The sequence below is a fragment of the Arachis ipaensis genome, chromosome B5, assembly GCF_059453495.1.
Source record: "Arachis ipaensis isolate K30076 ecotype BB chromosome B5, ASM5945349v1, whole genome shotgun sequence".
Taxonomy (NCBI): domain Eukaryota; kingdom Viridiplantae; phylum Streptophyta; class Magnoliopsida; order Fabales; family Fabaceae; genus Arachis; species Arachis ipaensis.
Genome location: NC_142440.1, coordinates 120,822,785 through 120,942,069, shown reverse-complemented (window position 1 = coordinate 120,942,069; position 119,285 = coordinate 120,822,785). Strand labels below are relative to the sequence as shown.

Sequence of the window (119,285 nt, the reverse complement as noted above, 5' to 3'; positions counted from 1 at the left end):
AAAAAATAATTCGATATATGAAGGGAGGATGAGAGCAAGGACAAGGAATTGAATGGAAATAATGAGAAATTGATACCTTAAGAAAACTCAGAAGACTCGCTCTATATTAGTTTCTGGTTGTCCTCTGAATGTCACCTATTTATGTAATTTTGTTATTGAATAACATATTTATAAAATCTCCTATTCATTATCAATTCATTACTTGATTGTGATTAGATTATAGAATGAGATTTGATATGAATTTAAGTTGATTGCTGCTATAATAATCAGATTTTTTTTTAAAAAGTTTCTATATTATTTCATCTGTTTTCTTATTTATTATCTATTATCTGATTATCTGATTTCGCAAAGCGCATAGAACGCTCCTGGTTAATCTTTTAGGTTGTCTCTATTGTTCCAGTACTCTCTAAAAAATTGGAGGTATATTATTCCTGTATTTTTAATGTGTAAAATAATGAGATCCTAAATGGATATAACCTTTTTTTTTCTCCCGAAGATTTATCAAACAAAAGATCAGGCATTTTAGTTTTAATCAATGAAATATGTTGAGAAAGAAAAAGAGATTAGTGATAAAAATGGGTGATTAGACAGATTAGTGTTTCATATTTTCCTGTGTTTTACTATTATTTTAGTTCTGGTCAATGAGTCTTCGTTGGAAAAATAATGAATTTTTTTCTTGGGTCAAGAACAGATATTGTTTATGGTAAATAGCAAGTGTTCTTTGGAGTGGAACGTGATGAAATCTGCTTAAAGCCTTTTTCTTTTTTCTTTGAAACTGAAGCCTTTTCTTATTTATATTGTTAGGGAATAGGCCTAGCATAAATCAGAATACCAAAGCCCAATAGGACATGACTGAGAAAAACCCAATGAAGACAAAACAAAAATAGTCCGACCAAAAATAAAATATGAAATTCGGGTGAATAGTCAAATTAGTTCCTAAAAGATAGGATCTTCTTTAAATTCATCCCTAAAAGATTTTTTTCAATCAAATTAGTTCTTCAAAATTTGTGAATTAATCATATTTGTCCTCCAATCATTCCATTAACAATTTTCTTCAAAGATTGATGTTATATAATGTTAATTGACAATATATATAATACTTGATATATCTAATTGGATATTGACCAAATATATTTATAAAAATTTGCTATCAGTTAACATTTCACATCATCAATCGTTGACGAAAATTAAGAGTGAAATAACTAAAGGCATAGTTATTAGAACCGGACCGGACCGGTCGGTTCGACTGAAAAACCGGTGAATCGGTGATTTGATCGGTTTGGTTGATGTTGTGAACCGGACATGTAGTTGACTCGGTCAACGGTGGTCAAACCCATTGAAAATTGAACCCCTTCGTTTCTGAACCGCTGTTGACCCGTGCGAGTCCACGAATGCACCCACAAGCCGCGAACCACTGTAGGAGATCCGCTATCCAAAAAAATTAGTAAAAAGCTTGATGCAGGGTTTGCCAACACGTTCCTGAAGGTATAATTATCAGAATCGTATCGGACTGGCCAATTCGACCGGTGAATTGGTGATCTGATCGGTTCGATTAATGCTGTGAACCGAACACACAGTTGACTCCGGATCGGCCGGTTCGACCGGTGATCTAATCGGTTCGATTGATACTGTGAACCGGATACGTAGTTGACTCGGTCAACGGTGGTCAAATCCGTCGAAAATCGACCGGTTCAGACGGTTTCGAACAAGAGACCTACTGCATGCAAGGTCCCCTCTTATACCACTCTGCCAACACGTTCCTCATTAACTTATACAACAAAAAATAATTATATACTAATTTTCAATGAATTTTATTTTTTATTTTTTTTAAACATGATTTCACATTGTTACCAAATTTAATATATTGATTGTGTTATATTTTTTTTCTCTCTCTTGTTCTCTTAAATTAAAAAAATATTTTATACTAATAATTAATTTATTATATTTTTACATCATAAATTATACTAGAAATTGATATTTGATTGTTATTAATATATTTGCTAAAATATATATTTTAAGTTTTAATTTTTTATTTTATTTTTATAATTTTATTTAATTATGACCGGATCAACCGGGTGAATTAGCGACTCACCGGTTGACTCAGTGATCCCGTCGTATGACTGGGTTAATTACCGATTCGATTCTGATAACTATGACTAAAAGACAGATATAATTAATTCGTAATCTTTACCAATTTGATTGAAAAAATATTTTAGAGACAAATTTAAAAAATACTTTATTTTTCAGAGATTAAATTGATTATTAAGCCTGTAAAATACTAAGGGTTCAGAGCCAAAATAAAAAAACAACCCATAACATCTTTGGAAATTGGAAGAATTACTTTTGTGAGCTATTTTAAGGTTCCGAACAATGAGGTTGAGGCATATGATGATGATATAATGACAAAGCTGTTTGCCTCTCAACACAGCCACACCGAATTTGAGTCCTAGCGGAGCAGCAGTGACTAGGTTAGCGACTAGCGAATGTGAGTGGATGAGTGTTATAGTTATAATAAAATAATTTATGAAATTATAAACAAATACAAACCACAAAAATAATTTTCTTAAAAAAATCAAATATAAATAATTAAATTATATTTTTAATATTTAAATATATGAATATAAATGATTATTTATAAATAAATATTTTATAATTAATTTTAATTTAATTAATTATTAATAAAATATATTTTGTATTAAAAATTTCATAATATTTATATTAAATATTTATTATTGCATAATTATGTTACTTACCTCTATTTATGACTTTTACTTAGAGATTAAGTCCTATAATTGTATGACGAAATTTTAGGATTACCTCTGACATTCTCAAGACCTTATTTATTATACGCGTGGCACCTTTACCATGCTGAGAACCTCCGATTCTCATTTCATACTGTGTTGTTGTTCTTCAGATGCAGGTCGAGAGGGTCCTCACTAGGTGTCTGGATCTTTGAAGCGAAGTAATTTCTGGGTGCATTTTGGGTTTCTGTTTGTATATATGTATATATGTATTTAGCTTGCTCTCCAAAGAACTTGTTTATTTTGTTCCTCATAGAAGTTCCAGGAGAGTTAGGGCCCCTTTTTCTGTATTTTGAGTACCTTGGGATATATATATATATATATATATATATTCTTCCAGTCAGCCTTAACTTCGCAGGCTGAGTCAGGAGCTAGTTATGATGTACTTTTGGCTTTTCTTTATTCTTCTGCTTAATTCTACCCTTAACTTCTAGGTTGCTTAGCACACAAGTAATCCTACTTCTCGAGCGTTACACTTTTCATTTTGCGATTTTGTTTTACCCGTTTTTCAAGGCTTTTAATATATTATCTCTTTCCACTATTATATGTATATTTTAACTGATTAGAGGTCTGTAACAGCACACTACCTCTGTTCTACGACTTAAGCGTAAAACTCTATGTAGTAGGGTGTTATAGATATAGCCAGAATGGACGGGGAAAGGGGTTGGGGAGAGGGCATCAAAGGGTAATAGAGTTTCTTTTATAAATACAAAATGATGTCGTTTTGGTAAGAATCAGTCTAGCTTAGCTTTTCAATGATGAAAAATGATTTAGAGACTACTATGAGTTCTAGAGTGCAAGTTCGAAGACAAATTTAGTTAACTATTAACTTTAGGGACCACTTTGAGAATGCAACTCCAAGAAGCACTTTGAGACTTAACTTCATTTATGAATGCATTTTGTTTTCTCTCCTTTTTCATGTTCTGTCATATTCTCTATTTCCAACAACATGAGTCTCTTTTCTAATGGTGTCGATGTGGCTTTTGGCAACAATTACTCTTCTCTACGGTGTCATCATTTTATTTGTCGTGCGACTCGTATAGATGTTGTTGTGTATCCTTTCAATGGGATGGATCTGGCAACGTTTCATAGGTAAGAAGATCCTACGAATGGGCCTATAAAATCGCAACAATGGCAGACAAGAAAAGCAAATTTGATGGCGACGAGCCAAACTTGAGATAGAAGTTGTAGTCATTAGCGGCAACTTGGTAGAATCATTTTTTATTCATAATTTTTTGAATTTCTTTTATGAATTGGCCGGCCAGAATCTGGTTTATCTAGTCCAATGCTTGGTTTCAATTTTAGCGGTTTTCTCACTCGGAGTTATTTTTCGGACTGAATACACATGTTTGCAATATTTTTTATTTGCTTTTCAGAACTATGGAACTATTTGATGCAGTTAAACAAAAACTAAATGATGAAACAAAAAATATATAATAACATCTTTTTAAAGTTATTTTTCTTTTGTACTTCTATATCTCTCTTCCTTTTAAAGAAAATTTTCCTTTCTCTCTTGAATTCTACTTTTAAATAACGCTTTTCAACTATCCTCCATTTATTTACTAAAAGGTTGTATATTTTATTTCTAAAGTTGCTACCATTTTTCTAATCTTCGGCCTTAATCCTAGTTCAAACTGGATGGCTTTCCACTGACTATTAGGGTGGTGTTTAAGTAATACAAAAAATTTAAAAAGCTTCTAAAATTTATGGACATACTTTTCAATGGTCATATTTTCATGCTTGAGTTACATAATAAAGTCAGTCATTTTTTCTATTTTCACACTGTCGAAAAATATTTGTTAAAAAAAGTGCGTGGTTTGGAACACATCCCAAGTGATCTCAGTCTCTTAGATTTTGGTAAACTTTTAGCATCTCTTGACCATTGTTCAGTGTTTCTTTTTAAAATAGGGTCATCCTATGGTGCTGAAAACAAATTTTTTCTGCCGGTGCTAAAATTGAGTGGCATGGTGTAGGAGGGGACGCGTGGTACTGCTGCCTCTAAAGTACCGACAATTTCTGTGCCAAGGTTGATAGTGATGTGTGCTAAAAAGTGGGGTTAGTGGATAATAATCTCTTGTTAATGATATTAGTTATGTTATTGGGCCTATTTTTGAAGACCCAGTATATATTTGATCTCATTGTTTTTTGTTATGGTATTGGGACAAAAATGATGTAAACGCTGCCGTTTTTCACTCACAGCACCTGCATTCTCTGATGTTACTCAATTGTGCAAGCCCTAGGTTCTCATCGATCTCCTCTCCATCTCTCACACACACAGTTTAGGGAGGAGGGCTGCATGTCAAGACTCAATCTCATCGAGCTCGATCTGAAGCCATCGCCTGGTGCCGCCGCCGTCGCCGTTCCTCCCAACAGCCACGGCGTCATGCTCGCTCACTTCGCCTTCATCACGTAGCAGTCGTCGTAGCATTCGAAGCATTCGTCGTGCAACGTACGAAGCCTCTATTGCGTAGCAGGCATCGCAACCTTCGAAGCCACCTTCCGTGGAAGTCAGTCACCATCGCAAGTTCCTGGAGGCAGGTTGGAGATTCGAGCAGCCCCTTCCGTCGTGAACTCATTCGTGGAAATTGCAGCCACCGCCACCACTGCTTGCTGTCGCGCTTTGTGTTCCCCCCGGCGCCAGGCCTGTTCGATCCTTCCACCCCAGCCGCTGGCTCTGTCGCAGCGAGGTCTGCATTCTTCCCTGTCTTCCACTAACTGTAGGTATAAATGTAATTTGTTGTAATAATAATTGTTGAAGCATGACTAATTGTTAGTGTTAAACGTTGCTATTGGTTGTTTGAAGCTTGAATCCGAGCACTGGCTGTGATAGCTGCAGATAGTTGGACTGCATAGTTGTTTGGTGGATCCCAGGAATCAATATTTCTCTCCCCGGTATTGCTGAGGTAGACAAGGATGTGGTAGTCTTTACTAATGTGTTGAATATAGATAAATTCAGTATATTTAAACAAATATTGGTCAATAGCATTGATTAATTCTTTGGTGCTGGTTGTAGATTAATTGTTTGCTGCTAATTGCTTAAAGCATGATTAAATGATTAATTTCTTGGTTCTGACTGCATGAAGCATTGTTGAATTATTAATTATTGAATCTGATTGCTTGAAGCATGATTAGATGTTATAGTAGTGGCTTAATATATATATATAATTTAGATAGGTTCTTATTTTGCATTTAGCAGAGGATGAGTTTGTTCTTTCAGAAAAAAGCATGCCTGGTGACCAAAGATGAGGTATCCATAAAAGTGAAAAAACATGCCTTTCATACAACAAGTTGGTTTTTGCATCTGAAACTATATATATAAATGTATTAATACATATCTTTAAGTGATGAATTTTTTAGTGCTGATTGCTTGAAGCATCGTTAAACGATTAACTGTTGAAGCTGATTGCTTGAAGCATTGGCCTAGTTCTTATAGTTTACTGTTGGAACCTTGATAGTTGATTAGTTGTTGGGAGTTAAAAGTTGTTGTTGAGGCATTGATTAGTTGTTGGATTGTATTGTAATTGGAGTTTGCTTTAGAGTCATGCTCAGCATTCTTAGTTTGGCATTTGCACTCATGGTTGGCCTTGTCCATGTCTTTTTAGAGCATCCGAATTTAATTACTTGATGGTTTTTTAGTCTTCATTTCTAAGAGGTTCATATTTTATACTCTTTTAACCAATTAAAAAAAATAAAACTCCGTTTCTCCAAATTAATAAAGTGAAAAAATGTTCAATTTCCCAAAGATTTTACCCTCTCTTTCAGTAAGTGGGACATTCTGCCCATGCTCTCCCTAAATACAATTTTGTGGAAAATTTATCCCCATAAATTATCATTTATCCTTTTTGACCGAGAAATAAAATTAAAATTTGGTGGATAATAGTAATAATATAACAACTTGTTAGTTAATGGCAGATGAAACAAAGAGGGGTAAAAAGAAGCTAGAAGCTAGAAGCAACGACACGTGCTGGGAGCTGGTGGTTTTCTGTGTAGCCAAAGATCTGGGGGGGCAGTCCAAGGTTGACGGTTCCGGCGAGAACGTGAGAAGCTGCAAGGGAGGTCGCACCCTGGGAAGCACATTAGGCCGTAATCGGTAAGTATATAGGACAGAAAACGATAGTTTGGTATCCATTTTTAAATTATTTTAATTTTCTGGGGTAACATGGTGATATTTACTCTATTTTGGGGTGGTGAAAATCCACTAAAAGGCTAAAGGGTGAAGTTTGTTTCGAATTCGATACATGTATAAATGAAGTTGTTAGCAGAGGTGAATCGGAGCTTATGAAACAGTATATTCTGCTGGATTTGTTGAGATGTGTTGTTCATATTTGTGCAAGATAGTTTAAAAATAAATCATGAAAGTATAAAATTGTTAAACGTAGTTGGTAACCAAAAATATATTCTGTTGTTCATGTTTATTTTTTTACGGAAATTTAAATTCTGCAAAGCAGTTTTTATGGGAGTTGGTAACTGAAGATATATTCTATTTGTTTTTTTTGCTTAAATTTATTTTAAATTTCTTTAATTTCTAGTCATTGGAAACTTCACTATTCCTATCTCTCACAACGGAGAGGTCAAGCTTCCATCATTCTCTAGCATGTTCACCTAGCTTGTTTAATTTAATCTAATCATGTATAAACATTAATGTAATCCCGTAATTTAAGTTAGTGTTGCTACACATGTGAATGCATAGGGCGTGCATATGTGTATTCATGCTTCTATGCTATCCTCTTAAGTAGTGGTGATAGTTTGTCACATACATATATGTACCTATGATTGTACTCATATATAGTACATGCTTATGAATTTTACAAGGGTTTTTGTTATTATAGTATTCTCATCTTAGTTTTCACGCATGTTGATCTATTTGGATGGAAGAGCATTGTGATTTTCATGGTTGTGTTGATGTGTACAAGTTATAAGAGGAAGATGCGTTGAACTTGAAATTTAGTTGAATTGAATAATGAAAATACCAGTATGTGTAAATTTGTATCCATCGACACAAACTTAGAAAAATAAAAAAAATGAGATTCATAGAAATAAAGTAAGCCTCAATTAATTAAGGAAGAACTTGATTTAAGTTTATGAGGAACTTGCTTCCAATATCTTCTATTTTATGAGCTGCCTTAAGTTTAAGTCATTTGAACTCTATTTGTTTGTTTCGTTCTGTTTGTTTACTTTTTATCTAGTTAATATATTCTACAGAGTATATTTTTGGTTCTGTTATTGCAACAGTAAAAAACTAGAGAACTGTGTTACTTGGTGCAGTTAGTGTGTTTTATTTGATGTTGTAAAGAACGATGTGTAGTTGATGTTAACGGGTTTTGAGTATGTTGACTTTGGCCTTTCATTTGAGCAAATAAAGTTGATTTGTGCCAGTGGTGTAGTTGTGCAGATGGAGGCTAAAGTAGATGATGGAGTTAACCGAGGTGCTGGAATTCAAGAGGATCGTAGTGGCGGAACACAGTACGAAACAAACGAGACACCGATTGGAGACGGTAGAACTGATAGTTGTGATGAATGGGTGGAGGGAGAAGCCACTGAATATCGAGACGTGCTAATGCTGACCGAAGCCGATATGATTAGGAAGGTGTTCTGCACAGACGAAGCCGCGTATGAGTTTTACAAGAGATACGGCAAATGCCATGGTTAGGTATTCGCAAGGGTGACTCGGGAAAGGATGATAATGGCAGGGTGATTAGGAGGAGGTTTTTTTTGCAACAAAGCAGGGCTGAGGCAGTGCAAACATTACGAGAGGCTTGACAGGAAGAAGGACCACAGATCGGAGACGCGCACAAACTGTGACGCAAAGCTTTCAATCTTATGGGATGATGTCAGCGAAATTTGGAGGGTTAGAAAAGTTATACTAGATCACAACCATGATTTAACTCCTATGAGGATGGTTCATATGATCAACAGCTTTAGAGACATGGATTGTTCAGCTAAGGCACAGATTAATGGCATGCAGGGACATGGTGTCCCCACGTCGAAGATCCTAGGTTATATGGCAGGGCAAACTGGGGGGTATTCTCTGCTGGGTTTCACGAAAAAGGATGCCTATAACTACATCGAGAAGACTAAGCGGGAGAAGATTGTTGATGGAGACGCTAACACCACAATAATTTATTTAGAGGGAAAAGCAGTGTCGGATCCGATGTGCATGGCTAGGTACAATTTGACGGACAAAAATATGTTAGCGAACTTGTTTTGGGCTAATGGTGGGAGTCGGGTTGATTACCAACACTTTGGTGATGTGCTTTCCTTCGATTCGACTTACAAGAAAAACAAATACAGGAGACCTTTGGTTATCTTTTCTGGCTCGAACAATCATAAGCAAACAAGCATATTTGGATTTGGTTTGGTGTTGGATGAAAGCATTGGGTCATACACGTGGTTGCTTGAAAATTTCTTGGAGGTAATGTGCAACAAAAAGCCATCGGTGATTGTGACAGACGGGTGTGACTCAATGAGGGCAGCAATCAGGGCAGTGTTTCCGGAGGCCACACATAGGCTGTGTGCTTGGAATTTGGAGAAGAACGTGACTTCGAATGTGAAGGATGAAGGCTTAAGACAACTTTTCACTAGGTGGCTGTACTCAAATATGGAGATAGAAGAGTTTGAGGCAGAGTGGGACGCAGCTGTGGTTGAATACCGACTTCATGATAGTTACTGGGCTAAGGAAACCTATGATAAGCGGAAAATGTGGGAAAATGCATACCTAAAAGACAAATTCTGTGCCGGGTTCCGCACTACTTCTCAATGTGAAGGGATTAATGCAAATATCAAAAAGTTTCTTAATTCAAGGCACAGTCTTCTTGAGTTGGTGCAGAATGTTGAGTTGATGGTACGAGAATATCGGAATAACGAGTTAGAGGCCCACTTCAAGTCCATTAACGGCAACTCAGTGATAACGACTTGCTTGGACCCACTCGAGCAGTTTGCTGCCGATGTTTACACACGAGAGTTATTCTTGGACGTGAGGAGGGAAATTGTAGGTGTCGGTGCGGTTAACTTTGTCGCAAAGGTTCGCCGATCCACGACTATGGTGTACACAGTTGAAGACTATGGCATTCCAGGTAGGCCACTAACGTTACTCTATGATAGGGTTGGGAATAGGGTTCAATGTCCTTGCCAATTTTGGTTGCGAAACGGTTACCCATGTCGACACATGTTTTTCGTATTAAAGCATGAGCATGCGAGGGAAATTCCATCAAGGTTGGTGTTGACTAGGTGGCGTAAGGATGCTAAATCATTGAAGAACTACGGTGAAGGAAGAGCTGATGAGTGCAGTGAACGGGGGTTTCTGTTACGTCAGGGTGCACTGCACTCAGCATCGTAGTGGTTTTCGTTCGTTGCTGCATGTAGCCCAGGTTTGTTTAACACAGCGATGAGTGGCATACGAGCTTTATGCGTACAAATCGAGGCTGCATGCGATCAGAAGGGTCCGTCGGCAAAGGGAAGAGATACTCCCAGTGTGAAGGATCCCGTGGTGGTTAAGACCAAAGGGGCTCCCCGGATTAAGAAAATGAGTGGTAGGAAGAGGCATTGTAGCATGTGTCGGAAAGCAGGACACACGAAGCGACACTGCACCGGAAAGCGGGGATTGAATGTGGAGGCAGACCCACAGGAGGATGGAAAGACAGCAGACTTGGGGTCGGAAGGTTCCTCACCAACAGAAAATGCAAAGGTTTCTTTATCACAGTTACTAGGAATCCTAAGTTGTATATGTTAGTGGTAATAGGGATTAGGGTGTTCCTTTTACGTATTTTCGTGGATGTTATAACAACCATATTAGGTGCCGTTTGCGTATCACGTAGTGTAACGGTTAGGAAGGGGCATCCTTGAAGTATTTGTGTCAAAATTTATTTTATAATTGCATATGTTTGCTGAAGTCAATGCTACCATGGTTTCAGGTTTATTTGGATTCACCAATGACATGTTTCTTTATGTTAGGGTCGATGTGACGCGTCGAAAGTGCTCCCACCTAAAGTAGGAGAAGTCGTTGCTGAGTCGGATATGGAAGAATCCGGGTTTCGGCCAAACGAGGGGGGTCAGAGTGGGCATATCCGTACCGAAATGGGATTCTGTCCTCCCACTGTGCTATAACGACGACAACTGTGTGAATATTGCAGAGGTACGATTGGCCATTTTGGAATAGTTAAATTTGTTTCATTAGGTGTGTGCAAGTAATTGACATGTACATGTCATCGATGCAGCTGATGCATGACATAATCAGGGTTACCGAGAGGCTAGCAAGTAATTCGGGACAAGTTTGAGACTAACCAAGCAATGAATGGATGGTTAGGTTTTGGGCAACATGTAATGTTATGTTACATTTTTTTTAATTTGCTTGTATTAGACAACTAAGCTACGCTAGTTGGATTTAATCGTCCGTGGTTATATTTAGTATACATTGGATGAATGATGATAACTTGTATCCTTCATGTGGAGTGACTATCTTGTAGCGGTACCTAAAAGGCCTCAAACCCGTCGGTGACAAGCCTTTATTTTCCCCTTCAAAATAATGCAGTGATTGACCTATTTCAATTATGTAACACGGTACTTGATGCTGAAAATGTTCTCCGTCTCTTGAATTATTTGTAGCTTATTTATTTACATTGGCCAAATTTTCATGTGGTGCTAAATTTGTGTTTGTTCTTCTATGTTCAGTGTCTTCAATTTAAATTTAATTTCCTTGTTCTAATCATTCTAATAACACCACTACAAGAAAACAGCTCTATTGCCACACTTTTAAAGCGTGGCGAAAAGCTGAAAAAAACGTGGCGATAGCTTTTCGCCACGCTTTTTGAGCTACCGCCACGCTTTTGAAAGGGTGGCCTATCAAAGGGTGGCGGTTGCTCTATTGCCACGCTTTTAGTGACCTACCGCCACGTTTTATTTTTTGCCACACTTTTGCAGATTGCCCCGCTTAAAAAGCGTGGCCATATGCGAGAGATACAGCCACGCTTTTAAAGCGTGGCCATAGAGAGATACGGCCACGCTTTTAAAGCGTGGTCATAGCGGGAGATACGGCCACGCTTTTAAAGCGTGGCGATAGCGGGAGATATGGCCACGCTTTTAAAGCGTGGCGATAGAGAGATACAGCCACGCTTTAAAAGCGTGGCGATAGCCTTGTCAAATTTTAAAAAGAAAATATTTTTTTATTTTCAATCCTTTTTTATACCAAACCTATAAATATAGTATGCAATTTTTATTACAAGATAAATTAAACAGTAATTAGTGACAATTTTTGGTATAATTATTTTATACATTAATCCTTATACAAAACTTTCCAGGTTTTTTCAGTAACAAAAAACCCTTCAACCTCCTATCCAGCCGAAATTCATTAACTAAGCAAAACGCATGTATAATTACAAAAGCAATGAAAAATTAATAGCAGTTCTGGGGTCTCAAGATCACGTCAAGGTCCCTCATTTTCTGTATTTATATTTTTCTTATAACCTTGTGCCCAACAAGTACATAACCGAGCTCAATATCCCCCTCTCAGAATGATTCCCAGCAATGTTTGGTGGAGCTGAAAAAAATAACACCAACATCAACAAAATGATTTCATTTCCTTTTCACAGAACATAATAATGAAAATGCTGACAATCACCGACCAAAGACATAACAATGAAGAAACAAGGAATAACCCCATTGGCAAGCAAGCTCAGTGCTTTTTTTCCTTTTGCAAAAAAGAAACAAAAAAAAGGCAAAAGGAACCATTGAATTACCATGCAAAAGGGAGAAAGAAATCTAACCAATTGGCAATGCAGGATGCAATGCAAGTAGGTAGAGATCAAATTTCAGGAAACAATTTAAGCAGAAATTAGGTATACTCGTCATGTTAATACGAGAAGGTTCCAAAACTCGACGGACAGAATCAGAATTACCTCTTGAATGGTTTTTTTTAGATCAAAAGCATCTTTCACTCGAACATCCAGGATGGCCCATGTATCATGGAAGTCTAACAAGAAACAAACGAAAGATGTATTAAGAAATGTCTTCACTTGTTAGCACACCACATCAGAGCCACAAACAGCTTGTTATCCATCTAAATATAAGATACTATATTGATGCAGTGAGGTGGGGTGGGGCATAAAAGAATAAATTCCATTGTTTTCCCCCTGATTACATACTTTATCAAGATACTACTCAAATTCATTGCCATGAGAAAATTGGCTACTATGACAGGCTCAGTTCAAGAAAATAAGGAGAGTTTGAGAGAATGGACAATTGAACCCAGTTAATATTTTCTCATCCACCAGCATTGCCCTCTGCTTAAAACTAGTTGGAACATTCACTGGTTGAGCCTGTAATGCAAGATATATATATATAATATATTAAAAAAAACTCAAAAGCTGCATGCAAGATATATATCCAATGCCTAATAATACTTCAAAGCAAACAAAACATCATCCGATGTACTTCGAATTTCAGATCCAAAAACAGCAGAGTCCCATTGTTTCAACCATAAGAGTACCTGTCTCAGACAATAAACTTAAGAAACTGCATTGTGAATTCTTGATTCCTCTACTTGTCCCTGCATACATGCCCTTTATTTTCGTTTCCCATTCAAGAACAGATTCAGATTTAGAAGGACGCAAAACATGAAAATTAAATCTAAGTAATCAAACAATGATGCATTTAGTTCAAGTAATTGGAATTTAGAAGCATGGAGAAGTGGGTGCTTACTGGGATATGGTAAAGAACAAAAAAAGAAAGGATGTGAAGATAGGGGCAACCACTTACCATACCACTTGGCAAGTTCATCATTGGCAGGAGTGATAGCAGTAGCAGCTTTCTTTGAAGGAGGAGGTGGTGCTGCCTTCTTCTTACCACAGAGAGCCAGTGGAGAGTATAAGTACTCAAAACTCGAAAGAATTCCTATCTTAACACTGAGAAAGATAAGAGAGGAAAAAACAAACCTTGCCCTTCAGTATCACGACATTGAAATTGCTGCCGGTCCTCCTCAAAGGAAGTGGTAAAGCTGATCATGTTACACCAAATCAAAACCGTCCAAATCCATAATTTGATAAAGAACAAATAAATCTCTAAAACAGATCAAAATTTGCACAATTAAAATCAGAACCAAATAAGGATAACAAATCATCATAATAGTTTTTCCAATCAGGTCTATAAACTAATCATAGGCTTGCAAACAATTTTTTTTCCTATTAAAAAGATTTTAACAAAAAAAAACTAAGCAGAAAACAAACTAGATTAACCATATGCATCATATAACTAAAATTTTATCATGAAAGTAGTAGACTATGACCTGTGCAAGACCAGGCTGCCGGGAACATTGAATCATCAAGCGGCCAATGACATCATGAGCTACAACAGTTTCAACAAATAAATAAATCACTGATTAAACTTGATATTATGCTGAAGGGGCCGAGCAATTTACCTATTGCTTTGCCTGAAGTCATAACCATAACCAAGCAATGTGGTTCTTGTAGCTACACCCAACAAGCATGCAATCATATCATGGAAATGATACACCTCAGTCGAATGTATACATTTCGTAAACTGCAACAACATTTCACATAACAGCAGAAAATCAAATCAAATCACTTAATTAAAATTCCCAAAAATAACAAAAAATAAAACAGGCTATGTTGAACTGTTGATTATTGGTTTAATCAATTAACAATTCAATAAATTACCAAGGATGGATCTAGAATATCAATTGCATAGAGGCCGAGATCAACTTCAGGGACCACAATATCAGATTTCCGGTCAAGTGTTTCAGTGTAACATGAAAAGTTGAACACAATATGACTAGGAATCAGAACTAATCAAGTTTATCAGAACATAACATGTATCATTTTGAGTATAAATTTGAAAATTTTACTCCAAAAACAAGCTGATAGAACCCCGAAGCTCCATTTCCATTTTCAATTAACCCTAGCCTTTAAGAAATGTTTTGATTTGGGGGAAATAGGTGAAACTCACGGAAACTGAAGGATTGAAAGGAAGGGCAGAAGAGAACTTTAGACGAGTAAGGATTCGATTGCAGACAGAGCTCCATGATTTGCTGACGCAAGAAGCGGAAGTGAACCAACGAGCCGGGAGCCTCGCCAAAATGTTCTGGAGAAGGTCCTTGTTCACCGAATCAAAACTTCTACCGTTTCCATTGGCTGAGAAGGCACTAGAGCAGAAAAGGAAGGAGGGCAGAGACTGATGGTGCGGAGGAAGGAAATGCGACCTCCGTTGGCTGACCGACGCGGTGAGTAATGAGCGCCAAGGGAGTGCGAACGCCAGCAAAGACGGGTTAGGGGAGACGACGGAGGGAGCGCCGGCAGATGAGAGAGTGCAAGCGATGCCGATGACGAGGTGGCGCTGACGCTGACGGTAAGGATGCTGGTAACAGCGACGAGGAGACAAGGCGGAGAGGGAGCAGAGGCTAACGACGCAGCGAGGGTGGTGCTGGTGACGGCGTGATTCTAAGCTCTTCCAGGGTAGCTCGATTAGGGTTGGTGCTGGTGGAAGAGTGACTAGGGGATGTGCGCTGGATTAGGGTAGCTAGATTAGGGTTGGGGACCGAGTTGAAAGAGCGTCAATTGGATTGGGGACCGGGTTGGGTCCGGGTCTTAGGGTTTTTTTAAAAAAGCTTTTGGCCACGCTTTTTTAGCGTGCCAAAAGTGGTACCAGGATATGGCCACGTTTTGTAAGCGTGGCCGTAATGAAACCCTGTCGCCACGCTTTTAAAACGTCCCTGTTTCTCTCTATGGCCACGCTTTTAAAGCGTGGCAGAAAAAAAAACGTGGTACCAGGATATGGCCATGTTTTGTAAGCATGGCCGTAATGAAATCCTGTCGCCACGCTTTTAAAACGTCCCTGTTTCTCTCTATGGCCACGCTTTTGAAGCGTGGCAGAAAAAAACGTGGCTGTTTCTCTAATCAATTGCCACCCTTTCAAAAGCGTGGCCGTTGACCCTTTTCGCCACGTTTTTGAAGTGTGGCAAGAAAAAACGTGGCCAAATCTATATTCAATCGCCACCCTCACAAAAGCGTGGCCATTGACCACTTTTGGCCACGCTTTTGAAGCGTGGCAAGAAAAAAGCGTGGCCATAGGCCTTTTTTCTTGTAGTGCACGAAAGTTGTTGCAGCAGATAGAGAGAAAGAGAATGATAGCGTTGTTTGTTGTGCTGTGCGATCTTCATATAAAGGTTGAGATTTGTTAACTAGTTCGAAAATTCTTTTTAAATTTTTACTATATAAAATAGGATAACAAAAGAATTTACTTTGAAAGCAGGACTTAAAAATTCTATTGACCACCATGTAATTTGTTTTCCTATACACCACACAAGTGATAACAGAATCTGAGGGGACTAACTCGATCAAGAAAATAAGCCACGCAATGGCCCCAAAAAAAATTGGACGTGGAGAAGAAAGTATCTAACTAATATACAACAATTTGCAAGTATCTCATTGCTTCTTGTAGTAATTAGATAGTATACCAGAAAAGGCTCACGTGTAAATTCCTAAGGAAAAGAATCTCTATAAGCATTAATGTGCCACTGAAATAATAAGCTATTTAACATGGATTATTGCCATTCTAGTGCGTTCCAATGATATAATGCATGAAAACAAGTGGAACATGTAGTTAATATAAGCATGACATTAGTGAGTTTCAAGAAGCTGCTTGACATAAGTAATCCAACCAATATGCCAGAATAAGAGAAGATAATCAGGTATATTTGTAAATGAGTCTCCCTTATTTGTTGCATTCATGATCACCTGTTTGAAGACTAAATACATGAATCTCTCCAAACAAAGTCTGGGGAATCAAATTCCAGGGGTACAAGTAACTCCTTCAGCCGCCATCCAAATCTGGGTAACACATACCATTGTTGACCCCTAACAAGTGTTCCTAAGTAGTACTGATGTAAGGTAAACTATCACATGCAAAAAATTTCTAAAGGAGTTGAATAAGGCGAAATGCGTCTGCTAGAGTAAGGCAACCCAAAAAGCAATCAAAAGAAGGTCAGTGGCAGCTACAACTATATTCTAAAAAAATTACCACCACCACCACACGAGGTGATGGTGGCATCTACTGAAGCCCTCAGATTGAGGGGCTCAAGGGACCCGTAGGGGAGTTGGCCTTCTTCCCTTGTCTCTTTCCCTTCTTGTAAGATGCCCTGTTTGACCTATCCCAATACCTCCTTGCCTTTTCTGCCACTTCCTCAGCAATAGGATTGTGACTGCCCATGACAAGGTCTATGGCCAATGCCATCCGGGTGCTGTCGTTAACCTCCTAAAGCAATAATTCCCTCATGAAATTAGGCAACGAAGGACAACAACAGGATCAGTCAACATGAACAAACTACCCATGAGATAACCCTTACCTCCAACTCATAAGATGCCCACAGATGCGTGAGGGTCATCCATTGAGATACCCAAACTCCACAGTCCATCCTATTTTAGATATTAAATTTTGTCACCAAACTAGAGTTACAGTTGTTTTAAATCATGTTTCAACATCAAAAACTGGTATGCTATGTTAATCACTATACTAAACATGTATGTACACGATGGATTCTGGAATCTAAACTAAATGGATCAGTGCATTTAGGAAATTACTACTACAAATTAAATTAGTTACTACTTAAATGGATCAGGTCATACATGAAATGTTAAAACAAAATCTAAAAATTGAGCATTATTCTTGGTTATAAAACAAAATTACATATATAATACGAGAATTGGGGAGGAATTAACGTACAAACTTTCATTTCTAAAAAATAATTTTCATCATGTATATCTATACAATATATAATTATTGTTGCATTTTATATAAATGCTAGAATTTTTAATTAAAATATAAAATATTTATGAAAAATTTGACTAATTTTATATTTATTAATATTAATTATTCAACAAACAAAACTTAATAGTGCCTATTAATCCACTAATTAATATAAATTCTTTAGCAAACTGGAGGGGTAAACAAAATGTACCAGGCTGCTACCAAGTCGACAATAATTTTAGGGTTGTTTATAGATTTTAAATCCTGTTTCACCTTCAAATAGATACGGTAGAAAAACAAAATTATAACTAAAATCAGATCACCAAAATTCCTTCTATTCGTGTCTCAACATGATTTGCAACTTACGAGTCCTCAGCTTGCTGGGAGACCAATGGCTCAAAGACCTTAAAGTTGGACACCTTCTTAGGGGTGATATTTTGCTTTTCGTAGCAACTCTTGTCAGCAAGCATTTGGTCAATAAACCTAGCCTACATGTGGTAATCTGCAACTGTTAATGTACGATGAATGAGGTCGAAAATGTTGCAGCAAGCACATAAGTTGCGGATATGACTCACCACGGCCAGCATTTGGTTGATCCTTCCTTCTCGTTCCGAGGTACGCTTAAGCAAGTCAAGGTACACCAGCTTCTCCTCCCACATGTCGACTATCATCAAGTACCAATGACAGCCACTATGAAGGGAAACGTATATCTAGTATTCAAAAGTTAATGAAACAACGAGATGTACAGTCAAGGAACAACCTTGCAATCTAATTCAGCAACACAGAAAAAAAATGATTAGTCGATAGGGGGTACCTTTAGGAGGTTGTCCGCCAGCCCCATATATTTGGCTTTTATGTAATCCAGCGTAGATTTGCAATGAAAAGCTGGGTGCAATGCAATTTGCTGTCACCAGTAGGAATGAGGCATTGAGTACATGTTTTCCATTAGGGATTAATGTTTCAGGAAATGAATGTGAACTTACTGAAAAGGTCCTCGGAAGCCACCATCGATGATGGTCCTTCCCCGCTGTTAACATCGCAACTACAAGGTTGATTACATCATCCACCACCTCTTCTCCAGGTCTCAGTGTCCACAATGCCTCTCTGTTGTCGACACAGTGGTCGTTTTGGACAAGCAGCTCGCTACAAATGAGGGAAACATGTTAAGCATATAGTAGAATAGTTTCAATTAAAAAGAATGAAAAGAGTTGAGCAATAAATTTTGCAACTGTTGAGAGAGGTGGCTGGCTGCACCTTTGTTCTAAGTCTTGAGCAAACACATATGCAGCCACAGCAAGCTCATGGCCAAAGAATTGCATCCCCGGAGGGGGCCAGAAACAGATATCCATGCACTGCATGGCCATTAAAAAAATCATTCATTCCTGGTTCATGCCAACTTAGTCATCGTAATATCAGTCTACGCAGTTAGGCATAGAATATCGCACACATGGAATATATCAAGTTTTTTTTCGAGGGCTATCACACCCTACTCGGCACAACATAATCACATTCAAGCTACAACAAAGATAGTTGTTTATCATGAAAAGAACCACTTCGCTGTAAATCGTTGTCGGTTAAAGAAGGAAAAGGTTTCCATGAGGAGGAGCTGTCAATGCTGGAAAGTGGTGCCGGTTATAAAAAAAATTTACATGGCATAATATTCCTATAACAAGTTACTAGGGATGCTTGATACATATTACTGTGGGCATATCTTGTGACGTCATCTGCCAACCGGTGTGTGTGTAGAACCTGAAGGGAGATCCGAGTCCTCGCTGCCGTATGTTCCTCAACTCTCCGAAGTCAGAATCTTCTTCCTCACGGAACTCAAGCTTTCTCTGGAACATTGGCTTCAAAAATGAGTCAGGTACAAAACCAGGTCCACATACTAGGAAACCAAGGGCTTCATAAAGGAATAGACGAAATCAGAACTGAGAACATAAAATACCTACCTTGGGTGCACCAGGTTCACCCTCCTTCTTTACGTGTTTGGAAACACCTTTCTGACCAGCTTGACCAACCCCTAGCTTCTGGGCTCCGTACTGCACAGCAACCTTTGAGTTCTTCGTAGTTTTTGGCTCGGCACCAAAGCGGTTTCTCGAGTCTTTGTACTCGAACGAAAGCCACACTAGGTGCAAGACCAGCTCCACCGAGTTGTTCAGAGGGACCTGGTCCGGAAATAACCATGTTACCTTTGCCGATGCTGTCTCCCTGTGTGATACGATCGGTGAAAAACCCGATGACTCGATTGTGTTCAGCAAGAAGGTCTGTGATGGTCTGAATCTGCTTCGCCTGGCTGCGCAGAATGGTCAGCATGGTCTCGTCGCGACAGACTAGATCCTGTACATCGAACGACGACATCAGAACCACGAATCCATGAAGACATGTTATCACACCAACAAAATGAGACAAACCATGCAATACAGTATATTCTTAGCACATTCAGCTACTAAGTTCGGACTTACCGTTCTCACTGTCATGAACTCCGCCTTGATCTGGTTGTCCACACCACTGAGGGGCTCTTCTGTGGGCATCAAATGCTGCTGCGAATCATGCGATGGAGGGTGCAAACCTTGTTTGTCAGTGCTCTCCATGATTTGTTTCCTCGATGGCAAATATTTGCACCGTTGGCACTGTTAGGCGGGAGTAGATAAAATTAACGTTCCACATCACGCGTGCCGGGGAAGCTTCTTATTCATAGAGCAACCCCATCGTAACTAGCACACACGTGTGGGCACGTGACTCACTTAGTTACCATAAACAATAATTTAATAATAATCTCAGCATTCGTAAGCCAGAAATTTCGTAGATAGAAAAATGCAAGTGGGCCCAACAGTTGTGTCACCCATGATGGCCTAGTCTGATATCCTGCAAGTGTAAAAGTAAAACGATTAACAAACACATAAACAATATAAACATATCCTTTAACTTGATTAAGTTAATGAATGGAGTTTGAGTGCATCATTACACTGTACACGCTGGCCCGGTATAGCTTTGGCAAATCATTGCACGGCCCGTTTACATATCCTAGCCCAGAAGACAAAAAAAAAAGCCGAACCCAGAATCTGCAGGAAACAACCATCAAGCGCATTTTATAAAGTCACGTTTGTAATTATATTATTCATATTCAATGACGGAAGGGCTGAAGGCATCTTGTTTTTGGGAATGCCAAAAGATTAAGCAAACAACGGCAGTCTCAATCGGGTTCACAAAAAATCAAACCGAAAAACCCAAAAATCAAACTGCCTCATTGAAACTCGTTCTATTATAAGCTACAACCAAAAATTTTAGTTAAGCAACACAAGAAACATGGCACCGTAATCAATAAGCGTTCTAATCAAAACTGAGTTGAAAGGTGATAGGACTAGTCACTGGAAACGTATGTTGCACTCAATGTCTCGATAACTTTGGTCTACCTCTTAGGGGTTAGATAACTGATGGACCAAGCTGTTATCATGGAAAAAAGAACCCCTTCTCATCCAAATACACGAAGGATCCAATCTTTACCCTGGTGTCTACTATCCCATTCTTTACCTACCAGGGAACTGATAGTACAAGCTATTCAAAAAACTTGAAATAGAGAGCAACAGCGCTACTGAAGTGAAACAACAAGGGAAAAGTCATTGAGGCAAAACGTCTTAGCATATATTTAGCTCAGCTTTGAATTCCAATGATGAAATGACAAATATTTAAAATTTCAAAGGAAATTAACAGAGGGTCATCCCCAAATTTACATCGGCTTAACTTAATCATAATCAGAATTTAAACATGAGTTACACGACACACCCAACCTCAAAATGGAACAGCACACAACCTCAATTAGGTCAACTAAAACATACTTAAGAACATAAAACAAAGCAGCCAAATCTAATCCAAAGTAAACTAACCTAAGCTAAGTCCAACGATTACTCATCAAATATCTCGTGAAACTTTTGCAGCTCAGATCGCATCTTTACGTTCTCTTCCTGGAGCTCCCGAATTCGGTGATACGGAGGGATAGACATCTGACCTTCGAGTTCCTCAACGCGCCGCTGCAAAGCTCCCACCTTTCTGAAGTTATAATCAGAAATTTTCTTTCCGGTCATTGTCAAAACCTTGTCCAGCATTTGAAACGCAGCATCTTGCCTTGCTTCCGCCTCATCCTCCAAGAAACAGCCGTTCACTACCCAGTTGAGACCATGTTTCACAGACTGAAGCACAACCCAGTAACCATGTAAATGCTCACCGTTTTGAGAGTACGACTCATGCCTGGTGAAGACCGAGTAATCAAGACGTAAGTGACAACAAATCCGAATAAGATATACTTCCATGTCTTCCGTGATAATGAAATCAGTCCCAATGTATCTGCTTCACCTGCCTTACCTGAAATGCCACAAAAGGTACAGCAGTACATCACTCAGAAACATTGAGAACGGACATACAAATTACCAAAATAAATGAACATCCACACCCTAATCAAAGTGTTACCCAGGGCTCGAATCTACCTTTGAGTGATGCTTCGTGATTTGAATGAACCCCGCCTGCTTCCAACCGTTTGCGATGAGAAGCACGTACCTGCATTGTATGCAGCTGAGTCGCCAAAGAGCTACCACTCACAATCGCCGAGCTTCCTAGCAGACCCAACCGTGGCGGTGACGGTGGAGGAGGGGGTGATGGGGGTTCCGGTGGGGGTGGGGATGGGGGTGGTGGTGCCAACAACACACCCCCAGCACGGAGTCAGCTCTCTGCCTCATCAACATTGGCAAACCCCTTGAACTCACAATCCCTGAAACCATTTTCCTGCCGCTTACAATCTACCCACATTGTGTATATCCCAGAAATTCGTCCTTGTCGTACAACATAAAGACGGTGCCTTCCTGACTCCATCCTCTTGTGAATGTATTTCGACCTTGGCTCCAGACCAGGTTTCAATAGAAAAGAAGGACCTTTATACAGAGACTCTCCTAGCATCACCTGAAACAAGTTCCACCAAATTTATTATTAAAATAAGTTATTCATTATTTAAATATATATTATTAAATTTCTTATCTTTCTATATCTAACAAGGCATATGAAGAGGTTAGCCCACATGATCATGGATCAGACCTGTTAGGCTTTGTACACCAAAATTTTTTTGGATAGTAATAATTTTGCTTCAGTGGATGTAGCTCACTTTAATAAATAAAATCTAACCAACCCCCTAAGTAGAGACTTTTTGATATAAAGTTGGAAAAAAAAGAGTGTAGGACGCAATTATAAACTAAATTGACCATCTAATTTCTGTACTCCAAATTGGTTAAATTTTTTTTAACACAAGATTTAAGTATGTATTTCTACAAAAATACGTTACAGATTTAATTTTCATACAATTTGTTACAACACATGTTTAAAAAAATGAAACATTATTGTTCATAAAATTTTGTAATTTTTCGTGGAGTACAGGGATGGATTCAGAAATTTTAATAAGAAGGGGCCGAATTTTAGTTAATTTCTTTCCTTTCATAAAATTGATTAACATATAGTTATTACAGTTATTTTTTCAAAAGATTTATCAAAATATATATGTATGTATAATTATAGTTTTTTTCACAATTTTAATTTTACTATAACATTTACGTAAAAGAAATATAACAATATTAATAGTACATTATAGAACTATAAAATACCAATAATTGATAGCGTGGTCAGTTACAAATGATCACATATCTTATTAATTAAAATTATTTCTTTTAAAAATTATAAAAAATTTTGAAAATAATTTATAAAATATTAATTATTTAAAAGACACAGTACCCTCATAAAATACAAGGTATAAGATATCTTTATAGAAAAATTTTTCTTTTAGCAACATAATTTTAGAAGAAAAATGAGTATTTTTTACAACAAAATAATATCTAAAATATAAAATATGGCTATTAAAATATACCTACATAAGTAATTATTAATTTAATAATATAAATGTTAAATATATTGACATAAAAATGATTTTTTAAAGGAAATATAAAAATTATTGCGTAAAAACTAATTTGAAATGTAATAAAGACTTTAGGTTTGATATTAAATTAGTTAAGTAAAAAATATTGGTGAATTAAAAACTGAAGACAAAAATCCATCCTATATTAAAAAATAATATATATAAAGTTATTAAATTACATAAATTTTTTTGTTAAACACGTGTCTCAAATATAAGTATAGTTTTTTAAAATTTTTGGGCCGAGGCCACTACTTAGCCCCATCTAAGTCCGTCCTTGGTGGAGTACATATTTTTCTTCAAATTTTTTTTTTGTTAACAACTAATAACACGTTTTACAAACCCCAGGAAACTACATACTCGTAAGCAAATTAACAACGTTAAAAAATAACAAGTCTCATTTCTTTGGAATATAGTTCTAAAAATTCGCCTACAATCTCTGAGGCATGTTTTGAAAACTATGTATAATGACCGTTCGTGTTGTTGGTGTGGTCTCAAATTATTAAAACGCATTTATCTCTAGGGTAAAATTCGGGGGCATTTCAGTCGGCGTTTGAATAATTCGGGGGCATTTTGAAAGTCACTTCCCCCGAATTATAATTTTACCAAAATTTTCGTTAACAGATTTTTCATATTTTACTACTAATTTTTCGATATCTATAAATATTATTTTAATATTAAATAAAAAATTTTACTCAGATTATTTTTCAATATCAATATATATTAATTGTTATACATATTAACAGTAAAAATATTTTTTTACTTAATGTTAAAATAATGTATATTGCTATCGAAAAATTAATATATATTGTAATAATAATTCTTAAAAAAATTATATTAAAATTACAATTTAATAATTAAAAAATTATTGACGGGTAGGTATCTTACAAAAAATTAATTTAATTATTAATTTTTTTGAAAATATTTCAGTAAAAATATAATTTAATCAATAAAAGAATAATTTATTAAAGGGTATTTTGGTTAGCAAAATTTAATGATAAAAAATAAAATTTTTTGTTGCTAGATATTTTTTCAAAAAAATAATTCATTTTTTCTTAAAAAATGAATAAACTTAGTACTAGTTAACACAAAAAAATTAAAAAATGAATTAAAGAGGAGGTTTTTTTAAATTTAGAAGGGAGGAAAATGTATATTTATAAAATAAAGGGGAGGTGAATGTTATTTTAGCATCTCGTAGGGGATGGGAGTGAAATTTTCTCTATATTTTTTCATATATTACGATCATATTGTTATAAAAAAATAATTTTTTTACAATAAAGTTGGCAACTAAAATCAACCATTATTATATTTTTGTGTTAACATGTCTGTAGTTTAATTTATTCGCAACGTGTATTTATATTTCAGTATGTATTTTATACTAGTCACTACAAAAATACAAAATAAAATTAATAAGTAGTTTAAAAATAGATTTTAATATACATTTTTTCATAATATTTAAAGAATATCAAACTACATATTAAATAATATGGTACAATAATAAAATATATTTTGTTATATTTACGCTGGAATACATATTTTTTATTTTTTTTTGTAATAAAATAATTATTATTTTTAAATTTCAATAATTTCTTAATTAGTTTACATCTGTTACATTCTTAATTACTTTATGTATTTGTTGGAAAATAACACTATTGCAGGTAATGTAATGTAATTATCCATAATAAAGAATAAGTGAGTATATAACTTGTTACGATGGGTAATCGGAGATTACTGGGCTGGAGTCTTTGTTTCTGACCCAGTCGTCTGAACGAGGAAGCTTTTTGACTAGGTTCGCGTCAGGATGCCTCCGACCGACTTGTGTGCGCGCGAGAGAATGGGGGTGGTACCTACAAAGACACTCCAATGCCTAACTCCGCAAGAGTCTAACCAAGTTTAGAGAATATTGCAATTTAGAGATACCTAAGGGGTGTCAGTGTATTTATAGTGGTGAACCAATAACCACCGTTGAAGTAGCTCCACATTTTAAGGAGGATAACCGTCCCTTTATCTTACGGAAGTTGAGATATGGCTCCTGGTAGTGGGTTGAGAGATTTTAGGGGCAGTTACTTATTTGAATAAGTGTTATCTGCCAGGTAACTTTCGTTCCCGACTTCCTAAGGGTGGACTCTGTGTCGAATCCGATTTCATGGGAGGAGGTCGATTACGTGGGGAGGCCAACCTATGGATTGAGACTTTTTTTTCCTATTTGGACCTGGGTTTCATCAAAATACTCTTCATCAACATCGACATCTTTATTTTTATCAACTCTCGAGGACTGAGCCACTGCTTTGCCTTTTTCCATCTTCGCAGGCGATGGAATTTCTTTAGGATAAGTCTCTCCATCAGAAGGTCAGACAATTCGAGAATGCACATAAGGCGTTGCCCCCTTGCTTACCTCTTTTCCTGCCTCTAGTTGAAGTTTCTTATTCTGATTGAAACTTCTCCTTCCACCTCTTCCTCTTGGATAACCCCTGACCCGTCCTCGATAATAGGCATATTGATTTCGAGAAGGTGCTTGATGCCCCAATTGAGGATTACATCGATACAGATGATCACGCCTCTGGAATTCCTGACAATTCCTAATCCATTGAACACCTATAGCTTGGGATCAGCTTAAAGGTGTAACCACATCATGCTGGGGGGTCTTTGGGCTAGAATTCTCTACATGTCAAATTGGCTGCCTCTGACGTGCTTGCTCTTCCCTATGAGTCAATTCTTTCTTCATCCTTTCCTTCTCAAAAATTGCTGCTGCTTCAGCATCAAAGACAACATTGCACTGTGGACACAAAGATACGTCCCGGTCTTTGATCTTTTGCTAAACTAAGAAGTCCAACAAACCATCCCCTGTTCTAGGATATACAGATCTCACCTGTGACTCAAAATCGTCAAGAGCCACATCAAAATCATAGGACATGCCAACCATGTTTACTCCTAGGCAGGGTTCGACATAACTAGCATCGACTTCGAAAGGATCCATGTCAACCTTCATCTCTTTCTTGCTATCGTCGAATTTCAACCGTCCTTTCATTATTGCTTCTTGAATCAAGTCCCTAAAACGGACACAACTGTTAGTCAAATGACTTGTTGCTTGATAAAATTTACAGTAAGGCTTTCCTTTTAAATCTTTCACGAAAAGCAATGTTCTACCCTCAGGCAGAATCAATTGTTTATCTTTAAGCAACACATCGAACATCTGATCAGATTTCAAAATATCAAAACTATATTTCTTTCCACTTTTTAGTTTTGAATCATTCAACTTTTCACTACTAGACAGTTTCTTCAATAAAGAACAAACATATTGGATAAACCAAAACCTATGTAACTCGATGAAATACTAGCCTCAGAAATGAAAATAAGAAGTAAGTTTTTGAGTTTCTTGTGCTTTAGGATGTGAAGGAATTGTGTTGCTGCTAAATGCTTGCAACCATGAACATATATATAGATAAAATGATATGCTATAAATATAATGCCACTTGAATGATTGATGAGGATTCAATCAAGGGCTTTAACCAATCAAGACTTATTTTTCAACAATTTTAGTTAGATAGCTGGAAGAAATTGCTACAGAGAATGATATAATTGGGATTGGATTTCATCAATGACACTACTTTTTTAGTATTCGATTATAAGAGTTTTTTCGGAGCATGTAACACTGTCATTAAAAGTAAATTTTCGGCTAAAAAATCTCTACTGAAAAAAATAAACCAATAATAAATTAATATTTATTATTTATTAGTTAAACTTGATTTAGGAAGATTAATTATTCTCATAAAGTCAATTTTGATCTTATTAATAGTTTTTTTCTATTTAATTTTTTATCTTTTTACTATTAGACTAGCCTCGTTATTTTTTAGGGTTGTGCTATTGTGCTGAATGAAAACTTTTTCCTCCCCTGCTGAAACAAAGTGGCTACGTTAGACGTAGACGCGTGTTGTGTCGCTGCAAAAATTTCTACTGCATCCGCAGAAGTTGCAAAAACTATCAGAGGAGTTGTCGCCTTATCGGTAAGTGTTGGTTACAATTAGTAATTGGTAATCCCATGGTAATCTACTGGGCTTTTTTTTGCTGTCTCAGTGAAATTTTTGGTATATGAGTTTGGACTTGTTTTTTTGGTTTGGTCTGAACATTGTGTGATCCATACGATATGTTAATAAAATTTTGGACTATATATGGAGCAGGAAAAAAAATGATATAGACCTAAATAATAATAATAGGGTAAACTATATTTTTTGTTCTTAAAGTTTGACAAAAATTTAAAAAATATCCCTAAGTTTTATTTTGTTTCAATTTTATCCTAGAAGTTTTTGATTTGCATCAAATATACCCCTAACGGCTAATTTTTCAAAAAAATTAAGACTAATTCAATAATAATAACCCTTAATACAAGAAAATCAAGCATAATTTTCATGTATTATTGTTAGATTGGTTTTAAATTTTTTGAAAATTTAGTCGTTGAGGGTATATTTGATACAAATCGAAAACTTTTGGGACAAAATTGAAACAAAATAAAATTTAGGGGTATTTTTAAAACTTTTGTCAAACTTTAGGGACAAAAAGTATACTTTACCCATAATAATAATAATAATAATAATAATAATAATAATAATAATAATAATAATAATAATAATAATAATAATAATAATAATAATAATAATAATATATACCCATTTTGGTCCTCAAAAAATTTCAGACTGGACACTTTAGTCCCCAACTAAAATTAATTACTCGATTGGTCCCTAACAATTAACTCCGTCAGTCACTTAGGTCCTTTACTCCGTTAATTCTAACGGAGGACAAAATAGTCCCTGACAACTCTAACAGGGGACAAAATGGTCCCTGATCTCCTCTGTTCGGAAATGACATTTTTCTCTCCCAATTTCCATCATATCTCGCATAACACTTACAGTCTAACAATGTAACTTCGAACTACACAATGCACACTCTATAAATTTAATATTCACAGGAAAAAAATCCTCAACTTGTTCTCAACCAATTCATACGTAGGAAACTAATGCCTATGTCTTTTAACTAGTTGTCGTCTTTGATGGATCCCATGAATCTAGACAGTAAGTCTGATTTGTTAAGACTCGTCGTCGTTGTTGCCATCTCCCTCCTCCTCTGCCCTAACATCTCCATGACCACATTGTCCACCACTTCAATCGCTTCCTTCAGCTTCTTCTCCGAACCAATGTTCAGTAATTGCATATCATGTTGAAGGAGAATCTTCTCATGATGTCCTAATGTCCAACAATCTATATTGCTTGCCAGAGAGTGGAGAAAGGCATGTCCTTAGAGTAGTTGTGGAACTTGGTCTTGAGGATATCGTGGACGTTGTCGGGGTTGGAGGTGATGTTATCAAAGACGTGAAAGTGGATGCTTTTGGTGGGTGAAGTGCAGAGGAGGTGGATGTACCAGTCACAAAGATTTAGGAAGTGTGTGGTCCATGACATGTTGAGGTAGGTGCGACACGTGTGACAATTACACCATGGCTTAATGTTGGAGCTAAAGAGGAGGAAGAAAAAGATGGAAAAGAAGACTGTGAAGGTGAAGAAGGAGAGTATGAATGTTAGGGTTATGCGAGATATGATAAAAATTGGGGAAGAACAGTGTCGTTTTCGAATAAAGGGGTCAGGGATCATTTTGTCCCTTGTTAGAGTTGTCAGGGATCATTTTGTCCAATGTTAAAGTTTTTAGGGACCATTTTGTCTTCCGTTAGAGTTGACAGAACTAAGGACCTAAGTGACTGACGAAATTAATTGTTAGAGACCAATCGAGTAATTAATTTTAGTTGGGGACTAAAATGTCTGATTTAAAATTCTTTGAGTACCAAAATGGGTATATACTCTAATAATAATAATAATAATAATAATAATAATAATAATAGAGTTAAACTAAGCCTCACTTGTAAACAAGAATTCAGATTCTTAGATTCGTCCCAGAATTAACATGTTCGGCTCCTAATATGAATGATAATGTTAAAGAGAATTTATGATGGATTGACACGAACATGAAATACGACGTGACACAAAACATTTCGATACATAAATTTTAAAATTTTATAAGATATAAGGACACACATATATATAAAATATAAAATATTTTTTACATAAAATATAATGATATTTTAATATTTTATTGATAGTAAAACATAAATTTATTTTTTAATTGATTTTAGTGTCTTATTTTAATTATAGAGAGTATTTAAAATATTTTTATTTTAGTAAATAATAATATATACTATTCTTAAATTTATTTCGAGAATATACGTTGAGAATAAAGTTAGATACACTAACACGTGATGATATTTAGGTGTGTCAGAAGCGTATCCGAAAAAAATTCATTTTTTATTAAGTTAGACACATACTATCACGTATATTTTAATTTTTTAAATTTAAACTTCTCATTTCTTAAAATAGTACATTTGTTTAACTTGATTAATTAAAATTACTTATAATATTTATTTTGCAACTTTAATTTCCAATACTTTTAAAATTAAATAAAATATGAAATTTAAAATTATTTTTTCTCAAACATTTAATAATTTCAAATTCTAAAATTTAAAATTAAAAAAATTTAAAATTTAAATTTATCTATTTTCAAATCTTTAATGATTTCAAATTCTAAAATTATTCTGCTATGTTTGTTTATTTAAATTTTATAATTTTCTACTAATAATACTCAATAAATAACCTTTAAATTTTAGGAGTATATTTTTTTAATTAAAATTACTTATTTTAAAATTTATTCTACGACGTTAATTATCAATACTTTTAAATTTAAAAAATTATAAATTATAAATTTTTTATTTTTAAATAGAAAACTAACTTTAACTAACAATAGAGTCATATTAAAGTAACATTTATAATTCAAAACAATATTAAATCAACTAATACTAAATAAATTATGAGTAATATAATTTAATAAAGTATATTTTCATATATTATTCGTATACTAATTATTTATGTTTTTGATATAAAATACATTTTGTCAATTTCTTATGCTAATTTGAATTCACTAAATAAATATTAATTTTTATTATAAACTTGATTAATTCAAATAATTATTTAAATTTATATTTTTTAATCATTTTTTATTTAAAAATAATTTTGAATAATATAATCTAAATGACTTCTTAGTTTATTATAATCTATTTTAATATAAAAACTTGACAAACATAAACAATGCTAATCTCAGCTCATTTTTAATCAAAATTAATTTTTGGCAACTTCTCATTTATAAACTTCAATATAAACACACATTTAGTAGTAATAAATTCTTTTTTACATTTTTAGTTTTTTTTGTCATAATAATTTCAATAATTAAATTAACAATTACTATTTTTCTTAATAAAAAAAATAACTGCCTACTATGTTAAACTGACCAAAAAAATTTAGCCCAATAAAACACTTTAAAAGATATGTTAAAAAAAAGTTTCTTTATAACCCATCATATATTTTAATCACTTCATCTTTTTTCAATAATACAACCAAAAAAGCCAAACCTTAGTGTAAGCCCAATTTATTGTTGCTGGACCATAAAAAAAAATCCAAGATCATAATCATCTTCATTAAACGCATGAGTTGAGATTATGTAATTAATTATCTCATATAGTACTCTCTGACACACTGCAGAATTTTCTAGGACTTTACCAACAACATTAATACGTGTTGTTCTTTTTCTTATGACACATAATTTCAGTATCAACTGAAAAAATTTCTTTTCAGCACCATAGTATTGGCCTTTAAAATAAAGGTAGCAAAGATTATTTTTTGTGCATTTATACACTCCAATACTCCATGGCATTAAATATCTTCTTCAATTTTTCAATCCAACATTAAGCAAAAACTAGATCATATTTATCATGAAGAGGTGTATTTTTTTAAACTAAAAAATTTTATGGTAGTTAGAATTGGTTATAGGTGTTACATAACATCGTGACAATACAACAAGGGTTACAACTGAAGAGATTATGACATGTTTGGTTTTGCAACATGAAATGCAGAGGAAAAAGGAAGCAGAGCAAATAGAGAAAACATAATAGAACTATTGAAGATTTATTAGCAATAGAATGAATACAACACTCCTTCCAATTAATTATTTCTAGTGCTCTATATATACTACTAGTACTCTAGCTAATCATTTATAGATTTAGAGACTCAACAATCAATTATGTAGGGAAATAGAAGCTTCACTATTCTTGTCTTGCTTTTCTGAATTTTGACCAAGGCTAACTTCACTTATCTCTACACCTTCCCTCAAACTTGCGGTTGGTTTAGAAATAACTCGTAGTTTGTCTTTAAACTTCAAAAAGTTTGAAAAGAATGAAGGATGAAAAGACGGAGCGAAACAAAAAAGATGAAAAATTAATAGCAAAAATAGAATGGATAGAAAAAAGATTTTTTTATTAAATCTCTAAAAAACTTGTTTTTAGTAACCTAGGTCATCGGAAGGGATTTCTTACTAGACCTTCAAAGAACTTGTTCTTTACTTCTTAGATCAAAGGGTAAAAAATGAAAGAACTAACACATAGAATTACCTTAGTTTAGATCCTTCAATTTTCTTCATGCAACAAGCACAGAAAATTACTCACCTCACTTGATCACACAATGAAAAACGTGCATTAAGCAATTAGAAATTATTATTCATAAAAAATTAATTAGAATGAGTCACAAAGAGTGTTTAAATATGTCCTAACAGATTTGTCTAAAAGTAGGCCAAATCTTTCTGATATCTAATTTGAAAATAAATCATCTAAAAGATAAGATAACTTAATTTAAATCAGATTTGGTCTTATTAGATTAGATTAGATTGATTTAAATTTAAATTCCTAAAAATACTACTAAGCAAATAAGAACTAAATCAAATCTTTTAACGAACCCTTACAACAAAACAAACTAAACATATACCTAATAAATTCGAATTTAAATATTAATTTTATGACTCTCCCTAAACTTGAAAAGTATTAGTGGGTTTCTTGCTGTCCTGATTTAGCCTAATGGGCCTTGTCTTTTAGAATGTTAGAGGTGATTTTTTACTATTAACTCGATTTTTAATTGCAATACTTGTCTGTATCCCCTGACTTGGTACACCATTTTTTCTTTTTATAATTGCATTGAAGTCCTTTGTTTGGATTCTTTTCTGGAAAGTGATTTGCTTATTTTCCAATCTTATTCCTTTATTCGCATGTATCCTTGCTTGACCTTATTTGTAAATATCTGCTTGAATCTTTTAGACTATCTCTCTTTGTTGTTGTTTATACTTTTTTTCATGAATCCTATACTCTTTGATATGATCTTGAACTTATTTTGGGACAACAAAACGATCATCGAATCATCTTATAATTTCTACTTCACATCACACTTTTCTCTTATATTCAAATCATACGAGGTTCTTGGTATTGGAAACTATATATGCCAAAACTTTTTGCTTTTTTCTAATGTGTTCAAAAGTAAAATTAGTTTAAATTTCTTCTATCTTGTATCAATTTTCAAGGACGAAAATTTTTGTGAGGTGGGTAGAATGTAACGACTCGCATTTTTGAAAAAATCTAAATATAAATAAGTTATAATTTATTTTATTAATTGGACCTTCTTATTTTTAGAAACTAATTTACTAAGAATAATAATTAAATTAATTTTATGACTATTAAAATTTAAATTAATTATGATTTATTCTATTAATTTAAACTATTTCTTAGACACTATTTTATTAGGCAAAATTAAATTAATTTTTATAATTATTATCATTTAAATTTGGATAAATTAAGATTATTATATAATTTTTTCTATAATAAGATATTTTACATAATAGATTTTATGATAACTAAAGTTAAATTAATTAAAATTTTCATATAATTTTTATTATAACGAGATATTTTGAGAAAAGATAAAATAATTATTATTAATATTTTTTTGCCCGCTCTGATTAAAATAAACTTTAGTTAATATTATTATTAAGTAAAAAATCTGTCGGTATGAGTAAATATTGGCACTATTCAGTAAACTTAACTTTGCTAATGCTTCATAGTATATCTTTTATTATTATGTTACTAATGTTATGTGTATTAGTAATTCATATATATTTATCCCTATATATATATTATTACTTATATTTTAATATACCTAGTTTTTAGAATTATCTGTTTAAGATATTTATAATTTGAATTCCTGACTTAGCAACTTAGTTTCATGACACCAAACCCTTCCATTTAATAACTATGACACATGATAATCAAATTACTAGTTATCATCATCATTCCATCTTCATTCAGCCACACCATTTGGAGAAAGAAAAGAAAGAAAACCAAGAGAAAGAGAACGTGAACTTCATGGAAACATAAACTTTTCGACATTTATTTTTTGTGATCTGTAACTACAATAAAAAAATTTATTCCGATTAAAGTATTTGTATCTTTCTTTTTTACATGTTGACATCATTTTTGTTCGAGAGAAGTTGACGGTTTTGGAGTTTCTCCTAATTTTGCACAGTTCGCCTGGTTGCTGTACTAGGAAGCATAGTCGATTTCTGACGTTTTCTTCTTCAATTGTTCAGTTAGAAAGCTTCTTTGGAGTTTTCGTTATTTTGATTTCGTACGGAGGTAGGGTTATGATAATTTTTGTCAATTAAATTTGTATTGTTTAAGTAATTTGATGTTGTGATTGATTATTGGTTGAACTTGGTTGAATTTATGTTGAAATTTTGTAATATATTGATGAATTTGTGGAATTTATGGTTCGGCCATGATAAGGCCAGAAGAAACCGAATTGTTTGATGAAATTAGGAGATGGGATATTTTTGAGGAACATTAGAAACTGGTGAGATTTGATGGTTGAGAGATTAAATTAAAAGTTGTATAAAATCGGTAACCGAAAAGTTTAAAAACGGATTTAAACTCAACTATATATTTTGAAAGTTTCCAGAGAAGATTTTGGTTTTGAAGGAGTATTTGTCATCAACACACATATTATTTTTGAATATGAAAATATAATTTGATAAAAGATCGGGGTTAAAAATAGTAATTATATAAGTTTTTGGGGTATTTTGAGTAAAAAAGTAAAAGTTTCGGAGTAAACCGGATATTTTATAAGAGTTTAAGGTTATTTCTAAAAATATGGAATTAAATTAGTAAGTTTTCTAAATATGAAGTTAAAATTAGTAATTTTATAAAATATTGGGTTAAAAAATAAAATATTTAAAAGCTTGATGTTAGAATATATTTTCTAAAAGTTTTAAAGAATAGGACGTTGATAAACAGATTTTGATAAAATAATAATAATAATGCTAATAATCTTTTATTATTAATACTAGCTTTCTTGTAGCAATATAATATATTAGTATTTTATTTAAAAAATATTATTTTATTTATAATATAATAATATGATAAGCAAAAAATTGGCCTAAAAATTTTAGAAAGACAAATCTAAATTAAAAATCTTTGATTCTCTTTCCATAAGACACATAGGAAAAGACGAGAAAATAATGCAAAGATAATTTATATTGTGGAATGATAAGAAAGAAAAGAAGAAGAAAGAAAAGAAAAAAAAATCTCTACCATAGTAGAGTAGAGAGTAAAGACTAAAAGAATTTAAAGAATTTCTGCCATAGGAGAGCAGAAAATGGAAGAGAAAAGAATGTATTAATTAAAGGGATCTCTGCCACAGGAGAGCAGAAAACAAAGATTAAAAGAATCTAACTAACCTCTAACACAGGAGAGTAGAGAACAGAAAAGAAAAGAATGTATTAACTAAATGGATCTTTGCCACAGGAGAGAAAAGGGCAAAGATAAAAAGACTTTAAAAGACTGTCTGCCACAGGAGAGCAGATGCAACCTTCTTTGGGTCTTAGTGCCAAATGTATAGTGGAGACGCCCACACATTGTGAACTGTTTTCCAGATGTAAGCATATTATAACACATTTAAAAATTACATTGTATGCGGCTTAGTCATAAGACTTATATGGATACTGTATGCATCTGGAAAGCTATATCTAGAACTTGTGCCCGAAGATAACCTACACATGAGTTCATGGCCTGCGTAAGACTAGAAATGCATTATGTTTATTTGTGCATATCTTTGTGTTGTGTAATTATGTGATTTTGTATGTGCTGTATGATTGATTGACTTCTGTGTTCTTTTATTATTTATATTTGTATGTGTCATGTTATTAGTTGCGGCTGGCTAATAATAATAAAATGAACTTAACTATTACCCCGACCTTACTAAGGACTTCCTAGTTCTTACTCTTATTTCCACCTTTTTAGCTACAGGTACGAAGGTTTATTATGAAGCTGCCGAAATATAAAAGAATTTGTTTGCAAGTTGAGTGGTTGTTAGAATTTATTTTCCTTTTACTTTGTTACTTGATGTTTTATTCAGAGAGGTAGATTTTGTAATTGGTCTTGCATGTAATACTATAATGTATTATTAATATTAAGTATGTGAATATGTGTTTGAAAAATTTTTTAACTTTTTAGAAAGAGTATCGACATATTAACATGTAAAGACTTAATATTAAGTAGATAATGAAGAAATTAGATTAGTAATACTTTATTTTTGATATGATCATGTCGTGCTGGAAGTTGAGTCGTTACATGTAAAGTTTTATATCCATGAGTATAAATGAAAATTTTTAAAATCTACTTAATATACTAAAACTGAGTTTTCCCCCAACTAATAGAAGTGTGGTGTCAATTCCTCATGAATCTATTTTTCCGCCAAAATGAATACACTATTTTCTCTTCTAAGTTTATTTTATAAAATTATATTTATTATAATTATACTATAATTAACATTTAATTAATAATACATAATTATACTAATTTAGAAAAATATCTTTATTATAATTATATAAAATCAATATTTAATACATTATTAAACTACTTATCAATTATCAATCGAACATATTTTTAATCATTTTAATTATATTGATAATAATAATATAATATAATAATGATATGATAATGGCACCGGTTAATTATTAATAACCAATTTATATTTCGCTAAATAAATTTATTTTAGATAAATATCTTTATTATAATTGTATTACAGTATTACAATTAATATTTAATGAATAATGTATAATTATACTAATTTAAGAAAATATCTTTATTATCTATCTATTTTATTCTATTCTATTATTTAGAAATCAAATTTTTCCACTTAATGATAGAACTAATGTGGCACTCTCTCTCATGTTTAGGGTACAATTTTTGTAATTTATTTAATTTTTGTTTCTTTTATCTTTATTTATCTCCTTCTCTCTCTCCCTCCCTTCCCATTTCTCTCATGTTTAAGGTACAATTTTTGTAATTTATTTAATTTTTTCTTTTATCTTTATTTATATATTTCACTTTTTTTTTATATATTTCTTTTAATTTTTGTTTATTTTTATTATTAGGCGCATACTTTTTTTTTTCTTTTAGCTTCTGGTTAACCAAAAAGATATGTCATCTTTATGTTGTTTTTAAATAATCTTACTATAATTTTGTTTTGTGACATTCTATTTTGTCATGTGTACTTCAATATATATATATATAGTCTTTTTTTTGAGATTCACAATTAATATATACATTGTTCGTATATGTGATTTATATGTTAATATTTTATTGATTCTCTTTATTATTATTTTTTTGTGTGTCTCTTTGTTACTCTTTATTTTAGTTATATTCATTGATTTCTTTGTATTGATACTCTTTTTATTTGAAATATCGTGACAATTTAGAGTGTATGTTGTGACTTATGTGATATTTGTTAATCTAGTGTATCTTTTTAGATGGTTTATGTTATAATGTGTTTAAGGAGTTGACTTAAAATTATAATATGATATATAAATTTATAATATGATTTATAGTATGCTAAAATATTAGGACATTATCACATAAATTTTTTTTATTTGTCCATTAGATTCAACTATATAGAATCTTGAAATTATGCAATTATGTAATTAGTTATTTTTTACTTTTTTCATATAATTATTGTATTGATCATATACATTAGTGAGACTGTTTTCATTATTAATATTTATAAATATGTTACTATTTATATAATTGATTGAATCATCTTATTCGTTTAAATTTAATTCTATTGAATTAATTATTCAAGGTGCCATTGCTATTTCTATTTTTAAAGAATTTTTTCTAATATTATTTCTGATAGGATTTTTCAATTTATTTCTTTTAACTCATTATAATATTTAAATATCATACAATTTATTATAATTTCTATCAATCAATTAATTGTAATTCAAATTGAATGATTATTTTGTAACGAAATTATTATTTTCTAATCTATTTATGGACAATACATATAATAATTTTAATCGTAAATTAAGCTATTTTACATTAAATGACTTATATAATGGTCAACCCATTTATTATGATAAATGATAAATTAAATAAGTCATTATTATTTTTGATTTAGAATTAAATGAGAATAAAAGCAGGGGTACTATTTTATTTGGTCTTTAGGATTTATTGGGTGTCACACTCAAATATAAATAGTGACTTCCAGATTTTGGTCTCCCACATATCAAAGCCACCTCCGTAACTCTTTTTCCATTAAAGGAATTGCGATTCAACTCTATCAGGGATTCAGAAGGTTTTCAAAGAACAAGGGAATAGTTTGAATTTGCATGAATTATAAATGTTCGAACTTACGATGTTGTTTCAGTTGGTTGTCCTTATGAGAATGACTCTAATCTATACGTGTCTAAGGACTAGAATAGATTAAATATTATTTAAGTAATTTATTTCTAATATTGGTATTTGATTAAATTAGTTTTAGAGAAATTTAAATTGTTGACTCAATTTATATATTACGATTATTCTTTTTTAATATATTATTTTTACATTTTCTAATATAAAATTTCTTCTTTTTTTTCTTATTTTTAAGTTTATTTTCTTTCTTGGATATATGTATTACCTTTTTTTTCTCATTTTACATTTTAGATTAGTAATGTAATTATTAAAAAAAATATATTTAAAAATATTAAAACAACACTATTTAAAAAAACTGTTAATAAGTGTAAGGTCCCATATCGGTTGGGGAGGGGAACGAAGCATGCCTTATAAGGGTGTGGATACCTCTTCCTAGCATGACGCATTTTGACGAGTGAGTGTGGGGGGTTTCGGCTATCATCCTTGTCGTCAAAGGCAAAACCGTGAGGCCTTGTGTGCCAAAGCGGACAATATCGTGCTAGTAAGTGGTCTGGGCTGTTACAGATGGTATCAGAGCCAGAACCCGGATCGATGTGCCAATGAGGGCGCTGGGCTCCCTTAGAGGGTGGATTGTAAAGTCCCACATCGAATGGGGCCGAAATTGAGGAATATATATAGATATGAAAAATAAAAAATTATTGCACAATTATAAAATAAGAAATAATCATATATATAAAACGAAATAATTATAACAAAAAATAATTAATATATATAATTTAAATATTTTTAATAATCGGTAACATAAAATTTAACAAAATATATTTCATATATTTTTTTATTTATGTATATGTATATAATTATTTATGTATATGTATATATATTAAAAAAAACTACCGTAATATATATATATATATAATTTCTAGAAATTACACGTGAATTCTTTTTTTTCTCAAATAAATTTATTCTAATTATATTACAATTGCCTCATGAATGAATAATGCATGATTATATTAATTTAAAAAAATATTTTTATTATAATTATATCAAATCAATATTCAATGCGTTATTAAACTACTTATCAATCATCAATATTTTTAATCATTCTAATTATATCAATTGATATAGTTCTAATTCTCATTCAAGTATAATAATTTTATTAGAAGATAGTTGATGCACACATTAATAATGACCCATTTAATTTGATATCAATTAGTGGATAATAATAATAATAATAAAAGTCTACACGGTACATGCATTATATTTTAAAAAAGTAAAATATATTTTTAAAAAAATTAGGGTATCAATAATTAGTTGTGATTAATATCAATATCAATAATTAATTCTTATAATTATTTTTGTACTACTAAAGGCTACATATAGTATTTTTTTGTAGAATAAAAAAGGTTGTGATTCATAACATTTTCATAAAGTTATATCGTATGGACACAAAATTAATTAGATAACAAATTGAATTTTAATTAATATGTTTTATTTTTTGTTCATATTTTTCATTAATTATTTTACTTTTTATATTTACAATAAATATTGAATATAAAAAAAATAACATTGAATGTTATCTATTTTATTTATTTAAAGTTATAATTAAATTTAATATAATTATAGCAAGTATCTAGAATTAATAATAACATGATACTATAATTTGAAGTTATATAATATAATAAAAAAAATAACAATTTATGTATGCTTTCTATATAGCAATAATATTATATATATTTATATATCTCCTCTTTTAGCTTTTTCCTAAAAATATTGGCATATAATTAATATGGATAACATATATATTGAGTAAGTATCTCTATTGAATTAATCATAAAGATTAATAAAATATAATGGCATAAATTTTACCTAATTGTAGCAAGTATTTCCATTGAAAATATTTGCTAATTATTACCGTGTATAATTAGTGTGTGCATACATACATACATACATACATACATACATACATACATACATACATACATACATACATACATAGTAGTGAATTGTTATAATTATTTATCATCTAGAAAATTCGTACCTCAGACATAGATATTCTTCTGTTTATTATTTTTTATATCTAAGGGCTACTAACTACATTCTATCAAAGTGTTACCTATGGTAGATTATGTAATGAAAAAGTTTGAAAATTAAAGGCAAGAATTATAAGGTTATAGAAAGTCTCATTTAAATTTGACAAGAAGAAGACGACTTACATAGAAATGGTTCTCATGGATGATAAGGTAAGTTGATTATTTTCATGATTTTTTCAAGTGATGCTAGGTCAATTTTATAAATATCTTTTGTTTATATTTGAAGTTTATTTGATAAGTAAACCCTTGCACGAATAAAAAACAGTGTGATTTTATAGATTTATAAGTGCTTATAGTCTTTATATTTAATTTGTTTTATAGTGTGATAATAGCCAATATATTTGTTGGTAGATTTAACTATTACTATATTATTTACGATCACATTCAGTATATATTGTGATTTATTGAAGAAAGTTGATTATTAAAACCAATTAATAACAATTTTAGAGTTAATTCAATTAACACTAGATTAAAAAAAACAAACAATGTATAACATGTTACTTTTTTATTAATCAAATTATTATAATTTAAATTAATTTTAAAAAATAATTTAAAATTATAATTTCAATCTTCTCACGTGCATAACAGGTAATTACACTTATTAAAGAAAAAAATACCTTGGAAACCTTTAGTTAAGTTAATGCCAAAAATGGTAATCCATCCTTGTTAATAATTAGATAAAAGAAAAAAAAAACTTGGTAATAAAAGTATCCGTTAATTGCATTAACTGCACTCGAACATAAAAAAATGATTATGAGAATCTTTAATTGTTATTCTAAATAAATTATAAATGTATACATGTAAAGTTGAATGACAATTTATTTTGGTCCTTAGACTTGACAGGGGGAGTTTAATATGAGTTATGGTAATTGTGACCCATCCAAGAATGAAGAAACTTGAATAGTAATTTCCAGACTATTAAAGAGCTTTAATGTTATAACTAGATTTTACGAAAACTTTAATTACCTTTAACGTTAAGATGTGTAATTACTGATGCATTTTAATTTTTTTTAACCTCAGAAGTTATTTATGTTTTTTGTTTTAGACCTATATGGTTTTTTTACACTTTTTTAGTTTATGTAAATGTTTTAAACTTTATAATGTTTGTGTTATATACATATTAATTTTAGTCATTAATTTTAGTCTGGTAATATTAAGTAGCCAAAAAATAATATACAATAGAGATAACACAAAAAAAATTATTCTTATGATAAATGTGTGATATATATCTTTTTATCACTTATCTCTTTATTATTCACCATTTTTTATATACTTGAAGTCATTAATGTTATTCTTAAAATATATTTCAGTTTCTCCTAAATCAAATTTCTATCATTTTTCGATCACATTCATTTTCATTAAAATGCAATTTCTCTCTAAAAAGTGAACTTCCAAAAAATCTGTCACATTAAATCAAGTAAAAGATCAAATTTTTCCCCAATTCTATTCCAACTATAAACTCGCAACAAAGAAGAACGAAAAGAAGCAGAGAGAAAAAAACAACGTAGCTTCATCATTGGAGCATTATATAGCATTGTCTTCTATACTCGTAGAGGTATGTTATCTATTTGCATGTTTCGATTAATTGGCATAAAAGTGCTTCATTATCAGTTGTTGCATGTGTTTGGATTAGATGAAAAAGATGAAATTTTTAATTTTTATTTCGTATTGAGGGGTTTGCGGGGAGGAAAAAGCTGTCGCGTCTTCCAATCGCAAAAATGGCGTTTTGTAGGTGGAGATGATAGGTTAGTTGCAAAAAAAAGATGGATTTTATCGTTATTATAATCAGCAAAAATTTTTACTCCTTTAAATATGTTGCAAATCAAACCTGTATACTGTTCTTGATTCTTTTTTTATCGGCTATTATGGTACCACACAATGCTCACGTGTATGTATAATTTGAAAATTTATTTTATTTTATATTATTTTATTTTAGTTTAACCTTTTTTGATTTGTTATTTTGCTTGTTATGTATGTTTTGTTTTAAGAGATTAATAATGTTAAGTGTGTCAAATTGTAAAGTAGTTATTGAATTCAAATTATTTAAAAATTATGAGAAAAAAGAAATAAAAGAAATGAATAAAATTTTATGAAAAAAAGACATATTCAGATAATATTTCATAAAAAAATAGGCATAAGAGAAACCACACTTTCTTTTTTATTGTTGTTCTAATACCTTCAACTAATAAATCTCTTTATGTATGCGTCTAGAGAGAATGAATGCAGTGAGTGACATTAGTAAACTATTAACTGAATCACTAGTTACTTGAAGAGGAGATTTTGTTTATTTTAAAATTTTAATTTAAGTGTAAAATAGAGAACAGAACAATGATAATGCATAGAGTAGTACTATCTCTACCACATTGCACAAGCTGTATTCATTTCAGCCTTTTTAGTTTTCACGATGAATCAAAACACTATACTATACACTTATACAAGATTGTAAATTTATGTCCCCAAAAGTCATAAAATCCAAATCTAACAAACCCTTCCGCTTTAAGTACAAAAAACTCCTTCTAGTTGCCTATGCCATTTACTTGTAGATAAATTTTCAGACTCTCAATGATGATTGTAAAGGGGCAACTATACCCCATACCTTGTCTTTTTATGTAATTATCTGGGCCTAGGCCCTGTATGTTTACCGAAAAAACATTCCATTAACTGAATCCATTGCCAATAAAATTGGGAGTTTATACGTGAAATCCCAACAAAAGCTTTCTAAGTAATAATGCTATGCTATCTAAATAAAAATATTTTATTGGACAAAAGAAATTAAAGAAGACACAATCATGACCATGAAAATGTGAAATTGACTGATAATCCTTCCTTTAAATGCATAGGCACAGAGGCCTTGATCCTTTTGACATTATTCTTTTGTTCAAGTATTATTTGCAAGCAAAGCTTTTAGTCTAGGTAATTATCGAATTTAAAATTTTTTTGAGATTAATAGTAAGCCCTCAATAGTTGGACATGTAAATGATAGTGTGGAGGACTATTGTGATATTGTAATGCCAAAGTTAAAAACTTTTTAATCATGAATGTTATGTTAGTTATATTAAGTAAAGATGTTATTGTAGTTATACTAGTAATAAATATTTTGGGATCTTATGTTTAAGTTAAATGGTTAATTTAAGTATATATCTATGTTGCTCCTGAATAGGTGGTCAACAAGTATTAAGAGTAATACTCCGAAAAGAGGATCGCCAAAAAAATCAGGTGGACCAAAAAAGGTACGTTAAATGGTTGGTGGTGAATTAACAAGAAACTCGGGGTGTTATGCTTTAATAGTAAATGTTAATACCGAATTTATTTTCGGTTGTCACTATGTGCTGATTATGATTGTTTGTGTAGAAAACACTGGTATCTAGGTGTTTGCCATGTTACATGGCTTCAGTTATAAAGTATTTAAGTTCAGAAGTGAGCGGAGAGAAAAGGAGGGAGGTGGAGAACATGGACTTTGGCTAGCTGCTATATGTGCTTGAATGGGCTGTCAACCAAGATATGATGGTGGCATTAGCATCATCATACAGTCGGGATGAAAAGTCATTGATCATTGGCACAAGAAAAATTCCCGTAACAGTTCAATCCATTGCGTGGTATTTTGGACTACCAACCATGGTAAGTAATCCTCCAAATAAAATAGGGAGAAAAGCAAAAAAAAAAAAATTCACAACAATCTTATTGAACATATATTTTATATAAAATTAGCCAATAAAGATTTATGCATTGACTCATTTTCTGTTTGGCAGGGGAGAGTCTCAAAAATTCAGAAACACCAGTAGAATACTGACTTTTTAACAGCTTCACAGAAAAGACACAGGCCAATTTGAAAAAGGATGTTATCATATGCTCCATGCAGTCCGATGACGATAGAATCATATTCCGAAAACAATTTATCATGTTGATATCGAAGTATTTGTTCTTTCCCTCGTTGAAAGCCATCGTTTTAGACATACATATACGGGTTGCCATGGATGTATCAAACCTAAGGCAGATCTATTGGGCCAGGTACATTTACGATCAGCTAATTGCGGGAGTTGAGAGATTTCAAGATGTAGGGCAAAAGACAATGGATGGTTGTATGTTCGCGTTGATGGTGAGTTATATATCCCTAACCTTTGATTTGTTATTTGTTAATTTATAATATACTTTGATTATAGTAACTGCTATCACTTTCAGATTATATATCTCCATGCTAACAAGAATGGAAATTTAGAAAGATATAATGGAAGAGAACCATAGATTAGAGACTGGTCGCTTGCTGATCTGAAGACGATGGATTAAGAGGAAAGCACATCGCATTCGATGAGACATATAATAGATATATAATCTTTTAATAGTGATAAGTGTGAAAGATATATTAATTGGATCACTTCTTTTATGCTCTAACGAAAATAAAGCTTATAATTTGTCCACTACAGGGTCTTATAAATTTAGTTGGAAAGATGTTTGGGCTATCGAAAAAGCAAAACCGCGTATCAAATAGAGGATGCATTAGGAAAAAACAAAGTGTAAGAGAAAGACTCATAAAGAAACTCCCACGGGAGATGAGACTGAGACCAACACACGGCTGGACATGCATCAGCTACTAAATTTGATAAAGGTTGTAACACTCAAATTTTTAGCACCTCATGATCGCACTAGAAGTCCGGGCATTACCTAACTCTAATACTTTAGTTTCATACTATTTTTATTTAATATTGAGCCTTCGCAAATCTGATTGAGTTTTAATTAAGAAATCAAAATGCCTTTTTGACTTTAAACCACATAATCACATAATTATATCCACATAATATTAAATATATAGACTTATTCAATATTTCTCAAATACAGGTCTTGTCCCTCTAAAAATCTCAAAATGACAAATAACGAGGAGTAGAATCTCAAACTAAACCAATATATATATATATATATATATATATATATATATATATATATATATATATATATATATAAACCCTAAACCCTAATCGGTTGCGACTTCGCGCCAAAACTTCCTGAACCTGTCACTGAAAAAGAAATCCTGTAAAGAGTGAGAACATCGTCCTCGCAGGTTTTTAGTAGGGACAGAAATACTATCAAAGCAAAGAAATACTTACAAATAGAATTAGTTTCATTTTAAGAGCAGTTTATCCTTGAAATAACCCTTTGAAAAGTTTTATGGAAAGTATTACTTTGAAAAGTCGTAAGGAAACTTCTTTAGTTTACAAATCAGTACAATAAATAGTTTAAAGAATTGAAAAGGACCACTGGCGTGTCTAAATGGCTTTCTACCAATAACTTACCCCATTCAAATTCGAAACTAGGTATAACCACAATATACACACTCAAGCTTTTATCTAACTCTCCACTCAACCTATCTCTTTCCATTACCATAGTCTATCAGCATATAACTCAACAATTTAGTATTAAAACTCAGTTTTCAACAAACACCCCATCATCAACATCAAGAACAACCCTCAATGTCACCACCGTTAGTATGAGGGATTTCTCAGTTGTACAAACACAAGCAATGCAGACAAGTAATACACAAGTAGATTTAAGTAAGGCAAATGGCATACAATCACATATTATGGCATAAACAATTAGGCAAACCAATACAAATAAGAAAGCCCAAACAAATCAAACATATGCAAATGATGTATGCCTGCCTTATGGCCGATGATATCATCTGTCGGTTATACACCCAAACCCAACAAATCCGGTAGCTAACCCGGAATTGTCCTCTCTGCTGTTTACTCGCCATATTGCATAGCCTCGCAGAGTGAGTACCTTGTTACCTCGCAGAGTTAATACTCTGTATATCTCGCAGGGAGAGTGTCCTGTAAACCTCGTAGATAGAGGGAACCTCGCAGGGTTGAGTGCCATGTACACCTCGCAGAGTTGAGTGCTCTGTACACCTCACAGAGTTGAGTGCTCTGTACACCTTGCAGGCTGGATAGCCTGTATTTCTTGTAGGGTTAGTACCCAGTCATATCATCGTATAACCATTCACGATTTCACCATCACTTTTATTATCTCGCAAGCAGAATAACCTGTATCTCTCGAAGGGTGAGTGCCCTATACACCTCGCAGGCATAAAACCTGTGTCTCTTTTTATAACCACAATAACTAAGGGGGAATCCTCAACCGCAACTTATCTATCAAACTCAAATCATCGTTAGGCATCACCATTTTCTCATCTCAATCCATTCTCAATCTCATACTCAATATTATTTAAACTCGCTCATAATCATCAAACCTCCATCGAAACCAAATGTCAATACTCACATCTTAATTAAGCATAACCTTCAAACTTACTCTCTTATCCCCAAATCTTTGAATTTATACTTAAATTACTATTTTAAAGTCTTTATCTAGTTAATCAAATCTCTTTTCGTTATTATTAAAAACCAAAGGAGTTAAAATCACAATTCGACCAAATCATGAAAATCTGACTTTTTTTAAAATTCGTGAAAGTATTCAAGATTTATCTATTTTGATAATGGATGCGTGAGCATCTTATACCTTTTTTCTAGTTGATTTTATATTATTTTTAGTTATATTTTATTAAGTTTTAGTGCAAAATTCACCTTTGGATGCTACTTTGAGTTTTTCTTGTGTTTTTATAGTTTTAGGTAAAATTCGGAATAGTTTAAAGAAGCTTGGAGTAAGAAACAAAAATGCTGTCAGCTCCTCCCTGGGCGCTAAATGCCCAACCTGGCGTTCAACTCTAGCAAGGGGGTAAGAAGTCAGAAGCGCAACTCCTCTCTTTGCTGTCCGTTTTATAAGAACCAGAATTTTTCACGTAAAACTATTTTAATAAAAATAATAATTTAATTACCCAAAATAGGTTCAAAAAATATAAAAATGTTCTTTTAAAAGATAAAGGTGAAATTTGAATTCGATGAATTTTTCTAAGTGGAAAAAAGTATCTTTTGCGGAAACTTTTTGTAAAAATGCGTACCGGTGCTTAAGCCGGTAGTACCGGCTCTAGTTTGTCTGGTACTGCATATTTTAGTAAAATAAGATTTTGAAAATTTAATTTATTGTTTTGAAAGGACAAAAAAATAATTTAGAATTGAAAACTGGGCGCTAATTTTAAAGGTTTTGGTCCAAAGTTGGGCCAAACGGACCAAAAACACTAACGGGTTGGACCAGACCCAAGTTGAGCCCAAATCCAACCTATATAAGATTTTTAATGACAATTTGCATCCTCATTTCAGCACCAAAGAGAGAGAGAAATGCGGATTGACAGAGAGGGGAGGGTGACACTATTTATCTCTATCTTGCTTAAGCCATAACTTGAGCTACGGAGCTCTAATTGACGAGCCATTTGCAGCCACGCGAAACTCTTGTCGAACCCGTCATTTCTAACTAAGATTTGTAGGTAATAACTATAAATTCGCACTTTAGTTTCCTGTCCTAGCATTTTCGCATTTTTGGTTGTGGTTTTTGAGTAGATTTTGTGATTTTGTTTGTTTAGGTGTAATCTAACATTGGAATATTATTGGGTTTTGCCCCTAATATCGTTGGGTAAGATAAGTCTCTTCAAACTCTTATGGTTTGATATTTTGGTTAGCCATAGTGTTGATTCTTGGTATGTTATATGTGTATAGCTTGATAGTTGGTGAGTTTTGAAAGTAGTGTTGTGCTTGAGGCTTGTTGATCTTGTTGGAATCAATCTTTTGGTGTTTTGCACATATTGGGGATTGGTCAAGGTTTAGTTTCGGTTTTCTCTATGTAATATGTAATATTTTTGGATACTTAGACTAGTGGACTATAGGATAGGTTTGAATTGTTGATTGTGGATTATGACTATTGATGCTTGTGATGATTTTAATGAATAGTGATATTGATATTGATTATTGAGAGTGAAGTTGAATAATGATAATATTGAATAGTGATATTGGGTGTGGATGCTTGTTGATGTTGATGAATGTTGAGGATTTTGAATTAAGATTGAGTTGTGATTTATTGAAAATGTGAAGGTGTGTAAGTAGGAATTTTTGAGTGGAAGTGGTAAAAATGTGTATGGATAGGTTGTGGAATGAGTTGAAAGATATAGAAACATCATTTACGTCTATTGGAACTATTTTGGTTGTAGGATAATTGGCTTTATTGTGAATTTTGGAAGTTGAGAACCTAGTTAACTTTTGGTAAAAATCAGTTTTTAGTGAACTTTGGCGGATCATAAATTGAGCCTCTATTTTTGAAATTGATTGAAAATTGCTTTAAATTAAAGATGATTCAAATAGCTTTAAATTGATATAAAGTTTGAGGAAAATAGATTTTTGTAGAGGAAGTTATGAACGTTTAAAATTTGGTGTTTAAAACTGAAATTCTGCAAAACTGAAAATTTTCTAAATCCGGTGAATGTTGCGTACGGGACACAGTGCACGTGACACGGCCATTCCATTCGAGTTGGACATTTCGGGTACGCGAGCTATCAGAGTTTTGACCCTTGCATACGTGAACATGTCACACGCGACGCTATCAACCCAATCAGTTTGGGACACTCGCGTATGCGAGCAGGTAGTTGCGTACGCGATCATCCATTTTTGACTGCATGCGTACGCGAGACAGACTTGCATACGCGAGATCCCTGTTTTGCTGAAAAATTGTTTTCCTTCATTTTCAAAGGTTCTCTAGCTTTCCAAACATTCCTTAAATGCTGTTTAAGAGTACTATCTAATAAGTAGGGTCTACTATTATTAAAGATGAGTTAGTGACTTATTTTAGTGAATTTATGTACAAATTTAGAAGACGGACAGTTAGGTTTCTGGAGTACTGATGATGGATTAGTCGAGAGAGATGGCGGGGTACTATAATGATGTTTAAGGTAATGAGTTATGGAATTACGGATTTATGGTGGTTGAGACGAGTTTGGGACTTGGAGTTGAAATATGACTTTACTGAGTACTGAAAATGATTTGTGAAAGCCACTGATATATTATTTTATGCTGAGATTGTTGAGTTACTATGCGCCTTGAGCAAGGGCTGTGGCAGTCTCCCGCTTATTGAGGTCACAGAGCCGTCGTAAGGACGGTTGGTTTTTCCCGCTTACGTTGAGAAGTGAGGGCTGGGGTGGTATCCCGCTCGCACATCCTTCTCTGCTGCATGAGTGTGCAGAGCTTATATCTCTAGCGTAATAGACTCCCTGGTGCATGAGTGTGCGGGGCCTATATTCCCGGCATGGAAGATTTCTCTGTTGCATGAGTGTGCAGAGCTTATATCTCTGGGCATGACAGGAAGGCTACATCCGGGAGGATGTGTCGGTTTGGCATTTATAGACCGACAAGTGATATCACGAGCCAATAGGACAGGCATTCATCATATGCATCTTCTACTTGTTTGTTTGCTTTGCTTAATTTCTGTTATGCCTAAATGAAACACATGTTTACTTGCTAATTGTTCTAATTACTGTATATGTACTTTACTTGTGCCTTACTTGTCTGCATTACTTGTGTTTTCTACTGGAATTGGGAGGCTCGTAGGCGGTGGCGATGGAATCACATGTGTAAAACCCGGTCTAACCGTAATTAATTAGATAATAAACTAAATAGGAGTGAATATAGTTAGAAGACTTGGCAATCGAAATTTGATAATTTAAATGTGATATTTGGATTCAGTAAATTTTTCGAGTCGGAAACATAGTTTTCTGCGTAAAAATGCGCACTGAAATTTTGACCGGCAGTACCAGCTAATATCTGTCTGGTACTGCAGCTGAAAAAATTGATTATGAGTAAATAAGGTTAAGAAATGAGGAATTTTAATTAGGGAAGGTAGAAATATTTAAAATGCGATTTGGAGCGCTAATCTTAGAGGTTTTGGCCCAAAATTGGGCCAACAGACAAAAATAAGTGAACCGGGCCTAAGTGGGCCCAAGACCCAACATATATAAACATTAGTTATGAGCATTTCAGCTCATTTTACCCTAAAAGAAAGGGTTGGGGCGCTGAATTGAGAAGAGAGAAGAGAAGAGAGAAAACCTAACTCTCTTTGATCTTGAAATCACCATACCTTTCTCTCTGGAGCTCCGATTGACGAGCCGTTTGCGGTCACGCGTTGCTCTTCTCATCCTCTACAATTCTATCTAAGCTTTGTGGTGATTATTCCATTTATCTCTGTCCATTTTTCGAAATTCCCCTCTGTTACACATTTTTGGATAGTTAGTGTTGAAATCTTGTGATTTTTGTTGTTTAGGGATATTCTAACATGGATTCTAAGTGGGTTCTATCCCTATTTCATATGGACTGAGGTAAGAAGTACTCAAACCCTTGTGATTTATCAATTTCATGAACCCTAGGTTAATGTATATATGTGAAATTGGTTATGTTAGTGTATTTGGTGATGTTGGTGCACAATTGGGAGATTGGTGTTGCTTGAGGAGCTTTGGTGAGGCTTGGAGCTAAAGTTAGTGGAGACTTCCAAAGAAGAGGCTCAATTGGTTTGGCTACAAGAGGTACGATTTAAGTTTCATTTAAGTACCGTGTGGTGTGATGAGAATTCCTAGGCTAGATGCCCCTAGGATTAAGTTTGGATTGTGTGTATGGTTGGTGCTAATGTGCATAATTGATATGTAGTGCGAAGTAATGATTGGGTTGAGAATTGTGTGAAATTGTGTGTTTGGTATGTTGAGAATATGATGAATTGGATAATAAATATTGGTTTGTGTATTATGCAATTAAATTGTGAACTTGGGCCGGAGGCCGTGAATTTTGGGCCGGAGGCCAGAAAGAGGTAAGGAAGGTAAGTTAATGTATGCATTGTGTGATGACACAAGTGATTGGATTAATTTTAGATAATGAATATATGTATAATTGGGTTGGTTATTAAATAATAAGGTTTGAGGAGTTGAATTGTGGAATTCGGTAATTTTGGGTGAAATTGTATAGATGAGGTATGTTTGATTTTGGTTGAGATATATTATGTGGTCATATATGTGATTATGATTATTAATGCCTTGATGGTATGATGCATGAGAGATATGCATGTTGTGATATATGCTTAATGAATAATTAAGGTTGATTTATGGGTGAAACCATGTGATGGTGAGTATGATATTGATTATGCATAATGATGGTTGATTGGAAATGGTGTTGTTCGAAGTTGGGACGAGGAAGGATGTATGACATGTTAATGTGTTTGTAATTTAGCCATTTGTTTGAGATGGGTAAAATGATTGTATGGCGGTTTTGTGAATTGTGGTAAAGTGTTAATGTGTGACTTGAGGAGGCTTGATGTTGATTTTGGTATACTTTGATTGATTTCAAAAAGGATGAAATTGGCATGTTTTGGTTGATTTTGAAAAGGGTTAAAAATGGCTTGTATTGAGAATGGCACTTTTTGGTTTTGTATGAAAACCTAGATTTTGGGCATACTTTGATAGGACATAACTTGGACTCCGGATTCCCGTTTTGTACCAAATTTGTTTAGAAATGAAATTGGATCCAGGATGTTCATGCCGTTCGAAGAACGGGCAAAAAATGTTTTGAAATGAAGAAGTTATGTCCGTTGGAAGATTGGGGGTTTAACTAGTGTATTCTGCAGCTTTTAATTTAGAAAAATTTTTAGCAAAATACCCACCTACGCGCAGGCGTGCTTGATGCGTGTGCGTCGTTTTTCAAGAAGGCACCATCCACGCATGCGCGTGGTGCGCGCTTGCGCGTTGATGTGCTGCACCAAACGGCTAGCCAATTTCCCGAGAGTTGTGCCAGATTTGTGCCAGTTTCATGCGTGGGGCACAAACGCACCCACACGTACGCGCGGCTGACGCGTACGCATCCTTTTGACTGTTGTTCCACCCACGCGGGCGCGTGGGCGACGCTTACGCGTCAATGAACGTTTTGGCCATCCACGCGTGCACGTGGAGGACGCGTACGGGTGGCCCTATTTTTATCCCAAAGTTGATTTTTGAGTTTTAAAAGCCAAAATTCATACTTCTAAGCCTCCGATCTCACCCCTTGTGTATTAAATCATTATGATATGCCTAGCAATGAGAATGGAGCCAGGGGATGTGATAACTTGTGAATGGAGCAAGGGAAAAATTTGTGATCAAGGGTGATTGCATGAGATACGGAGGATGGCGGTGGAAGTGCGTTATGTGCCATGAGCCGAAGGGCTGTATTTGTTGATAAATTAACTAGTTCTGGATTGAACTATGAGCCGGATGGCTAAGTTATTGCTAGGTCACGGCAGAGCCATGTTGATAAATTGGCTAGTTCTGGATTGAACTGTGAGCCGGATGGCTGAGTTGTTGCCGGGTTACGGCAGGGCCATTATTGATTATAGCCGAGTATAAAGGCATGCATGCTATTGAATGAATTGTGAATTTAAGCCGGATGGCTGGGATGAATATTGTATGTGAGTATGCTTGTGTTTTCTCTCTAGTTGTAAGGGTGACAGGGCACCGATACCCTCTAATGGTGACAGGACACATATTCCCTCTAATGATATTAATGCGCAACAGAGAGACTGTGCCCGGGTTAGCTACCGGACACGTCGGGTTGGCTTGGTAACCGACAGATGATATTATCAGCCATAGGACAGGCATGTATCATTTGCATATGTTTGACTTGTTTGGGTGTGCCTATTTGTTTTGAATTGCTATATCATATCTGCTATATTACTTGATTATGTGCTACTTGTTCTACCTGTACCTTAATTGTGTATTACTTGTCTGTATTGCTTGTGGTTGTACAACTAAGAGGTCCCTCATGCTGGTGTCGGTGGACTCTGAGGGCTGTTCTTGATACGATGAATTGATGATGTGATTGAATAATGATGATGATTATTGAATGAGATAATTTGAGCTCCCTGGGTAGATGCAGTGAAGTGAATTCACTTGCTCCAGGTGAGGATATGATGTATTAATATAGAATTGCTGAGACAGAACGACTGGTGATGGTTTTGTTTATGATTCTGAGTCTGGTCCGTGGGAGAGTCAGAAAGTTGGGAAACATGTGAAATATGCACTAGATTTAGTATCCCCTTATGACAGTTGCCTATTCATGGATTAGTGAGAACCTAGGCTGGATACTTAGTGAAAAGGAGTTTAGGATGCTTAGTGAGTTTTTATTGCAGTACATTGTATTTTTTTTTGGCACTTTTACCGTACTGGAAACCCATGGGCCCGGGGTTCTCATTCCATATATATCTCTTGTTTTTCAGATACAGGTCCAGGTGCTCAGAAGTGAGCTATGGTTCGTCTGAGAGACGACGAAGATCTTTATTTTCTCTACTTTATGTTTTGCTTAGAATCTCTCCACCTTTATTTGAAGGGCTTACATTATATACTGAACTCTTTTGAACTTGCCTATAGAGGCTCTTATGTTTCTTTTGGGAGAGATTAGGAGTTTCTGTTGTCAACTACTTTCATACTGTACCCTAGTCGGCCTAGACTTCACGGGTCATGACTAGTGGCTATTTACTTATGTCATATATATATCTATCTGTTATCTATCTCTTAATCTCCTTTATGCCTCTAACCTTATATCGCTTTCGGCATTACAATTTATCTTTTGTTGTCGAAACGTGAGTGGTACATCTTCACGGTTTTATTTTTACTCTTTTCAGGCTTCTCGATTAATATTCCTTTCAATTATACTTCTATTTATGTATTAAAAATCCACCTGAGAGTCGTACCACCGTAATATCATTGACTTATGACTCGAGCATAAGGATTTGAATATTAGGGTGTTACAACATGGAGGTTAGGTTGGTGAAGGCTGTGAGATACAACGGTGTGATTTGATATTAGTTAGAAATCCCCTAAGTTTAGATAACACTGTTTATGGTGTTTGGTTTAAGTTAATTATTTGTTTTAAGCTTGAATATTTGTTTTCGATGTGAAGTTATAGGATTGCCTTTGGCGTCCCAAAACCTTACATCTTATATATTGGACACTGTTAGCATACTGAGAATCTCCGGTTCTCATACCATATGTTGTTATTTTTCAGATGCAGGTCGCAACTCACCACGGTGAGTTTGTGGATATGGTGACAGAGCGGAGGATGATTTCCCGTATGTCTTATTTCCCTTTATTTTTGTTGAAGTATTCTCTCACCTTTTGTATTTTAGATTTGATGGCCTTAGAGGCTTGAATTGAGAGATAAGTTGTATAAGCAGTTTTAAACTTCCAAAACTCTTTTGTATTTCAGTTTGACTAGCCGGCCTAAACTCCGCAGGCTATGACTAATTCTCTTTTTGGTATATATATATATATATATATATATATTATGTCTTGTTCTGTCCATGCCTACGCCATTTAGTTAACGTGTGAACGCTTCATGTTTCGTAATTCTGCTTTACGTGACTTTGAGCTTTATTCCTTCATCGGGCTTCCAGTTATATAAATTTTTGGACATATATTATATATTATAAGCAAGGACTTGGTCTAGTCTCTGGTCCGTGTTGACCCTCTGAGTGTAAAAGTGAGGGTCATCTCTGGATGGTGGCAGATGAAGTATCTCCCTCACCCTCTCTGGACTGAACTCCATGATCATCCCTCAGACCATAGTGTGCCAGTTCTTTGGGTCTAGGTTCATTCCTTGTGCATGCTTGTAAATCAGCCAAGCATTGGCGTAGAACTCTCTGACCATCAGCATGTCCACGCCAGTCATGGTTTTGGTCAGAACTTTCCAAACCCTCTTCACAATTTGTTCGCAGATCTCCAGGTACTCCTCTGGTTGAAGATCAAAGCAGACCTCGGGGATCACCTTCTTTTTGCTCATTATCTCATTAAAGTGATCCTCATGGGTCTTAGAGAAGAATCGGGTGAAGTCATAAGGACCGGATGCAGGGGCCTTCTCTTTTCTCTTCCTTGAAGAGGAATTTTCGATTTTTTGGGCCATATGGATGATAAAAATGAAGAAAAGTGGAGCGTCCCAACTCCAAACTTAAAGTTTTTGCTTGTCCTCGAGCAAAGGAAAATAGAAAGAGTGGGAAAACAAGTACAAGAGGTGAGGGATAATGAAAATAAGATGAAAAAGAAGAAAATGCATGGAGGAAGGGAAGGTTAGTGGGTTACAGTTATGATGGATTAAGGAAGGGGAGGGATGAAAAGGAAAATGAAGGAGAGAGAATAGAAGTATGTAGAGAAGAGTAATAGTAAGAAGTAAGAAAGTGAAAGGTGGTGTGATGAAAGTGAGTGGAGTATTTATAGGAGGTAAGGGGGATGGTTCGGTTATAGGGGGAAAGAGTGGAGGGGGAATTGAATTTGAATTTGGGTAAATGTGATAAGGGTAGGTAAATATAGGGAAGGTGAATATGGAGAGATTGATGGGATTTAATTGAGTGATGGAAATGTTGATAGGTGTATGGGAAAGTGGGGGATGTATGTGGATGGAATGATAGGGAGGGGGTGAGAGGGAGTGGGGTTTGAATAGTCAAAGGGGAGGGGTTTGGGGAAGGGACTATTGGTAACGGTGAAGCCCCTTCTCCAAATTCGAAACTAGTGTTGCTGTAGCGCCAGAATTGGCACTTTTTTTTAGAAGGACGAGTCATGGCGCTAAACTCCCAGCTGGCATTGAGCACCCTTGTGGCCGCTAAACGCCCACCTGGCATTTAGTGTCAGCTTCTGCTTGTCCATCTTGGGCGTTAAACGCCCTCCTGGCATTTAACACTAGCACCCTTGCTGCCTTGCCTGGCATTAAACGCCCGCCTGGCATTTAGTGCCAGGACACTTCGAGTTGAACGCTCTCTTGGGTGTTCTGTTCTTCTTCCTGAGTCTTCTTGTTCTTGTTCTAAGCACTTTTATGATCACAATTAAAATTAAACAAAGGAAAACTATAAGTAAAAATAAAAATGCATGAAAATCAAACTGAAAGAAAAACTAAAAAAACTTATGGTTGGGTTGCCTCCCAACAAGCGCTTCTTTACCGTCACTAGCTTGACGGTTGATTCTTGAATTTTCTTCTTCTTCTTCCAGTTGGTTAAGAAAAATGACTTCCAGGGAGAAGAAGAGAAGATTAGTGCTCCCGGATTTCAATTCCTCCTAACAAGCTGTCTTTTGTTGTTATTGACTTGATTCATAGTGCTTGTTGGGGGGTAAGAGTTGGATTGCTTTTTGTTGACCTTATTTCTTTCTTTTTGTTGGGGTAGGAGTTGGATTGCTTTTCCAACTCTTCTTCTTTTTCGGGACTTGAGTGTTGTGCAGTGTTTGGAAGGATCCCTTTATCAAGAACTTCTTGGATTAATGGTTCAATTTAAATCAACCCCTATGTAGCTCTCTGATTCACTAGAGGATGGACTCCTTTAAATGATTCCCTCATATTCTTTTGTAGGAATTTGCATTGATTCTTGGTGCATGAAATTACAATCACACTTTTGCAACTCCGCACAACTAACCAGCAAGTGCACTTGGTCGTCCAAGTAATACCTTATGTGAGTAAGGGTCGATCCCACGGAGATTGTCAGCTTGAAGCAAGCTATGGTTATCTTGTAACTCTTAGTCAGGATATCAATAATTCTCAGATTTAATTGTAAAAAGTAAAAGAACATGAAATAAATACTTGTTTTGCAGTAATAGAGAACAGGTTGAGGTTTTGGAGATGCTCTATCTTCTGAATCTCTACTTTCCTACTGTCTTCTTCTTCATGCACGCAAGGCTCCTTCCATGGCAAGCTGTATGTTGGTGGATCACCGTTGTCAATGGCTACCATCCGTCCTCTCAGTGAAAATGGTCCAAATGCGCTGTCACCGCACGGCTAATCATCTGTCGGTTCTCACTCATGTTGGAATAGGATCCATTGATCCTTTTGCGTCTGTCACTACGCCCAGCACTCGTGAGTTTGAAGCTTGTCACAGTCATCCCTTCCCAGATCCTACTCAGAATACCACAGACAAGGTTTAGACTTTCCAGATCTCAGGAATGGCCGCTAATAATTCTAGCCTATACCACGAAGGTTCTAATCTTAGATTAGAAACCCAAGAGATATGCACTCAAGCTATTGCAGATAGAACAGAGATGGTTGTCAGGCACGCGTTCATAGGTGAGAATAATGATGAGTGTCACGGATCATCACATTCATCAAGTTGAAGTGCGAATGAATATCTTAGAACAGAAACAAGCGTGATAGAATGGAAAACAGTAGTAATTGCATTAATTCATCGAAACACAGCAGAGCTCCTCACCACCAACCATGGGGTTTAGAGACTCATGTCGTTAGAAATACAATATGAAACATGTAGAGTGTCATGAGGTACAAGATGAATCACTAAAAGTAGTTTTTATAATAAACTAGTGACCTAGGGTTACAGAAAATGAGTAAGCTAGAATAGTTAGTGTAAAAATCCACTTCCGGGGCCTACGGTGTGTGCTTGGGATGAGGATTGAAGCTTTCACGTGTAGAGACCTTTCTTGGAGTTAAATGCCAGCTTTTGTGCCAGTTTGGGCGTTTAACTCCAGCTTTCATGCCAGTTCTGGCGTTTTGACGTCAGAATTTCTATGCTGACTTGGAATGCCAGTTTGGGCCATCAAATCTCGAGCAAAGTATGGACTATTATATATATTTGGAAGGCCCAGGATGTCTACTTTCCAACGCAATTTATAACGCGCCAATTGGGCTTTTGTAGCTCCAGAAAATCCACTTCGAGTGCAGGGAGGTCAGAATCCAACAGCATCTGCAGTCCTTTTTCAGCCTCTGAATCAGATTTTTGCTCAGGTCCCTCAATTTCAGCCAGAAAATACTTGAAATCACAGAAAAACACACAAACTCATAGTAAAGTCCAGAAATGTGATTTTTGAATAAAAACTAATAAAAACATAATAAAAACTAACTAAATTATACTAAAAATATACTAAAAATAATGCCAAAAAGCGTATAAATTATCCGCTCATCACAACACCAAACTTAAATTGTTGCTTGTCCCCAAGCAACTGAAAATAAAGTAGGATAAAAAGAATAGAATATACAATGAATTCCAAAAACATCTATGAATATCAGTCTTAATTAGATGAGTGGGGCTATTAGCTTTTTGCTTCTGAACAGTTTTGGCATCTCACTTTATCCTTTGAAGTTTAGAATGATTGGCATCTATAGGAACTCAGAATTCAGATAGTGTTATTGATTCTCCTAGTTCAGTGTGTTGATTCTTGAACACAGCTACTTTATGAGTCTTGGCCGTGACCCTAAGCATTTTGTTTTCCAGTATTACCATCGGATACATAAATGCCACAGACACATAACTGGGTGAACCTTTTCAGATTGTGACTCAGCTTTGCTAAAGTCCCCAATTAGAGGTGTCCAGAGCTCTTAAGCACACTCGTTTTGCTTTGGACCACGACTTTAACCGCTCAGTCTCAAGTTTTCACTTGACATCTGTTCATACCCTGGGTCGAGTTACCCGACCTGGGATGATTGGCGACAAAGCGACCGACCTTTTCAGGTCAGGCTAGTCGACCTCTTCTCAAAGAGGTCGGCCAAATCGACAGGAGAGCCCAATAAAGGGCCCAAATAGAGGAACACGACCTAAATCCACAGGCCGTCCAAGCCTATAGAGATAAGGGCGGTTCCCCTGAAGATAAGCTGACCTCAACTCAAAGATAACGATAAGATAAGATAACTAACTTATCTTATCTAGAAAGGTCAGCCCACTCTACTATAAATACACTGGAGCACCCAGGTATAACTCATACTCTGATTCTACATAAAACATGTTTAATACCCATGCTAACTTAAGCATCGGAGTCTCTTGCAGGTACCCCCACCCTCCGGTGGCCAAGGATCAGCAGTACAGCAAGTCCAATAAGTCGGACACAACAACTCCGGCCGCCATCAGCCAGCCGGACACGTCATCTCCGACCAGAACCGAAGATCTCATCCGAGATCGACCTCCAGTTTCAGGTAACCCTCGGAACATTGGCGCCGTTGCTGGGGACCTGGAAGTCATCCCAAAACCATGGCGGACGGCCATGACAACGACCACGACTCGGATCTGGAGAACAGAACACTGCACAAGAACGCGGACGCTATGCCAAAAGATACCCCAGAATCCAACGGGGACAAAAACTCACCCAACCTAGAAGCAATAGAAGCACTCCAAGATCGCTTAAAGCAACTTGAGAAAGAAACCCAGCAACAACGGGAGATCGGAAAGGATCTGCAAAGAGAGGTACGGCGACGTCGAGAACTGGAAGAAAAACTACAGCAACTAGAAGCCGACCTCAAAACAAAAGCTCCTCAGATCACTCCTGAGGAAAATTCACGCAAAGAACAAGATCCATTCACCAGGGAAATCATGAAGACCAAAATCCTAAAAAATTTCAAACTCCCGGATATGGTTTTGTATGATGGCACCACAGATCCCAACCATCATCTTAGCAATTTCAGAAGCAGAATGTACCTTACCGATGCCTCAGATGCCGTTCGCTGCAAAGCTTTTCCAACAACTCTCACGAAAACGGCGATCAGATGGTTCGACAATTTACCTCCGAAGTCCATCTCAAACTTCGACAACCTGGCCAAAAAGTTCCTGGCCAGATTCTCCATCCAGAAAGATAAGGCCAAGCACGCACCCAGCTTACTAGGGATCAAGCAAGGAGATCGGGAGAGCCTCCGCAACTACATGGAAAGATTCAACAAAACATGCATGGACATACAAAGTTTACCAACAGAGGCCGCCATCATGGGGCTCATAAATGGCTTACGAGAGGGACCTTTCAGCCAATCTATATAAAAAAAGTATCCTACCTCCTTAGACGAAGTATAGGAGCGAGCAGAAAAATATATCAACATGGAAGAGAACGCTCGGCTGGGAGAAACCTCAAAATCTGGGGCCTCCTACCGAGACAAAGACAAGGACTCCAAAAGGAAAGAAGATCGACAGGGCGAGAAAATCAAAAAATACCACAACTACACTCCTCTCAAAGCATCCCTGGTCGACGTGTACAAAGAAGTCTGCCATACAGAAAAAATCCCCCCAGCGCGACCACTCAAGGGCAAAAGGGGAGGAGGAAACCGGAAGGAATATTGTGAATACCATCGAATTTGAGGGCACTCTACCAATGAGTGCTTCGACTTGAAAAATATCATAGAAAAATTGGTAAGAGAAGGAAAATTAGATCGATTTCTGGCCACCCGGGATGATGACCAAAGAAAAAGACGGAGAGACGAAGATGATGGACGAGCTGAACGGTCACCTCGGACACCAGAAAGACACGTCCACATGATACACGGCGGATTCGCAGGAGGTGGGATCTCCAAATCGTCCCGAAAGAGATATCTCAAAGAAGTATATCATGTCGAGGGAAAGGAGGAAGCACCCGACATCCCGACGATAACATTCACTAAAGAGGACACATCCGGCATCATCTCGGGACACGACGATCCCATGGTCATCACTATTATATTGGCAAATGCCAATCTATACCGCACACTAGTAGACCAAGGGAGTTCTGCCGACATCTTATTCAAAACAGCCTTCGACAAACTCGGCTTAGACGAAAAGGAGCTTAGAGCATACCCAAACAATCTGTTTGGACTAGGAGACACTCCGATACAACCGCTGGGATATGTATCGCTACACACTACTTTTGGAAAAGGGAACCAATCCAGGACCCTCAAAATAGACTACATTGTGGTCAACGTAAGCTCAGCCTACAATGCTCTCATAGGTCGGACAACACTCAATCAACTCGGCGCAATAGTCTCAACTCCGCATCTATGCATGAAATTCCCAACTACAGAGGGGATAGCCACGATAAAAGCAGATCAAAAGATGGCACGTCGCTGTTATAACGAGAGCTTAAACCTCAAAGGCAGAGGAGAAGAGTTTCATACAATTGAGCTTGGTGGAGCTCAGCGTCGAGAAGAACTCCATCCGCACCCAGAAGGTGAGATAGAGAAGGTTCAGATTGGAGACACCTCAGACAAAACGACTAATATCGGCACGGTCCTAAGAGGAAACTCAAAAGAATTACTGACACAATTCTTACAAGATAATGTCGACCTCTTCGCATGGAAAGCCGCAGACATGCCAGGCATAGACCCTAGGCTAATGTGCCACAAGTTGGCGGTCTATCCAGGATCTCGGCCGGTGCAACAGAAGCGAAGAAAACTCGGGCCAGAACGATCCCAAGCTGTGGAAGAACAAGTACAAACGTTGCTGGAGGCAGGATTCATAAGAGAAGTCAATTACCCACTATGGCTAGCCAACGTCGTCTTGGTGAAAAAATCAAACGGGAAGTGGTGCATGTGCACCGATTACACCGATCTCAACAAAGCCTGCCCAAAAGATCCATACCCACTCCCAAGTATTGACGCTCTGGTAGATGCTTCCTCCAGATATAGATACCTCTCATTTATGGACGCTTATTCGGGATACAACCAAATCCCCATGTATCCACCAGATCAAGAAAAGACCTCGTTCTTAACACCAAAGGCGAACTACTGCTACATCGTGATGCCTTTCGGTCTCAAGAACGCGGGAGCTACTTATCAAAGGCTAATGAATAAAGTCTTCTCAGATCACATCGGAAAAATCATGGAAGTCTATGTGGACGACATGTTGATAAAAACACAAAGCGAAGATACATTATTGTCCGACCTGGCTCAAGTGTTTGACACTATAAGGAAACATAACATGAGACTCAACCCCGCAAAATGCACCTTCGCAGTTGAAGCAGGCAAATTCTTGGGTTTTATGCTCACACAAAGGGGAATTGAAGCAAATCCAGACAAATGTCAAGCTATACTCAACATGAAGAGCCCAACCTGTGTCAAAGAAGTACAACAACTCAACGGGAGATTGGCCGCCCTATCCCGATTCTTAGCAGGAGATGCGATAAGATCTCTCCCCTTCTATGCTACTTTAAGAAAGGGAAAACAGTTCGAATGGACGACAGAATGTGAGCAAGCTTTCCGAGACTTCAAAGAGTTCTTAGGACGGCCACCTATCCTATCTCGACCATGGGAAGGAGAACCACTCATATTATATCTCGCAGTAGGAAGTCGGGTGATAGCCTCAGCACTAGTCAGAGAAGACGAAAATGGGCAACAACCCGTCTACTTCATTAGCAAAGCACTACAGGGATCCGAGCTGAACTACCAGAAAATAGAAAATTTTGCCTATACTCTCATCCTAACATCTCGACGGCTCCGCCCGTACTTCCAGGCTCACACCATTAAGGTTAGAACTAACCAGCCCATAAAAGGAATATTGCAGAAAACAGATTTGGCAGGCAGAATTCTACAATGGGCAGTCGAGTTGTCAGAATTCAACCTCCAATATGAAACTCGGACGGCCATCAAATCACAGTATCTGGCCGACTTCATCGCCGAATTCACAGATACCCTGAAAACTCCCACAGAATGGAATCTCTACGTGGACGGTTCCTCAAATAAAACTGGAAGCGGCGCAGGCGTGATAATAGAAAGCAACCAAGGAACCCAAGTCGAGCTCTCCCTCAAGTTTGGGTTCCCGGCCTCCAATAACCAAGTGGAATACGAAGCATTATTAGCTGGTTTGAAGCTGGCTAAAGAGGTCGGAGCTCAAAAACTTAACATTTACAGCGATTCACAAGTGGTCACATCATAAATAACAGGGAGCTACCAAGCCAAAGACCCTACCATGAAAAAATATTTGGATAAAACCAAGGAACTACTCGGACAAGTTGGGGAATATAAGATCTGTCACATACCCCGCGAACAAAATGCCCGAGCTGATGCACTCTCAAAACTAGCCAGCACCAAACCAGGGGGCAACAATAGAAGCCTCATCCAGGAAATGTTGCAAAACCCGTCAATCTCGGAAAAGGAAAAAGTCCTGGCCATAACAAGTCAGGACCAAGGATGGATGACCCCCATAATCAGCTACCTCAAAGAAGGAACATTCCCCGCAGAAGAAAAGGAGGCAAAGAGGTTAAAAAGGGAGGCACAGTACTACACCATCATAAACAACATCCTATGCAAAAGAGGAATCTCAACACCTTTACTAAAATGCGTGCCAACCTCCAACACCAGGGAAGTGCTAGAAGAAATACACGGCGGCATTTGTGGCAATCATCTCGGAGCACGAGCTCTCGCCAAAAAAGTACTCCGGGCGGGATTTTATTGGCCAACTCTACAGAAAGAAGCCACAGAATTTGTAAAGACATGTTCACCATGTCAAAAACATGCCAACTTCCACATCGCCCCGCCAGAAGAGCTCATCAGCGTGACTTCGCCTTGACCGTTTGCAAAATGGAGACTCGATCTTCTCGGCCCCTTCCCACAGGGATCAGGACAAGTTAAATTTCTTATAGTAGGAGTAGATTACTTTACAAAGTGGATCGAGGCAGAGCCCCTAGCCAATGCCACCGCTCAAAGAAGTCGGAAATTCTTATATCAAAACATTGTCACAAGGTTCGGGGTTCCATATTCAATAACCACAGACAATGGCACCCAATTCACTGATGCAGGCTTCAGAAAACTAGTAGCCGACTTGAATATAAAGCACCAGTACACCTCCGTCGAACATCCACAAGCCAATGGGCAGGCCGAAGCTGCTAACAAAGTCATATTGGCCGGATTAAAACGGAGATTACAAGATGCAAAGGGAGCCTGGGCAGAAGAGCTCCCACAGGTCCTGTGGGCATATCGAACAATGCCACATTCCACCACGAAGGAATCCCCCTTCCGATTAGCATACGGAACAGAGGCGATGATTCCAATAGAGATTGAGGAAGGGTCGCCCAGAGTAGTTCACTACAATGAGGAAGCAAACTTCCAACTTCAGAAAGAAGAGCTCGACTTGTTACCAGAAATCCAAGAAAGAGCTCAGATCAGGGAAGAAGCTCTAAAACGTCGAATGGCTTCCAGATATAATCAAAAGGTAGTACCGAGAAGTTTCACAGAAAATGATCTCATCCTAATCCGAAATGATATCGGAACAACTCGACCAGGAGAAGGAAAACTGGCAGCAAATTAGAAAGGACCCTACCGAGTTATAGAAGTACTTGGAAAGGGCTACTACAGACTGTCTGAACTTGATGGGCGAGAGCTTCCCAGGTCATGGCACACCTGCAACCTAAGAAGGTACTACAGTTAGAAGAGATAAAAGATCTCATCATTGGATGCACTCTTTTTCCTGAAACGGTTTTTTAATGAGGCATCAAGTTGAGACTCATACAATCCCATATGTATATATTTGCACTTTTTCTCTAAATAAAATGCATTTTATGATATTCTACAAAGATTTCAAGACGCATTAATCTGAAGCATTCATCGTCCGATTATAAAGCAACAGATCGGCAGAAAGTGAAAAACAATTTCACTACACAATCACGATAAAGACAAATCATCCGATAAAGGTGAAAACGCGATTCACCCAAAGGACAGTCTAGATATGCCAACCACTTTCTACAAATCAGCAAAGATGAACACAGAATAATGTAAGAAGTTATCGAAAGTGATCTAAAAAAGAACCTGACGAGGTCTTACGGATCGCTAAAATAATAACTTATAGACTGGTCGAACACTAAGAAGTCGAACCAAGTCAAACCAAGTTATAAGTAAACCCTGGAAAGAGGTCTGGCCAACCCTATTAAAGAGGATTACTTTAACTTAGAAGGGCCCGACACAACAAAGTCGGCCCAAAACAAAAAGTTATAAAAGTAATCCCTGAAAGAGACCTGACAAAGGTCCAAGAGAGAGGATTACAAAAAATAACTTAAAGGAGACCGATACAACCAAGTCGGACTCCTACTACTGAAAGTAATCCCTGAAAGAGACCTAACAAAGGTCCAAGAAAGAGGATTACGAAAATAACCTGGAAAGAGGTCGACCTAACAAAGTCGATCTCCTACAAACAAGTTATAAAAGTAATCCCTGAAAGAGACCTGACAAAGGTCCAAGAAAGAGGATTACAAAAAATAACTTAAAGGAGACCGATACAACGAAATCGGACTCCTACTACTGAAAGTAATCCCTTAAAGAGACCTGACAAAGGTCCAAGAAAGAGGATTACAAAAAATAACTTAAAGGAGACCGATACAACCAAGTCGGACTCCTACTACTGAAAGTAATCCCTAAAAGAGACCTAACAAAGGTCCAAGAGAGAGGATTACGAAAATAACCTGGAAAGAGGTCGACCTAACAAAGTCGATCTCCTACAAACAAGTTATAAAAGTAATCCCTGAAAGAGACCTGACAAAGGTCCAAGAAAGAGGATTACAAAAAATAACTTAAAAGAGACCGATACAACCAAGTCGGACCCCTACAACTACAGAGATTCAAGCTACAAAACAAAAACCCAAGGAGGTCGGGCTGCAAGATGTCAGCATTGGCAGAAGGAAGCCTAGCCAAAAAACCTGTTCTTTACAGAGTCATAAGGCCTCGAAAGGCCACCAACACTTACTATCCAAAAGACGGCAAGCTAATTGTTTGTTTTTCAAAATAAAAAAGTTGCTAGAAAAGCAACCAAGAAATGTCAGCAATCAAATAAAAAGTTTCCAAACACCCACAAGCCGGGCCAACTACTTTAAATAAAAAGATCATCAAGCATCAGAAGCCTTCTCAGCAGCATCAGGAGCCTTCTTGACAGCATCAGAACAAGGAGAGGGGGGCGAGTCTGAATCGGCACCGCATCTACAGTACCATCCTCTCGGTTCAGGATCTGGCAATCCAACTCGGGCCCAACTGGAGGAGCGGAAGAAGTCGGCACCTTGGTAGAAAACACAGGGGGAGGAACCACCTCATCGTCATCACCCTCATCATCAGGGACAATCTTTCCATCCCTGACAACATTATCCAAGCTAAAGAGGGTAAGATCGGCCTCGGGAGCAATGATTCGAACTTGTTCTCTCAAGTTCTCATAAGCAGCAGTCACGCTGCCAACGAGATGACCTTGGAGCTCAGCATAGTCTTCCCAGGCATTGTCAAGCTCCTCTCTCAGGCGCCTCCCCCTCTCTATAGGATGTAACATAGCTATCCTTATGCATCAAGGCTGCGTCTTCAGCCAACCTCAAAGAAGCAGCCAACGCTTCAGAACTCGCCTTCTCGTTCTCCAAGTCTTTTTCCAGCTTAGCCACCTTCACCTCAAGCTCCTCCTTCAGTCCCTTCATCCGGTCGAATTCTTGTTTCGCCTCTTCTATAAACGCCTTGGTAGCATGGAGAGGGAGATTCTGAGCAGTCCGATATATGGCAGCCGACATGTACACCATCTTAACATGATTTCGAGCCATAAATTCCAAGTGATGAAGGATGGACACATCGTCCATGGAAAGAGCACCGTAGGGACCGATTTGTTGATCCACGAATTCAATAGCATTAAAATCAGGAGCATCGAGGTCAAAAGGCTCAGCAGTCTTTTGTTTTTTATTGGGAGGAGCAACAGAAGGGGCAGCAGAGGTGACGTGAGGATCTGCCAAACGAACTCGGGGAGTAGGGATCACCTTCTTCACCCCGGCAGAACTCTACACCGATGGCTTCTCGCGCACTTGGGAAGATCCCTCCCCAGCCGCCTGGGCAGCAGCATTTCTGGCAGCAGTCACCCTATGCGCCCTCTTATAAGCTTTCATGGATTCATTATTCTTCATTGCCTCTGCAAACAAAACAGAAAACTCAGCTACAAGTCGGACAAGTCGGAAAAGACAGCTACAAGCAACATAAACAAAATCATAAAAGAAATACAAGATACCCAGTTCATATTGAAGAAGAGAAGGATTGGTTAGGAATTTCTTTGTGTCAAGATGGGGAGGTTGACCCCAGCGTTCTTCCAAGATAGTTACAAAGGCCCGCTCAGCCGCATCCAATATCTCCCACGAATACCGGGAGACCCTCACATCTTTTTGCCATTCCAAGGGAAAGGCAGGTTCGTCATTTTCATCCAGAAAAAAGGGCCGAGCTCCTTCAACAGCTCGGACCTTGAAAAAGTAGTTCTTAAAGTCACGGAACGACTCGTCAAACATGGAAAAAATGTTCTTTCCTTGGGTAGAACGAAAGGAGACCCAAGCTGACTTCTTTTTTACCACGCCGGGCTTAGTCAAAACAAACAAATAGAAAAAGAGAGATTGGGAAGCAGGAATACCAAAACCGTCGCACAGTAACTGGAAAATTTTTATAAAACCCTAGGAGTTGGGGTGAAGTTGAGAAGGGGCAACATTACAAGACCATAACAAGTCGGTTTCAAATTGAGTAAAAGGAAGAGTAATACCCAGTTGACCAAAGAAAAAATTGTAAGCATAAAAGAAGGGGCGATTGTCAACAACTCGAGTCGAGAAGAAGACCCTCTCATCAGAAAAAGAAGGAACAAGCTCATAGTTCTTCTCATCACCAGAATTACTACAGCCACTATGAAACTGCCTAAGCTGAGCACAAAACTCAGAATCAACCAGTGAGACACACATGAGAACCATGGAGTCCACCCAATCAGCCATACCCACCAGGACCTGGGAAGGCATATCTACGACGTTATTTCGAGAAGACATGAGGTCAACTAAAATCCTACAAAAAGAAAAGAAGAATGGATTACTCAAAAACATCTCGACGGGCGGACAGACAACAAAGGAAAAACCCCAAGACTCGAGACAAAGGTCTTGGGGCATCCCTTGGAGGCAGTAAACAAGCAAGGTTTTTCAAGTTATTTCTACGGCCTACATCCCGGCACTCATCAAAATAAAATCCAGAAAGAAAAAGAAAGCGAAAATGCAAAAGGTCCACCCTGATACAGTTTATCAGAAGAAAGCACTATTTCTACAGTTTATCAGAAATGGCCAAAGCGGAAAAGCGCAAACTTTTTCAAAATCATCAAAGACACAGCCTCTTTTCCAGAATCAAACAAATTATCATCAAAAGCACAAACGAGAAATAACATGTAGAAGCCCTAAAGCACATTAAAGCAATAGGAAAGGCGAAAAAGATTCATACAAAAGGATGAAAAAACTTCAGAGCACGCATTACGACAGTAACAGGCACAGTAAAAGCAGAAAGACCCAAACTTCCCTCAAGGCAAAATCGTAACTTAATCACCAAAAGGCCAAAGCAGCGAAAGAGAAAGAAAGTATGAATGGAACTCACCTGGAGAAGAGAAAAGCTTCAAAGAAGGAGATGAAAAAATGAAAGTTGTCCCGAGAATCGCCAAGCGACGTCGCAACGCAGGAAAGGAAGAAACGTAGGCGAAAAACAGAGAACAAGAAAAATGGAGGAAAATGATGAAGAAGGTACGGAAAAGCAAAGAAGAGAAACCGTTTCTGATTTTTCAAAAATCAAAATAAAGAGCCAAAAGAAAAAACGGGGCAATTAATGCTAATTAATTAGGGTATTAAACCCTCGCACGTTCCCCAGGACAAAGCGCTAATACAAAAGCGCGCGCTTTTAGAGAAAAACGTTCTGCATTCAAAAAATTCTACAAAAGGAAGAAATCGACAAAATGCTTGAGTTCGGCTTCATCAGAGAAGGACCGAAGTCAAAGACTCGACCTCAACAAAAGACCAAGCTCAAGCAGGGGCACTGTTCATACCCTGGGTCGAGTTACCCGACCTGGGATGATTGGCGACAAAGTGACCGACCTCTTCAGGTCAGGCTAGTCGACCTCTTCTAAAAGAGGTCGGCCAAATCGACAGGAGAGCCCAATAAAGGGCCCAAATAGAGGAACACGACCCAAATCCATAGGCCGTCCAAGCCTATAGAGATAAGGGCGGTTCCCTTGAAGATAAGCTGACCTCAACTCAAAGATAACGATAAGATAAGATAACTAACTTATCTTATCTAGAAAGGTCAGCCCACTCTACTATAAATACACTGGAGCACCCAGGTATAACTCATACTCTGATTCTACATAAAACCTGTTTAATACCCATGCTAACTTAAGCATTGGAGTCTCTTGCAGGTATCCCCCACCCTCCGGTGGCCAAGGATCAGCAGTACAGCAAGTCCAATAAGTCGGACACAACAACTCCGGCCGCCATCAGCCAGCCGGACACGTCATCTCCGACCAGAACCGAAGATCTCATCCGAGATCGACCTCCAGTTTCAGGTAACCCTCGGAACAACATCTTCACGCTACAAGCACATGGTTAGGGACAGCTTGGTTTAGCCGCTTAGACTAGGATTTTATTCCTGTGAGCCCTCCTATCCACTGATGCTCAAAGCCTTGGATCCTTTTTTATTTCACCCTTGCCTTTTGGTTTAAAGGGCTATTGGCTTTTTCTGCTTGCTTTTTCTTTTTCTTTTTTTCGCTTTTTTTTTCGCATATATATTTTTTTTTCTGCAAGCCTTTTTTATTCATTGCTTTTTCTTGCTTCAAGAACCATTTTTATGATTTTTCAGATTATCAAATAACATTTCTCCTTTTCCCTCATTCTTTCAAGAGCCAACAATTTTAACATTCATCAATCAACAAATTCAAAAATATGCACTGTTCAAGCATTCATTCAGAAAAGCAAAAAGTATTGCCACCACATTAAAATAATTAAACTGTTTTAAAATTTGAAATTCATGTACTTCTTAATCTTTTGTGATTTAAAATATTTTTCCTTTAAGAGAGGTGATGGATTTATAGGATAGCTTTAAGACATAAACCTTAAATTTTATTAATCATGAAAAATAAAAATAAGACTCAAAAATAAATATAAGAGCAGACCAATGATAATAGAAGACAGAAAATTAAAAACAGAAAATTAAATGATTTTTAAAATAGATTCCTAATAATAAAGGTTATCACAGAGTTAGGACTCAACAACCTTAATTTTGAGAAGTGGATGCTCCTTCCTTCTGTGGGGTGTTTGGTCCTTCAAGGGAGAGCTTCTGGCGCTTCAGCTCCTGTAGCTCACGCCCCTGCTTCTCCTGTTCCTTAAGCAGCTTGTAGAGCATGCAGTTTTGATTCTGCTGTTCTTCCTTAAGTTTCTCCACAGTTTCTTACGGCTTGGTGACAGATGCTTCTAGGCGGGTCCAGTAGTCAATTTCAGGGATTTCTGGGAGGAACTCTTGTGCCCTCCTTTTGATGGAGTTGTCTTGCACTTGTTGTCCTTCCATTGACTTCTTGGTGATTGGGTGTTCGATTGGGATGAATTTATCTACTCCCATCCTCACCCCAGCATCTTTACATAGCAGAGAAATTAAGCTTGGGTATGCCAGTTTGGCTTCAGTGGAGTTCTTGTTTGCAATTGTGTAAATCTCACAAGAAATCAGGTGATGAATCTCCACTTCGTTTCCCAGCATAATACACTGAATCATCACCGCTCTTTTGACAGTGACCTCAGAGCGGTTGCTAGTGGGCAGTATGGAATGCCCAATGAAGTCCAACCAGCCTCTTGCGACTGGTTTGAGATCTCCTCTCTTGAGTTGGTTTGGGACACCTTTTGAATTGGTTATCCACTTAGTTCCAGGGAGGCATATGTCCTCTAGAACTTGGTCTAACCCCTTATCTTCTCTCACCATTCTCCTATTAAAGGATTCTGGATCATCTTGTAGTTGAGGCAATTTGAAGACCTCTCTTATTTTGTCCAGATGGAAGTAAATAATCATCCCTCTGACCATGGTTCGGTAGGTATGAAAGGCGGTTCCAGTTATTCTCTGCTTATCTGTCAGCCACAGATTTGAATAGAATTCCTGAACCATGTTTCTTCCAACCCTTGTTTCAGGATTAGCTAGAATTTCCCATCATCTGTTTTGAATTTGCTCTTGGATCTCCGAATATTTGTCTTCTTTCAGATCGAATTTAACTTCTGGGATCATTGATCTTAGACCCATTATTTTATGGTAATGGTCTGCATGTTCTTTGGTAAAGAACCTCTCTTGATTCCAAAGACTCTTTCTTGCCTCTTGAATTGGTTTGTTTTCTCTTAGGAGCCATGATCTTGATGAGTCTTAGCTCAGTGATCACGGAAAAATACACCAAACTTAGATGTTTGCTTGCCCTCAAGAAAAAGAAAGGAAAGGGGAGAGAGAGGAGGAGAGGCAAATTCGAATGGTGGAGAAGAGGGGATGGCCGAATGTGTATTTATAAGTGGAGGGGAGGGATTTCGAAAATTTTGTAAAAGATATGACATAAAGACATGATTGGTGGAAGAAAATAGAATCATAATATGAAAAAGATGAGATTTTTAAATGAAAAAGATATAAAGAGGTTAAATCTGAAAATTTGTTTATGCATCTAAGAAGTAAGAGATGATATGATGAGTTTGAAAAGATTTGGAAAGAAATTGAAAAGATACTTGAGTTTTTGAAGAAGATTTGGGAAGGATTTGAAGGTAATCTGAAAAGAGATTTAGAAAATTGTTGAATTTTTAAAAATTGAGGGTGAATGATGAAAGTTTGAAACATTTTTATGCAGAAAATTATGAGTCAAAACATGAAAATTTGAAAAATTTTGAAGTGAAAAACAAAATCCTCTCCCTCTGTCTTTCTGGCGTTAAACGCCCAGAATGGTATCCATTCTGGCGTTTAACGCCCATAAGTTGGCCATTGTAGGCGTTTAACGCCCAGCCAGGTACCCTGGCTGGCGTTAAACGCCAGAAATCCTTTGTTATTGGGCATTTTTCTGAACGCCCAGGATGCTACAATTCTGGTGTTAAATGCCCAGAATGGTACCCATTCTAGTGTTTAACGCCCAAAATGCTCCTTACTGGCGTTTTCTTGCCAGTGAGCTCCTTTTCTCTGCTTTTTGCGCTGAATCCTTCTGTAACTCTGTGAATTCCTTCAATTTTGATGATTAATCTTGAAGAGAATTTATATTAAACTTCTCTAAGTATTAAGTAAAACAAATAACCTGCTAATGGCTGGGTTGCCTCCCAGCAAGCGCTTCTTTATTGTCTTTAGCTGGACCTTGACTGAGGTTTATTCAAGCCTCAGTTTTGAGCATTCTTGCTCATAATTGCTTTCAAGATAATGTTTGATTCTCTGTCCATTAACAATGAACTTTTTATCAGAGTCAATATCCTGAAGCTCAACATATCCATACGGTGATACACTTGTGATCACATATGGTCCCCTCCACCGGGATTTCAATTTCCTGGGGAATAGTTGATGAGCGGATAATTTATATACTTTTTGGCATTGTTTTTACATAGTTTTCAGTATAATTTAGTTAGTTTTTAGTATATTTTTATTAGTTTTTAAATAAAAATCACATTTCTGGACTTTACTATGAGTTCGTGTGTTTTTCTGTGATTTCAGGTAATTTCTGGCTGAAATTGAGGGACTTGAGCAAAAATCAGATTCAGAGGTTGAAGAAGGACTGCAGATGCTGTTGGATTCTGACCTCCCTGCACTCAAAGTAGATTTTCTGGAGCTACAGAACTCCAAATGGCACGCTCTCAATTGCGTTGGAAAGTAGACATCCAGGGCTTTCCAGCAATATATAATAGTCCATACTTTGCTCGAGTTTAGATGATGCAAACTGGCGTTCAACGCCAGTTCCATGCTGCATTCTGGAGTTAAACGCCAGAAACAGGTTGCAAAGTGGAGTTAAACGCCAGAAACAGGTTACAAACTAGCGTTCAACTCCAAGAGAAGCCTCCACACGTGTAAAGCTCAATGCTCAGCCCAAGCACACACCAAGTGGGCCCCGGAAGTAGATTTCTGCATCATTTACTCAATTCTGTAAACCCTAGTAACTAGTTTAGCATAAATAGGATTTTTTACTATTGTATTAGACATCTTGGGACGTTTAGTTCTTAGATCATAGGGGCTGGCCTCTCGGCCATGCCTGGACCACTATCACTTATGTATTTTCAACGGTAGAGTTTCTACACACCATAGATTAAGGTGTGGAGCTCTGCTGTTCCTCATGAATTAATGCAAAGTACTATTATTTTTCTATTCAATTCAAGCTTATTCCTTTTCTAAGATATCCATTCGCACCCAAGAACATGATGAATGTGATGATTATGTGACGCTCATCATCATTCTCACTTATGAACGCGTTCCTGACAAACACTTCCGTTCTACATGCAAACAAGCTAGAATGAGTATCTCTTATATATCTAATACAGAGGACCGAGTCCGAGATATTAGAGTCTTCGTGGTATAAGTTAGAACCCATGGATGGCCATTCCTGAGATCTGAAAAGTCTAAACCTTGTCTGTGGTATTCCGAGTAGGATCTGGGAAGGGATGGCTGTGACGAGCTTCAAACTCGCGAGTGCTGGGCGTAGTGACAGACGCAAAAGGATAGTAAATCCTATTCCAGTATGATCGAGAACCGACAGATGATTAGCCATGCAGTGACAGCGAATTGGACCATTTTCACAGAGAGGATGGGATGTAGCCATTGACAACGGTGATACCCTACATAAAGCTTGCCATGGAAAGGAGTAGGAATGATTGGATGAAGACAGCAGGAAAGCAGAGGTTTAGAGGAACAAAAGCATCTATATACGCTTATCTGAAATTCTCACCAATGAATTACATAAGTATCTCTATCCTATTTTATATTTTAATTATATTTTAATTATCAATTCACTATAACCATTTGAATCCGCCTGACTGAGATTTACAAGGTGACCATAGCTTGCTTCAAGCCGACAATCTCCGTGGGATCGACCCTTACTCACGTAAGGTTTATTACTTGGACGACCCAGTGTACTTGCTGGTTAGTTGTATCGAAATTGTGAAAAAGAACTAAAATTATGAACGTGCGTATTAAGTTTTTAGCACCGTTACCAAAGAATGAACGATCACGATTTCGTGCACCAAGTTTTTGGCGCCGTTGCCGGGAATTGTTCGAGTTTGGACAACTGCTTCATCTTGTTGCTCAGATTAGGTAACTTTATTTTAATTTTAACCTTTTTGTTTTTCTTATTCTTATTTTCGAAAAAATCAAAAAAATATAAAAAAAATTAGATCTTTTCAAAAATATATTTTTTATTCAAAATTTTTAAGAATGAATTCTAGTGTTTCATGAAGCACGTTGAAGCCTGCCTGGCTGTAAAGCCATGTCTAATTTATTTGGACCGAGGCTTCCATTTATCAGCATATGAATTTGGATGAAGTATCAGCTGTTGTTTGTCTGATTTGTATCTGCTAAAGCTTGGCTGGCCCATTGGCCATGTCTAGTGTTTTGGACCGGAGCTTTCACTGAAAGCTTGGCTGGCTAGTAAGCCATGTCTAATTCCTGGACTGGAGCTTTAGACTAACATTGCAAGATTCCTAGAATTCCTATTAAAAATTTTGAAATCCTTATTTTCCTTTTCAAAAGAATTTTGGAAAAATCCAAAAAAAATTAATAAAATCATAAAAACCAAAAAAAAATTTTGATGTTTCTTGTTTGAGTCTTGAGTCAAATTTTAAGTTTGGTGTCAATTGCATGTTTTTAAAATTTGTGCATTTTTCAAAAATTCATGCATTGCATTCTTCATGATCTTCAAGTTGTTCTTGGTAAGTCTTCTTGTTTGATCTTCATATTTTCTTGTTTTGTGTCTTTTCTTGTTTTTCATATGCATTTTCAATTTAATACTGTCTAAAGTTTAAAAATTTCTAAGTTTGGTGTCTTGCATGTTCTTATTTTCTTCAAAATTTTCAAAAATAAGTTCTTGGTGTTCATCTTGACATTCAAAGTGTTCTTGGTGTTCATATTGACATTCATAGTGTTCTTGCATGCATCATTTGTTTTGATCCAAAACTTTCATGCATTGAGTCTTTTTATTGTTTTTCTCTCTCATCATTAAAAATTCAAAAATAAAAAAAAATATCTTTCCCTTTTTCACTCATAAATTTTCGAAAATTTGAGTTGACTTTTTCAAAACTTTTTAAAATTTAGTTGTTTCTTATGAGTCAAATCAAAATTTCAATTTAAAAATTCTATCTTTTTCAAATCTTTTTCAAAAATCAAATCTTTTTCATTTTTTCTTTCATATTTTCAAAAACTTTATGATTGATTTTCAAAATCTTTTTCTTAATTTTATCTTATATTTTCGAAATTAACACTAACATTTAATGTTTTTATTCAAAATTTTCAAGTTTGTGACTTTCCCATCAAGAAAAATTCAATCTTTAAATTCTAGAATCATATCTTTTAGTTTCTTGTTAGTCAAGTCATCAACTTTAATTTTAAAAATCAAAATCTTTTTCAAAATAAAGTTCAATCATATCTTTTCAATCATATATTTTTCAAACAAATCTCTTTCAATCATATCTTTTTAAAATTTGATTTCAAAATCTTTTTCTAACTTCTTATCTTTTCAAATTTAATTTTCAAATCCTCTTAATATCTTTTCAATCATATCTTTTCAATCATATCTTTTTAATCATATTTATTTTCAAAATAAATTTCAATCATATCTTTACAATCATATCTTTTTCAAAAATCAATTTTCAAAATCTTTTCTAACTTCCTATCTTTTCAAAATCGATTTTCAGATCTTTTTCAATTAACTACTTGACTTTTTGTTTGATTTTAAAAGTTTTCTATTTCAATAATATCTTTTCCAAAACTACCTAACTAATTCTCTCTCTCTAATTTTCGAAAATCACCTTCCTCTTTTTCAAAATTCCTTTTTAATTAACTAATTATTTTAATTTTTAATTTTAATTTTATTTCTTTTCTAATTTTCGAATTTTATTTTAATTTCAAATTTAAAAATAAAAATACTTTTATTTTATTCTATCTAATTTTCGAAAATTCTTCTCTCTCACATCCTTCTATTTATTTATTTATTTACTAACACTCCTCTTCATCTAAGAATTCGAACCTACTCCTCACCCTTGTGTTTGGATTCTCCATCTTCTATTCCTATCTTCTTCTACTCACATAAAGGAATCTCTATACTGTGACATAGAGGATTCCATATTTTCTTTGTTATTTCCTTCTTTTTCATATGAGCAGGAACAAGGATAAGAACATTCTTGTTGAAGCTGATCCTGAACCTGAAAGGACTCTGAAGAGGAAGCTAAGGGAAGCTAAAGCACAACTCTCTGGAGAAAATCTGACTGAAAATTTAGAAAAAGAAGGAGACATGGTCGAAAATAATAACAATGCAAGGAAGATGCTTGGTGACTTTACTGCACCAAATTCCAATTTACATGGAAGAAGCATCTCAATCCCTGCCATTGGAGCAAACAACTTTGAGCTTAAACCTCAATTAGTTTCTCTGATGCAACAGAACTGCAAGTTTCATGGACTTCCATCTGAAGACCCTTTTCAGTTCTTAACTGAATTCTTGCAGATCTGTGATACTGTTAAGACCAATGGGGTTGATCCCGAGGTCTACAGGCTTATGCTCTTCCCATTTGCTGTAAGAGACAGAGCTAGAATATGGTTAGACTCTCAACCTAAAGACAGCCTGAACTCTTGGGATAAGCTGGTCACGGCTTTCTTAGCCAAGTTCTTTCCTCCTTAAAAGCTTAGCAAGCTTAGAGTGGATGTTTAAACCTTTAGACAAAAGGAAGGTGAATCCCTCTATGAAGCTTGGGAGAGATACAAGGAACTGACCAAAAAGTGTCCTTCTGACATGCTTTCAGAATGGACCATCCTGGATATATTCTATGATGGTCTGTCGGAATTATCAAAGATGTCATTGGACCATTCTGCATGTGGATCCATTCACCTAAAGAAAACGCCTGCAGAAGCTCAAGAACTCATTGACATGGTTGCAAATAACCAGTTCATGTACACTTCTGAAAGGAATCATGTGAGTAATAGGACGCCTCAGAAGAAAGGAGTTCTTGAAATTGATACTCTGAATGCCATATTGGCTCAGAATAAAATATTGACTTAGTAAGTCAATATGATCTCTCAGAGTCTGAATGGATTGAAGGAATCATCCAACAGTACTAAAGAGGTATCTTCTGAAGAAGAAGCTTATGATCCTGAGAACCCTGCAATAGCAGAGGTGAATTACATGGGTGAACCCTATGGAAACACCTATAATCCCTTATGGAGAAATCATCTAAATTTCTCATGGAAGGATCAACAAAAGCCTCAACAAGGCTTTAATAATGGTGGAAGAAACAGGTTTAGCAATAGCAAGCCTTTTCCATCATCCACTCAGCAACAGACAGAGAATTCTGAGCAGAATCCATCTAGCTTAGCAAATATAGTCTCTGATCTATCTAAGGCCACTGTAAGTTTTATGAATAAAACAATTTCCTCCATTAGGAATTTGGAGGCACAAGTGGGCCAGCTGAGTAAAAGAGTCACTGAAATTCCTCCTAGTACTCTCCCAAGCAATACAGAAGAAAATCCAAAGAGAGAGTGCAAGGCCATTGATTTAACCATCATGGCCGAACCTACAAGGGAGGGGGAGGATGTGAATCCTAGTGAGGAAGACCTCCTGGGACGTCCAGTGACCAATAAGGAGTTTCCCTTTGAGGAACCAAAGGAATCTGAGGCTCATCTAGAGACCATAGAGATTCCATTGAACCTCCTTCTGCCCTTCATGAGCTCTGATGAGTATTCTTCCTCTGAAGAGGATGAAGAAATTACTGAAGAGCAAGTTGCTAAGTACCTTGGTGCAATCATGAAGCTGAATGCCAAATTATTTGGTAATGAGACTTGGGAAGATGAACCTCCCTTGCTCACCAATGAACTAAATGCATTGGATAGGCAGAAATTACCTCAAAAGAAATAGGATCCTGGCAAATTCTTAATACCCTGTACCATAGGCACCATGACCTTTGAGAAGGCTTTGTGTGACTTGGGGTCAGGAATAAACTTAATGCCACTCTCTGTAATGGAGAAACTTGGGATCTTTGGGGTGCAAGCTGCCAGAATCTCATTAGAGATGGAAGACAACTCAAGAAAACAGGCTTATGGACAAGTAGAGGACGTGTTAGTAAAGGTTGAAGGCCTTTACATCCCTGCTGATTTCACAATCCTAGACACTGGGAAGGAAGAGGATGAATCCATCATCCTTGGAAGACCCTTCCTAGCCACAGAAAGAGCTGTGATTGATGTGGACAGAGGAGAGTTAGTCCTTCAACTGAATGAGGACAATCTTGTGTTTCAAACTCAAGGATCTCCTTCTGTAACCATGGAGAGGAAGCATGAAAAGCTTCTCTCACTGCAGAGTCAACAAAAGCCCCCACAGTCAAACTCTAAGTTTAGTATTGGGAGGCCACAACCAAACTCTATGTTTGGTGTTGAACCCCCACATTCAAACTCTAAGTTTGGTGTTGGGAGGTTTCAACCTTGCTCTGATTATATGTGAGGCTCCATGAGAGCTCACTGTCAAGCTATTGACATTAAAGAAGCGCTTGTTGGGAGGTAAACCCAATGTTATTTAATCATATCTATTTTATTTTCTTTTTGTTATTTCGTATTTTATTAGGTTGATGATCATGTGAAGTCATAAAAACTACTGAAAAATCAAAAACAGAATGAAAAACAGTATTGAAAATAGCACACCCTGTAGGAAAGCAGTCTGGCGTTTAAACGCCAGAAACAAGCATCTGTCTGGCGTTTAACGCCAGAAATAAGCACCAAGCTGGCGTTTAACGCCAGAAACAAGCATCTACCTGGCGTTAAATGCCAGAAACAAGCTACATTTGGGCGTTTAATGCCAGAAATAGGCAGCAGTCTGGCGTTAAACGCCAGGATTGCACAGCAAGGGCGTTTTACACGCCTAATTGGAGCAGGGATGTTAAGTCCTTGACCTCATTTGATCTGTGGACCCCACAGGATTCCCACTAGATCTGTGGACCCCACAGGATCCCTACCACTTCTTCTCTCATCTTCACACCTTTTCATAACATTCTTCCTCAATTAACCTCCACCAATCACCACCATTACTCCTCCAAAACCATCATACACCCACCTACACCCACCCACTCAAATTCAAACCATCACTCCTTCCTTTTCACACATCATAACCACCTTAAACCCGCAGTGACCAAACCATTCACACACCTCCATCTCCTCCATCTCCTCTTCTTCTCATCCTTTCTTTCCTCTTTTGCTCGAGGACGAGCAAACCTTCTAAGTTTGGTATGGTAAAAGCATTGCTTTTTTTTTCCATAACCATTTATGGCACCTAAGGCCAGAGACATCCTCATTAAAGAGGACAAGCCCATCACTAAGAAAAGGATGGAGCAAACAAGAGATCATGGACCACAACAAGAGCATGAGGAAATCCCCCACCATGAAATCCCTGAGATGCCTCAAGGGATGCACTTTCCTCCACAAAACTATTGGGAGCAAATCAACACCTCCCTAGGAGAATTAAGTTCCAATATGGGACAACTAAGGGTGGAGCACCAAGAGCACTCCATCATCCTCCATGAAATTAGAGAAGATCAAAGAGCTATAAGGGAGGAGCAAGAAAGACAACGAAGAGACATAGAGGAGCTCAAGAGCACCATTGGTTCTTCAAGGAGAGGACGACGCCACCCTCACTAAGGTGGACTCATTCCTTAATCTCCTTGTCTATTTATTTTCTATTTTTCGATTTTTGAGCCTTATATGTTATTTATGTTTGTGCCTTTACTACATGATCATTAGTGTCTAAGTGTCTATGCCTTAAAGTTATGAATATGAATCCATCACCTCTCTTAAATGAAAACTGTTTTAAAAACAAAAGAACAAGAAGTACATGGTTTCGAATTCATCCTTGAAACTAGTTTAATTATTTTGATGTGGTGACAATACTTTTTATTTTCTGAATGAATGCTTGAACAGTGCATATGTCTTTTGAAGTTGTTGTTTATGAATGTTAAATATGTTGGCTCTTGAAGAATAAGGAAAAAGGAGAAATATTATTTGATAATCTGAAAAATCATAAAAATGATTCTTGAAGCAAGAAAAAGCAGTGAATACAAAAGCTTGCAGAAAAAAAAAAGAAAAAAATAGCGAAAAAAAAGAAGGAAAAAGAAAAAGCAAGCAGAAAAAGCCAAAAGCTCTTAAAACCAAAAAGCAAGAGCAAAAAGCCAATAGCCCTTAAAACCAAAAGGCAAGGGTAATAAAAAGGATCCAAGGCTTTGAGTATCAGTGGATAGGAGGGCCTAAAGGAATAAAATCCTGGCCTAAGCGGCTAAACCAAGTTGTCCCTAACCATGTGCTTGTGGCGTGAAGGTGTCAAGTGAAAACTTGAGACTGAGTGGTTAAAGTCAAGGTCCAAAGCAAAAATAGAGTGTGCTTAAGAACCCTGGACACCTCTAATTGGGGACTTTAGCAAAGCTGAGTCACAATCTGAAAAGGTTCACCCAGTTATGTGTCTGTGGCATTTATATATCCGGTGGTAATACTGGAAAACAAAGTGCTTAGGACCACGGCCAAGACTCATAAAGTAGCTGTGTTCAAGAATCAACATACTGAACTAGGAGAATCAATAACACTATCTGAACTCTGACCTCCTATAGATACTAATCATTCTGAACTTCAATGGATAAAGTGAGTTGCCAAAACTATTCAAGAGGAAAAAAGCTACAAGTCCCGCTCATCTGATTGGAGCTAAGTTTCATTGATATTTTGGAATTTATAGTATATTCTCTTCTTTTTATCCTATTTGATTTTCAGTTGCTTGGGGACAAGCAACAATTTAAGTTTGGTGTTGTGATGAGCGGATAATTTATACACTTTTTGGCATTGTCTTTACATAGTTTTCAGTATAATTTAGTTAGTTTTTAGTATATTTTTATTAGTTTTTAAATAAAAATCACATTTCTGGACTTTAATATGAGTTTGTGTGTTTTTCTGTGATTTCAGGTAATTTCTGGCTGAAATTGAGGGACTTGAGCAAAAATCAAATTCAGAGGTTGAAGAAGGACTGCAGATGCTGTTGGATTCTGACCTCCCTGCACTCAAAGTGGAGTTTCTGGAGCTAAATAACTCCAAATGGCGCGCTCTCAATTGTGTTGGAAAGTAGACATCCAGGGCTTTCCAGCAATATATAATAGTCCATACTTTGCCCGAGTTTAGATGACGCAAACTGGCGTTCAACGCCAGTTCCATGCTGCATTCTGGAGTTAAACGCCAGAAACAGGTGGCAAAGTGGAGTTAAATGCCAGAAACAGGTTACAAACTAGCGTTCAACTCCAAGAGAAGCCTCTACACGTGTAAAGCTCAATGCTCAGCCCAAGCACACACCAAATGGGCCCCGGAAGTGGATTTCTGCATCATTTACTCAATTCTGTAAACCCTAGTAACTAGTTTAGCATAAATAGGACTTTTTACTATTGTATTAGACATCTTGGGACTTTTAGTTCTTAGATCATGGGGGCTGGCCTCTCGGCCATGCCTGGACCACTATCACTTATGTATTTTCAACGGTAGAGTTTCTACACACCATAGATTAAGGTGTGGAGCTCTGCTGTTCCTCATGAATTAATGCAAAGTACTATTATTTTTCTATTCAATTCAAGCTTATTCCTTCTCTAAGATATCCATTCACACCCAAGAACATGATGAATGTGATGATTATGTGATGCTCATCATCATTCTCACTTATGAACGCGTGCCTGACAAACACTTCCGTTCTACATGCAAACAAGCTAGAATGAGTATCTCTTATATATCTAATACAGAGGACCGAGTCCGAGATATTAGAGTCTTCGTGGTATAAGTTAGAACCCATGGATGGCCATTCCTGAGATCCGAAAAGTCTAAACCTTGTCTGTGGTATTCCGAGTAGGATCTGGGAAGGGATGGCTGTGACGAGCTTCAAACTCGCGAGTGCTGGGCGTAGTGACAGACGTAAAAGGATAGTAAATCCTATTCCAGTATGATCGAGAACCGACAGATGATTAGCCATGCAGTGACAGCGCATTGGACCATTTTCACAGAGAGGATGGGATGTAGCCATTGACAACGGTGATGCCCTACATAAAGCTTGCCATGGAAAGGAGTAGGAATGATTGGATGAAGACAGCAGGAAAGCAGAGGTTCAGAGGAATGAAAGCATCTCTATACGCTTATCTGAAATTCTCACCAATGAATTACATAAGTATCTCTATCCTATTTTATATTTTAATTATATTTTAATTATCAATTCACCATAACCATTTGAATCCGCCTGACTGAGATTTACAAGGTGACCATAGCTTGCTTCAAGCCGACAATCTCCGTGGGATCGACCCTTACTCACGTAAGGTTTATTACTTGGACGACCCAGTGCACTTGCTGGTTAGTTGTATCGAAATTATGAAAAAGAACTAAAATTATGAACGTGCGTATTAAGTTTTTAGCGCTGTTACCAAGGAATGAACGATCATGATTTCCTGCACCAATAGTCTGAGCCTAGAGTTAAATAGCAGAACCTTCTATCCTGGTTTAAAGACTCTAGATGACAGTTTCTTGTCATGCTACTTTTTTGCTTTCTCCTTATAAATTTTAGCATTTTCAAAAGCATTGAGTCTGAATTCCTCTAGCTCATTCAGCTGGAGCAATCTCTTCTCTCCAGCTAACTTGGCGTCCAGGTTTAGGAATCTGGTTGCCCAATAGGCCTTATATTCCAGTTCCACGGGCAGATGACAGGCCTTGCCATACACAAGCTGGTTTGGAGAGATTCCTATAGGAGTCTTGAATGCTATTCTGTATGCCCACAGAGCATCATCCAAGCTTTTTGCCCAATCCTTTCTACGGGCAATTACAGTCCGTTCCAGGATTCTTTTTAGTTCTCTATTAGAGACTTCAGCCTGCCCATTTGTCTGTGGGTGATATGGAGTTGCCACTTTGTGGCTAATTCCATATCGGACCATAGCAGAATATAGCTGTTTATTGCAGAAATGAGTGCCCCCGTCACTGATTAGTACTCTGGGGATACCAAATCTGCTGAAGATATATTTCTTGAGGAATTTCAGTACGGTCTTAGTATCATTAGTGGGTGTGGCAATTGCTTCTACCCATTTAGATACATAGTCCACTGCCACCAGAATGTAAGTGTTCGAGTATGATGGTGGGAAGGGACCCATGAAGTCAATACCCCATACATCAAACAACTCAATCTCTAAGATCCCTTGTTGAGGCATAGCATAACCATGAGGCAAGTTGCCAGCTCTTTGGCAACTGTCACAGTTACGCACAAACTCTCGGGCATCTCTATAGAGAGTAGGCTAGTAGAAGCCACATTGGAGGACCTTAGTGGCTGTTCACTTACCTCCGAAATGTCCTCCATATTGTGATCCATGGCAGTGCCATAGGATCTTCTGTGCCTCTTCTCTGGATACGCATCTGTGGATCATTCCGTCTGCACATCTCTTAAAGAGATATGGTTCATCCCATAAGTAGTACTTTGCATCTGAAATTAATTTTTTCGTCTGCACCCTGCTATACTCTTTGGGTATGAACCTCACAGATTTATAATTCGCAATGTCTGCAAACCATGGTGCTTCCTGAATGGCGAAAAGCTGCTCATTCGAAAAGGTTTCAGAGATCTCAGTAGGAGGGAGGGACGCCCCTGCTACTGGTTCTATCCGGGACAGGTGATCAGCTACCTGGTTCTCTGTCCCTTTTCTGTCTCTTATTTCTATATTAAACTCTTGCAGAAGCAACACCCATCTTATGAGCCTGGGTTTTGAATCCTGCTTTGTGAGTAGGTATTTAAGAGCAGCATGGTCAGTATACACAATCACTTTTGAACCTACTAAATAGGATCTAAACTTGTCAATGGCATAAACCACTACAAGTAACTCTTTTTCTGTGGTTGTGTAATTCTTTTGTGCATCATTTAAAACACGGCTAGCATAGTAAATGACGTGCAGAAGCTTGTTATGCCTCTGTCCCAACACTGCACCAATGGCATGGTCACTGGCATCACACATTAGTTCGAATGGTAATGTCCAATCTAGTGCAGAGATGACTGGTGTTGTGACCAGCTTAGCTTTTAGGGTTTCAAACGCTTGCAGACACTCTGTGTCAAACACAAATGGCGTGTCAGCAGCTAGTAGATTGTTCAGAGGTTTTGCAATTTTTGAAAAATCCTTTATAAACCTCCTGTAGAATCCTGCATGTCCCAGAAAGCTTCTGATTGCGTTTACATTGGCAGGTGGTGGTAATTTTTCAATTACCTCTACCTTAGCTTGATCCACCTCTATTCCTTTGTTTGAAATTTTATGCCCAAGGAAGATTCCTTCAGTCACCATAAAGTAACATTTTTCCCAGTGTAAAACTAGGTTGGTCTCTTGGCATCTTTTCAGAACAAATGCTAAATGGTCAAGACAGGAGCTGAATGAGTCTCCGAATACTGAAAAGTCATCCATGAAGACTTCCAAAAATTTCTCTACCATATCAGAGAAGATAGAAAGCATGCACCTCTGAAAGGTTGCAGGTGCATTGCACAGACCAAAAGGCATCTTTCTGTAGGCAAATACTCCAGATGGACATGTGAATGCTATTTTCTCTTTGTCTTGAGGATCTACTGCAATTTGGTTGTAACCTAAATAGCCATCCAAAACGCAGTAATAATCTTGACCTGCTAGTCTCTCTAGCGTCTGGTCTATGAATGGTAAAGGAAAATGATCCTTTCTGGTGGCTGTATTGAGCCTTCTGTAGTCAATACATATACCCCACCCTGTAACTGTTCTTGTGGGAACCAGTTCATTCTTTTCGTTGTGAACCACTGTCATGCCTCCCTTTTTGGGTACAACTTGGACAGGGCTTACCCAGGGGCTATCAGAAATAGGATAAATAATCTCAACCTCTAGTAACTTAGTGACCTCTTTCTGTACCACCTCCTTCATGGCTGGATTTAGCCGCCTCTGTGGTTGAACCACTGGCTTAGCATTATCCTCCAATAGGATCTTGTGCATACATCTTGCTGGGCTAATGCCTTTAAGATCACTTATGGACCACCCAAGAGTTGTCTTGTGTGTCCTTAGCACTTGAATTAGTGCTTTCTCTTCCTGTGGATTTAAAGCAGAGCTTATGAACACTGGAAAAGTGTTACCTTCTCCCAGAAATGCATATTTTAGGGATGGTGGTAGTGGTTTGAGCTCGGGTTTAGGAGGCTTATCCTCTTCCTGAGGAATTTTCAGAGGTTCTTTTATTTCCTCTTATTCCTCCAGATCAGGCTGAACATCTTTAAAGATGTCATCTAGCTCTGATTCAAGACTTTCAGTTATATTGATCTCTTTCACCAAAGAGTTAATAATATCAGTGCTTATGCAGTCATTTGATGTGTCTGGATGCTGTATGGCTTTGACAGCATTTAACTTGAACTCATCCTCATTAACTCTCAGGGTCACTTCCCCTTTTTGTACATCAATAAGAGTTCATCCAGTTGCTAGGAAAGGTCTTCCTAGAATGAGAGTTGCACTCTTGTGCTCCTCCATTTTCAGCACTACAAAGTCAGTGGGAAAGGCAAATGGCCCAACCTTGACAATCATGTCCTCAATTATGCCTGATGGATATTTAATGGAGCCATCAACAAGTTGAAGACATATCCGGGTTGGTTTGACTTCTTCAGTCAAGCCAAGCTTTCTAATAGTGGATGTAGGTATTAGGTTGATACTTGCTCCAAGGTCACATAGAGCTGTCTTGGTACAAGCATCCTCTAATGTGCATGGTATCATAAAGCTTCCTGGATCTTTAAGCTTCTCTGGTAAGCTTTTCAGAATGACTGCACTGCATTCTTCAGTGAGAAACACCTTTTCAGTTTCTCTCAAATCCTTCTTATGACTTAAGATCTCTTTCATGAACTTAGCATAAGAGGGTATTTGCTCAAGTGCCTCTGCAAATGGGATCTTTATCTCAAGAGTCCTGAGATAGTCTGCAAAGCGGGCAAATTGTTTATCCTGCTCCGCTTGGCGGGGTTTCTGAGGATAAGGCATCTTGGCTTTATATTCTTCAACCTTAGTTGCTGTGGGTTTATTCCCTACAGAGGTGGTTGGAGAAGCCTTCTTAGAGGGGTTACTATCAGCACTTGCAGGTGTCTGATCCCTCATTGGCGTTTGAACGCCAGGATTGGGTACTGGATGGGCGTTTAACGCCAGCTTCCCACCCTTTTCTGGCGTTTGAACGCCAGAACTGGGCAAGGAATGGGCGTTCAACGCCAACTTTTCTCCCTTTTCTGGCGTTTGAATGCCAGAATTATTCCTCTCTGGGCTCTTGCTGTCCTCAGAGGGATTTTGGGCAGTGGTTTGGTCATCCTCTGTCAGTTGTTCCTTTCTTGGCTTTTTGCTACTTTGAGCTGATTTATTCAATGTCTTCCCGCTCCTTAATTGGACAGCTTGGCATTCTTCTGTTATCTGTTTAGATAGATGCTGTCTTGTCTGATTCAATTGTACTTTGATATTCTTGTTAGCATTTTTAGTGTCTTGGAGCATCTCTTTAAATTCTGCTAATTGTTTTGTCACAAGGAGTAATTGCTGATTAAGTTTAACAATCTGTTCTTGAGGATTAGGATCAGTAGTTACTGTCCTAGCCTTTTCTTTTATGGAGGACTCACTGCTAGAGTACAAATGTTGATTTCTAGCAACCGTATCTATGAGTTCTTGAGCCTCTTCAATCGTCTTTCTCATGTGTATAGATCCACCAGCTGAGTAGTCTAGAGATAATTGAGCTCTTTCTGTAAGCCCATAGTAGAAGATGTCTAACTGTACCCACTCTGAAAATATTTCACAGGGGCATTTCCTTAGCATCCCTCTGTACCTCTCCCAGGCATTATAAAGGGATTCATGATCCTCTTGTTTAAAGCCTTGGATGTCCAGCCTTAGCTGTGTCATCCTTTTTGGAGGGTAAAATTGATTCAGGAACTTATCTGATAACTGTCTCCATGTTTTTATGCTTGCTGTGGGTTGATTATTTAACCACCTCTTAGCTTGATCTTTTACAGCAAATGGAAATAGTAATAATCTGTAGACATCCTGATCCACTTCTTTATCATGTACTGTGTCAGTAATTTGTACGAACTGTGCCAGAAACTCAGTAGGTTCTTCCTGTGGAAGACCGGAATACTGGCAATTTTGCTGCACCATGATAATGAGCTGAAGATTTAGCTCAAAATTGCTTGCTTTGATGGGAGGTATACAGATGCTACTCCCATATGTAGCTGTAATGGGGTTAGTATATGACCCCAGAGTTCTTCTAGACTGTTCACTTCCACTTATGTCCATGATGGAGAAAAGGGAATTGATATGAATTGAAATTAAATTATATTTTTAATAAATTTTTTTTATTTTATTTAATTAAAAGTAACCGAAAAAAATAAAACAAAATAAGTGGAGAATAAAATAAAACTTTCGAAAATTAGACGAAAATGAAATAAAAGTAAATTGATAACTAAATTAATTAATCAATTAAAAAGATTTTGGAAAAAGAATGCTTAGTTAATTTCAAAATATGAAAGAGAAAAGTAGTTAAGTGATTTTTTTTTTTGAAAAAGATTTTGAAATTAGCAATCAAAAAGATATGATTGAAAACTATTTTGAAAAAGATATGATTGAGAAGATATGATTGCAATTTATAAAAAAAAAGATATGATTGAAAAGATATGATTGAAGAAATTAAAAGGATTTGATTTTTGAAAAAGATTTGAAAAGATCAATTTTTGAAATTAGAATTTTGACTTGACTAAAAAAAGATATGATTTTGAAAATCTTTGACTAATTTAATGCAAAATTTCGAAATTTATGAGTAAAATAAGGAAAAGATATTTTTTTAATTTTTGAATTTTAATGAGGAAAGAGAAAAACAACAAAATGACACTAAACTTAGAACAAATTTTTGAAAAATTTTTAAGTAAATAAAAGCACAAAAACACACCAAACTTAAAATTTTTAAAAAATCAAACACAAATTTTTGAAAATTTAAAGGAAAACACAAAGAAGACACCAAACTTAGAATTTTTAAAGATCAAGAAAGAACTAAGAACATGCAAATTCAAAAAATTAAAAGAGAATAAAAGTATGCAACTGACACCAAACTTAAAATATGAAACTAACTAAAATAAAAGACTCAAATTTAGTGACTCTAAACCAACAAAAATAAATTATTCCTAATCTAAGCAACAAGATAAACCGTCAGTTGTCCAAACTTGAACAATCCCCGGAAACGGCGCCAAAAACTTGGTGCACGAAATTACAATCACACTTTTGCAACTCCGCACAACTAACCAGCAAGTGCATTGGGTCGTCCAAATAATACCTTACGTGAGTAAGGGTCGATCCCACGGAGATTGTTAGCTTGAAGCAAGCTATGGTTATCTTGTAACTCTTAGTCAGGATATCAATAATTCTCAGATTTAATTGTAAAAAGTAAAAGAACATGAAATAAATACTTGTTTTGCAGTAATAGAGAACAGGTTGAGGTTTTGGAGATGCTCTATCTTTTGAATCTCTGCTTTCCTACTGTCTTCTTCTTCATACACGCAAGGCTCCTTCCATGGCAAGCTGTATGTTAGTGGATCACCGTTGTCAATGGCTACCATCCGTCCTCTCAGTGAAAATGGTCCAAATGCGCTGTCACCGCACGGTTAATCATCTGTCGGTTCTCACTCATGTTGGAATAGGATCCATTGATCCTTTTGAGTCTATCACTACGCTCAGCACTCGTGAGTTTGAAGCTCGTCACAGTCATCCCTTCCCAGATCCTACTCGGAATATCACAGACAAGGTTTAGACTTTTCGGATCTCAGGAATGGCCGCCAATAATTCTAGCCTATACCACGAAGGTTCTAATCTTAGATTAGAAACCCAAGAGATATGCACTCAAGCTATTTCAGATAGAATGGAGGTGGTTGTCAAGTTGAAGTGCGAATGAATATCTTAGAACAGAAACAAGCGTGATAGAATGGAAAACAGTAGTAATTGCATTAATTCATCGAAACACAACAGAGCTCCTCACTCCCAACCATGGAGTTTAGAGACTCATGCCGTCAGAAATACAATATGAAATGCGTAGAGTGTCATGAGGTACAAGATGAATCACTAAAAGTAGTTTTTATAATAAACTAGTGACCTAGGGTTACAGAAAATGAGTAAGCTAGAATAGTAAGTGTAAAAATCTACTTCCGGGGCCCACTTGGTGTGTGGTTGGGCTGAGCATTGAAGCTTTCACGTGTAGAGACCTTTCTTGGAGTTAAACGCCAGCTTTTGTGCCAGTTTGGACGTTTAACTCCAGCTTTCATGCCAGTTCTGGCGTTTTGACGCCAGAATTTCTATGTTGACTTGAAACGCCGGTTTGGGCCATCAAATCTCCAGAAAAGTATGGAGTATTATATATTGCTAGAAAGCTCAGGATGTCTACTTTCCATCGCAATTGAGAGCGCGCCAATTGGGCTTTTGTAGCTCCAGAAAATCCACTTCAAGTGCAGGGAGGTCAGAATCCAACAGCATCTGCAGTCCTTTTTCAGCCTCTGAATCAGATTTTTGCTCAGGTCCCTCAATTTCAGCCAGAAAATACCTGAAATTACAGAAAAACACACAAACTCATAGTAAAGTCCAGAAATGTAATTTTTGAATAAAAACTAATAAAAACATAATAAAAACTAACTAAAATATACTAAAAACATACTAAAAACAATGCCAAAAAGCGTATAAATTATCCTCTCATCAATTCTTTTGAGAGGGACTTTGCATGTTCTTTTGCCACCTCTTGTAACCTCTACGGATATGGAATGCTAGGCTTGTATGCCTCCACTACCTCCTTCTTCATTTGAATTTCACTTGGTACAGGGACCTCTTGATCTTGCACTTGCACTTCTAACTCCTCCTTTGTCGCCTCAAGTTGACCTTCATTGTTTTTGCTAGGCACTATTCCACTCTTTAAACTCATGGACTTTCCCTCAGCAAGAGATTGTGTCATCTGAGCCATTTACACTTCTAGATTTCTTCTTGAGGCCCTAGACTCTTAAACGTAGAAGTTGACATCTTGAGAGATTTGTTGTACAACCAACTCCAGAGATGAAGGTTTAGAAGGATTTTGTAGATATGTGGGTGCTGTGTTGAGGGTGAATTGGGGGTATGAAAAAATTTTTTGGATTGTGAAATGAATTTTGTGTATTTTGAAAGGGGCTTTGTGGAGTGTGAAATGGATTTTGTGGATTTTGAGAGAGTTGTACTAAAACAAGCTCACGTGGTGAAGGTTTTTTATATGAGTAAGTAGGGGGCCAAGTTGAAAATTTTTGCAAGATTTTATCTATTGTTTGCTGCAGTTCTTGGCAGGTAAGATTAAAAGACGATGGTTCTTGGTATGAATAAGGAGGTGATAGTTCTTGATATGAACAAGAAGATAATGGTTCTTGATATGGATAGGGAGGTGGTTGTTCTTGGTGTAAATATGGAGATGGTGGTTCTTGATATGAGTAAAGAGATGATGGTTCTTGATAAATGGAATATGGGTCACTGAAGTTTCTTTGGTCTTGACTTTTCCAACCAAAATCTGGATAGTTCCTCCATCCATAATAATATGAGTCACTCCTTAGGTGTGAGTAGTAACCCACGTGATCTCTCTCCATTATTCTCCTTAGCACAAAACACCAAACAAAATTAAACGCACCATGTGGTAAACAGAAAAGCACAGAAGAAAGAACAGAAAGAATTTTATTTTTAATTTTTTATTTATATATATATATATATATATATATATATATTTCAAAAGAAATAAAATAAAGAAAAATAAAAATAATAAAAAAAATAAAATAAAATATAATATAAAGAAAAATAAAAATAAAAGAAAAACAAAATAAAGAAAATAAATTGAATAAATTAAACAAAAAATTCAATCAACTAATAAGCAAAAAGGGATAAACAGAATTCGAACTTAAATAAATAAAAAAATTATTAGAAAAAATAAAACAACTAAGGAAATACCACACTTAATTTCAAAAATTAAGAGAAAAAATTTAAATAAAATAAAACCAAATTTTCAAAAATTTAGATAAAGAAATTTAAATTAAATTAAAGTAAAAGCGCCTAATCTAAAAAATCAAACAAGCATTAGTTGTCAATCACAGTCAATCTCTGGCAACGGCGCCAAAAACTTGATGTGGATTTCGAATATCCACAAACTAATCGGCAAGTGCAACGTGTCATACCAAGTAATACCTCACGTGAGTGAAGGTCGATCCCATGAGGATTGATGGACTGAGCAACAATGGTCGAATGAATCACTTAGTCAGGCAAGTAGAAAGTTGTGTTTTGAGGGTTGTAAAATACATATTAAACACTATATTCAGAGAATTGGAAAGCAAACAATAAAAGTAGTGTGAAATATATGAGAGAAAACAGTTAAGGTTTCAGAGTTGTTTATTTATCCGGATTAAGTTTTCTTACCAACTATTTTAATCATGCAAGATTCGTTTCATAGCAAACTGCAATTGACTAAACCCTAATTCTTAGTGATTTAGTCTTCTCTATCCCAAATCAACCACCAATGTCTTGGTCACTTAATTTAGATTAGAAGGTTAAGAGCAATTCTAGTTTATGGTTACAAAAACCCTAATTATCCGAAACTAAAAGGATTATATGTCACGTATCCCGATTAGTTCAACTAATTAGCAATTTAGGAGGAATTTGCTTTCAAGCTGTTGTTCAAGCAAGATAACTCTGTCGAGAATCACAAGAACACATGTAGAATAAGGGTTATACTGTCGTTCTACCCAGATTCATAAGAAGAAGAACGAAAGTAATCCTTGAAACTGAATCAATACATTAATTAAAATAGAAAAGCAATAGTCTTAATCAATAGAAATAAACAGAGCTCTTAACTTTAACCAAGGAGGTTTAGTGGCTCATGACTTATAGAGAAAACAAGGGTTTTGAAACATGAAACGTGCGGAAGTGCGAAGATCCCCCTCAAGGGTGAATCTTTTCCCTTTTATATCTAACCTAATTTGATTTGAAACTAAAATAAAATAATAAATTCTAAACCTAAAATATTTTGTTTGTAAATAAAAATTACAAAAATAAAAGATAAGATAATAACTAAAAGCTAAATCCCACAAAAGATGCTCCTTTGAAGAGGTTGGATCTGGATTGATTGGTGCTAAACGCCCAGCTGGCGTTTAGCGCTCCCATAGGGAGAGAGCTCCCTTTAGTTCGCTGGTTGCTGGCGGCTAGGTAGAGAAAATCGAGATTTTACGTGAAATCGAAAAAATAAATAAAAAACGTAAAATGTAAAACGTAAAATCTTAACAAGATTTAAATCGTAAAATCGTCAGACTTAGTACAAATTTCGTAAAATCGATAAACTCATTTAAAATCGTAATATCGGAAGATTTTAAGAGTTAAATCGAGATTCTAGCTACTATGGCTGGCGCTAAATGCCAGTTGGGCGTTTAGCACCCAAGGGGCCAATTTCAAAACTTCTCCTTTTTGCTCAAAACTCTGCCAAATTAATCCGAATTTTTCCTGGAATAATAAAAACACCAGAAAAATACAAAGTAACATCCAAAGAGGATTTTAGCACTAAAATATTATTAAACTTACTAAATTTAACTCAAAAATAAGCCAAAGATGGGTATAAGATGCTCACGCATCAAATTTTTTTAAGAAGCAATCAAAGGTGTCTCTCCTATGCAAACATCGTCACATTGCAGCGACACCATTGACGGCAACATAGATATAAACAGACAACAAAATGGTAACATATATAGTTCCACAAAGATCAGAAAATCTAAAATCAAAACAAGCAAAAGGGTGATATCAATAAGCTATCAAAGTTAGTCTTTTAAACTCAAGCGTTCTACACCAGTCTCAAAAAGAAAATAAAAAAAGGCTTTTTTAGCAAAAGAAACGGAACAAAAGTTAAAGCAACTTCAAGAATCAACAAACAAAGCACGACAGCATCAATATAGTGCTCTAGAAACTACCGAGAACAACCTCAAATAAATGATGCACCAAGGAAATTAGAGCACCAACCTTAATAAAAGCCGAAACGAAGGAGGGGTACGTCAACGACAAAATCCCAAACGATCCTCTCCACAACAACAAGATGAGACCTTCGGCAAATCCAAGAAAGAAAGCTCTGGAATCAAAGGATGATTGAAACAAAAGAGCAGAAAAGACTAATTTTTTTGTAGAGGAAAGAAGAAATGGAAAAGCTTTCGAAATGAGAAAAAGAAAGAAGAGGGAAAGTGGGAGCGCTTTTATAAGAAACAAAGGGGTTTAAAAACTTCATTAACTCCTCATTAAAATCTGTGCGGATCCAAGGAGAAATTACCGGGTATCATTTGCTCTCTCTTAAAGGCAGTAACGTTAAAAAATTTGAAAATATGACGAGTACCCGACGTGAAAGCTAAAGGCCTAAAATACTCGAGCCCGACTTCTTAAAAAAGTTCAGACTCAAGTAGGTGCACTGTTCATACCTTGGTCCAAATTATAAAGTCAGACCCAATAAATGATAAAAGCCCAACCCAAAAAGGTGGCCTCTATCCCATACCCGACCTCCTTAAAGAGGTCGGACAGGATCAAAGGGGACTTGTACTTATCTGAATAAGTAACTGCCTCCCCGAATCTCTCCTACTATCTCTATCTTCCCTAAAAGATATATCCCAACAAACTCCTAAAGATAAAGGGAACGGTTATCCGTTAATAAAGATGGAACTTTTACAACAAAGGTGATTATCTATCATACTATAAATACACTGACACACCCCAGGTATAATTAACGTTCTAATCTATTAAAAATCTGCTTAAAGTCCTTGCTAACTTAAGCATCGAAGTCTCTTATAGGTACCACCCCACTTCCTCACGAGAAATTTGGACAGGCGACACCTCGACACCAACAAATCGGATGCTGCCACTCAAAGAGACCTGAACCTCACGTTCAGGCGCAAATCAATGTTTCAAGTAACCCGGAACAAGTATAATATCATTCTGTCAATACCTAGTATTTTTTTCTTTTAAAATTTTACTATTACATAAAAAAACTATTGCATTTTTGTTTTATCATATTCTAACTAAAAATATGTTAAAAGTATATCATGATTTGTAATAATTAATATCAATATTACTAGCTTATTTTTCTAATGAGAAGATAATATAATTAAATATATTATTTTCGAACATATAAAACAAAAATGCTACAATTTTTTCTATTTTTTACGATTTTTTTTTCAAAATTTATTGACTTATTTGATAAAACTCTGAGTAATGATTATCTTTGGATAAATAATTATTATGTGCTTAAATATAAAGTATTAACAAGCTAAAATAAATACTGAACAACATAAGGATATCAAATAATAATAAAATCGGAAAGGCAGTAGTTTGCATTGGACTGATGATGAGGAGAAGAGATAGAGCAAACAACAACAACAACATAGTTTGCATTAGATTAAATTTTTATTTACTATTAATTATATTTATTTTGTATCAAATAAAATGAAAAATATTGCACAAATTTAGTCAATGTCTATTTATGTATTACATGCAAAAATACTGAATGAGAATAAATAATCCATTATTATATATTCATGTATATGTATATGTATATATGTTATTTCGTAAAATTTTCTATTAGAATGATTATCACTAGAATATTCAAATTTAGTATATATAGAAGAATAATCAAAATTTCACAATCGGATAAATTATTTTTTATAAACACCAAATGATAGCTGATATTTTTGTATTTGTGTAGTATAATTAAAAATTATTTGACATACTTTTTTATATATCAAAATTAACAGTACATAGTATAAAATTTTAAAACTTACAGCATGAATTTAAGCCGATATAGACTAATTATAGTTTTATTTGACGTTAAATTTTTACAAAATTTGGCAAAAATAATCTTATTAATACCTGATAATAGTTCAAGGGTTGGATAAATAAAAATGTAATTTACATAAATAAATTATTTGATAAATAATCTTATTGGGACCACCCTCAATATGCCGTCTAGGTTTTGGTGGCTCTGTTAGGGTTTCTTTTGTGGTTATTTCCTCGGTGCTTAAATGTTTCAAATACACTTTTCGTAGTTTTCATAAAACTATATATATTATGTTTTATTTTTCATTTTTTAAATTTTTCTAAGAATGTTTTTATACATAATCTTTTTCCCATCATGCAACTTTTTTGGATTCTTAGTATTATTAACATTGGAATTTAACTAGGAACAAACAATTTTTTAGTCAATATCATCTAGAATTTTGAATTTTTTTTTTACTTAAATTCTAAATCTCAAATTTTAAATTTTAAAGCCTAAATTTTTAAAAAAATAAAGCTTAAAAAACCATTTTACAATAAATATAGTTAATGTATATTAGTTAATTAAAATAAAATTAGCTCTATGTGTATATTATTCTTAAAATTGTCTTAATATTATTTTTTGCTATCCCTTCTTTTTGGCACGAATTAATTTCGTTTATTATTATTATTATTATTTTACCAAAGATAAGAAACTCGAACCTGCAACCTCTTACTTGAGTATGGGGAGACTATGTCATTTGAGCTATTGCTCATTGGCAATTAATTTCGTTTATTTATTTATTTATTTTTTACTAAAGATAGGAGACTCGAACCCGCAACCTCTTAATTGAATATGGAAAGACGGTGCCATTTGAGCTATTACTCATTGGCAATTAATTTCGTTTATTACTTTGACTATATTTGACACTTTCATTGGGTGTCATGACTCTTTTGTATGTATGTGTTCTCCACTTTCACTACAACCTTTAACAAATTGTGAAAATATTTGGACCAAGATTTTTGCGTTTCCTGTGATATACTAACGAAACTATTGATTTGATAAAAAACTAGTACAAATTAAAGTATAAATAGCTATTACTGTTATGGGGAGAAAAAAAGATGCTTTCATATTGGAAGGTAGTTAAAACACAGGGTTGAATTTAAAAGAAATGTTATTCTATTTTCGTCTACATAAAGATTATCATGACAAGTATTAAAAGGAAAAAAATAAAAAAACAATTAAATTGGTCTTTGAAATATCTGATAATAGAATTGATTAAATTGAAGCTTCAAAATTAATAGACTAATTTAATTAATTTAAAACAATGAGACTAATTTAATTACTAGTATGTATATATAAAAAATTAGCTATTAAATTAGTTATCGAAATAAAATATATTTGAAATATAAAATATACATTGAAAACGAATTAAATAATATCTGTATTTATACACAAATATATAATAGTTGATTTGGAGCTAAAAATTTGGATATGGAAGTAGGATGAGTATTATTCCTTAACGTGGTAAGTTTTGGTGTTTTTTAAAATTATGGGAATATACAAATCGGATTTGTGTTCAAACAATTTTAAAAATTTGGGGTACACAAAAAAAATTTGGAGTACACAAATCGGTTGTGTACTCCAAATTTTTTTAATTTTTTAAACATAAATCGGACAGTTCGAGTACAAAAATCGGACTGTCCGATTTCTATACCTCTTAAAAATTAGACTGTCCGATTTATATTCTGTAAATTAAATTATCCCACATTTTAAAAAAATAGCACAGTAGATCACAATTTAAAAAAAAACATTGTTAACTCAATATTAAAAATAAAAATATGCTAATTTAGTATTTAATTTTTTATGTGTACATAATATATTTTTATTTAATTTTGATGCAAAAATTGATAGATGTATCTGATTGTTATGTTACCATAAATGAAAGACAAAATACTTAGTCATGTCAGTGGAAACATGAAACAGACGTTACGAACACACAAGAAAAACATTAAAATGTTGCTCGTCAATACTGTAGAACTCATGAAACATTAAAGTCTCAAAAACAAATTAAAACTGTCCTGTTGCTCATCACATGAAAGACAGATTATAGAACACAGTCTTCTCTCACAGTCACAGTCACAGTCACAGTGCCTCTGATCTGATCGATGAGCTATGCCAATACACAGTGACAGCATCTAAACTGGCCTCACATAACCTGCAGAGGAAATAACATTTTCCAACACCGATCAACCGTCAACCAATTCAAACCAATATTCAATATTCAATAATAAAACAAATAACATCCTCTGCTATTTAATTCAAAACTTTACCTGTCATAAAACCAAGCAGCATGGACTATTTGGACAAACAATAGGTCACCAAAACCAAATGATTAGAAGCCATTTTGTCATCAATTATTTTTTAGCAAATGGATATAAATACAGGTAAAAGTAATAATGAATAAATAAAAATACCTACTAAAATTCATAAATATCAAAATACGTCTGAAAAATTGATTTTGATGGATAAAAATACACCTTAAACTTTATAAATTTGGCATAATACTTTAATTTTGTTCATAAAAAATATATTTTAGATTTATTTTAATATTTATTCATAATTTTTATGTGTACTCTTGTTTATTCCAAATTCTTTTATGTATACTTTGTCAATTTATTCATTATTTTTCTAGAAACAAGAGTATAATTTTTTCGTAAAATTAGATAAAGATATAGTTGAGTATTTATTCTAACAATTTAGAGTAAAATTTTACTCCGACTTCTAACTATTTTTTTATTAACTCTCATTTCGCTCCTCATCGATTGAAAAATAACATTGCGATCCTCTAACGATTAACTCCGTCAGATATTCTATCCCTTCCGTTAATGTTTTTGTCCAAAGCTAACAGATTTTTTTCTATGTGTCATGTTAGCTGATGATGTATTAAGGAACCATTCCAAAGGACAATGCCCCTACCATGTCAGCTATATGCTGCAGTAAAATAAGACAATTCAACTCTAAAAGAATTTTTAGGAAACACTTAAACCCCTAACTAATTTAAACATAAACCTATAATGAACCATGAAGTAGGAGTGTAGAACAAATATCTCCAAATTTCAATAAGTCATTATACCTGCTACTACACTGGATTGTTAGCCTTGGTTGGTAGTAACCTTAGTTCCTTGCTTCATCTTCTTCTTATATTTTAGAGATTTTGTTTCATGACATGTGCGAGAAAGGTTGATCTCGAATGGTGTTACTTTCACTACTTTCATTGATGAACAACATAAATATGAAAAATTGATTTTTTCTAGAAGAATTTTCAGGTAATAATCATCAAGGAATTAGGTCGGACTTGATCACGTACAATACGCTAATGAATGGCATTTCCAATGCGTAAAGGAAGTTAGGAAACTTGTGAATGAGACTATTGAGTGAGGTTTAAAATCTAACAAGATCACATTTACAATACTAAGCTAATAGATGAATATTATAAAGATGGGGACATGAAATTTGTATTGGAAAAAAAAATATTTAAAAGAGATTGAACTTAGATGCGGTAGCTTTTACTACGCTCATATCAGGACTTTACAGAGGAAAAAAAAAAGAAAAAAAAAAGGAACAAAGAACTGAGGCTACTGCCAAAGGCTAGCAACCAGTATAGCAAATATAACGACTTGTTGAAAATTAGAGATACTTGTCTTATTTTATAGTTCATTATGAATTTATGTGTCTATATTTAAATTAGTTAGGAATTTAAATGTCCTTTAAAATTTTTTAAAGATGTAATTGTCTTATTTTAGTGCATGCAACTTATTGCTGATATGGCAAAAGATATTTTGTCCCTTGAAATGATTTATTGACACGTTATCAACTAACATAATATGTAAACAAAATTCGTTAACTCTAATAGAATTAATCATTAAAAACTGTAATATTATTTTTTAATCGATAAAAGACAAAATGAAAGTTAACAAAATAGTTAAACATCAGGGTGGGGTTTCAACAATTTAATTAATTTGCATTCCGCAGCATTTTCATATACCATCTATTAACAAGCTAAGAGAGTTTTGGGAAATGGGAGTGCTAGGGAAATAATGAAAATTTTGAACAACATGAACAACCATCAATCAAATGAAAATATATTATATTCTAATTTAATATTACTAATTAAATTTACTCTTTTAACCCTATTAATTCACATTATTTACACATTATTCAAAAATTTTGTTGGTTACCTATGCTTTTCCTTTGGGAAATTAATTAGCATTCATCGTTCTCCCCGTCTTGATGATAAGAAGAAAAAGAGTTACACAAAACTCAGTTTGGCATATGCTAGGTAGACAAAAAAAAAGCCAGAACTTGCCTTATTTAGCATTAATTAATTGTCGCAACAATTAATGAATGCTAAATAAGGTAAGTTATGGCTGCATTTGGCTGATTTTCTTTGGTTATCAAACATTTTCGATATTTTAAAAAGCTTACGCTTACTTTGTGAAAAATAAAATCATATTACTTACGATATCATACTTCTATTTGTAAAAAGATATATTAACTTCTATGAAAATTTAAATTATAGAAGCACTCGATATCTTTATATTTTACGAAATTCAATTTCTATATAAACAGACATTTACTTCCAATTAATTAAGTGTAGATATATGACCAATATAATAAATAAATATGAGTAAACAGTACAAACATTTCGTTTGGAGGGGGTAAAGTACAAACACTAGCTAATTTTACGTTTGAAAAATAGAAAATGTTACGTGCATGTAAATATATTTGCATATTTTAAAAGTTAAGAGTGCACAATTTTATTGAAGTTAATTTATAAAAATTAAAAAATTTAAAGTAATTTCATATTGTAATAAATAATTAAATTTATCATTATATTTATATCTATTATAATTTATTTCAATTTTTAAATTTCTTTTATAAAATACGATTGTTGTTGTTTGTGCTTATTCAAAATCAATTTTTATTTCATTTATCAAATCAATTGGTGTTACTGTTTAATTTGTGCTTATATAAAATCCATTGAATTGAATTGAATCATCAATAGCTTGATGTCCGGTATAATTGATGGCTCAGCCTACTAAATAATTCGATGACCAAAATTTCGATCTAATTGGTTGAGTCGAGTCATTTTTGATAACCATGGTCTGATATTAGTTAACAAAATATTTATAGCCATAAAACTCTTAAACTAAAATTCTTGCATTGAAATATTTATTTTAATATAATAAATTTATCAGGAATCGTAACTAGATTTCATGAGCCACACAGTTTCTCGGATTTAAGGATAATAATAGGTACATATTACTACAATGACCATTAACAAGTAACATGGAATATGAAATTCATCCATAAAATCGAGTTCTCCAAATTAATTATTTGACTGTGCTTCTATAAACGAATTTGTGAAAAGAATTGAAACAAACATGTGAAACTTGAAGAGATGAAGAGATAGAGACAAGCTTTGGATTCTAAGAGTTTGATTGAATGAATGAATGAGATGGGGCAGAGAGGGGAAGGGGGAAGAAGGGGGAAAGTGTAGGTGATGGCATGAGGTTTGCTTTGTGAAATTGGTATAAGTGGGAATTGAATGAGGGAAAGACAAAGATAAGCTTTGCCAAATTGTTGTTCTTGTACGAGAATGGAAACGTGGACAAACCCAACACTGCTCATCTCTCTGACTTCCGTAGCCGCCCCCATCATTGATATGTCACACACCCTCACAGTCACAGGTGTCCCCCCTCTGCTCACCCATTCTTCAATACTCTCTCTCCCTCTCTCATATGTTTTACAACCTGGGTAGTGGGTAAGGCTAACTCTTGAATCCAAATGAAAATGGTGGCTAGAATCTCAATTCAATTTTTCAAAAATTAAACTAGATTTGACGATTTTATAATTTAATTTTATATTTTACGTACCTAATTTAATTTTTTTTTAAATTATACCTAAACTTTTGATTTTCTCTACCTTGCAAAGGACTTAGTGGTAACTAAGCTACTATATTCCTCTTCTGTAATTAAGCGACTTACTCTCTATTGTTTTCTAATATATATATATATATATATATCTATCATGCGATCAAATTTCTAGCAAAGTATATATAGATCGAATGAAATTTTGATCATACAAATCAATTCTCTAATCTGAATATACAAAGGAAAAAAAATCAGAAATAAGAAAATTCAATAGTTAATTTTAATGTGAAAATCATCATGGGAGTATGGATTTCACTAGTCATAGTTATATCGACTTTCATAAGCATTTTTTTTTGGGTAGGACTAAAATTTTGAAGAGTAAATTAGCACTTTTGTCTCCAATTTATAAAAAATACTGATAAAAATAATTTTTACTTTTATTATTAATAAAAATATTTTGATATATTCAAAATACTATAAAAATTGTCCAATCATAAAATCATAATGTTAGGGAATTACTATTTCCTAATTTATTTATAGGCAATATATATTAATAAAACGAAAAGAGTATATAAAAAGTATGCAAAGATAATAAAATTATGAAAGAATAAGAAAAGAAAAAAATGAAGAAATTTTATTGATTGTTAATTGATTGAAATTGTAAACTATAAAGGTAAAATTAAATATATATAGAGTATTGACCTGTGAAAGATAAAAGCAAATAAAGATAAGATAAGGATAAATAAAAATAAGATAAAGATAAAATTATAATAAAGACAAAAATTATAACTGAATTTGTGTATTCTATTAGGCTGAATTTGTGGGCCGTGAGACTTCTTTATTGTTGTTATGAGCTAAGGTGGAAGAGTAGTTTAATATGCCCCCGCAAGCTGGAGGATGAAAGATGTCAAAAACACCAAGCTTATTCAAATTAAGATGGAAGGGTTGAGAAGACAAAGGCTTGGTGAATATGTCAGCTAGCTGCCCAGAAGAGGGAATGGGAAGAAGTTTCATCACTTCAACTTGAGCTTTTTGTCAAACCAAGTGACAATTAACCTCTAAATGTTTGGTCTGTTCATGAAAAACTGGGTTAGCAGCCATATGAAGAGCACTCTGATTATCACAATATAAAACTAGTGGGCAGATAGGAGAGATCTGTAAAAATAGTAACACATTTAGTATCCATTGAAGTTCACAAGTTGTGTTAGCAAATGCACGATATTCTGCTTTAGTGGATGAGCAGGCAACGGTTGTTTGTTTCTTTGTCTTCTAAGAGATTAAAGAACTACCTAAGAAGAAACAATAACCTGTTAAAGATCGCCGAGTATTAGGACATCCGGCCCAATCAGAGTCACTGAAGCCGAGAAGTTGAATTTCTGATTCTCTTGGAAAAAAAGTCCTTTGCCGGGACTAGTTTTCAGATATCGTAACACATGATTGGCAGCTTAAAGATGAGATTCAGTAGGAGATGCCATAAATTGACTTAATTGTTGAGTGGCATACATGATGTCCGGTCGAGTAGTGGTGAGATAGATAAGACGCCCAACCAAACGACGATATACAAAAGGGTCAGATAGCAGAGGACTTTTGTCTTGATATAGTCTTGTGGTACTATCCATTGGAACAGAGGTAGGCTTAGCACCTAATAAACCAGAATCCTCCAAAAGATCAAGAAAATATTTTCTTTGAGATAAGCAAATTTCCTTCGCTGATTGAGCAACCTCAATATCCAAAAAAAAATATTTTAATGGGCCCAAGTCTTCAATTCAAAAGTATTGGTGCAAAATAGACTTAATGGCAGCAAGTTCAGAAATGGAATTACCAGTGAGAACAATGTCATCAACATACACTAGAAGGATAGAAATTTGAGCACCAGTAAATTTAACAAATAGACTATAATCTGATAAGGTCTGCTGATATCCATGAGATAGCAAAAGATGAGAAAGTTTGTCATACTGATGAACGGATTTTGACGGTTTAGAATTTGACAAATAAATTCTCGTTAAAAGTATAGTTTCTAAACCAACAAAGAATCCTTTCATACAAAAATTTGTTTGTCACAAGTAACAAACCCTTGAAAATAATAACCGAAGTATTCAAACCTTGGGTCGTCTCTCAAGAAATTGCAGGGAAGTGTTCTTATAATTGGTTATGTAAAGGTATCTTTTGGGGTTTTTGAAATAAGAAACAAGAAAAAGTAAATGTTAATGAAAATCAAATGATAAAGAGGTCTTGACAAGGTTTGGTGGTCAAGGATCTCTATCCTTATCACTAACCACAACATGAGAATTGGCAAGGATCAATCCCATTAAATCATCCTCTAACTAGTAATAAAGGAAACTTAAATGAGCTATATCAATCCAAGTCCATAAGTCCTAGCTCTTCACCAATTCAATTAGTGAGAACTAGAGTTAATGGCTCCAATCATCAATTACTTGGACATTAGTAACTAAAGAGTTCCTAAGTTACCTTCCCAAGCCAAGAGCATAAAATCTACTCTAACATCCTTCCAAGCATTTTATCAAACACTTGGTAGGCACAAAATAAAAGTATAGAAAACTAACAAGGACAATAAACCTAAACAACCAATTGCAAGCATCAATGACTAACAATTAAAGAGAGTAACAATAACCACGGAAAACATAAATTTCATTAATATGGAAATTGAATCTAACATCAAAAGTTCACAAACTAAATGGGAAAAATAAATAAATTAACAAGAGAAGATAAACTAAGATGCTAGAGTGATGAAATGTATAATAGAAACTAAAATAAAGCAAGATAGAAATCTGAATTGGAGAAGAACTAAACCTAAAAACCTAAAACCTAGAGAGAGGAGAGAGCCTATCTCTCTAGAAAACTACATCTAAAAACTAAATTGTGTGTAAAGTGAATAATGATTGAATGATTCCCATTCTGCTCCACTCTGCAGCCTCTAATAAGTGTTTTTGGGCTTGAAACTGGGCCAAAAATAGCCCAAAAATCACCCCAGTGATTTCTGATACATACAGCACGTGGCTCCGTCACGCGTGCGCGTACTTCACGCGTACGCGTCGCTTGTCTGCCGTACAATCCATGCGTACGTGTCATGCACGCGTGTGCATCACCTAACAGGAAGGAAACTATGACAAATTTGATATCATTTTGAAGCCTCGGATGTTAGCTTTCCAAGACAACTGGAACCACCTCATTTGGACCTTTGTAGCTCAAGTTATGATCGATTGAATACGAAGAGGTCAGGGCTGACAGCTTAGCAATTCCTTCAATTTCTTGTATTCCTTCCACTTTTGCATGCTTCCCTTCCATCCTCTAAGCCATTCCTGCCCTATAAACACTGAAATCACTTAACACACATATCAAGGCATCGAATGGTAATAAGAGAGTATTAAAATTAGCAAATTTAGGGCCAAAGAACCATGTTTTCAATCATAGCACAAAATCAGGAAGGGAAATGTAAAACATGCGAATTATATGAATAAGTATGAGAATAATGTATAAAAATCTACTGAATTAAGCACAAGATAGACTGTAAAATAGCAATTTATCACATACCACATACGACTAGATTGTCGTTAACCATACAGTGACTTTAGTAGCTTGTAACTTTGATTCCGTCGAGGAGATGTAAACCCGGGTGGCAAAGTCATATAAACATCCTCAGAAAGATCCCCATGTAAGAAGGCATTATTGACATCCAACTGATGTATGGGCCAGTGCTTCATAGAGGCCAATGCCAAAACTAATCGGTTGGTGGCAGGCTTGACAACAGGAGAGAAACTTTCCAAGAAATCAACACCTTCAGTCTGAGTGAATCCTTTAACCACAAGGCGTACTTTATATCGATCAATTGAACCATCAGGCTTGTGTTTGATGCGATAGACCCATTTACAGCCAACCGGCTTAACGCCTGCAAGGCAATCAACAAGACACCAAGTTTTGTTCAGCTCAAGAGCATCCAGCTCATCTTTCATAGCACTACGCCAATTAGAGTGTTGATTGACATCCTTAAAAGACTTTGACTCAACATCAAAATGTAGAGATAAAAGAAACTTTTTATGTGAAGATGAAAGAGAAGAAAAAAATATGACTGAAGATAAAGGATACTTACACTTTGAGGGAGATTGATTTGTAGAGATAAGAGAGGAATTGCACAAGTAATCAGAGAGATATGCTGGAGATTGGTGAGGCCGGTCAGAATAACGAGGATGGGGTTGCTCAGGTGGTGAAGAGAGTGATGGGGGATGAGGAAGTGATGGTGGACTGGTGTCTAATGTAGAAGGAGAGATGGGTGTGTGTTGAAAGAAATTCGGTGGTCATGGGTTCAACTTGGTTAGGAAACGATAATGAGAAAGAAAGAGAGGTTGTTGGAGAAAATAAAAAATTAGATGGAGTTGGGTCAATGGGTATAGGTGAGGGTTCAACTGGAAGACTAACTGAATCGTGTATTTGAGAAGTTGTGTTTGGCAATGTTGGGTTAGGTGTATAAAATTGGACATTTTTTGTGGCTAAGGGCAAGATCATTTCATAAAAAATCACATTTATAGAAATCTCAATTCTTTTATCTTATAAAACATAAACAATATATCCTTTAAAACTATGTTGAAAGCCAATAAATACAGTCTTTTTGACTCTTGGATCAAATTTTGATCTGTTTGCCATTAGGGTAGAAACAAAACATAAGCATCCAAAAACTTTAAGGTCATGATAATTTGGTGGATGATTGAATAAAATCTCAAATGGTGTTTTAAAATTAATTACGGATGATGGAACTCTGTTAAGTAAAGAAACAGCATGTTTAACAGCATAAGACCGAAAAGATGATGGTAAATTATATTGAAACATAAGAGCACAAGCTATATTCAAAATATGTAGATGCTTGCGTTCTACCCTTCCATTTTGTTGAGGAGTTTTAACACAACTACGTTGATGAATAATGCCCATTGAAGCATAAAAATCATGTAAAATCAATTCTGATCCATTATCGGAACGAATAATTTTGACTTTAGAGTTGAATTGTGTTTCAACTAAAGTAATAAAATTTTTTACATGATTTTGCACTTTTTCTATTGATTTTAATAAAATAACTCATGTAAAGCGGCTAAAATCATCAACAATAGTAAAAAAATATTTATGATTATGAATAGAATTTTGTCGAAACGGATCCAAATATCAAAATATAATAAATCAAAACTTGCATTGGCTTTGTTAAAACTTTGAGAAAATGAAAGTTTCTTTTGTTTATAAAGATAACAAATGTCACAAGTCTCGTCATGATGCATAGAGATAAAAGAAAAATGTTTATGTAAATGATTAAGTCTTTGTCCAAAAAGGTGTCCTAAACGAAAATGCCATATATTTGAAGGTTTAATGGGTGGAGATTGGATGGAATTAATGGAGTGTGTAGTGGAAGAATTTTTACCGAAATTAGGTTCAAAGACATATACTCCCTCTCTCATTCTGCCTAAATCAATCGTCCCCAAATTGTTGCTCTGTAGAGTACAAGAAGAAGATGAAAAAGTAAGTTCACATAAAGAGTACATAAATAGTATGCAAAGATAATAAAATTGTGAAAGAATAAGAAAAGAAAAGAAAAGATTAAGAAATTTTATTGATTGTTGATTGATTGAATATGTAAACTATAAAGGTAAAACTAAATATATATATATATATATATATATAGCATTGACCTATGAAAGATAAAAGCAAATAAAGATAAGATAAGGATAAATAAAGATAAGATAAAGATAAAGATAAAATAATAATAATAATAATAATAATAATAATAATAATAATAATAAAGACTAAAATTATAATTGAATTTGTATATTCTGTTGGGCTGAATTTGTGGGCCGTGAGACTTCTTTATTATTGTCATGGGCTAAGGTGGAAGAGTGGTTTAATATATATTAATTATAATTACAAATTAAGCTATATATTTCATATTATATGACTTATATAACGGTGATCTTATTTATTGTCATCGATGTTTAATTGAATAAGTCATTATTATTTTTTATTTGGAACTAAATGAGAATAAAATAAAAAATACTATTTTATTTGGATTTTAAAGTTTGATGGGTGTCACACTCAAATATAAATAGTGACTTCAGAATTTTGGTTCCCAACATATCAAAGCCGCTTCTACATTTCTTTTTCTATAAGAGAAAATACGATTCAACCCTATTAGAAAGACTTTGGTTGAGAAAGATAAAATAACCAAATTTTTTCAATCATGATCACAAATTCAGATACACTTCCACACATTCAAGTATTTCTTTTTTAATGATTTAATATGGATAGTCTATAGTATTAGAGCCTTCCACGCGTGAATTATTAAAAATATCAATTTGATTAGTAAATCGTTCTTTTGATTAAAACGATTATATTTTTTTCTTTGCTTTTTGTGTGGTAATCTTCTGTGTGCTATTATTAGTAGTGCACATTTAAATTTTTTTTATTTTGGCTTTAAAAATTCACTATGAATTTATTTTGTGGTGAAGAGAAATTTATTTATTCTTTTCTCTTATTTGGGTTTAATTTGTTAAAAGAAATTAGCGTGATTATTTTTTTTAGTAGAGGCATAGCATGAAAATTTTATTATAAAAGAGAATCGTTTATCTTCTTTATTATTTGAATTTTTTTGTCATGAATTTAATTTTGTGTTAAATAAAGAAATGAACAATTGATTAATAAGGACACTTAATATTATGTGGTTCTTATAATTGTGGCTTATTGTTTACTTATTAATTTTTTTGCTATGTAAGTGTCTTGGATTTGTTACGTAAGGACATAAGTAACAATTTGAATTATCATACCCATCTATTTTATAAAATTTAGTTTTAGAATAAATTAGTTGAACATTTTGCTGCAAAGTAACCTCTTTTGTGAAAAATAATTTATTTTGAAATATTAGGAATATGATGATATGTAATTCATGTGAATATTGGTCAGCCCAAAAGAAAGTCTATTTTTGGCCGAATTACATATACATATTGATGGTAACTATATGCTTGCGCAACTAGTTAAACTTAAATCAATGCTTATTATTTATCCATACAATAATCGGCCCAAAAAAAGTCTATTGTTTGGACAAATAATAAACATTGAACATTTTGTTTATTTTTTTTATTTAATTATGCAACCATTAATCGACCCAAAGGAAAGTTGGTGTTTGGCCAATTGATAGAAAATATATGCGGTAATAAATAGGTATAATTCTCAAGTTTTTTTGTGAACAATGAGTCGATCCAAAGATAGGTTTATTCACTACAAGAAAAACGCTGAGTACCGTCGGATTTACCGTCGTAAAAATGAATAAAATCCGACGGTAAGCTAATTACCGTCAGATTTATAGTTGGAAACAATCAGACGATATAAACCTCGCCGGTAAATATTTATCGTCAGAATTTTTTCGTCCGATGGTAATTCTACGACGAATTACTAGTTTGAAAAACTAATTGGTTACCGATAAATTTTTCTGACGGTATTATTGGCGCCAAAAATTGTTGTTTCGTTTTTCAACGATAATGTCAATTTTTTAAAAGAATTTGAAATAAATGGTCAATTTTAATTTTAAATTTAAATTTGTTTTCACACAATTAGTGGTCAATTCATAAATAATGAAAAACTTTTATTTAAAATAAATAATACAATATTCAAATAAATTAAAAGTCAAGTACATCAAATAAATACAATAAAATAATAAAATATAAAACTAATAATTACAGATATAGGTAGTCGTCGTTGTGGTCGGTCCCATGGTCCTGAGTCGGTTGCGCATAAGGCGGTAATGTCTGTATGCCACCAGCAAAGTCGATGTCAGTGCCACACATTTGGGCCTGGTACACCTCCATCGAAGCCTCCATATGCTGCATCCGCTCCAGCGACTCCCTCCACTCCAGCATGACTTCATCCGTAGATGTCACGCAGGTGAGGATCTTCTGATACCTCTTCTGATAGTCGTTAAGCTCCTGAGCCTACTGCTGAAGGCTGCATTGAAGCTCCTACATCTGCAGCCTTAAATCCACGCCTTCCTCAGCTCGACGGCTCGAATGGGAGTGGAGCCTGACGACGGCCTCCACATTGAGGTGCGGAGGCTGTTGGCAAAGAACGACCCCATCCTGTATTCATGGTTCTTGTACGGTGCTGAGGCGGTCTCGCGCCAAACTACATCAGGATCGACGACTGAAGCTGCAGAGCCATCGATGGCATCCTTCCCACTTTGCCAAGATTGCTAAGTCGTGGCCTCTAGTCTCTGTGTGTAGGAGTCCAGTGTAATTAACCCAAGTTATTGTGATTGGTACGATAGATATATAGTTAATCTTTAATAATTTTAGCAGAAGATAATCAGATGCATTCTTACTCACATAATGATCCTGAGACCGCTGATAAGCAAATCTCTATTTGTTCTCCTTCCGCGTGTGGGGTGTACTTGAACATCTCTGCCAATGTTGCATTGCGATCCAACGACTTTGACTACATATGTTGCATTGAAATAATATGATTAGGATGCCTAGAAATGATATGCAAAAGAATATAACTAAGTTCTTAACAAAATTAAAGTCACTTTACATACCTGCTTGGCCTTAGTCTTCATGAAGGTCGCAGAGCCACCAACATACTTAGACGACCTGACCGAGACCCTATTAGCTCTATTGGTAAGATGCTGATGCTGGAACACCTCATCCATCTCCCAATGAACAAACAACGCCTTCTTTATTTCCGGTCGAAGTCAGGTCATCCAGTGGTCTGCCCCTGACGAACATCATCTAGCATCTGCTGGAGCTGCCGACCAATTCCATAGTCGAGTATCTTCCTAGTGGTAAGGTCGTGCTCAGCATCCCGCCTAAAGTACAGCTACAACAAAAAATTTTAAAATTAGTTAAGCAAGATAGAAGATATAAACTAGCTAAATAGGTTTGAAACTAAAAAAAAAAGTAATTATCGTCCGTTTTTGAAACCATCGCTCCCTGGTCTCAGCAGAGATCTTTGTGTATCTGGGCCAGGGATGGTCGTATGTCAGCTTGATGACATTAGTCATCTCCTGAGTACACTCGTTGTTATTCGGCGAAACCTAACAACCTACAAACAAGAATCAACCAAAATCCACTAAACAGGAATCATAATCGTTGAAACTTAAAACCATAACCAGGCAATCAAGTCAACATAAATCTACTAAACAGGAATCAATTTTCATGAACTTTAAGCAATAACCATAATTATTGAAATAGGAAACACTAACCAGACAACCAAATTAACCTAAATCCACTAGACAAGAATCAATTTTCAAGAACTTTCAGCAATAAAATTAATCATTGAAACTTAAAACAATAACCAGGCAACCAAATCAACGTAAATCCACTAAATAGGAATAAATTTTCAGGAACTTTAAGTAATAACCATAATTATTGAAATAGAAAATACTAACCAGGCAACCAAATCAACCTAAATCCACTAGACAGGAATCAATTTTCAAGAACTTTCAGCAATAAAGTTAATCATAATCATTGAAACTTAAAACAAAAATCAGGTAACCAAATTAACCTAAATCCACTAAATAGGAATCAATTTTCAGTAACTGTTAGCAACAACCATAATTATTGAAATAACAAACACTAACCAGGAAACTAAATCAACCTAAATCCACTAGACAAGAATAAATTTTCAGGAACTTTTAGCATTAAGGTTAATCATAATCATTGAAACTTAGAAATACTAACCAGCCAACCAAATCAACTTAAATCTACTAAACAGAAATCAATGTTGAGGAACTTTCAGCAACAACCATAATCATTGAAATAGAAAACACTAATCAGGCAACCAAATTAACCTAAATTCACTAGATAGGAATCAATTTTCAAGAACTTTCAACAATAAAGTTAATCATAATCATTAAAACTTAAAAACACCAACCAGCATTCAAACCTAAATCCACTAAACTAGAATCAATTTTCAAGCACTTTCAGCGATAACCATAAATAGGAAATATATGAGACTAAACGTGATACTTATACCGTGCTGCCATCAGGCCAAATGGTCAACTGTACGATGGGAGGTAGTGGAGGGGCATCAACAGCTACCTCACTTTCATGGCTGGACTTTGGGGATGTGGCATCCGTTGTTGGAGGCAGCATTGATATGGATGTGAGCTGTTGAGCAGTAGAAGGCATCATCGTCGCCGTAGACAGAGGCACGTAGTTAGGGTTAGAGACCATGATGAATGGTTGGTCCGTTAAACCCGTAACCTGTGGTGTCACCGGGGTGGTTGTAGTATAGGGAGAGGATCCAGAAGTTTCCGGGATATTGGAAGAAACCCTCCTTCTACCCTGACCACGGCTACGACCATGACAACAGCCTGATCTGCAGTACCTCTACCTGTCGTCTTGTCTGCAAATATCAAATTATCAAACAATCTTAGCAATAATTTTTCAGTAAAATAGTCATCAGCGTAGTAATTAACACAATTAGACAATTCCAAAAACTTCAACAATTTAAAACCTAATGTATTGAATCTAACCTAACTTAATCAACCTAAATCCACTAAGATTAGAAAACTAAACTGAACTAACTTTGAAACTGATTCAAAATTAAAATTGAAATTCTAATCAAACATAAACTAAATTAAACTAAAATTAAACAATTATCAAACAATCTCAACAATAATTTCTTAGCAAAACAGTCATCAACGTAGAAATTAACACAATTAGACAATTTCAAACACTTCAATAATTCAAAACCTAATGTATTGAATCTAACCTAAATTAATTAACCTAAATTCACTAAGATTAGAAAACTAAACTGAACTAACTTTGAAATTGATTCAAAATTAAAATTAAAATTTTACTCAAACCTAAACTAAATTAAACTAAAATTAAAGAAATTGGAAAAGAGTTGCTCAAGAATCTGTAATGAAGAACAAAGCAAAAAATAAGGGAAGAGGTGGATATTGCAGCGGTGGTCGCCAAAGTTATGGTGGCAGTAGATAATGGTGCAACAGATGGTGGCAACGGTGAAAGAGAGAGATGGGGGAGGGGGAGAATGAGGGGTCAGCGTAAAGGGTTCATGGCGACAGAGGGGGGGTAGCGACGGTGAAGAGAGAGAGAGAGAGAGAGAGAGAGGGGATGGTGGTGAAAGTTTGAATAAGGAAAAAGAGGTTCATGATTTGAATTTATGCCCCTTTTATTGTCAGAAAATTTCGACAGTAAACCATTGTAAGTCACTAAAACACATCGTTTCACTAATTGGAGTTACCGTCGGAATCCGACAATAAATCTGATGGTAAAGGAGCGCCAATTTAACTTATTTTTCCTCCAAATATTACCGCCAGATTTACCATCAGAAAATAGAATCCTCCAGGAATTACTTAACGCTACGAATTTGACGTCGTTACCACCGATAAATCTGCCGTTACTCTATGACGCTAAATCCGACGGTACTCAGCATTTTTCTTGTAGTGATTGTTTGATATCATTTTGTTGAGAATATTTAGTAAACTGCACTAAATGAATTTATACGTGCGTAGTTTATGCAAGTACAGATCGGGGCAAAGGAAGTTATGTACTTGACCAAATTACATGCGCATTTGTGGTAATAAACATGTGATACTTATTTGGCTCCATGTAAACAATAAGTTTGTCCAAAGATGGACATATTATTTGGCAAGATTTATTATCAATATTTGATTACTGTATAAAAATACCGCTTACAAATTAATATTTCTATCCAAAGACTAAGTATTAATGTTGTGCTAGGTATTTATGATGGGTCTACCATTATATGAATTTTATTCATATGATATGTAGCTTGTGTGAATATATTATTTTGCTTTAAAGTTATATCTGACAATGTTAGTCTATTTTTAAATAGAAATTTTTTTGGGAATTAAAAATAAATGAGAGACTTTCTGTCATTAGTAACTTATATTTCATCAAAGGGTCGCGCTACTGTACGAGTTTATTTGATACAGAGATACAGATATACCTTGTTAGTGTTTCTTGTAGGGACATGTGTCAGCGAGTATTGCAGGACTCGGCTGGCTATGAAGGGCGTGTGGTCGCTGAGGAGAGGGGCGAGGGAGCCGGCTAGGTGGCGCCAGATCTAACGGGGTTCTCACTATGCCCAGATCCGTTTGCTTGAGGTTTTGGAGGTGGGCCTTTTTGGGTGAGGCCCAGGAAAAATGAAAGCACAGAAGACAGTAGCTCGGTCTCGTCTACACTATTCTGCCAACATTGAAGCATACCCTAGGTTCCGACCGTAGAAAGGCCGGCGAGGCTGTTGTGGATGCCGTTTTGGGTCTTGCGCGTGGTTTGGTTGCAGTCGAAGTGGTCCGACGGGGTAAAGGTGGTGGCCAAGTGCGGCAAGCGTCAGAGTATATTCGTCGTCGCAGGCTTGGATTGGGGGTACCTGGATCCCTCATCCCGGTAAGTAGTGACCTTTTTGTCCCATCTCGTGATTCATGTGCGTTTACTCTGCTTTAACTATGGGGACAGTCCATTGTGTGTCGTTTCTAGCAGGCAACAGGAAGGTTATCTCCATCTTGGTTTGGTAGATTAGGATTACATAACAGGTATAGTTCTTTTTTGGATGGCAACTGATTTCTTGTTCTTTGTTTTGTCGTTGTTAATGTGTGTAAAGATAATCGTTGTAAGGTTAGTTAATATGAGAATTTTGTTGAATGATGATTGTTGAATTTGGGAAATTGGGGGTGCTTTGGATACTAGCGGGTTGATACGGAGGGCAATGAAGACATAGTCGGATGGTGTATAGATTCCTGGTATTTGTTCTGAAGTTAGGCAACAATAGTTAGAGTTGCCGAGGCTTGTTAAGTAAAGGAATAATTTGTTAATGAGGGTTGGTTCTTAGTACGGATTTGGTTGTTTTGATTAATATTGAGTTAAAAAGTTTTAAAATTCAAGGAAAAAAAGGTACTTAGATTAAAGTCATGAAATAAATTGAAAAAATAGGACCTCTGACCAGATATAAGCATTGGACCCCATTTTATTTTGATTTTTGTTCTAACCTTGAGAGGCATCATGCTGGCTTTATAGCTTACTGTATTGTTATAGTTTGTTCTTTGGTATGTTGTAGTTTGATCAAGTAAGGTGTAAATATATTTAGTAACGCTATAATAATGTTTTTTATTTATTAAATAGATAGAGAAGTGATCGAAGACTTTGAGACAGAGTAATGTATAAGACACAGTCAACCGTAGTGAAATGAAATTATGTCGTGGCCAATGTCATGTCCTATAGCAGAATAATAATGATAATAATAAAAATAACTATAATTATTATTACTATATTTATAACTATAACCCTTGAGGACAAAGTTAAGCATGAAAGCCACAAGCTTCCTCTTTCCGTAGAGAAGACAAACATTGCGAGGGAATGCAAATGTTGTCAGTCTCCATGAAAATATGTGCTTGTATGTGATGTTTGTGATGATTTTTCCATTGATTGTGGGTGTGCTAATCTTCCCTCTAAGATTTGGAACAAGTGTGAGAAACATGTTCCGAGTCTAATCTACAAAGGTCAAGGTAAATTGATGGAATGCAATAACTGTGGCATTTGCAAGTGCCAAAATATCTCCAAAGAAATGGTTGTACTCTTCTGAAGAATGTGATTTTGGTTGAATGACTTTGAGGATTCCTGAATCTTATAGATGATGTTGTCGGATGGATCTATTGTTCAATGATTGGTTGAACGGAAAAATACATTAATTAATTTAAGTCAATTTGGTAGAAGATTAGGTGGGCAATTCTATGTTGCTGTTCATGCTTAGGAGAGAAATTTTTTTTTCTTTCGTGTAGTGAATGTGTTGATGAATTTACTATTGATATGCTGGGTAAGTTAGTTAGTTATAAAGTCGGCAGTGAATAATGTTGTATTTAAGTATAACGAGTTCCTGAATTGTATATTAGGTGGGTTTCGGTGCAGTGGTCATTCATTATTTGCTGAGGGAAATGTAGGCTGGTTATGGATATTTGTGGCTAATTTGATACATGTATACCTGGTGCAACTATGAACTACTTTTTCTCTGGTTTGAGTGTGCTTAGGGTATAACATTGGGCAGCCGTGTCCGATGGTATTCAAGCGCATGTTCAACAAAGCTTCGGACCTTGGCTTGCACGCTACCAGCTAAGCTCACCAACGAAACTAAATTTCAGTTTTTAAGGAGGTTTCTGCATGTATCTTCTCAATCTGCTCACTATTTATATTTTTCGGCAGTCCTCATAATGTATCATCAGTTTCACGCATTTACTGAAAATAACTGTCCTGTCTCACCCAAAGGAGTTCATATGTTATTATTGCTTAATTTTTAAATGATCCACTCACAATCAAGTAGATAAAAAAAATGAGACATTATACCACCCCACAATACGGCAAACAATTATTTACACCATAACCTTATACATATCATTTTGGTAGTTAAATTATTTCTCAACCTTAGCTTAGATATATATTGTTAAAATTGTGATACAAATATCATGCTAATTGGTTAGTATAAACGAAGGTACAGCACACCGTCACATAACCTTTCCCCAATCAAATGATTCACAAGATATTACAACTACTACTATCATTAGTGATGATATTATTACTATTATTTTTCTTCTTCCTATTTAACGTCGTCCCTCTTCATATCGTTCTTTTCTTTTTTTTCCACAGTGTTTCACATTCTTCCCTCCCTTTTTTTTCCGTCCATGGGTTCACATTGTTCTTCTAAGTTAAAATTCAATTATCTATCCATGACAAAAAAATCCCGGGACAAAATACCCACCAAACGTCCAAAAATAGGTTAGAACCTCCATCTGCTCCAAAGCCCAAAGCCATTTTCAACAAGGCCCATTACCACACACGCATCATACCCAAACGCATTCCGTTCTGCCGTGATCTGCACTGTGCGGCTAACCAGCTGAGTATCTGCTACAACAACTTCTCACAAACGACAATTATGAACTTCAACCATTCCAACAGCTACGTGTCACACTGCAGTTGCATCTGAGGGAATCTCTTTATCTCTATATCATTTATGCTCTGTACCATATAATTTTCCTTCATCAAATTATTATCTCATATGGCCTTTTGAGATAAATGTGGTTGGTGACTTATATTAGTTCAGTGGGAGTAAGTATATTTTTACTATGCTTATATGTCAATAGCATGCAGAATTGTAAATAAGGTTATATACTCAACTTTAAGGGAGATAAGTATAGCCTCATTAGGTGCCTCAAGAAAGTTATAAAGCTTAAAAGTGCATAAGGTTTATTATGCTTCAACAGTAGTCTGATGGATAATAAATTTATACACTTACAGTTACTATATACTTTGTTGGTATCTTTGGCAGATATTTAAGTCAGATAAGAATGGATCATTAAATAGTAGACAAACAAGTTTTTTTATAGCAAAATATTACATGTTCACACATGTGAAGTCAAAAATTAAAGTTAGATATCATTTGGTTTTCAGATTCTAACTTTGTTGGATATCAAAGCAATTTTGATCCATTGCAGATATATTCATATGCTCGTTGGAAGAGTTATTTGGAAAAGTATTGAGAAGACACTTATTACTCTTTTCACTAAAGTACTTGAATATAAAATACCTTTTGAATGCATCCAATTAGGTGACTACAAATACGTGTCACAAATTAGGGATAAATTTGAAAGATCACTTGAGTTATTTTGTGATAATATGTTAGTAGTCTAATATTTTAAATTATTATTAAATAAGAGAGTTCAGAGTGTTTAAGTGTCTAATGAGCAAATTAGCACAAACTCCATAAATGCATACATATTTGGTTTATGAAAAACAAACACCCATGATCTTTCGTGTGGATACTATTTATATGGGTGTCATATCATTTTATGATATATTCTTTCAATGGAAATATGTATTTGGATGCTCATATGGTTTAGACAAATTTATAAATATAGATATTTCTACAGAAATAAAGTATTTAGTTTTGTTTTCACTCTGACTCATGATCTCATAAAGTTTATTAAAGTAGGACCAATTGAAAAGAGGCAAGCATGAGAACATTTTTGCATGTAATTTCTGAATTTTCTCATCCAAATTTGATCTATACCATTGAGTATATTAGTATAGTGATTATCATAGTTTCGTCGTGATACTAATGTGATAAAAACTGCGGTAATTTCATAACTGATATATGAGACAGACCAGATTGTTAAATTAATCAAGGAAATAGCATTCAGATGTGCGATAAAGTTTATAAGATGTGATTATCTCATAAAATATATATGTATAGCCCAAGTAAAAGATTGTTAAAAAATTATTATTTTCTAATCTATTTGTGGGCAATACATATACATTAATTATAATAAGTTATTTCATATTATATGACTTATATAACGGTGATCTCATTTATTATCATAAATGCTAAATTGAATAAGTCATTATTATTTTTTATTTAGAATTAAATGAGACTAAAATTGGAGAAACTATTTTATTTGGGTTTTAAGATTTAATGAGTGTCACACTCAAATATAAATAGTGACTTTAGGGTTTTGGTCTCTAACGTATCGAAGTCGCCTTTGCAGTTCTTTTTCCATCAGAACAATTACCATTCAATCTTATTAGGGATACAAAATACTTTCATTGAGGAAGATCAAATAACCAAAAACTGATCAAATTGTTTTATTCATAAAAAAGTGATCAAATTATTTCGTAAAAGTGCTTAAATAGACTCCTAAAAAATTAGTGTAAAAGCAGGTCAAATCTTCCTAGATATGACTCTAAAATTAGCTCTATTGATTGAAATCAGATTTGATTTAAATTAAAGCTTCTAAAAGATATGATAACTAATTTAAATTAGATTTGACCTTGTTAGATTAGATCAAATTTTATTTAAACTTAAAACTCCTAAAATTACTACTAAGAAAATCAAAATCAAATTAAATCTTTATAATTCTTAACAACATATCAAACTGAAATATAGACTAAATAATTTTAAAATTAATGTTAAATTTATGCTTTCCACTAAACTTGAAAAGTACTATTAGACTTTTTGTTGTCCTAACTTACCCCAATGAGTCTTGTCCTTTCTTCTTAAAATTGATGTATTTCCTCATGTATGAGTGCTGCTAAGTTTCCAAAGCTCTCCTTGAGCTTCTTTGTACATGCTTTACTGATGGGACTTTCTGAAAGTATAAAATCTCCATGATGCTCTTTTGTCTTAGGATATCCAAATTGTCCTTGTAACTACATAGAGCTTTACGCTTAAGTCGTAAACCAATAGTGGCGAGACATTATGACACTAAGAAAAGAAAATATACATATAGATATAGAAGAATAATATTATAATTAGGAGTCCGTGAAGAAAAATTAAACATCGAAAACTGTTAATCACACATGAACGCATTAAAGAGGAAAAAACATTCGATACAAAAGTGAAAGATATCATAAGTCAACTGAAAATACATAATAACGTATATACCGAGTAGTTACTAGTCTCGACCCACGAAAGAAGACCGGCTAGAATAATACAACATTAGAAAAATACATAACTGATGCATGTGCATCATGAGTTGTTTTCTTGATTATTTAATATAGAAAGTCAATGAACTATACTCAGTTATGAAATATTTTAGTGCTTAATTTGAATATTACTTTGATTACTTTGAGTTCATGATTTTGTGCAGGAAATGTTAGAAAATGAAGCAACAAAAGCACTAAAAGAAGAAGTACTCAAGCAACACTTCTAGAGCAACATTTCTAGCGACAAGATGGAGTTTTGCTAAGTCTCTTTTTGGGATTTAAACAAGCCATGTGATTCCATATCAAGGACCTTCAATCTTGGGCACATTTGTGGCATCTCCAACGACATAGTTGTGGCATTTCCAATTCCAATTGGTGCAATCCCTAAGACTTGAATTTGAAGCTAATGTGTGGCATCTCCAACGCCATGATTATGGTGTCTCCAACACCAATTGGTGCTTTCCCTGGGACTTTATTTTCAAGCAATCCCTAAGACTTGAATTTGAAGCTAATGTGTGGCATCTCCAACACCAATTATTGGTGCTTTTCCTGGGACTTGATTTTCAAGAAATTTTGTGGCGTCTCCAACGCCACATTGGTGGCATCTCCAACGCCACTCTCCTTTCCCATTGGTTGTGTCTCCAACGCCACACAAAATGAAAGATCCAGAGCCTCCAATTCTTAGCAACAACATGCCGTCTCCAACACCACAAGTGGGCACCATTTTGACCTGTTCCTCCCTAGATTTGCCTTCGTTGTTTCAAACTCAAACAAGGCTTGAATTGGCGTCTCCAACAACATGTATGGAGACTCACATTCTACGCTTAAAGCACACTTCTAAGACCACACTTTGAGCCTCATTTTGGTCTTTAATAAAGCCTATAATATGTCACAATTGGTGTTTAAAACTACAGATTATTGGCTACATCTAATGCTCATCAAGCTCAACTAATCAATCCCACAACAACTCACAAGGATTAGGATCCAATTGAAGCAAGGAAGATCATGAGTAGATAGTTAGAAAGTTGGATTTGTTTGTAATTTGAATTGCATTTTGAATTTTAATTTTAGGATAGTTAGACAAGAGTATAAAAATCCCAATTATTTTTTTAGAAGGGGGCGTAACATTTCATCACTTCACTTTCTCTTTCTCTCACTTTTCATATCCATTTTTGAGAATTCTTTGAGCCATGAGTAGCTAATTCTTTCTT

The 119,285-nt window shown here is 35.3% G+C and overlaps 1 non-coding gene and 2 pseudogenes across 1 annotated transcript; 1 reads left to right on the top strand and 2 right to left on the bottom strand.

Annotated features, from left to right (window-relative positions):
- Window positions 1-8,337: 8,337 nt before the first annotated feature.
- Window positions 8,338-11,074, top strand: LOC148565596 (protein FAR1-RELATED SEQUENCE 5-like; annotated as a pseudogene).
- Window positions 11,075-22,265: 11,191 nt separating this feature from the next.
- LOC148565594 (uncharacterized) lies at window positions 22,266-87,124 on the bottom strand (annotated as a pseudogene).
- LOC148565595 (small nucleolar RNA R71) lies at window positions 76,489-76,596 on the bottom strand. The gene has a single exon (XR_015885598.1). It is a non-coding gene; the product is annotated as a small nucleolar RNA R71 (small nucleolar RNA).
- Window positions 87,125-119,285: the final 32,161 nt, after the last annotated feature.